The sequence below is a fragment of the Plectropomus leopardus genome, chromosome 24, assembly GCF_008729295.1.
Source record: "Plectropomus leopardus isolate mb chromosome 24, YSFRI_Pleo_2.0, whole genome shotgun sequence".
In the NCBI taxonomy this organism is placed as follows: domain Eukaryota; kingdom Metazoa; phylum Chordata; class Actinopteri; order Perciformes; family Serranidae; genus Plectropomus; species Plectropomus leopardus.
The window spans coordinates 10547246-10691424 of NC_056486.1; the positions used below are offsets into that span (position 1 = coordinate 10547246).

General features: G+C 39.3%; 2 protein-coding genes across 4 annotated transcripts in view; both read left to right on the top strand.

The window, feature by feature from the left end:
- LOC121962792 (rho GTPase-activating protein 6-like) overlaps positions 1-8748 on the top strand; it is an 84716-nt gene extending 75968 nt beyond the window's left edge. For both annotated transcript variants that reach the window (XM_042513094.1, XM_042513095.1), the window contains exons 10-14: positions 2101-2280; positions 3358-3449; positions 3546-3796; positions 4473-4556; positions 4902-8748. In XM_042513094.1, coding sequence (XP_042369028.1) covers positions 2101-2280; positions 3358-3449; positions 3546-3796; positions 4473-4556; positions 4902-5479 — 1185 coding nt within the window. In that variant the 3' untranslated portion in view covers positions 5480-8748. The remainder of the gene's footprint in view (positions 1-2100; positions 2281-3357; positions 3450-3545; positions 3797-4472; positions 4557-4901) is intronic.
- Positions 8749-38339: 29591 nt separating this feature from the next.
- Positions 38340-106661, top strand: LOC121963002 (E3 ubiquitin-protein ligase Midline-1-like). Of its 2 annotated transcripts, none has more exons than XM_042513358.1 (10): positions 38340-38399; positions 78064-78857; positions 89511-89606; positions 95488-95595; positions 97929-98077; positions 98663-98790; positions 99963-100106; positions 103133-103294; positions 103541-103748; positions 103838-106661. In XM_042513358.1, exons 2-10 carry the CDS (start codon positions 78132-78134, stop codon positions 104184-104186), a joined length of 2070 nt encoding a protein of 689 aa, XP_042369292.1. In that variant the 5' UTR covers positions 38340-38399; positions 78064-78131; the 3' UTR covers positions 104187-106661. The 2 variants fall into 2 exon arrangements, with proteins under 2 accessions (XP_042369292.1, XP_042369291.1); XM_042513357.1 differs by lacking the exon at positions 38340-38399 and adding an exon at positions 60364-60530.
- The last annotated feature ends 37518 nt before the right edge of the window (positions 106662-144179 follow it).

The following is a 144179-nucleotide window of genomic DNA, read 5'->3' on the forward strand; positions in this document are numbered from 1 at the left end:
AATTTGTAGCCTCCTATTTTCCTTAATAGAGTAGAAGGGGACTCGGATTTGACTTGAAACTTTCTTGACTACTGTTTAGAAAAGACTTGACTTGAATTTGACTTGGTATTCATGACTTGAGAAAGATATCTTAAAACAGAGCCAGCATACAAGGCAGCTATCATGGAGGCCACTAGTCAAAAAATAAAAAAAATTGGAGACAAGGACTGTGTTGTTGATGAAGGTAGTAAGAAAAGATCAATGGCATGCAACGTCTGCAGCTCAAAAAACAATGACAACAACCACCACAACATCCAACTTCATTAGTCACTACAAAACCAGCAAAGCATGGTATGTGAATGTGTATCTTCTGAATCATCTGAATTTTGTACGACGTGACTTATGACTTGCTTGATCTGAGCAATGACAATGACTTGACAATGACTTGTGAACAGGAAGGCAATCCTGGCACTCCAAAGAATAAAGAAAAGAACAACAGAAATACAGACTTATTTTAAGGGTCTTTGCGTGTGTGTGTGGGCATGACTCTCAGGGAGTGTATGTGTTATTCAAATCTGTGAGAAGCAGAGCGTGTTTTGATATATTTGCGCACAGATGGAAAATTGTTTTTTTCTTACTGTTTGCACATGCGACTGGACTCAAACATAAATGCGTACGCATTTTTTCCCTTCACGACTCCATGGCTTCAGTATCTGTATCTGAGAATAACACAACAATACTTTTGGCCGCTCTCTCCTTTGGGACTGGGAGTGGAAAGGGAGGGAACTGGGAAAGAAGCAGGAATATGAATTTCTCTAAAAAAGTCCTTCTTGCTTTGGAGGGCTTGCGACTTTAGGTGCTGATTATGTCACAGGATGCACACTATCACCCAACCCTGGCAGAAACAGATTCAGCTGTCGCTCCAACACTTTTAGTGTTAACAAACTCCATGTGCCACTCTTTATCCATTTTTTGCTCAAAGTAACAAAATGAGAGGGCAGGACACATGGTAAGAGACACAGGATGTTGGAGAGAAAGGTGAGAAAATCATAATGAAGGATGGATGAAGGGTGGAGATGTCAGTGGGAACTGGAGAAGAAAAGTCATGAGGGAAGAGAGGAAATGTCTCAAAGGACCATTTAATTGCAGCAAAACAGTGTGATGTCATTTCTGCAGTATTTTTCAGGCTTTACAGGCTCACAGACTCTTACTTTGTAACTGTTATGTGCTTTTCACGAAGGCTGACACTTGAAGTTTTGCTCCTCTCTCACTGTCTATGCACGTCATTCTTTGTGCAACAACAATCGCCATCAATCATTCATTTAAACAGAGGTGCACTCTACTCAGCTATCAAATGCTTCCATAACGTGCATACAGATGAGGTGATTGTCACATGCCTATTAGTAATATTTCTTCTTATGCATGTTTTGTGTTGCAGATGAGTTAATTTGAATGTATAAATGTACATTTATTTGAAAATCAAACTTTTAATATCTTTTTTAATGTGATTAAAACATCTCCTGCCACTTACTGATTTTATATTTTCTGGAGCTGGACAATTCATTTAGAGCACTTTAAGAATTTAATATTTTTGAGTAAAGATTCAATGGTTAATCGAACAGAATCAGCTGATTTCAGCTTCATCAAATGTTGTGGCCTAAAATGCCTCATTTAATGGCAGTTTTTCTAAAACATTGCAATCCATATTGCATATTAATAGGCTTTTTAAGTAAATAGCAAAAAATTAATCAATCAAGGGATCAATAAAGTATTTTTGATTAGTAAATGATTAGTGATAGTGATACATTCATTTAAAATGTCTGCATTTTCACAACCTGAGACAAAGAGGTGATTTTGGAGATGTTTTGCAGGGAACTGCTATGACTGACGAAACTGACAGGAAACTACAATGATAGGTCAAATTTTGCATAAAAAATTGTGTTGATGGGATAAAATTGCAAGATTGTGCTGAATTCACAGAGATATATTAAATTTCCATTAATTGTTTTGATCATAATTTTGTACCAATCAGGAGGGGCTGATTAACATGGCTATATTTTTGTGTGTCTGAATTCGGTTTCTTTCTCTTCTCTTCTGAACGGTTTCTTTCTGCAAATACAGATCACAGGTAACAAGATGACGTCTCTGAACCTGGCCACCATCTTTGGCCCCAACTTGCTCCACAAGCAGAAGAGCTCGGACAAGGAGTTCAGCGTGCAGAGCTCGGCCCGGGCTGAGGAGAGCACCGCTGTCATTGCCGTGCTGCAGAGGATGATCGCCAGCTACCAAACCCTCTTCATGGTCAGTCACTGAGCGTGTGTGTTTCTAACTTTCATCCTCACTACTTCCTCCTTTTATTGTTCCACTCCTCTGCTAAACACACACAGTCTTACATTCAGTCATGCACAATTTCTCTCTCACATTCCTGCATAGGCTTAAAAGAAGACAATCCCTGCTGGCTTAGCAGACAATGGTGGTGTCTTAGTTCATGAGAGCAGAGCTCTGCCTACTTTAGTGGAGAAAAAAGAGAGATACAAATAAAGTGAGTGAGATAAAACAAATAGAGTGCAAGATAACGGATGGATGAGGAGTGTTTTTTGGCCAAAATCATACCTGAATTCTTGTGAGTAAACGTATCAAGAAACTCTTGCCAATCAAGGAATTTTCATTCCAATACCTCTTCTTTATAAAATAAAGCACAAAATTCAAGCATGAAGGCCTTCATGTGACAACAGAAGAGGTGATAATTTCACCCAGATAACCTCCTCATCACTCGCCATTGTTCCTTTCTGTTTCTGGAGTTCTTAGTCAGTCAAGGTCATTTCAGGTCCGAAACCCAGAATGTTTTGCAATCTGCCACTACCGTTCCCCAGAGGCTTACATTCTTTCAGTAAGCCAATGAAGTGCTATTAATCGTGTATAGTGAATCAGGAGTGACTTGCTCAGTTATGGTGAGTAAAAACAGATTTGTAGGCGGCTCAAGTTCTATGAATGACATCTGAAAGTTGTTTCGTAACCTGCTTATGTCTTCAAAGCAGTCAAGGATGAGAATCATTTGCAGGCAGTGTGCATTGTCATAATCCATGTGTTTGATGAGTAGTGATGAGTGGAGGTGAAGATCCAAATAAGTAATGTACTGGATATGAAAGTAACAAGGCAAAGAGAACAGTCATTCAACTGTCTCAGTATTTATTCCTGTTGTTTTCGCATTAGTTTAGAAAGAAACGCTCAAAGAGATCTGTGTTTTATTAGGTTGGATTCCTGCTTTAGAACACTGAACAGGTTGAGTTTTATTTACTCCAACAAAGTAACAGAAAAAAAGTTCTTTATTTATTTATGTCACTCAATTTTTTTGTTAATAGTTAACATATTTTTTAGGTTCCTCCTGATCTGCAAAATGAGGTTTTGATGAATTTGCTAGAGACAGATCCAGATGTGGTGGACTACCTTCTGAGAAGAAAAGCATCCCAGTGAGTCCCAGATACATAAACACATGAGGCGTTGCCATGCATGTGGCCTGCTGTTTCCCTCGTTTTATCCTTATTTCTGTCTGTGATTAACCACAGGAGTCCTGACCTGTTGCAACCAGAGGAGCCCTTCACCTTGAGTGAACGCCATTCCTCCAGTGACTCTAACAAGGTGTCCAGTGGTGAGGTGTCACCTTACGACAACAACTCCCCGATCCTGAGTGAGCGGAGAGGGGAACCGGGAAGCCCGGGCAGCGAGCCGCTCTTTCGTGTCCCAGAACAGTACACTTTGGTGGGTCAGGTGGCCGGCTGGAGCAGAGAGCCTGGGAATGACACCTGGGGTACCAAAGGTGAACTCCACAGTGCTAATTATTCTCAGTGATAGATAATTAGATTTCCCTATCAGATATGTACAGTTCCGTAGGTTCTCATACGTTTTGGATCCAGACAACAATTTTTGCTAATTTTAGCTTTGATCTGCTATGTAAGCCAATTTGGTAAAAAAAATTATGTCATTATAATGACAATCTTTCTCAAAATAATGACTTGGTATAATTTGTCATTATTTTGAAATATTAAGTAAAACGTTTTTCATTCTTTTGAGAAACATTAATGTGAAAAAAATCTCATTATTTTGAGCTATCGGGTCATTTTGTCATTATTTTGAGAAAATAACTCATCATTTGGAGATAATAACTGATTTTGAAAAATCCGCTCATTTTTGAGATACTTAATCATTTTGCAATACCATGTCATAGTTGTGAAATACTAGGTAATTATTGTATTAAAAATCTCATCATTTTATGGTGCTAAGACATTATTTATTTCATAGTAACTTATTATTTGAAACACTAAGTCATTGGTTTGAGATACTAACTCATTATTTGAGAAATTTTCATTATATATGAGATACTAAGTCATTATTTTGCTAAAGTGTCTCATGATAATGACATAATAACTTGGGAATTTTGATGACTGTATTACTGAGTATGTAGAGGAATTTGACCTCACTTTTGCCTCCTTCAGACGCCATATCAGAGGAGCATGCTAACATTTGGGGGACGTGGCACTCTACGCTGAAACCAGCACTCAAGGACCAAACATACACAGGTAAACTGCTTTCAGTAGGTCAAGGCCTTCTGCAATATTTGTTCCTGGTGGTTAAAGAGCCAGAGCAGTAAGAGCTTGACACCTGGTGGTGGTTAATAACTATCAAGGAAGAGCAAACACCTGCAGGGCATTTAAATTTAAGGAGCAGCACTGAGCATCTTAGGTTCAAAAATCACTGCAGCTTCTGTGAGTTTTAAAGCTCGTCATCAGAGTCCTGCTGTTTGTCATTAAAGCTTTTTTTTTTTTTTTTACATATTTTTATGTAAAACATCAACTAGTAATATTTGTATCTAATGAATTCAACTATTATGAATTCCACTAAAGCAGTTGATGTTCTGTTTCTAGGTTCCCATGGCAACATGTCAGAGGGAAGCTCCCGCAGCTCACAGGAAGGTCTCGACGGACTCCACAGCGATGGCAGGCAGCAGGCAACGCTGCATCGGACTCAGACAGCGCCTGGCATCGCTGAGTGTAGACCCCACCCTCCGATCACCAGAGTGTGTACAAGCCCTCATGTGGAGACAGGACAGTCACGCCTGCAGCTCAACGCCAACCCTACGTCACACCTCAACAGCATGCATCGAGCAAGCGGGCATGGACTTAACCCGACTTCCAGACCTCAAGGCGGGGCAAACACTGGTGATAGTGGCCCTGCTGTGCTTAATGACAGCCGCTTTCCTCCCCCTTATAATGCCCACCATCGACTGGCTAGTTTGCAAAGTTCACATCAGCTCGCAGAGGCTCAGCGGCCCCCTCTACAGCAAGCAAGACTGAATGCAGCGCAGAGTAACTCTGCTTCAACAGCCGAGAACCAAATGGGGCCGCATAGCCCAGAGTGGCAGGACTGGCAAAGGGACAGGTGGCAGATCTGGCAGCTGCTGTCCTCGGACAATGCCGACGCACTGCCTGAAACGCTGGTGTGATGTCAGACCATGAACTCCAGCTTAATCTCTGCAGAGATTTTGCTCAAACGATCAATGACAATCACTGCCTATCCCTATCTTCATTTTGTGTTTTCTCTCAGTCAGCCTTCTATCCATTTCTCTCTGAATTTAAACCCATTCATTAACCTTCTGTGCTTCTCCTGCATCTTAGCGCCGTGGCGTTGTTTACGTGTGCAGCTGCTGCCTTATACAGACTTTTACATCCAGGAGCCACTAGTATTTCTTGTACAGAATGGATGTTCAAAAGTTGCTTCTGTTCCTTGCCCATAATACTTTGTCCATGAGTTGGGAGCATTAAAAAAAGTCCACCAGAAATACCTCAAAAAACTATCCATTCACAACTCCGAATGTCACCATGACCACATTTTCAGTCAGTTCATTCTTCATATCTCAAAGGAAATCAATCGGAAAACACTGGTTTCCTTTCGTTAGTTATTTTTTCATTTTATCATCGTAAAATGTTTTGAAACTTTTTCACCATACAGACACTAAGATGTACCCATTAGTAAGTGCTGCTAAATGTAGATTTTTTGAGTGCATAGTGGTAATGTTGTTCAACCACGCAAATGTTAAATTACTTTTTCAACATTACATTGTTTGATGTATATATACAAACATAAAAACAATATATATGTAAAAATTGACATGTAAAGTATATAATTTGCCAATCTACTAAAAGTAAGTAAGCCCTTTAACTGGCAGTCCAAATGTTGGTGTTTGTCAGACTGCTGTTTCTGTCTTTAATATTGAATGTAGAATACTTCACTTATGGCAAAAATGCTTAGACCTAATTATAAGGCTGTAACTTTGCTTAAATGTGCTCTTGCCACCTGCTGTATGGCAGGAACAATGTGCCAAAGTCTCTTTTTTTTACTTCAGGATATTTAAAGTACAGTTGTGTGATTTTATCCCATTGTTCATTTAAAAAAAAAAAAAAAAAAGACTTGACAGCTCGTGACCTAAGTAGGTGTTTGTGAGGAATTTCAGCATAGAAGTAGAAGAGTAAAGACGCACATTTTTAGACACTAGCATGATGTCATCATCAGGATGGTGTAAGGGTCATATGTCCAATTATGCATCATAGATCATGATGCTAAAAGGATATAAAAAGAAGAAGTCTTAGGAGCCCATAAAATAAATATCCAAGGGTCTGACTTTGGTTATTGTAAAATGGTAAATGTCATTTTTTCATGGTGCATTGCAGTGATGTATTTTTTTCTGATCTTACCAGACTGTTATAGCTGTTCTATCGTATCCACATTACTCATAATTACCAGAAATCTAATTGTGTAGATATTTTATGAAGGCACCGAACGTCAGGGCTGGGTATTGCTACATGATACATTTAAGGTATTGACCATAATAACCCAAAGCTAAGTACTATCAAATCATTATCAGTCCAAAGATACCTGCATTGATCCTTCCTGCACCGGCAACCTCTGAATCTTTTGGCAAACAGTCACTCAACATCTACCTGGCTGTTACAAGCTAACACAGCAGAAAAGCCCCTAAAAATGTTGTAACTTTGGCTATACCAGACACCGCTCCACCAGCATTATGGGTATCGAATGAGATACTATATTGGTATCATTTTATGGGTACTGGTATTGGTGCTGGAATTGAAATCTTACTAAAAACACCCAGCCCTGAACAATAGTCAACCCTACAAAATTGTTGCAATATTGAAAGAGGTATCTGATTGAAGATATTATTGATTTTCTCCATATTTCTGCAATATAACAGAAATCATGTACAAATTGTAATTTGATTCATAAAATGTTTTCTCACTTTGGAAATATTCTATATGGCAGATTATGTCAATTTGGTCTGTAAAGATGGTTAAACATTGAGAACTATTTGGATGTATGCTTTGACCTAAAGCTGGTTTCATAAGAACAAGATTTGAATGAACTACAGCCTGGAAATTAATTTACCATGTTTAAAGTTCACTGTAAATACTGGTATGAATTGCTAAAAGTATGCGTTTTGCCAAGCAAAAAAAAAAAAAAAGCAACTATGATTATGATGTTGTGTGCTGATATCAACTGTAATTCATGCATAAGACTGATCCATTTTATTACACCTCTAATGCTAGACTGAATACTGAGCGTATACTCACTACCTGTCTAAGAGGCTTGAGGCATTTTTTCTAGGAACCATTGAAATTCACAAAGATTTAATGAGACTACAGTGGTCCAAATAAGGTGCTAGGAAAAAAAAAAGTTTGCTGATATATTTCCTAATATCAATTCCAGTATTGTTTCTAATTCTGATGGGGAAATACAACCACAACCAACATGTCCAAGTCCTCTCAAATATCAGAGTCAAGTGGGTATTTGCTGGCAAATATTTCACATTTTCTCAAATTATGGTGTGATAATTGAAGCCACGTCAGCATTAAATCTAAAGACTCACAATGAATACTTTTTCTTTGGTTTCCATAGAAGTGGGCTTTGCAAAGTCACTGGAAGAGAGCTTCACAAGTGCAAGAAGTGGAGGGATTGTGGTAGGCTTATGGCGCCATCTAATGTCAGACCATGTGCACATGCATGTTGCTGCTTCCCACAGTTCACCGTTTCCATGGGCTGCATCTGTGCTCAGTTAGGAAAAAATTAGCTTGTGATTCTAAGCACCTTTTTTGTGAAAATGTGTTAACCTGTGTGAGGGAATAAATGTGCCATAGGTCTTGCTCTTTAAAGTTGTTTCTCCATGCATTGCTCAAGATTCATTTTTTGTGAAAATTTTGTATTACTTTGTTTTCTGTTGAGTGTTGTAATATATTAAAACAATATAACATTTTTTATTCAAGAAGAGAAAAAAGAAAAAAGATGGATAGAATAATCCGGTCCTAGTTTTGTCTCCCCAAACCAAGGCCACGTTTGTCTTGTTGACTTCACTATGGAACCAAGAGAAACATAGTGTTATGGTGTTTATTGTCGGTATTTTTGGTGGGGTATACTGGGTCCAAGTTGTAATGGAATGTCTGGTAATTGCTTTTGTACTGTGTGTTATCAATATGCTACCATGGAATTAAATATGATAAAGTTTACACCTGCCGTAGAAGTCAATGCTTTGGGAAAATTATTGACCCTCTATGAAAAGAGAGAGGGGAAAAAGAAAATGCTGTGTCACAGTCAAAGGCTCTATAAAAAAATTTAACCGCAAAGGGCCTAAAACCTGCATTATTTCTGAGGACAAACGGGGTGGCTCTACTGGTTGCAAAATAAGACTGATTGTACAGAATAAAAGAATGAATAAATAAATGAATGAGTATTTCAAATATGTAAAAAAAAAAGGGGCACAACATAAACAGGCAAATAAAAGCGAACAAGGTTAAAAACAAAGTGCATTGATCAAAAAGAAAAAAAAGAGAAGGCCTATACAAAACATATACGTCAGTCTCAATAAGCAAATACTCAAGACACTTAAACTTAAATAAAACATGTTTGAAAAGAAGCAGGAACACACTAATTTATTCCTACCCCCCTTTTTAAAAAAAAAAATCTAAAAGAGCATGACTGTACTCTTGACTTGATTCATTATCTCAGAAAACAGTTGCGAATGTGTTTATGGTCTCAATTGCTCGTTTCAAGTCTTCATTACAGCATGGGGTTAATTTTGTAGATTATGGTCTTATTTAGAGACAAGTCACTTCCACAACTAACTGCCAATCAGAAAAGAGACGTAGGAATGGGAATCCTTGCCAGCTTCAACATCTTGTCCAAGTATGGGTCTGAAAAACCAAGATGGTGACGGCTAAATAACCCACTTAAGGTTTGAAAAATGACAGTCCAAAGACTGATATAATCTATAATCACAGCAGAATATGTCATTTAGAATTAGCAGGATAATATATCATCTAAAGGCTATTAAATAATGTATGTAGCCACCTTTATGTCACCAATTTATTTGTGGACTCCTGTTCTGAAGCCTCAAGTTTGGCTGTTGTCACCTTGGACTGTTAGAGCTAGAAGTGACCACATTTGGATGAGAAGGTGCAGATAATTCACAGTAGCTGCTAGCTGGGTTAGCACAGTGCATTTACAGATATGGTTAAATGCTTTGCTAACTTTCACTCCCAAAAAAAACAGACTTAAGACCATTTAAACAAGATACAAGATACATACCTGTGAAACACAACGTTCAACTCCTTAGAGCATCTATTACTATGACCAAATGCTAAACAATACCAAAATGTACAGGTGTAGTACGTTACAGCTATGCCCGTATGGGGTTGCACAATGGTTATGCCACCTAACCAACTTTTTTTGCAGTATGCCATGTATTTGGATATGTCATGTATTTAAAGATATGCTGCAGTATGACAGGCATGCAGCAACATAATATATCTGAATAACACTGTACTGTATGTAGTCATGAGGTGTTTCCATGCAAGTTGTGTGACTGAGCAGTGTGATCAGATATTCTGACTTCCTGGAATCAACATGTCCATTATCTATCGAACAATCTTCAACGTCACTCACATCACATGTCTTGACCTCTGTCACACTCTATGGTACACTCGCTGCCTCATTTATACGCCCCCACACCCAGACATGTATGTATGGACATTTTTAGCACTGCACAGTCATATTTAACAAAAAAAAAATCACAGCTGTAGCTAACAGGGAGTGTTAATGGTGCTTTCCTCATTTATCTATCACGAATAGAGCAGGTGTCAGTGTTAGTTATGTTCAGTTGGCAGAGCAAATGATGATCATTATTTCTACTGGAGCAGAGCTTTCTCGCTTGAGTTCTTTGAGTCCTGTCCTTTTTACAGATATGAAACCATGTACTGAAGTTGAATTTTCTACATAGGCACATGCAACCATTGCTGTTTGAGTCAAAGGTCATCAGTTACTTTTTGAGGGGAGGCTCTACAAATGTTTTTTTTCTTTCATTCAATGGTCAATTTTGAGATTTTTGGATTATTTTGCTGCCATAAAATGTCTTCTTTTTTCTACATTAATACATATTTAGGCGTTCGAATCATTTCAGATTTATGTTCTGAAAATGTATGCAAAATGTGCATATTTAACTAAGCCTCACATAAAATTTCAGAAAACTTGTACAACACAAAAATGATTGCCTTTATGTAAGAAATCAACTGTGGGAGACTCATGTTGATATCTATCAGTTTAAAGTATTATCCCATTCACCTATAAAGTATTATTTTTGGGGTCTAAAGATGTATGAGAATATACAAGCATGTCTTAAAAGGTTATTTTCTAAAGAAATGTGCTTTGTGTGATAATCTGAGCCAGAAGCAGGTTTGCACAGATGAGTTTGGCTATACATAATTCCTGCCTTGATTTATATAAATTTTATATAACTGATTTTTATGGCTGTTGACAGTAATTTCTGATAAAGCAGATAAAAACAGACATCCCAAAGCCCCTCTGCAAAATCTTTGACTTTTACTACGTCAAAATGAAACAGAAAATTGGAACCTGACTTCACCCAATCCACTGTCTGTATGCTCACTGGCACATTAGATTAGATTATGGATTAGATAATGCCTAATATACACTTTTTAAACATAACCTCGAGTCTGGGGTGTGTCTGCCTGCAGTGCAGAGCTACTTCAGGGATAGCCAGGACATTTTTGCTGTTGGGTGGCCTACCATTATTGTTTGTGTGGTGTGTGGTTACAGTAGTGTAGTCTTTCCCTTAACGGTCCACTCAAGGATTCACAGAGCTCTCTCCCTTACTCCTGTACTCACACACAGCACACTCACTAATCAGGTTTTGCTTTCATAAAAGATAAATGGAACACTACATTTCAACACTTTTTTTTTCATTATGGATAGAAGAGGTGCTTTTCATTTTGAAAAATTAAAAGATCCTGCATGCAATTCAGTTTTTAATTCAAAACTGAAGAGGGAACACAAACTCATATATTTCAAAGAGCTATTCAGTGCTCCTTCTTCTGCTTCTGTATGCATGTTTTGTCTCCATTATTATGGCAGCTTTTGGCTTCAAGAAGAGATCAAAGCGACATATAGCAACTGCTGGAAGTTAAAAGGTAGGAGAGAGGAAAGCAGTTTCAGGCACGAAGGCTCCTCCAGCAGATCAGTGAGACAAAGATGTCATTCTCACCCGGAGCCCTGATGGCTATGCCTCTGTCTTCACATGCAAGGACAAACAGAACAAAAATTCTGAGTCACTCGACTGTAAATGTCAGAGTCAGTGAGGCGTGAGCATGCAAAGTCTCACCTTCATAAACCCAAAAAAGCAAGGTACACTGGTTGGAGCTTTAGTGTGTAAATTTCTTATTACACCTTAAGCACATGTGTGTGAGTGAAGTGGTGCAAAGAATAGAGACAGTGGTTGAGTGTGTGATGGAAAAATGTCAGATGAGTCATCTCAGAACATTATGTGCAGGGTTTGGGCCACAACAAGTCAACAAGTCTGTGTTTCCTATAAAGATGACGTCTGACTGATATGTTTAACCCCCTAACAGGAAAGGTGCACACTCATAAACACAAAGCTATTCTGGTACACATGTGGCCCAAGGTAGAAGGGCACTTTTCATCAAATACGACTGTAAACACACCAGCTCAGCATGACAACACACCAAATATTAGAGCTTCTTCTGAAACTACAAGTCAAGAATCTCCTGGGCTACTGCACTGAATGTGCTCCATTGTCTCAATTAATGTTTATATTTACTTGATTTTTTGGCATCTAAATGAAGCATCCTGAGCAACTGTCCTGGGAAGAAAATCTGGAATATTTTCCAACCCAGAAAACTGAATTTTGAGCTGGATGTGTTGGTTGTAATGTCCCAATTACACCATTAGAGGTCAGTCCAGAGCCTCAGATGGCTTTTAGAAGCAAAGTTTGAGATCAAGGTCATTTTGCTTTTTAATATCACCCAAACTACAACCTATCGGATGCAATGCACAAAAGCAGTCATAGTAAATGCAAAAACAGGTATAACAAAGTTTAAAAGGTATGGTAATGTTGTGTTTTTCTGATGGAGAGATAAAAGGGAAATAAAGAAGATTTCATGGCTTTTGGTTTCAATTGTCCTCAGCCTTGCTTGACAGCAAATCACCTCACAGAGCCCCAGAGAAGTTAAATTAGCTGCTAGCAGACCATTAGACACACAGGGAAAGGTAATGGATGAGCATTTGGGTTTTTTCTCTATGTGTGTGTGAGGGGACAGAATCTAAGAGTGTGTGACTGACAGATGGGAGCAAGCTTATAATTGAAATTGAGACAACGTGCAGTATGAACACTTACTTTCTCAGGGAATAATGAGAATATATTTGATTTCTCTCACTTGCAGCTTATCTTGAGTTCAGATCAACTCTAAAGTCTGGAAACTTTGGAAAGTAATTAGAATCTTTTCTTGGATCTCCAAATCTGATTCTCTCTGCACACACTGCAAAACGAGGACTTTTATATTAGTTGCATTTTTCTTTCCTTTTTGTCAGCTACCCCTTCCCACTTTGCTCCTCCCGCTATTTATCCTAGAAAATGTGCTTTCATTTCAGCGTCCATCCCTCACAACACCAATTAAAGCATTGTCTGCGTGCCAGTGACGTTTGAAATGAGCATGTCATGTTCTGCTTGAGGAGGTGCTTATTAATTGTGATCAGTGAAAGTGGAGAGGCAGTTTGCTTCAGATACTGTACTCTGAGTGTGCCTCGTCTGTTTTCTTCCCCCCCCCCCAACCCCCCCCCCCCCCCTTCTTTTCGTCGGTTTCTGGAAGCGAGCCTGATTTTAAATAGAATTTTGTGGACCATGACAACAAAACAAAGCTGCTTTATTTCAGTGGCTAATGACTTGGCCCGGAGTAACGTTATCCAGTTGGCCAAGCTAAAAGACAATTTGCCAGAAAAATACACATGCACAAATAGGTATGCATGAACTCATCCACAAAGAGACACTTGTAATTGCCAGTACAATAGTTCAGCCGCACTCCTGGAGGGAGTTAGGAACTCATGCATTTCAGTAAACAAGATTTTGGTTTGTTTTATCACATTTTTGGAGGGGCATGTGAGGTAGTGCATGTTTTATGAGCACCACAGTTGGAGAAATGTGTGCATGATACTGTGCTTTTTTTGCCTACACATGCAGAAAACACATGGTTTCAAACGCACACACATCCTGAAAGGAATTCATACCCACAAGGTCCTCATTAGCAGAAACAGTGGACTCATTCTCATCATGTGTTGCTTTCCAAAAAGTGGCCTGGAGATAGAAATGCTAGGAAACCTAAAAAAGGTTCCTGACCTGGATTAACCCATCTGTAAATCATTGTTAAACAAATCAAATCACTGTGTCATATTCACAGTACATCCTATCTCACACATCAGTAACTACAAACAGAAGGTTTTAGCTTTTTAATACATCTTTCAATCACATATTTACCCTTAAAAGGTGCTCAGAGATCGCTCAAGGCCACTATCCAGCAAAAAGTTCTGAATAACTGAAGGAGCATTAAAAAAAAACCTAACAAAACTGTGGGAAATTTGCCAGTTTGCTTCCATTCTAACAAGTTTAGTTCATAAAGTTAATGAAATATTTGTGCTTCCTTTTGTGCAATGATACTGTTGGCGGCTGTAGTGAGAAGGCAGGCATCTCTATTGGCGATATTTCCAACACTTGGCAACTCACACTAAAACAGATTGATAAAGAGCACTGCATGTAAAAGAAAAAAATATGTATTTTTGCTTTAAGGGTGAATTGTCCCTTGAAAACTGCAGATATTCTGAAATGTTCTTTGCCCAACAAAGGCCAAAAACAACGTGTTAGTCTGTTTTGCAATACTTTTACTTCTCCAAGCTGTGACATACCACACAGCTTTAATTCCATCCAAATTGCTGCTAGTAGGTTATATTCATTGTTAGTTTCAGTTTTTTCATGTGATTTGTTGTTATAAAGAGATTCAAAATGTTGCCAAATCTGAATAATCCCTTTAAACCTTATAAATCCCTTGATCTGTACAAATACTCATCACCTTGTCCTTGGCCTTCAGCCAAACTTTCAACTAAATTTCATCAAAATCTTTTGTGTACTCTAGCTTTGAGATAGATAGATATTGTACAAATTTGAAACTATAATTACTGGGGGCAGGGGGTTGTATGCCTTTGCCAACCACACAAGTTACAGTTTACATCCATGTCTGTCCAAACTCATATCGTAGACAATGCTTCAAATATGGATTTTTCTGCAAAGAGGCTAAATTCCTAAACATGGATGCTTCACACACATCTTTAACCCAGCAGCACAGAAGATAGCAACAGTCTTAAGGTTGACACCCAAGATTAGTGTCCCCAATTCAGAATGTGAACAAATGTCTCAATTTCTGTTCCTGAGGTATGGAGCTGAATATTGGCCAGAAAACATCATAACATCACACTGAAGTTGACCCATGACCTTTTAAATCTAGAAGATCACGTTATAATTTCATCCTACTTGTGTACTTGAAGTTTTATTATATTTAGCATATTCATTTTTAAATTATGGCTAAAATTATGTTTTGAGGCCACAGTGATTGAGTGATCATCACTGAGTCAAAATGGACATTTCTGCCAAATTTCAAGAAACACTTAGAGTGGTTCCTGAGATATGACACTCATAAAAACAAGAGGGACATGAGGTCACATTAAACTGAACCTTTTATCTTTAACAACCAAATTATAATCAGTTACTCTTGATCCCAAATGGAAATTTGTGCCAAATTTAAAGAAATTCCCTGGGGGTGTTCGTGAGATATTGCGTTCATGAGAATGTGATGGGCAGAGACCCCAAAACAAAAAAATGCACAAATAAAAAAAAATAAAGTTCTGCCTTTGATGGAAAAAGGTTTAAAAAGCCACAAACTATGATCTAATGATGACAACCAAATGTCTGTCTTTCCAAAGAGCAGATGAGTCAAGATGACAAATGGTACACAAGTGCCACAACAACTTAAAAAAAAAAAAAAAAACGATCAACAAAATTGGACTGTTCAAATTGTACTATGACTAACTGGATTGAGGCTTGTGTATGTGGTGTTAGATCCACAAGATGCTTTATTCTTCCCACTATGTGTTCATTCATGAGTGTGACTACTGTAGCTATGCGACAGGACGACACTGGCCAACCAACCATGACATATAGTGATCTGCCCTCAGGAGCATGCTGGCATGATGTACACATGTTCACACACATCAACACCCACACACACGCACACAGCCTTTCTCAGTAGCTTATATTTATAGAAAGTAATGGGCCAATCAATTAACCACATGGCCCTGTTCTATAGGAGTACGCTGACAGATAAACTGCCACAGTCAGTTTGTTATTTCCATTCAACTGGATTTCTAACAAGGTCATGCATCATTGTTTTCTGTGCTGGCAGGCGATGGTCTCGTCATGCAATGGATTTCTTTGCCATTGATTCCAAACTCACTTTGCACCATGTGAAAATGTTGCAAACATTTCGGTCCTTCAAACCCCCCCTTTTCTCCATTTTTACAGACACAAGCTTCCGTGTCATTTAAATATACCATGCATAGGTGTAATCAATGAACTTTAACTTCAGTTCAGTAGGAAGAGAGAGCACTATAGATGTCAGTGGAAAGAGGGAAATAAGGAAAAATAATGATAAAATAAATGAATACAATACTTAAAAAAAAATGCACCCAGGATGAAAATCTGCATTATAAAATATAAGAAATGGGTAACATAAAAAAAACCCTTTAAATCATCACATTAAAATAATTTAACAGATAAAAATTATCTTAACTTTTTAACAATTAATGGATACCCAGCTCATTAAGGACAGATGCTTTGCCACAGCCCTCAACACAATGCAAAGGGCACCTTTATGCATCTCTGTGTTAAGTCGAGTTAAAATAAGTATGTTTGTTGGGCGACATTAAGTAATGTTAATTTTTATGAGACGTCTGAATGTTAATGGACTGACGTTACTTTAAAACAATGACTTGTGGTTTCACACGAGACCGAGGTACGTAAGTTATGTTACATTACATAAAACAAGACTGACTTTTGGTTTCACATTTGATATGAGCTTCGGTCTCCTGTTTTGTTTGAGTTGTTGGTCAGTGAAAGTTACATAGGCTCAATATAGGATTAAGGTAAGAGATTTAAAATGTGGTTTTATTTGCAACTATAAACCTGGTTTTCATTGTCTAAGGGATAGATTGTGGTTACAGTTTAAAGTCAAAAAAGAAAAAAATAATAACTGGAGGTCTATTATCGTACAAACTCTGCATATGTAAGTAGTGCACATGTGTTTAATGGGCAGGTGTGGTGAATGGATGTGCAGCTTGTCCAAATGACCAGAGGATACTTAAAGCCAGATGTGAAGGACATCACACTGAAACTCTGCTGTCCTTGAAGACTGTAATTTCACTCCATATCCTGTAAATGTGTGTGTCTGCATGATTCATACCAAAACTATGTGTGTGGGAGAGACAAAGTGAGAGAGTTCTTTGTTAGTCATTCATAAACTTTCTTGAATAAATTATAGTAGCTGAATAAAACATTTGAATTATAAATTGAAGATGAAGAGTAACCTTTTAGGGGCTGCAAAATTAGTAAGCTAAATCAGTACACTTGAAGATGTGTTGTGGTATAAATGAACAGGGGCATCATCATTTATAAACCTTAAATATTACTTTTAAATGAATCTAGCTCTGGCTACTGTAAGCATGTGAATGAGGTGGATTTCTACAAACATTTCTTTTGCCTTTTTTGGTCTGTTGCAAAAATGTTGTCAGGCACATTTTTTGAGTCTTCAAAAGGACCTTTTGAAAACCTCGATGAACTGAGCATCTAAGTGTGCTTTTAAGCGATGAGCCTCCAAGCGTGGCTGCCAGCTGGTTTCTGTTGAATCCTCTGCTGTGCTCTGTGCAGAGCTGTGATAGTGAGAAGATCCTGTCTGTAGTTGGTCTCTGGCACATCATCACAGCTGGCTTCGATTCGTGCCGCGTCCCGCGATACCGCTGTCCAAAGAGAGCTCCACTGAGGTCACTTCACCTCTCTTTCACCTGCTGGCTTTTAAAGCCGGACACAGCCACGCTGAGGGGAAGCAGGGAGCGGTGCCATGTTGATGCAACAGTACCCCTGCTTCCTCTTGGTTTCCCTTTGGTTTGTCTGGCACTGGAGGAGTTTGATTTCTCATGAGTGATACCTGCTCACTGCCCCAGGCAACGATGTACAACACTCACCAGCAATCGAAGGACCTCTCAGGTGTCGCTCTTGTTGTAGTCGGTTTGCATTGCAATGAGGGCGAGAAAGAGTAAAAGGAGAAATGTTGATGACTCTGCAGGCTTGGCGGTAAAATGGTCCCTCCGTGACATCTTCTTGTTCTGATTCTCGTCCCCTTCGTATTTCTTCTTTGCGTCCCTCTGTTCTTTCTCTCAGCACAGCACACTCAACGATTCCTCAGATCTTAACTACAAAATCATGGTTTTGTCAGCGCCTTCCAAAAACAACCCAGAAGACACTTCCAAATATGACTTTTATGAATGTTTTCTGGCACCTCTGTGGTTAAGGTACGGTTAACTTTAAACAACTAAAACTGCTTTATAATGCAATGGAAATATTTAGGTCATGGTTAAAAAAAAATGACACTAGAGGTGTTTTCACATTAAGTTCGATTGTTTTGTATCGTGTGGAAGCAAAATTGCTCACCCCTCCCCTCTCCTCTGCCGGTCAGCTTACACATTAGTGATCCTGTTCAATGCCCAAGTACACTTGCATATGTACACAATCCGATACAGTAGTTGGTGGTACGCACACAGTTGGGATGCAATCCATCAACACACACAAAGATGAGGAAGCAACCACTCGCTTAATCAACTAGGCACATTTGTTTATGTGCCTTGCAGGAGGCATTGAGGAATGGAAAAAAAATACAACTCTACTCGCTGACTGCAACTTGTGGTTGTCCGTGAGGTGTGAAACAGACCAGTTGTTGACTGGAATCTCTTTTGATTTCTATAGTGCATCTGAACAACTGTGGCCATGCTACCTAACCAGTGACAGAAGTTATTTTATAATTGGCAGAGTCAGCAGCACGCACGTAGCATCGCATAGCAGCTTTCACACCTCCTGCAGACTGAACTCAAGGACGAATGAATTGTGCCTGAGACCACCTTTTCAAGCAGACTCTAAAAACACGCTAATGCTGTGTTTTTCTAGATTTTAACATAACTAAAAGCAAATAGTCAAGTAATTGTACAAAGAAGTTAATTTGGTGTTTAATGGTGGTTCTTTCACACTTATAGCATTAAAAAACGCACTTAAAAAGAGGTGATCAATGAAAAGATGACAGCATTGTTGAGGTGTAAGGGTGTATATGTCACACTGTGTGTTTCTGCACTTCCGTATTTGACTAAACCAGTTTAAGGCTGAGACTTCCAGAGAGAAGTGAGGTGCTTTAACTTTGGCTGGGCCTCCTTTTACAAGACGTACTGTAAGATTAGGTTAAGTTTAGACAGACTTGGAGGGTAAAATACATCCTGACTCATCTTTGCATTTACTAGACCCTCCTCTGCCATCTCTCTGTGCTCTTTAAAGTCACTTTGGATGTTGCGATCGACATCCCCTGCCCTCATTCTCCTATAATCAATGTGCAATCAGCTCCACATCTAATTCAGAGGCCATTAGGTAGCCGGCTTCAGTAATGGTCTGGAGCAGAGATAATACACTGATTAAGGCTGAGTTATCCTCATCTCCTCTGTTGGGAACCTTTGCACGCACACATTATTTAAAGTCCGTGCCTAATTACACGTTATGAAGAGACATTAGGGGAAACCTACTAAAAGCCGCGAAGCATTAAATGTCAAGTTCATTAAAAATCGTCTGCCAGTATTTGAGCCATTTTGTAATAACATAGTTACGCTTATTGGATCCCCAAAGTTAGATTTAATGATGATTGGAGTACTTCTAAAAATAGATCTGTCTCTATTACTGATGGCAAATGGATTTTTATGCATGTCTGATACAATGTGATGCAACCTGGGTTTATGTGATGTTTTACCATGTGGAAATGAAATCACTAAAATACATTGTTAAAATTTGCAATAAATTTAGTTTGCATTACCCACTGAAATTTGGTCAAATGGAGGGGCTCTTGGTGTGGCCCTACTCTGAGATATGAATCAGCAATGCATTATTCAACATGGTTAACATTATTAAGGGCTGGTAAGGGGTGACTCAAAATACCGCAGGGATTCCAAGGATGGAGAAGGCAGATGTTTTGAAAGGTTTTCTTATCTGAAGTTTAGTTTGGGAAAGTTGAATTCCCCTGTGTGCCCTGTGTCTGAGTCAGAGAGGAGTGAATGAGTGAGGGATGAATAATGCAGGTCAGGATCCTATTGTTTGGTGAAGGCCCTCTGCAGCCCAGCGCGTAGCACAGGAGACTTTGTGAAATATTGATTCACCACTTAAAAGTTGTTGTGTGGATGTTGGCTGGCTTGTAGGATGTGAATGGGAGCTTTCGCTTTTCTTTTCTGTATAGTCGGACACACTTCAGGTTAGGTAAGCAAGCTTGAGGTCTGATTTTTTTCCTCAACTCTTCAAGACAAGACACAAACCACATTAGGCTGAACTGATACATTGGAATTGTTAAACATCACGGATGAAACAAAGTAGATACTTGATGCTCAGCCTCTGTCAGTCTCTGTGTTGCAAACTGGACGAGATTTAGTGGAACTGTTCTATGGCACAAAAGCCTGGAAGTAAAGGAACTTCTTATCAAAACCACCGCTGAGGCATTTGATCAATCATTTTATTTTATTTTTTTAAATGACTGCATGACCGAGGCTGATTTAATTTTCTTTAAGTAAGCCATGGTGATCAAAAGCTCCAGGAAGTCCCTCCCCTTCCAGTGGACCACCTTGTGATAGTAGAATGATGTATTGTAGTTATAACTGACAGACAAATCATTGTTTTTATTGCATTGTCTTATTTTCATATATACTTCAGTTTTTATGAGGTCATTTAGTGTTTTGTTTTAAAACTTATTATTTCTAATAAGCTGGCTATGTAATAATATACGGTATATCTGTACCAAAAAGTGACACATAGCACCTTGAACACCTCAGAATATCATGTCCCAGCAGAGAGGCTACAGTCCCTGAGTTAACAGCACCGCTCAGTCTGAATTCAGTTGGATTTTTGCCTTGCTAGAGCAGTCGTGTATGACAAAACAGCAGCCCTCTTGCAGTGTGGAGATGAACTTTCACTGCTGGGTGAGCTAACAGCAAAGCCGTCCCCATGGGTGAGCTCAAAGTGGCCCACATCTCTCCAGGAGAGGAAGGGGAAGGCGAGAGGAAGAGTGGTATGGAAATGACAGATGACAGGGCAAGAGTGGAGAGAAAATGTATGAGGGGAGGAAGGGACGGTGATAGAGAGGTTGGGGGTTAAAAAGGAGGAACAAGAGGATGGGAGGTGAAGAGAGGAGAAGTGATGGGGGTGCTATAATTATAGGATATGAGAACCTGGCTGTCACTTCTGCTCCTCTTTAAGCATAGGGCTACCTCGCTCTGCTACACCTCCTTACTCCCTCTCCTCCAGCGCCAGTTCCCTCCTTTAACAGGAGCCTTTTTACAGATTTTTTTTGGAGGATACACTTTCTGTTGCTTTTCCTCTCCTCCCCCCCTTGATTTTCTCCACAAAGGTTGAAAAATAGCATATCCTGCTGTTTCCTGCCTGTAAAAATGTTCAGAATCCCATAAGGCAGACAGTCAGTTTGTTAACATGATGTAAGAAAAAGTCGATAACTGTGTTAGTCTGACTAAAACTGGACTTTTAAAATACATGTTAATATGTTAGTCTGACTGACGTTGTACTAAATCAAATTTCTAAAAGTTGGACTAACACAGCTAGATAATGTGTTTGGAAGTCAAGCTACTCCATCATGTATACACCTCAGTCAGACCTGAACTTTAAATGGTAGTATTTTGTATTTATTTTAATTTTAAAAAAATCACACCCCAGCCACCCCGCTCCTCTGATAAGTAAAGTACAGTCCCTTAGAGGGTTTAGGTCAGGATTAGGTAGGGGTAATGTACTGCTGTGAACAAGGCCGCAGCAAAACATATTTTAGCCACCACAAAAAAAAAAAAAAAAAAAATCAGTTTAAGTTTACATCTGAATATTTGCTCCATTTTACCTCACATAATAGCTGATGGAGGCAGCAGTAGACCAGCAACTCCACTGTTCGGTGGTGCACAGTGTTTTTTCTCTATTGAATCTGGTGTTTTTGATATAACGGCTTCATAATCCCCATTGGTAAGAGCCGTTTTATGGCAAAGTAATGTGGTAAAAATATTGTAAATATCGCATATACTGAATATGACATTGGTGGGCCTTTTTTTGGGCTTGAAATTGATCAACTCAGAATTTGCTCAGTGCCATTTGATTTTATGTAGGTGACGATGCACTTTTCTACCCTGTAGAAATTATAGATAAACATTATGATTCAGTCTGTAGCAACTAGCTGAAAGGGGACATATCTCCACCATCCATGGTGGAGTCGGACATACCTCTGTCAATAACTCGATTCTCCCCCAGTGCTTGTATAGTGGAATAAGGGCAGTAGTTGAGCTATAACAGTAACTCTACTTATCTGTGCATGTAAAAATACTGACTGATAAAAAAAAAAGGGAATCAAGTGGCTTGTGCTGATTGTTGCTCAATGCCTCAATTTCTGTTCCTCAGTACCGTCCTCCTCTATGTTATCCTATTCCTCCACTCTCTGTGCCCGGCATGTCAGAAAAACCAAGCAATCACAAAACATTCCAGCACATGGCTGCTGAATTCACGGCCAGTATCCAGGGGGAAGTATCTGCCTTTGCTTTTCTTCAGGAGGGAAACTTACTGACATTTTCATTGTCCCGCAGCCAGCCGTGCCATGTGTTTATGAAGCCTGAGGAAACTGCACAAAAATGAACATTCCTGCAGTAAAAGTTTTGGGTTTGTGTAATATAAGCAATCTCCCGTTTTTTTACAACAGGAAATGAGTTTGACAGAAATGTACAGAAATGCCCATGCCATACACAGTGGGCACATTAATATTTCATTGCTGAGCTCTGTGTCATCTGTTTTCTACTTTTTCCATCTCTTTTTTTCCGTCTTTTCCAACCTTCACTATTCCTTGTATTTTTTTTATATTTCTCCAAATGTCTTCCTCTAAGTTCTCACTAAAGAGAAGAAAAGGATTCCTCATGAATTACTTAACTGTAAGGCATAGAAGCCACAGAAGCTTGTAATCTAATGTAGAGCTTTTTTGGTTATGGCACGTCTCACTTTACATGGGGTTTTCCCCTCTGGGATATGATCTCTTATACGGTCCTCTTCTGTTATTTTTAGACAGAATAGTGGTGTGGCTATCGAGATAGCAAAAGTCGGTCAGCCAGTTCTGGTGATCCTCTGACTTTGCAGCTAGTGCCACCATCAGGTCAAATTATTGGGTTAATCCACAGGGCATGGTTTATGTCCAGTTCCAACAGTCATTACAGAAATTGTTGATCCCATTAGTCACTGAGTCACAAAAACTTGGATAGGGTTAGATAGGGATAGAAAACAGGGTCCAGATTGAAAAATATCAGACTTAGCTGTTAACAAAGTGTTTAAGTTGCTGTAATCATAATCAGAACATTGCTTTGCATTAAAATGTCACTTAATAAAATCTGGGGTTTCGCCACATTGTCTTATATTAATGTTATCACTTGTGATAGAATTACAATTTCCTGTTATCTAACACTTTGGTGATACCTCTGAACTAATGACCCAATTCCTGACAGCCTCAGATGAAACTTAAAAAGAATGGTAACAATAATGTGTTAACATGGTGGAACTTTGCATGCACAAGTGAGTTAAGTATGAAAATGCAGAATTAAACCTGATGATTGATTCAGAGATGTCCTAAACTGAAATTCTTTCTGGTGTCACTTTGAAACCAAAACTGACTGTTTTGCTTCACTGAAGGTTACAATCTTAGCTTTTCAATTTTCTCCCATCCAACAACCTTTTTTTCTTTTTTTAAGCACTGCAGACCCATGGAGACAGTGTTATGGCAGTAGTACTTTTGCCTTTGTTTAAAACACGATAGTGCATAGAACACCAGTGCCTTTCATTTTCATCAGTACAAGGCAAACTGCACATTACCAGACACTTTTGGTTGTCTTTGGCAGGTCTTCTTATTCTGCTTGATGTTTTTGGCTCATGTTTCTCATCGAAATAAACTGCATTTCCTATAAATGCACTACACAAAGAGTGAGATGCATGTTCCGTATCCAGCCTTTTGTCAAAGGACCAAGAACAAGGACTATAAATGACAAGAGCCTTTGGCAGCAGATTTGCAAGGACAAGGTCAGCTAATGTGAGGCTGAAACTCTGCAGCAAGAGCAAGCAATCTTATTTTAAGCAATTAATGAACCCAGATAGATGACTAATGTCTGCTGATCATCTGGGCCAGAGCACTATTTGTTTACAGCAATTTTACAAATGTCTTAGAATTAATGTCTTGGCATTAAAATGCAATGCTGAGCACCATAAAAAATACAGTTCACAGCTTTAATGGACAGCTCTCTCTGTGTCAATGAGACAAGATAGTTACAGGAGTGAGCAGCAGAAGGACTTCAACAGTACGCAAGCAGAATACATCTACTATAAATTCTGTTAACATGACTTTAAAGTCACCATCAAATACAGCCTGTGGCTTCAATAAGCATCTAACCTCACACCTCCTCTCTTTTACAGCTTTATAAAAAAAGAAAAAAAAAGGCCAGTCTGGCCTTGGATAGTAGCTCTCAAAAGGACCTGGAGGATAAAATGTTGACTGCAATCATACCTGAATTATGCAGCTTATAAGGAATTAAAGGGGTGGTGATGTGAAGGCTGATGGAGGGTGACATAGTGTTTATAGTCACACCGCCTTTTTAAATAATTCTTTCCATATTCCAGAGGACAGGATTTTGTCCTTGGACGATGAATGGCAGGAAAGCAGAACTGATTTAAATGTTGTCCTGCTGTAGAAAGACCACGTTTGCTAGAGGCACATTCTTTGCTCTAAGTTGCTTTTAGAAAAACCTCAGCTTGTAATACCTTTACAAGAACACTGCTGCATTATTTATTCCCCTTATGCATCAAAGCCAAAGCTGTATGATCAATGTCAAATAAAATCTTACACTTTTCCAGTTTTGCCTCAAGTAGTCCAGCTAAAATGCTTCATGTCCTCAGTGAGTGGAAATATCCACTGTGTGGTTTGAGCAGGGTGTGTCGGTCCACATCTGTGGTCTTTCACCAAGTCAGAAATGACTGCATCAGCATCCTGTCCTTTCCATTTCTCTGACAGAGCGCGACTGTCTTATTGTTTATCATGACCGCAATCATATGACACTGTAGCTTTGAATATGTCAAACATACACTCTGTCAACTGCTGATGGAAATCCAAAGTGATCATTTGGTTGGAGTTCAAGAGGGTAAAGCCACCGATTTCAAGTCACATCTGCCAACAATTTGTGTCCAACGTGTTTTTTTCCCAGGACCTCAATTTGCTGTGTCATTCTGTATCTGTTTAAAGTACTAACAAAGAGAAACTGCCTTTGTGGACACCCACAGAGTGTGCAATTTCATGCAAATTTCTATCTTTCTGTGATGGCTGAAGCTTTTACTTAACTAAATTACACATGCTAAGAAAAACATCTTGGATAGAGTTACAGTGAAAGTTTACGTTTTACTAGGTAGTGCCTCATAAAGTCGACAATTGAGGTAACATTAGACACAACATCCTTTTCTGTTTAGTTTGAGTTCAATACATCCGATACATCAGATCATAATTGGATAGCAGCATTGGGGAAATGAAACTAAGAGTCTAAAGCCATGAAATGACCACAGCCTCTTAACACTGCATTAAGGGGTGGTAGCACGCGTTGTGTTGATATTATGTGCCGGCACCACCACACAATGCCAATGGATCCTTTGTCATGGTGGATACACAAATTTGCTGGCTCAACGATGTCACTCAGTGGGTGACGGTTAATGTCAGGACCACTTAGCTGGTATAAAGAGCAAGAAATTCATGTAGGGAGGAGGTTGGGGTGGTTTATGGGTCAACAAACACAAGCCTTCACCCTGGATACCGCTACTGGTACCATCCCTGGAGCCATGCCACAGTCCTGGCATGGTATGAATCATCAGACAGGTAAACTCTGCTCTAAACATGTAAAGGGCAGTCATGCCGCAAAAAAGTCATTTCACACTTTTCATGCGGTCACGCCACACTGTTTACATTTGTTCTACCTCAACCAAATATGCTGGAAATAACTGCTTTTTAGCCGTAAGTTTTGTGACTAAGAGTGTTGCCAAAAAAAAAAACATCTGAAATGTAGTGATATTTCCCTCATTTTAAAGACTCTGCTTGTAAAAATGACTACTGGAAAGTTGGAGCACATGAAGATTGTTTGGCTTTAGACTTGCCAGAAAGCGGCTTCAGATAGCCACAGGCTCCTGGAAGTACAGTGGAAAAAGTGACGTGGTGTGTGTGGTTGTTTGAGTCTTGCCCAAAGAACCGAAGATCTCAATCCTGTATTAGGATCAGTCCCAAAAAAGGATTATGTCCCCTTGAGCATAAAAGGTTTGTCTGATCACTGATAGAAGGTTTCACTGAAAGATTTTACCTTTCAGTTGTTCTGAATGTTTTTCCCTTCATTTTTCACAGACTGGAAGTGTTTGAAGGAAAAAGCTTTGCATGGCAACCTCCACTCTGTGGGTCCACATGCTTCAGAGGAGCAAAGAACCATGGTATATTGCTGCTTAGTAAAACAAACACATGTTTTTCTTCCATACAAACAGATCTGAACATTAATTCCACATTGACTTAAGTTGTGCATTGACTTCAAACAGGGCGCCTGTGTCCTGTGGCATGTACACATGCAAACATGTCCTTGCATGTGTGTATCATCTTCATTAGCAGTGGAAACAGCATATTGCACTGTTGTACAGGACCTGCATGCCTGGAGAAGGTGCAACGTGTTTGGGTGCACCATCTGCCAACGACATTTCCATATCGGGAGCAACAGCACAAAATATAAGCTCATTAAATCGACACTTGCAAGAGGATTTTCAGCAAACTTAGTGATGGAACTAATTTTAGGACAGGTTTGCATAAATTGCCCTATGCATGACCCACCAGCATGTTTCAAAGATATTTTTAGGTATTTCAAAGGATTTTTAATTCAACTGCTTAGAGCTGATGGGGTGAAGCTTGAATACAAGAGACATGTTTGGAGCAGTGTCATACACCTCTTCGGGTCAGTTTATACAGGTTGAAAGAAAAAGAAAAGAAAAGAGGTTAGGACTTATATCCAGTTTGCTTTTTTCTACCAACTGAGTTACTGAACTCATGTTGTTTTTTTCAACCCAAATGCCAGAATAAACATTGGTGTTTTTCATTTCTACAAACATTCTTATGTAGTGGATATGCTTTAACGTAACATGTCTACAATGCTTTGATTAACAAGTGGTTATTTTTATGTTTACAAAAAAACACTTGCGGTTAGGAAAAGATCATGTTGTAGCTTTAAGTAACCAGTTTTGCTACCAAAGTCATGGCTGGAAATGATGCAGACGCCTTACTAAAAAATACCTGGTTTTGGTAGCACAATCATGGCTAGAAATGCAGCCGATGTCTTGCTAACGTGCTGTTTGGTGGTGCAATTATGTCTGGAAATGCAGTTGATGTCTCACTACAAACATGTCTGTTTGTTGACGCAATTGCGTAGAAATCTCCCAAAAAAACAGGTTTGGTGGCATAGATGTCTTACTAAATACACTTCAAACAGCTGGTTTTGTTGTCTGTTGGTCTACAACAGTGGTCTACAGTTTTAGCAGCCATCTGGCTCAGGTGTCAAGCCATCCACCTTCCCCTTCACCTTCAAAGTCAAAGATAAAGTAAGCTCAGTGATAAAAACTTAATATGGTACATACGAAATACACAAATGTAACATATTCATGGTTTGCAAATATGTACAATGAGAATCATGCATCAGTAAAGTGTGTCTCTCCGCAAGAGAGATATCGTTGAGGTGCATATTAAAGAAATAGAGAAAGATTTCAATTTCATTTCTTTTCAGTGTGACAGCATGAACTACAATCTCCAACTTATTCATAAAATCATGCATATTCACTGGCTTCACACTTTGTAAGTGATAAAACTCCTTTTATTCAACACTCGCTTTCTAAACTGAGTTCACACTTTTGGGTTTGGCCCTTTTGACAGTCAACATTTCTCACCCGATTTGAAAACAAGTCAAACAAGCTACAAACAGAACTCGAGTGTTGCATACCCACTGAGCGAGACCTTTAAGTTTGTTCAGCGCTAGCTGAATAAAAAAGAAAAAAAAAAAAAGAAAAAAGCGTTGAAAAAGTGTTTAAGATTTCATGTGGCTTTTGAGAGCTTTTCATTCCCTCTCCAAGCATGATTTTTCCGATTCATCTGACAGACCTTAATGCTTCCTAAGAGCTAAAGGCTGCATTGTTCTGAGGACCTGCTTGGTAAAAGTAAAAATATGGACTTATACAGATGTAGAAATACAGTAGAAGAATCAGAGAGTATAAAATATACATGAAGAGAAGTGGATGCTGTGGTTTGCCTTTTTATTTGAAAGCTCTCAACATGATCTCAATTGGGAATTAAGATGTGGATGATATAGCAAATATAGACATGCTATTTTATGCTAAGGGATGACAGATTCTTTACCACTACAGAAACAAAGCATCAACTGTTGAATCTGAAGTCAGAGGATTTATAATTATAATGATTATATCTGCAAATATTTCTACACTGAAATTTCTTATCGAATCCTGCAGCCCAAATGTATAAACCCCCAAGCTGATTGACGAGCTTAAAGAACAACCACTGCTGTAATTTTAAATAATGAATTGAAATTCAAATGAAGTACACGAGTGACCTGCTCACACGCCACAACATTAAAAATTCACAGACATACAGAAATACACATATGGTCTATATGTACTGTATGTTTGCAAAGTGGCGCTGCTGACTGTATGCTAAAAGCAGGTGAGAGGAGATACAAAATTCAAGATGTGCAATGGAAAGCAGATGCTGGTACACTGTGAGACTGGGAGACTAGTAATCCTCTCAGCATGTGTCAACAGTGACACATATGTGCAGTGCACAGAGCCATGCAGGCAGAGAAGGCAAGATGATGAAATGTACAGCAACTAGGACTAGCCACGACATTTAGTAATATGTATTTGTATTACTGACCACACAAACATACACGAACAGCCACCCACACACACTGCTTATTTTCGGTCACTGTCTCTGTGGGTGCTTGTTGTGTGTTTGACCCTAGAACCTTTCTCTGTACCGCTGTGGGGAGCAGCCCTCTAGACACTGACCTTCTGCTGGTGACTGTATGACCAATGTATCCTCAAAGTACCCTTATGGACAAGTGTATGTATGAGAGTGTGTGTGTGTGTGTGTGTGTGTATGTGTTTAAATTTAACGTGTGTGTTTAGGTTTAACTTCATGTTTTGTTCCAGTGTAAAGCAACATTCACATGCAGTAATTCATGTTTGATATGATGGATAACACCCAGATTAAATGCATATTTAGGCTATCGTAAAACACTACACATTTATCTGAGAGAATTGCATGCAGTTTGTCATATTTATTGGATCTGGTTTTGATTTAATAATATTGTAGGGTAAAATAGAAAGATATTAGAGATGCACTGATCAATCGGCTGGTGACAGGGACAGGTCAATGTTCTGCATGATCGGCCATGACTGCTTACCAGCTGGTCTGTCATAGTGATGGCCAATCCCGTGCTGATAAATTCACATGCATGCACTGCACAATGTCTCAACTCGCTGCAACTAACTGCAATCTTCTTTCAAAAGTTGTACATCATTCCCATGCACGCAACACATGATTAGAAAGCTACTGTTTGAGCTAACTTGCAGACTGTGGTATAGGTAGGTTTTCTAATAGTTATGAACATTTACTTCCTCACAGATTTTCTTTGATGCTTGATAAAACATGACTCTTGATATCATATATGCACTTTTACTATTTCAATGTATGCTGTCAACTACAGTAAAACAACAAAGAAAAATGTACTTGACCAAACTTGGAATCGACAATTCACACTTAAAAAAAATAAAATAAATGAATTGAAAGATAGGAATTGGCCAATAAAACTGAAATCAGTGCATCTTTAAAAGATGCAGCACAAAAAATTACTAAAACATATCACAAAATACACTAATTATTAAAAAAAAAAAAACTGGCAGTGGCCTTGAAAACCAGTTTCAGTTAAATCCTACTTTAGATGAATAAAACTATAATGTTTGGCTTCTATAGTTCTTCATCTAAAATCTGAAATTAACAAGTTATAAATTACCCAGACATCTTATACTGTATCTTAGGAGTTTTCTTTAGTCTAGGTCGTGATTCTTGCTAATTAACCTCGTTACACTTTGAACTGTCCTATGGGACCCCTGAGCCATCTATGAGCCACAGCACAGCCTGCTAATAACCCTCAGTTTCAGAGAGAAATCCCAAAGAGGAGCGACCATTTTGGAAGCGACATCATCAGTTAAACACTGACATTTGAGAAGGATAAGTAGACTCCCAGAGGAATGTGGATATATTGGAGCGCCAATCTCACACACCAGCACTGACACCATCACTTGTCAAAATATAGATTATGCTGTAGAGCCACACACATTACCAAATAAAGATTTTTAATGCACATATTTTCAAAAATGCAACAAAGCTTCATATTAGTTTCTCCCATGTGCTGCCTCCTGCATACAAATTATTCTTGCACTTGTATAAATTCCTGGAAGAGTTTTGTCAGAACTCCACTTGCCCAATTCTTCATGTGCTATTTACTTTGTACTTAAAGTTTATGAATAATTACAGGCTAGATTTGACTTTTCTAAATGCAAATCAAGTCAGGGGGCCATGAGGGGATTGTGCTGAGCCACTCAAATGAGGAAAGGGGAACAAAGAGCAACAAAGAGCAGAGGAGTCACCCATTTTATTAATTGTGTTGGTTCTTGCAGTTGCCCTTTGGAAAAGTCAGTGGACTTAATTAAATTACCGCGCACGCTCGGAGGAGGAAGCAGTAGGATATAGCCCTGTAAAACAGAGCCTCGCAAGCATTCAATCCCTTATCTAATGAGAATGAGAGCCACAGGGATGCTCAAAGGTCTTAAAGTGTCCTCCGAGTCCTTCACTTACTATTATAATATCTGGATTTGGTATAAAGAAAAGCCAAGTCTCTCAAACAGCAAAACTGCAGAACTACTGTCTTACATGTGGAGGCTTGCAATCGTGCTCCTGCAGTTTTGAAACAGCAGTACACGGTAAACAAACCCAACCGGGGCTGATGGGAGCGATATTGCCAATGCTTTCAGCCCTGCCAGACGCTCTCCTATATAGTGCCCTTTAAACCCTCCGGGTCCTTCAGAGTAAAGGCATTCTTTTTCCAGGTCAGCTCGCTTGTTTGCTCCTCACAGCTGAGTCTCGCTGCCTACTGTTAGCTCAGCACATATAGGATAATTAAAGGCAGTCCTAGGGTCAAGGGAGTTGGGCACGAGAAGCTGGCACAGAGGAGTAAGCGGTCATGACATGTTTGCCCTTCCCCCTACGCATGTTCTAAAGCCCCGAGGCATCGCCTCGAGTCATGAGGGCTTCAGGAAGAGGCAGATGCATGCCGAGTAATATGGCAAGTGGAAAAGCCACAGAAGACTGGGCATGGGGAGGCAGAGTGTAAACGCCAGTTTCTGTTTTGGTGTTGTATTACAGCGCTGGAGAAGAAAAAATGTACTGGACCATGAGGGGAGAGCAACAATGCCAAAACATACAGGACACAGAGAGGTCAGGACACAACACAACCTCTCTTTAAACACAGTCTGCTCTATGATAGCAGCAATAAAGCCAGTTAAAATCTGCCCCTTATAAAAAACCCACGGAAATGAATTTAAATGCTAAGGGTGATCCAACAGTCTATAGGTAACAAATATGTCAGGCTGACTTAAGCTTAAAAGTCTGAGATCCGAATCACACACAAAAAATGAAAAACACAGGAACTACACATTCCAATCAATTAATTCTGTTCACAAATGCAGTGAAAAAGGGCAACCATTGCCAAAATCTCAATATATTTTTAACGAAATACCGGGAAATTAAATAAAAATAATCTTGAATGGTTTAAATGGTTTCTTACGAAAGATAGTCTTAAGTTTCATCTAAAATAGTGCAGGGGATGGTGGCCCGGATCTGGTGTGCAAGGTACGAGCATGCACAGAGGCCTTTATTTGTTGTTCATTGCAATGTGCTCCAAAACATCAGCAGTGTGCACAAAACTCAACAACCAATTAAAAAAAAAATCCCTGGCAACAGAAATAAACACCAATGGTCAAACATTTCATTTGTGGGCCGTAATTGTAACTTATTTCATACTGTTTTGTCTTTCCCCGGGTCTCCAAGTTTTCCATGAAGCCACTTTTTAGGTTTTACAGCAATCTCTTATGTTCCTCTGCATCCTGTGGCAAAAGCCTTTGCTTTTCCCCGTGTGGTGGGCGATTTCTCTCCAGGAATTTCAGGCTGTTTGACTTTCCCTGTGGTCTCTCGATGAGAAGTCATTATTAAAGATCATAAGAGATGTCTGTACAAGTGAACCTGCTCGGCCGGTCTTTCCTCAAAAGCGTCCCTTTTGGAGAGTGTGCACCTAGTTTTAAAAATTCATAAGTGCATGATCAAGGGGTGCAACAGCTTTCTGAACCTTCGCATTTGACATGAAAGGGGTAATAACCTTATTTTCTGGCAGGCGAAGCTCGTGCTGTGGACACTAAGGCAAGCATAGAACAAACATTACAATTCACCGTTTTCAAATAAGTTCAGCTATGTTTGGGGTTTGTTCAAAACCTGCATTATTGTCTGACTGCTTATGTTTTCTTGCTCCTTTTGACTTCTCTTTGATAATGTCATCCTTTTGTTTTGGTGGTGGAGTGCAATGGGTATTCATAGCTCAAAATATATGGCTTTGAACTAAATGATCCCCTGTGAAAACCTCCAGGCTTTTGCATTATAACAAAATATTGTGTCATTGGGCTCACAGGGTGTTCGGCATAACACAATAAATTTAGACATACAGCACTTCTAAGAGCAAATAGGTCACCCATGCCTTGTTCGAGGGCTACAGGCAACACAGTCATTTAAATATCTGGGAATTTGTCTCATTTGTCCTTTACTATGATGATTGGTCCCTCAGGACGTTGCAACTTCTGTACTTTGCGTCATCATGCCCCTTGACTCCTGCAGATGTCTTTGAGTTATTGACAGAGATCCCTGGTGGCAAAGAGTGAGGAAACATTAGAGTTTGTTTGTTTACCAAGTTGATGGCAGTCCATCTGCCTTGTTTGAACACATTAGGTAAAACTTATCATTCTTTGGTCCCACAATTCCTCATAAAAATGTATTAACAAATATTTAAATCCTTTCTCACTTCCTTTACTGCGCTAAGCAGTCCCCCAGTCATAATGCTCGAATGGCTCTGCAGTCTGACTCTTCAAATAGAAACGAATATTTGCTCTTAATGGTTTGGCTGTTTCAGTATGTGAAACATTTATGGAATGACTCAGTAACAGGGCACAATATAACCCTTCCATATTTTACTGTAAATTTATATGACAATAACAAATTAGTACCCTCATGCCCTGAAGACAGAAAAGGGTCAGATGTCTGCAGCACAGCATTAACTGCCTCTTCTTTTGATGTACGGAAGTAAACAGCAAATACTGTTACCATAAAATCTTCCCATTAAGATTCAGGGTCATAAAACTTTGGAAAAAACTTAAACAAATGACTCCAAACAAAAAACTAAGAGTTATAAAAGGCTGCCATCTGTCACCACACTGTTCTCTCTTTACTGTCTGGCAGGTAGTATCTGACAAGTTGATCTTCAAAAAAATCGAGGAAACACATTGCCAAGTTAGTCAAACTTAATATGATCATAACAAAGAAGATTTTGAATGAGGTGGAGTTAGAATAGCTGCAAGTTCTATTTTGTTAACATGTGTAAGAACATATAAATGAGACTGACTTGCAACCAGCAGAGTGATGAAATAAAGTGCATTGTTAAAAACCTACAGTGTAGTTTATTACAGTTCAAAGTATATGTGTAATACACTGAGTAAACACAATTAAATTGGTTAAGCTACTGTGCTAACACTTACAAAGAGGAAGTTAATTTAACTTGTCATTTTTAAGTTACAACTACTTCACAAAATTAAATAAACAGAACTTAATTTAAAAAAAACCTAAGTAGATATAAAGTAAATATAACAAAAAAATCAGTTTCCTAGATTTTTAAAAAAAATTTAGATCAACTTGTCAGATTTTACAATGTAACAGGGACATATATCTGAAAACAGTCACTGTAAGACCTATTTATATTGCCTCCAAAACCAGAGATGTGCTTTTTAAATCCTTTTTTTCTACTGTACAGATGGGCTAAATGGGTCAACAGACGGTAGATGTGTGTCACTGATTCCCTTCTGGTACTGAGCTGACCTGCTGCCTGTGGAGATTCAGCAGAGAAAAAAAACTGCTGATGCTCACCTAAAAGCAGCCTTGACCTGTTTGTTTCACTTTCAAACTGTATACAGTACACAGCTGGAATGCGTGTGATGAGTGTGCCGGCACGGAAATAAACCTGAACATATTGATCCCATTAATTATTCTCTTTGATGTACACGACTTTGGAGGTTAGAAACCAAACTCCTGCTTTATGAGGGCAGGTTTGCACCTCGAGGCAGCAAAGTAACTGCAACACTTGGGTACACAGAAGTCACTTAACAAGATGTAATTAAGCTACAGCTTTCTTGTGTTCTCCTTTAAAGTCTCTTCTAAGTGGCTGGTGGCAGTTAATGTGGCAGAGCTTCTGTTCCAACTTTTATTTGAAAAGGTTTTGTACTTTAGACTGTGTCCACACTAAGTTGGCTTTAGCTTGAAGTGCTCAATTTTGCTGACACAGTCATCACTGGAAATGCCATTAATGTCTCACCAAAGAAATTCAGCTTATTTATGTGTAATCAGAACTATATCATTTTAGAAACATTGATAAGTCTGAATCATACAAGTGTAATGTATCCATGCTTGTATTGTAGCATAAAGTATTTAGTATTTCTTTAATAAAATAAGAGCAAAAAATGGCACTGAAGACTTTTCTTGATGGAAAGATGTTTTTTTTTCTCTTTTTCCAACTAGCTTTGGCAGAAGTTAAACTTACAAACAGGCTTTGCTGCATCTAATTGGTTAAACTTATCCTGTGAGGGATGGTGATAGATGATTCATCCATTCACCTGCCAAGTATTTTTTTCAAAGTGCTGGCCTTTCCAATGGACGTATTTCAGATGTCTCTGTGTACCATCCATTTGGTGCTTCTGGTTGTCGCATATACTTTTACATAAACACGTCGTTCATTTAGAAATGTACATTTTCCAGAGGTATTTTTCTCCCACTATTTCCATCTTAACCCACAAGTGGACAAAAGTTTAACCTACAACAGCCCAACAGCTGGAACACTTGTACCAGCATGAAAGCAAACGCCCCACTCACCTCTAGGTTAAAGTAATGCAAGACACAACAGGTCTTTTGTAATATGTTCCATTGCAGCACAGAAATGATGAAAGCATTAAAAAGTGCCAGAGGTTGGCATGGAACATATTAGGACTGATCTTTAAGCTCTGGGGAGATATTGAGACAGCTGCAACCCACACAAACACAAAAGCAATACAACTTTGAAATGTCTTTGAATGTCTCATGGGAGCTCCACTGTACAGCGTCTATTCCACCCTCACTGATCACTCATGCTCTTTTAACGTTGTTTACAGTGCACAAGAACAGCTCTTATCAAAGCAATGTGCAACAAGAGGGCCATTTCGGCAACTTACCCTTTCAGCTAAAATACAAAAATGGATGCACATGCAGAATCTAACCAAGATAACACACATGGAAAACCAAGGGCATCCTCCTGGGTGGCTTGTAAGATTATCCTACCACTTCCCTAATGAGCCAGCACATCTCAAGATTATCTCCAAACATGTCCATAGGCATGACGGAAAGACGATACTGACATAAAGATCAGCTCTACACCCTCTGTAATCTTTATGGAGTATAAAATAGTTGTCTCATAAAAGCATTCAATGTTCACTTTAATCTTTTTTTTTCCCACTGGCATTGAAGCAGATGATTAGGCATGTCTGCCCTCATCAGCAGGTCTTATGCTCCCTGGTGGAGCCCGACTTAGCTGCTGATCATGTTGTTAGGGGCTGGTGGAGCAGCTTAGGTCGTTCAAATCCTAACCGCTGTCAGCAGGGGGTTGCAAGTTGCTTTGCTTAAGCACAATATGGGCAAATGGGTCAATTTGTTTAATTTAACCATATGCATTCCTCTTCAGTTTTTTTCTGGCTGTGTAATGACTGTAAAATTATGCAAACCAGAAAGAAAAGCACCCTCATTTGTGTTTCATTACTGTCATTAGCCTGGTTATGGGGGATAAATCTGTAAAGTGACCCACAGCCTGATTTTAAACTTCAGGCTTCTTGTTGTCAGACACATCAGAGGGAGGGCAGTGTGAGCCCAAAAAAAGATTTCTGCCACAGACTGCAAAGAAATGTTTTGAAGTTTTGACATTTTTGAGGTTTAAATGTTTTGAAGCTAGGATTTGGGTTTATCTGCTCTCGCCATCTTTTCGGGAGCTACCAAAATAATCCGAAAGCTGGGTGAAGCGGAGGTGGGTGAAATGCCACAGCTGAGTGCGATAGTCAGAGACACCTGTCAGTCAAGTAAACATGCCCACACACAACTTTTTAACCCTTACTATACAGCCTACTCTCCAGAGAAAAAATGCAAACATTATCATCATTACATTTGATGATGTATCATATCAACATTTCTAAAGTGCCATATATGAAATGAAATTGTCAATTAGGGGTGAAGGGAGAAGGTGGGAGGCATGACACCAGCGAGATGCCTACCATACTATAGACTACTGTTCAAGTTCAACAAATGACAAAACCGGTCGTTTTTTTGTGAGTCATAGTTGCGTTTTAGACACCAAATGTGGGTCTTTTTTTTTAGCGAGCTGCTGCTGTCTTTCCACTATGAATAGTGCCACAAAAAGCAGTCATATTTTACACAGACATTCCTGCTTTTCCTGCTGCCAGAATAGTCTTTCTTTCTGTCTTTCTTTTTACAGTCCCATTATTGCGTTTCCTGCTGGGACATAGCCACAAAAAGCAACTGTTATTTACAGAAACATTACTGTGTTTTCCACCAGAGTTGTGCCACCAAAAGTGCTTTTTTTTAAGCCAAAGCATGGTCTTTCACCAAACCGAACCACAAATTAACAACGGTGTTGCTGAAACATACAGAAATACAAAGTATCCGCAACATATTAATGTACAAATGTGGTTTAATTTGTTTCTGTGTTTTGCAGATATGTGAAATGCCAACATTTACTTTGGTAATTATGTTCAGCTACCTAATTAACAACAAAAATCTTTTGCATGATCGAGAAGAAGTCTGTTTGAACGTCAAGATTAATATTTAAGTGCTTCCATTCATCTTATGATGTTAAAATGTGGCTATTGTAGGAACTGCAAGTGGAAGATCCTCAGTGGGTATCTTATATATGCCATTCATATTATCCTCAAACATAAACATGGTTTTCAATAATTATACAACCTGTTGTTAACATGTGACAGAGATTGACACCTGATGCTCGGATAGCGAGCATGGCTAACATGACCTGCTTAACATCAGCATGTTTGCACTGTGAGCATGTTAGCATGTACCCAAAGTTGCTACGGATTTACAATTGATTGATATTCTTGCAACAGAATGGCCACACCAGCTACTGACAAATCAAATACTTTATATTAAACTGTAAAACACAGTTTCAGCCCAAAGCGCTCTGAATTTAACTGTGGAGCTTGAATATGAAAACATCTGCTGATCCCGCTGCTCTGTGCCTCTATTCCCTTGGGTGACAACAACTGAAAGTTAAAAGCAACTCAAAGCTGTGAAAAATTGCACACATTACGAAAAAAACGGAGGCAGTTTGCATCAGCTCTTTAAGTGAGAGGGAAAAAATAGATATATGGAGTGTAATATTTTGTGTAATCAGCAAATGGTTGCATAGCAAAAGCCCTTTGTTTAATTGAACGTCGACAAGTGTGTCTGCAGTGTGGGACTTTCATTATCCTTGTTGGGACTGACTAAAGCAAGATGCAAAGTTGTAGCCAACTGGTTTTGGAAACTGGACTCATGCCTTTCCACCAGAGACAAGATTTTTTGTTTTTAGGATGAGGTTCCAGGAAGGTGTGACAGACAAGCCAAGATGCTGGATATCGTCTCCTGCCTCACCATCCATCTGCTCTGGATCAAACTCACAGAAGGGTCCAAAAAAGCTCAATGTTCCACGTAATATAGTTGTTTCCCAACCGCTGGACAAAGCACTTGCAGCGCTGGTTTCCTAGGTCCGCTTCACGCTTGCCTGAGCCTGAACACATGACAAGTAAAACCCGAAGGCACGGGTTGGGGGGGAGGTGAGGGGGAGCTGAAGAGGAGGAGGAGGGGAGATGCAAGAAAAGATCCTAAGTGTTTTGATTTGCGAGTACGCCGGGTGTGTGGATGCATCAATCTGCGTCCTCTCTCACCTTTTCTTTTCCATCTCTTTAACTCTCTCTCTTCCCTCCTGACTTTCTCTACCTCTCTCTTCCTCTCTCTCCTCAAGGTTACTCACTATTGTTTTCTCAGCCTGGAATCACTGCACGCTTCTCTTCTTTTCTGTCGGAGGACCATGTGAGGCTCTTGAATGTAAGTGCCTCCTTTGTTGCTTAATTCACTTTCATTGGGACCATTCCTTTAGACGCAATAGGTTTAGGGTCTTTTTTTCTTCTTCTTCCTCATAGCACATGCACAATGGGATGTCGTATGTCGGAGGGGGTGGAGTGGGTCGGGATGAGGTGGGGTGGGGGTTGTTTAGGGGGCTTGATTGCTCCATGTGGTCCAAAGCGTGGGAGTTGAGTGCACGTGTCTGCTACTGTCATTGTGTCGGTGCAGCTTTTGCACAGCTTTGTCTTGAGTTTTAAACTTGATTTGCTGCATGAGTTAATTGACTCTGCATTTTTCTTGGGAACCATGACTTCAACTTGCTTCATAATACATCTGCAAAATATTTAATTTAACTGTAGGTAAATGGAGAGATGTTGCAAAACCATACATTTTTTTTTTATATGGAAAGAATGCAACATTAATTCTTATGTGAAATAATAAAATAACTGTAAATCAGGGATTTAATGGCAATATTACTGTTACTTAATAGTGGTTATACATACTTTTAAGTTTTATTTGTTATTAGTTTTTATTAGTATTCATTGGGTACCTATTATATAGTCAAGGTGTGTCAGTATTTTACAGCTGCTTAGTCTGACTAGCTGTAATTGAGGATTAACTGTTCTCAGTGGCGCTTCTAGGTGTTTGGGGGGCGGTATGTGTGCGTGTGTGGCCACCCTTATACAGGCCCCCCCTGGGAAAAAAATTGGAGGCCAACTTTTTTTTTACTTTTTTTTTTTTTTTTAGAGGCTAGGGCGTGCTTATTTTATGGCGCTTATTAGCAACCGACATCCATTGGTGCCAATATCAGCATAGCTCTGCAGAAAGGGAGCTAAATAATGCTCTAAAGTAAGGCTACATTTTGACCAGAGGACAAATGGCATGGTCATTTTTAAAAGGGTCCCATGACCTCCCACCTCAAGATATCTGAATAAAAATGGGTTCTATGGGTACCCATAAGTCCCCCAACCCTACCTCTAACCCTAACATCAGTTTACCCCCTCAAATTAAAGCTTTACATTTATTTTTTTTTTAAAGGAAAAGACAACAAGCCAATGACCAATGAATCATCTAACATGCATGTTAACTGCAGCGGTATTAGTCTATACAAATTAGCATATTTTTCAGTGGCCCGATCTGACCACCCCTATGAAAAATTCCTGAGGGCACCTCTTTCTGTTCTGTGTTGCATGTTAACTTTATAGAATGCCATGTTTATGTTTACCACTAGCTTGTTAGCTGTACCCTGCAAGTACCCAGAGGGTTTTTGTTTATTTATACTGACATATTATCCAGTTTATTCTGTGTTATCCGTGTACATGAGCCAAAGGACAAATTGCTTGTTTGGGACTCATGTCAGTACTATGGGAGCCAATGTTCCACATTTTAACTGGATAAATCATGAAGCTAAATCTTCTGCTTGTCAGTATAATAGGCCTCATCCGTTGGCTTTGTTTATCTCTGTGGTGACCTCAGAGTGAATTATGAGGATGCATCTTTTGGTCAAAAATAAAACAAGATCAATTCTAAGTCTTGAAGTCTGGAAAATTGATCAAAGTCTACTAGCTTTTTTTCCATGAGCTGTCAAAAGTTGCCAATGGTAAATAATGTCAGCAATTATTTAAATGCACAAGCACATTCCAAACTTCTGCAAGAACAACAACTTTGACTGACATAGGGGTCGGTTTCTCGTTATATTCTAATATATTGATGTTTATCATGGAATTATTCAGTTCTGCTTCTGTTCTGAGACGCCTCCAAACTGTAGATTCTTCATTGAAGTTCCTCCCCTGCTTTGTACCGCTGGCTTTTAATGTATGCAAATATTTACTCACTCTCTGCAAAGATTAAAAAGTTCACTTCAATTTCACATGATAAGTAGTTTAAACTCCTTCAGGTCTGAATGAATTTCTGTGAGGTACCGCCATTAAACACTCTCCCATGCTTCACTGCAAAGCAAATGTGTCTGAAGTGAATTACAACTGACATGGTCAATGAATAATACAAATAGTGTATACACTCTGTTATCAATTATAGACAACTTAACTAAGCTGCATGCTGGGCATAGAGGTTTATGGAAAACGTGTGTTCACCCACACTTCCATTTAGCAGGTTATATTTGTGATTGCCTGCTTTAAATGTCACTTCTTTTTTGGACTGTTGCAATGTTTTCGACAAAGTGTTTGGTTTGTTAAAGGCCGGTGCACAGCTCTAAATATTGAATCATGATGTAAAATGCATTTAGCAGCTGTCAGTGGGATTCCTCTATGGCTGATTGAGCAGCATGAATCTTCAACTAACTTGAGTGAAAGCAAAAACAAACCTTTGATGTTTTTGCTGCAGACTTGTTTAATAGAAATGTCACTTTCCCCAATAAACTTGGAAAAACAACTTTGTCGTTTAAATGGATGATAATTCTTATGTCACCTTAATTTGAAATGTGATTTTTTCAAGCCAGATTAAAAAAAGGTGAGTGTTTTAAAGAATGACCCACAGAAAACTTGACTCACTTAAGAGGTTATTACATGACAATCACAATATGAGTTTTTTGAGAAACTGTAGTTCTTTATTCATAAGGCTTGAGGCACTTCAAGAGATGCTTATCTTTTGTAGATTAGGTTTTCATGAGTCCTGGTAGTGCGTTGACCTTTTGCTTCAAGATGGATGAAATGCTCCATTATTCACTTCTAGGCGAGCCAACAGAACCGTTTTAGGTAGCCATTACAGCTGCGGTCATGGACGTATTTGCAGTTCATAACATCCCCAGTCCCTCCCTCTCCCCATTATGGATTCCACACACTCCATCCCCTTATCAGTGCTGACATGTTGAGAGAGGGAGGTGCTGCTGAATGCAGCAGGATGTGACAGTTGCGTACCTGGAGCTACTGGCGCTGAACTAAAATGAAGTGAAACAGTGTGTGTGGGGGGAGGTTTTGGAGACGTGACACTAACCCGGAGCATAGATGTGAGTTGCCAGCTTGTCACAGTGAGCAGTAAAGGTGTTGGACAAAGCCAAAGATGGCTGGATAGTGAATTAAAAGCATGTGTTTTTGTGTAATTTAAGGTAAACATCTTCAAAATCCTTGTATTTTGGTCCCAGGAGACCAGAATCAAACAATACACTCATTGCTGTTTTTACCTCTTACAGGAAAAAAGACTACATGCAATCTCTTTGTTATAAAAAGGGCCAGTTGATTTGCATAGTAGAATATTACTTCACACGTTTAAAGATCCCTTTTGAAGTCTTGACTATCTGTAGTATGCCCAGATTATTTGCAGTTTTAACACCCTCTTTGCCATATTTGGAGCCCAGCAGGGTCTCGAGCTAGGAGGCCTTGGCATCAGCGACTGCCAATGTGTCCAATCTTTTTCATGCCCAGCCAAACCCCCCACATTCCAGCTATAAAATCCCATCTCTCTGCTGAGGACCCAAGAGCTTGGCACTCGTGTTTCTGCTCCCCAGCAGCCTAACTCTGGCTCCCCGCCGCCTCCTTGTCTTCCACCAAAGCTCAAGAAAATGCATTTGAATAGAGAGAAAGGACAGTCGGGGGAGTCTTTGGAGAGAAGTAGGGGGAGTTTTAAATGCAAGTTGAGGAATTTTATTTGCAATGACCCCTTTCATCCACCCTCCGGGTACCGGACTGTATGAATGAGCTGGTTTGTTCTCAGGGTGACCAAACATGGCACTTGAATGTTTATCTGCACAATGACAAAGCTTGAGAGAGCCAAAGACACTTGGTGATGAGATGGACCGTGAACTAGTCAAGTGCCCTGCTCTGTTCCGCCTGTGCTAAACACACAGCTTTGGCTCCGCTGCAGCTTTGGCTGTTCTGACAATCCAACTTCTCTCAATACGTTATATGCTTGTGCCAGCCACTACAGGACAATAGTGGAGTCTTATTATTGTTAAATGTGCTGGGAACCTTTTACAAAAAAACACTACAGCTACAAGAACTCCCACTCAGAATGACAATAGTCTTGAATCCGACCGGATACAATATGATATTTCAGAGGTTGCTCTCCTGATCAGCCCTTAGAAATTGAATGCAACTTGGTTCCACTAAGAGGAAGCTTTTTAAACTATTTTTGCAACAATGTTAATGCAATAGTCAAACAAAATTCCAATTCATGTAGGTACTCTTAAGACCTGCCAATTGATAAACTGTGGCATTGACAAGGGTCAGCATTAAAACATACTCCCAAGAACAGGAAATCATCATCAATAGGTATTTTCACAGTTTTGTTTATGGTCAAAACAGGCCAACAGAGTCTCACAGAAAAAACTTAGATGTGCATGACCTCTTAACATGTTGCATGCCGGTGGTCACCAATGTCTTAAAATTGCATGCTGGAAACTGGCTTGGGAAATAGAGACTTGGGTAAGTTTAGAGAACAAAAAAATACTTTTTTGAAGTTGAGGAAGAGATTGTGGTTTCACTTTAAACAAACAAAATAAAAACATTGATATATTTTTAATAATAACTTTATATTAAAATCAAAATTTTGCAAAATATATATTTTTATAATTCCTATAATTTCTCAAAATGCACAAATAACATTTAAAAGTGAGATTTTTTTAATCCATAAAATGTAATAGGCTACTATATAAATGTAATATTTTAATATTTTGAGAAACGTTCTTTTTCTCTTTCATTCTTAGTTTTTTATGTTTTCCCTTCTCTCAAGATAAACAAAATGGAATATCTTCTTGTGAAAAATTTATTTGGGAGGTCACCAGTATTTTTTTTACCAGCATGTCCCTGGGCCGGAAAAGTATCATTGAGTGATTATTGGCATGAGTAAATGCAGCATTGATTAGTGCCCACGTGAGTTCATTTACCAATACCAAGTGATCTGACACGATTGTTGAACTGAAATCTGTGTGGTGAGGATTTGGCTTGTTGCAGCATGGGCATTTAGTCTTCCCTGTGATGACTGAGACTATGAACACAGGAGCTGGTTTGCATATAGTGCAGATGGTAAGAAAACGATAGACGGTGGATTTGTCTCTTTCTTTCTTATATTGTTTTGCAGAGGTATCTTGTTTTGCTAAATCAGATTTGTTGTCCACAATGCAGCATCATCTGGGGAAAAACAGGGTTTCCTCTGCACCGTTGGCAGTGAGTTTACTGTGTTCTTGATCTTAGATTAACTTAATGATGTGGTGACAAACTGGCTCAGTTTGCTAAAACATTAGGTGAACCTTATAACTCATCATGAAGTTAAGCATATAGTTTTTCTATTTAAGCAGGCTTTTAGACAGAAACCAGTCCTACACTGAAGCAATGAAAGGAGGTGTTTTAGTGGGGGCATGTTGTTTGTCGTACTGATGAGACATAAAGTACAATCCAGGAAGGCTGATTTGAGCAGGAGGTCTATGAGTTTAAATCGGACGCCAAAACACCACACAGTATCTGCAATGCTATGAGACAGGATTTCACAACTCTGCAAAGTAATCACAGTGGCTGGGTAGAGTAGAAATACAGAGTTCATGTTACAAAGTAATCTACCAGGAATGTGCACTTGCATTTGTTGCCATAACACTACACTGCATTAAAGTGGACTGTCTGTCCAGGTAAAATTAATCAGTGTAATATAATGTCTTCTCCTTTTATTTCTGTATTTATTTATTGCATGAATATTAAGTGATAAAATTCAATGCGTCACTTTTTACTGAATTATGTCAACTGTTTCAAAATAGGGTACATAGGCATTACCAATCCATTTAACAGAGACAGCTTCCACCACAGGAAAGCACATTCATTTTCTGTCTCCATGGCTCTTTCGTTGTTTGAGTTTACTACAGAAGAACAGCAAGTTTCGCTGTGCATCTTGTTGGCTTGTTTTTGGCAGTTCCGAACAAACAACACTGAGAGAAAACGACTTCCTTTTTTCCAACATTATCTCAACGTGCACACAGCAGCAGCCATAGGTAGCCAGCTGGAAGCAGATGGGTTACCGTGAGGCAAAGTATCATGGGAGTGAAGTAACAATTTGAGCCAACTTTTCTGCATTGCTTTGTTATAACCTTGTGCATCAGCACCCCTGTGGAGCTAAGTCAACCATCCCAGTCAAAAGATTGAGTGAATTTATTTTTTTTTCCCCTAGTGCTGTTGTCTGTCTGAACATGGCTCAACAGTATATTCACATCAGACGCGAGACTTCTGCAGCACCAAAGTGCTTCTACTCCATCGTCTTCACAGCAGCATTATTCCTTTCACTAGAGTTTTAATGTCACTATCTGTAGAGTATGTCATTGACAGAAAAAAATATAAATATATATAATACAACTATTTATTCTTAACTCAACACTTCCGTTTCTGTTTTAATCAACAGCTTAGTGTTCGCGTTTCTGTGGACAGAATGCCTTGTTAACACAGGGCTTTAAATATTATTTATGATGTACAACTGAGTATTCACTTCTTTTGTCTTTATTATCTAAAATAAATATAGATTACTTTAATAATTAAATGAAAATTATATAAACAGCAACTTTGGTATGTCAGTAAAGTTTTGTGTATATACAGATTACAGATATATTACAGATTTTTGTTGGGAAACAATTGCAGGTGAATCCAGTGGAACTCTGTTGAACATATATTTAGAATAAACTGAAAATCATGAAAAAACAGATGTTTTCACTTTTTTGGCTGCCGGGCCAGTGAACAAGGAACCAGTAAAACACTGATCTCCTGGACAAGCAGGAAAAAAAGTGTTGCACTGGCCACTGGACAAGACAATACAAGAATGCATTGTCAGTAGTGTCCAGAGTATTGCCATCAAAGGAACGACATAGATTTGACTGACTGATCATTTGTATAGCTGTTTGAGTCGACAAAACCTGGTCAGAAGAGAATACAAAAGAAAAGACCTCCTGAATACCAAAATAAGGTAATTCAGATGAGATCATTCTCAACGACATAATAGCTGACACTATTTGTCTCATCTAGTTCACAAAGTCAGTGCCTGTGCGGCTTAGTATGCCATTGATTAAAGCTGCAGCTCGGTGTGCATACAGCTGCCTGCATTAATTGGCTCTTTGATTAGCTGAAGCTCAGAGTCAATGTCTGGCCTACAAGCACAAGTGGATCGATGTGTCCTCGTGCAGAATTCATAAACTGGGAGAGCAGTGTCAGGAGAGCAGTTGCCACAGCTCTAAGAGACGAGTTCAACATATCAAAATGTAGCTGCAAACAAGCACTTTTATCCCTGCATCATGATATTACATCATGCTCCCCCTGTGTGATCTCAAGAAAAGATGCAGCCTAATTAAAGGGGGCAAGATTTCCAGGTGCAGCGTTGTGATTTGTAACCAAAATTTCAAAGCATACCAGTGTCCTGTAATTCATTAAAACTATATTTTGGTAGGACGACAAAAGTTTGAGCTGTGCTTCACCCTGTTCTGCTCTACTGGGAGAAAATAAAAATATGATCTGACTGAAACATCAACGGGATAAGAAATGAGGACTAGCAAGCTAAGGCATGGTGACAAAGTGAAGAAGTAACGTGCAACCTCTCCCAGCATGCCACCAATAAATCCCCAGTAATCCAAAAAGTCTGGTTGCGTTTGCAGTCAAAAACACAATCTTAGTCAGCACGTACCAAGATGACCAACACAGTAATGACAGCAAAAGATTATATCGTTCCAACACATATCCAAAGCGGATGCTTGTAAAAGACAAAGTAGACGAGTCAGCCTTTATGAGCGGTTATAAAAAAACAATTGGTTTTGCGTGCCGTCAGAACAAAGCACAGTGCTCTGATAGATGTTTACTGGAGATTTGATCACTTTTGGTCCACATAAGTCTTGAGGGAAAACCACTGCAGGAATGTGACCAGTCACCAGGATCACAGTCACTTGGAAACCACACTCTTTTGGAAAATTGAACCCAAATTCAGTGCTCAAGGAAAGGTCTAGTGTAGCATCACTAACTATGTCACATTGGCCAAATTGAGGCACGACCTTCTGCAGTTAATCAATAGAAAAAGGATGGAGAAAATAATTCTGACTTTAAAGTTACTATGCAGATTAAGGCATCAGTTTATCATCTGTGAATCACCAGAGAGATTTAATCTCGCCTCTGTATATCACCAAGATTTGAGTTTTCCTTGCAGGTGAGGTGTTCCAGTGTGGGACAAGCTTAGGACAACAACTGTGCTACTTGCTTAATACTTATTTCTTCTATTATGACAAGGTTTGCTAGTTAAAAAATCTGTAATAAAAACTTTGTTGGGTGCCTATTCAAACCTTGAAAGTTCAGAGAGGCTTAGAACATTATGATGAAAGTACATGATGGCCATTTCCTTGCTTAATTATGTCTCATAAATTGTTGGAGAAATTTTCGGGTTCATACCAATTGTTACACAGATTTGTTGCAAAATGTAAGCATTTCTGACCACTTGAGAAAAAAACTTAAAAAAGTCAAATCCTTTCAAAATATACATGAACACACCAAGACCTTGAGGAACATCATAGAAAAATCAATTTGGTGTCAAAAAGTTTTGACATTTGGAGATGTCTGTGAGAGCTGCATTTTTTAGCGATTGGATGGCGAGCACTTATGTTCTTGAAACTGTTGAGAAAACCCCTCTTTTTCAGTACACCTATGAAAACCATACATCCTGTGAATGCCTAAGGTCTTGAATTTGTTATTGAAAGTTTCATGAGGCCCTGATAATCCTAGAGGTCACGATAGGTCATTTTATACAGTGAGTTCAAGTTAAAAAAAAAAAAAGTCTCACAACAATGCATTAGCTACTATGAGGACTGACATCATCACACATGAATACAATAGGAATCCACAAGAGTCCCTGCTTTCCACTCATACTAAATTTATGCAATTTCAAGACTGTTCAGGGACCCCAGTATGCAGAAATATCCATACTCAATAGGCAAAAATAACACACTTGTCCTACATGAAAACAACTGCATCATATTTTTGTTTATTTTTTTTATTTTTTGTCAAAAACTGCATGGGAGTGGAAAAGTCGGCATGTCTGCAAAGGTGACACTGTTGGTGGGTACCCACAGAGCCCATTTCGATTCAGATATCTTGAGGTGAGAGGTTAAAGGACCCCTGTAAAAATGGTCACCAGTTATTTCCCCGTGCCAAAATTTAGCCTAACTTCAGAACATTATTCAACCTTCCCAACAAGCTTATATGACATAATGGGTACCAATGGATTCCCTGAAGATCCTGGTCCCACACTTAATTAGAAGTTTAGTGTGATACCGGATCTTCAATAAGCTTTGAAGCTTATTCAGTCAGCTGCACCCTCTGAAAGTACATTTTGTGGAATCTTTGTTCAGTGTTGGCCTCTTCATGATCTACAGTATCTACAACTTGACGTGTGATAAATTGGAGGCTATGCTCTTTTGCAAGGAAGGGTCAAATCTTGAATGAAACTACGAGATTCTCTCTTTATAGCAACATTGTTAAGAAGAGAATCCTTTGTGCAAACAGATAAGTGTGCGCTGAGATGTATGAAGCTGTGCATTCCAAGAGAGAGTAATGCAATATCACTAATGCTCTTATAGATTGCCTTGTTTGTTTTGGAGGGCAGTAACTAAACGCACACACATACACAAACACACACACAGACAGTCCCACAGTGTCTCTTTCTGAGCTTTGGAAAAGTGCTGTGGGTGGTTTATTGATTGAACCTCTGAGGTCAGTGTGTGTGTATTGTGTGTGTGTGTGTGTGTGTGTGTGTAAGTGTGAGAGAGAGAGAGAGAGAGAGAGAGAGAGAGAGAGACTGGCCCTGTGTGTCTACGGCTGGCACTATTTATCTGTGCTGATGTTAGAAGAATAGAGACAAGGTGTTGGCCTCGCCTGAGGGGACAGCTCAAGCTCGATAGAGAAACAAGACATGTAGGGAGGGCAGGCAACCATGTTGGAAGCAAATGTCAGTCGCTTTAAGAAGCTTTGTCCCCTGGGATACACCTCTGAGGGCCAGCAAATCTACCTGACTGCCTGTCTAAATACTGCATTAGAAGTGGCATAGATATTTCTATCTCCCTCTTGAACCTCTTTCTTTCTTTATTCTATTTGTGAGCAAGCAACAACATGCAGGAGTTAAAATGCAAACCCTGCTCTCTGGTGTCGTCATCCCACGCTTGTATGGGACAGACACTCAACACAAATATAAAGGCAACACTTGTTTTGCTCCCACATTTTATTATGCCTACCATACACTAGATGTGAGAGGTGAAAGATGTGACTTAAGTTTTAAAGTCTTTTCAAAGTCTTCTAAAGACAATATGGGTTTTAATCACACAAAAAAGATTTTGCAGACTGGATGGTTTGCAGGGTCACTATTTGCAAGTTGACAACTAAATTCCTTTTGAGATTATTTCACATCCTGCTCCTGTCGGAAAATCTTACGCCAATCTCCCTTTCGGGAAATATGACATATTAACAATTCCTCAAGTGCAAAAACACATAACTTGAGAAGTTCAAGAAAAGGTGTTGTTTGGCAACAGCATTCATCAGCATCAATATAATCCATAAACTGTATTTGCCTACAAACTTTACATTTTGTTTTTTGTTGCCCCAACTCAACTTTGTTGGTTAGCTGCACTATTTTAGTGGAAGGAGAGCACTGGAATGAGAGGTCAGCTGTCTCAAATTTTGGACTTCTTCCTACCATAGGAGTTGGTTGGTGGATCAGATACATGCTGTATTAAAGACAGACTCTTGTTGTTGTGACTGGCTACAAGCGAAACCCAAGAAAGTGTAATTTTTCCTAGATCTGGGAACAGAAAAAATCAAATGCAGGCATCTTTTAACTGAAAAAAAATATTCAACACTACTTGGTATGGGTTAATCTATCATTTTAACCCATGAAAAATAGGAGCAAAACACTAAGTGTTGGGTTTACATTCTATTTTGTGTAAAATGAGCACTTCTTATACTATAAATGTTGACAGCAACCATAATCCACACTGAAAACCAAAGGAATGTCCAATCAAAACATAAATGGCAAAACTAATTATATGCAAAAGCAATTTCTAGGAGACATGGTTGCATGCGCGCAATACAAATAGCCATGAAGACTCATTGCTTTGCTATTGCATCAATCATCAGAAGGTGCAATGGTGTGCCCTACTTCTGTCCTTCAAACACTAAGATAAAAGGGTATAAGTAAAAAAAAAAACAACATTCAGCTTATCTTTCAAGAAAGATTGACTATATATATATGCACCAGCTAATCTTGATATTAACAAACAAATATTAATGAGGAGTAACCATTTCTGTCATTGGGAGAGTGATCACAGGTTCCAGTCTTGGGATTTGATTTGTAAAAGTGAAACAAACTCTGTATTTACATTTGGAACTCAGTTGCCTTTAAGAAGCTTAAAACCTACTAAAATATACGATAATTATTATCGCACCTGGACCCAAAAGATTAATAATTAAAACCATTAATGATCCAACTGAGACCATCATTTACTCCATTTATCATTCATGGCTGTCCTTTACTGTAGTAACACTGCCGTTGCACTGCACCGAGCCCCCTACCCACCTTCATACAAAATGCATGTCCTTTGATTAATGCTCCAGCTTTCGATTCCTCTCCCTGACGGTGTACTCTATCTCATATTCGTCTGCAACCCAAGGCAACATTTGATTCTATTAATGACACAGCTTTTATACTCACTATAAGCAAGTGAGATGTTGCTACTTTTGGTGTGTATGAGTGTTTTCCCCCTTCCTGTCACAGGTGATGGCAGGCCCATAAATCTGAATATTTTCTTACTGCCAGCTGGTCTGTACTACATTAACCATTGCATTACATTAAGCACACACACACACAGACACAGACACACACACACACACACACACACACAGTGCACACACAGAGCTGCACTACACTGCGGGGACGAGAGCATGGGAGGTCGGGGAGCCTGACTTTCACTTATAACTTATTCATGCTTCACACCGGCATTCGACACACTTGGGAAAAGTCTTTTTTTTTCACTGCAGGGGGGTCCATCTAAAGCAGCGGTATATGACTTTAAAATAACAACTTGCTCCTCAAACATTGTCACATAGCATTTTCTATTACCTCCTTCAGGGCCCCAAATGATAGAGTTGAACTGCCCAAACTGTGGTGCTGTATTATCAATGCATTTCTGTTCCCGCAGTAGGAATCTGTGTCCCAGCTGGAGCAGTTTCAGGCTCGGCTGATTGAATCATTGGCACTGGATTGCAGAGATTCATCCAGAAAGGTCACAAGTGCGTGATGTAACTTCCAGTCTGCCCATTAGAATATTTCATGGCCTTGTAATTTATGGCTTGAGCTCCACTTTAGCTTTTATTCTACTTAAAGCTCTTCAATATTAAGACTGTGATTATACTGGAAGGCGATGTTTGCTCACCAGCCAATGATGTTTGCCGCACTTTATGAATTGAGCCTGTGCTGACCTCCATTTAATGCTTAATGACTTATACACATTCCAGGGACAAATGGTGCGGTGATTGGGTGCAGAATACAAGCAGAGCATTGTGGAGAAGTGTTTTCATGCACTAATTGGAAGGTTTCACATTCAACACAATTAGGACTTCAGTTTGGAAAGCTGTGTGTTATGTGACTACTTCACAGGAGAACATGCAAACAACATCCTAATCTTCCTCTCAGCCGTGAACTTCACATGTATTTTAAATTAGATTTGCTTTAACCCAACTCAAAGTAGTGGGCAGTGAAGACAAATTTTCTGTGCCTCATCACACCCTTATTTTACTAAATACAAACAGGCAGCTATACTGCACTTTACCATGTATGAGAATTTTAATATATAATGTAGTGATGCCTGAAATAGCACATCAGCTTGCAGGCAAACTCTAGCTGTGGGACATGGACCACCTGAGAGCCAGCTGATGTTACCTAGGGGGTGCATGATATCCAGTGACTTATAACCAAGATGCAACCCCTGGGGTTGAAAAATGAAGGAAACGAGGAAGTGCAAAAACCTGCAGTTCCTCTAATGACCACTTGATGCCGACTCCAAGAGCGAGTCAATCCTCATAGATTGCCATGTTATAAATGCCCAACTTTACAACACAAATAAACATGTTTACAATCTGGCACAACACCTCAGCAAGTCCCATCCAATAAATGATAAAAATGAGGATGAAGACCATGAAATGCAACTGAAAGCTCAAGTAAAGCTAGCAGGCTCTCATCTTAGATTGAGTGAATTGTCTTCAAATTAAATTATCCTCACTTCTTTACCCCTCTCAACCTAAGAAAATATTATGAGTTTTATTACAAGCTCTCTTGACACTGGCTCTTGTTTTTTGTTTGTTTGTTTAGATGACTTAAATGCTAATGTGGGCATGCACTTTCTCGTAGATTTTCATGATTTTGAGTCAGTTTTCTTTGGGATTATGTCGTTGTGTCATGGTGTGCCAGCTGGTGTTGGTTTGGGTTGAGGGCGAGCAGTGAGGACGTGACTCCTTTCGTGACAGTTTGAGGACACATTGGGCCCAGTGACAGCTAATGATGATGCTGCCTGACACCCATACTTATGCGTGTGTTTATTTGTGTGTGTGTTGGTCCATCTGTGTCTGTTTATGTTTAACTGTATCTATGTGTGCATTTGTGTGCACAGTTTGTGTGTGTGCTGTTGGGCATTTATGTGGCTGTGTGCTTGTCTGTGTATGGACCTATTTGCATTAGCGCTGATGATGTTGCAGTGAATTTCTTCAGCATGACAGAGGATGACCTTGAGCTGTTGCTGCTAGTGAATGTGTCAGATTCAGGCAATGGATCTAGGTGCATGTGAGTGTGTGCATGCATAATGAACCAAAGTTACTACTAGATGCTCTCAATTTGATCTAAAATCTGACAACGTATGCCCTTTCTTCCTTTATCATCCTGGACAATGTTTTTATCACATCCACTTGGATGTCAAAAGGAGGCAGCAGGGTAAAGATGTTCACAACTACTGTTGATTCACAGTGTATTATTACTCACTCTGACCTTAGTTGTGTCATGTTCCTTATTACATATTCACAAATAGCAGTGAATCAAAATGTTTCTGTTGATCGCCTGACCCATCTGATGCTGTAACTCACAATGACATTCTAAGTTATGTGCACAATGCTTCATGTCCTTTTTTCCTGTGTTTTCTTGAATCACCTGAGAGGATGTTTGTCAGATTGTACAGCTCACATACTCAGATGGACCTGGCTGCCCACACACACTGCAGATTCTTTGTCCTCAGTCTGTTGATTCACCTAATTAATATGTGATTGCCAGTGATGAGGAAAAGTCTACTCACAGTACATATTCAAACGGTCTGTTCACCCAAACTACAAGAAACAAGTCAAGGTCAAAACTTATTTAAGTACAGTATATGGCTGGACTGTATATGGTCAATGTGCTGAATTGTGGTCAAATTTTTACAGGCGCAGTCATGGTTTTGCTCACAACAAATCGCTGCAAGCATTCTTCGATTTAATGTGATGCATGATTGGCCCACTACGGCAACAGGTACAGTCTGTGGTGTGATGAAGTCAAGCACCAAATATTTGACAGTTGGAATCTCAACATGCCAAGATGCAACCAAATGTTCTAAAGTATGACATACTTTAGAAAATAAACTATTTGTGACATGTTATAGGAGTCACAAGACGCTGTTTACTAATTGGCTGCAGGTATTCTTTGGCTGCACTTTGTTGTACAAGCTTGAAGCTGCTGCCAAAGTGGCCGCCAAAGCTCTCCATAGCCATTGCATGGCAACTTGCTGCAGGCTGCACTTCACCACTGCTCTGTATTTCAGGTGTTACTGTTAATTCATTCTCAGCTCAAAAAGCCAACACCTCTCTGCTCTGAGTGCTTCCACAGTGCCTCACTCTCACAATCTTGACCACACACTTGCTACGCCCACACATGCTAATTTTATAACATGCATCAAATAATGTCAACACCCTACAAATAAAGGTTAGGACTGCCATTTGAAACACAAATGCAGGAGAATATAGATTCATGGAGAAAGAAACAGTGGCACCAAACACTAAGTAATGATGCAGTGTGTAAAAAGGTAAGAAAAAAATAAGAAGTGATGCAGTAATGTGTGACCATAGACAATGGAGAAGGTGATAAAGAGTTTGCTGAGCAGCACACCTGTAAATGACACCAAACCACAGCATAGTTTTTATTACATGGCTATTTTAGTACAAATATTTACCCACCGGTGTGGCAGATAGCCTTCTAGGATTAACACACCAAACAGAAAATGTACTGCATTTGGCGCTTTGCAGGTGATAATCACGCTCTGAGTACCATGGTTAGTCATATGGAAAGAGCAGCAGGCATTAGCAAAACTCCAACTAAACTGTCAAGTTGTGTAACTTCATCACTCAATCAGCCGGTGACAGACTTTTGCATTTATAGGGCTGGCCCACACTTTGCTGCTGTCCAGCCAAAAAATTTACCAAGAGTTGTATCTATAGTCATCCAAATTGTTCCTTTGTTCTTCTCTTTTTTTCTCTTGATATGCGAGTACTGCACGCCAAAAATATCCATTTCAGAGGAAACAGTGCAGCTACATTGAGTGTTTATCACCTCGACTTCTTTATCTGGTGCTCGCCCCACCCCTCTCCTCCCATATCTCTTAATCTGTCTGTCTTGCTCACCCTCCCTCTCTACTCCTCTCTTAAAATCTGTTTTCGAGGCCTTCTTTTTCGTTTCCCTGATTAGATCAGTTTATTCACTGATGTCACTTGACTGAGATAGATAGCTTGCAGAGTCTACACCAGAATCTCCTCAACAAAAACACGAAATGCTTTGAATACAACGCAGCTTTCTTACTTTCCATCCCTCCTAATCCCAAACTGTGCTTCAAAAAAGCTGCTGTGTCTCTGCTCGGCTGGTACCAGCTGTACGCCTTCGCCTCGCTGATTGAAGCCAGTGCTTTACAGCCAACATGTGAACTCATTTAGAAGGCCAGAGGTCAGTTTGAGGGGAAATGTGTTTGGCATTTTCTAAAGGGCTCTTCGCTGTGACTACCTAGATGTTTCAAAAAGGTCACAAACACAATTTCTTTAGGGGCCGAGGTGAGACATGACTGCACTTGGAAGCAAATGTATACAGAACAGCTCCCATGAGTCATGCAGTATGAATGCATATCTAAAGCACTGTCTAAGATAACGATCAGTGACTGGGGAGGTTTTAAGACACTGTATATCTAAGCTATAAAGATGCCTCTGGAAGATAATATGCTGATGGAGCTCATGGATGTGTTTAAAATATGTGGGTGTTCACATCAAAGCATGCTGACTTTGCATTGTTGGATAACCTACAGAATGTGTCTTTTTGTATTTTCTTTACCTTGGTTGACTGAGACCCATTTAAAGATAGTGGTGGTGTTGTCGTCACTTGTCTATCTGTACATATGTGTGCTGTAAATCCTGCAAATCCCAGACTCCCCACAGCGTCGGTGCCCTCTGCAAAGGTCTTGGTCGTAACCTTGTCATGCTTTATCCCCGTAATGGTCTCACCCCGAGAAAGGAGACAGACCTCGCTGCATTCCGTTCATTCCTGGTTGTTAAAAAATAAGACCTCACTAAACTCAGTGGCGGCCAGCTTTCCTAAATTCAGTGAGTTGTCATGGGGAGGCTGGAAATGGAAGGCAAGAGAGATTTTTTTTTTTTTTTGTGTGGTACCTTTCACAAAGAACCAACTAACATGAAGCAAATGATAAACAATAGAGTTTAAAGATGTTTTACTTTCCATAGCTTAGCTTTTATGTCACAGCTTCTTTAATCTTCTTTTTGTTTGATTTCTTTGGTGCCATTAAACGTGACAGAAAAAAACTCGCTAAAACCATGATAATGAAAATGAATGCATTAGATACACAAAAAAACTCACAAGATAGTCTCTTAGGAGCAAAACACAACTGAAGAACTGAAACAAAACCTAATGTAAAAGTTCAATAGTTTCAAAACATTCTTGGGTTTATAAGCAGAACAAAAAATGGAACCTTTCTGAATGTTAAAAAAAAAAGTACTCATAAGGTTTATCTCGTGTTGACTTTTCTTTTGGCTTCACTTTTTCAATGTATATTATAAAACAGTTTCAAGTGTACCAAGTTTCTTCCATTTAGTCCACCCACTGTATAGTGGGTGCTATATTTTTGCTATATTTTTACACAAATAAAAAAAATTAACTACATGTCCACTGTACCTTGCAAACTCGGATTCTGAACTCAATACTCTCTGTCTCTACTTGCACAATGTTTTTTGTGTGCAATCGAAACATCACCAGGGGCAAGACGAGTACATATAGTTCAAGGTAACAAACCCAACTTTGCAGTATCGAGGTAGAGGACGCTTGACAAAGCTTTAGCGACTGTGTCTGCTGAGAGACTCGATTGAATGAATAGGCCTTGTATCTGTGTGCTTTCATTCTGATGAGTGCTTTTGGATGACCTCCAAGAGGAAGAATAACTGAAGATCTGCTAATGCAAGGACTATGCAATATATCTAAACTGTGGCATCAATGAAAAAAACAGAAGTTGGGCATCTGTCTTCCAAAACTGTCTCTCTGCTGGTAAAACTTTGATTAAAAAACTAAAATGACTTTTTGAAAGGGGGTACCCAGAGCTCCGCACACTGCAACTTAGACTGTGTTTTGTACATGTGGATGTGCTTTCTATTAGATGCAGTGCCATCAGGGCTACCTCTCTTTTTCGACTGAAATGCTGACTTAATGAACATTTGCATATTAAGTTTTTATCCAGTATTAGAATAAAGTTGTGAAGAAAATTGTTCGACACGCATAACTCCTCGGTGACGAAAAAATCGCAAACATGAGAAAGTTCTTGATGAACTGAAATGATAAGGGGCCACACTGAACAACAATATAATGACATCAAATACCCGTTGACAAACTCACATAACTCATGCAGTATAATCCAAGTATAATTTACCCAACGACACGTTCAGTACTTCGCAAATGGACAGCCTTTTCTGACAGGGAACTGAATGTAAAGTAAACCTTACTATGCTCTCTTCAGAGCTAGACCCCATCAAAAAAAAAAAAAAAAAAGAATTTTATCCCACTAAACACAGGATCTGCTGGTCTCCTGCTGCCTCAATCGGTTAGTAAGTTTGTGTTATTGTGTAACTTTAAAGGGTTAAAGATGACCAAAGTCACACAATAACACAAAGTAGCTAACTGAGGCGGCTGTAGACGAGCTGCCCCCAGTTTAAAACTACTGTTTTTGTCTGTTTTGGGAGTATGGCTGAGAAGAGAGCAAAGATAAGTTTCATTCTGTTCCCCATCTGAGAGAGCTCAATTCTTTCATACCTTCTGGGCATACAACTGGCGAATGACACTTGGATTACATTTCATGATTTGTGGGAGACTTTGTAAATGGATGTTTTGATACAGTCTTGATGTCGTTAAACGCTGCCAGCTATGACTTCAATTCATTAAGAATTTTCTCAGTTTTTGGATTCTTCATTCAAGGTGGAGGCTTCCTCCACTGATTCAATGAAACACAGGGTGAGTAACCGTTAAACAATCAGACATTTGGAGGGTGAAGTAATGCTTTAAGGCAACAACAGTAAAGCTTGTTGGATTGTGTAACAGTGTCTCCTCTGTCCTCCTCCCTCATCTTTCAAACATCACAATTGTGGGGACTGCATTCAACAGTTTTTGTAACTTTCCAAAACCAAGGACCCAACATGAAAAAGTCTTCACGAATGGCTTTTCATTCCAACTTTGAACTCAGAGCAGGCATAACCTCTCTACTAATGTGACAAGGCTACACATCATAGCAACTACTTTGTGCCTTTATAGTTTGACTTGTTACTTAAAGATAGAGTCCTTTTTGTCTTTCTCAAACTCCCTATGTAATTGGTATTCTGTGAGTCTGAAAATGGTGAGTCACTTTCTTTAAAAGTATGACCTTTAGAGATACTTTCCGATTTGACAACTCAAATCATATTCATTCTTAAGAAAAAAATATTAAAAATCTGCATTGAGGTCAATGCACTAACTGTGTGTGCTGCCTACATTTTCCCTCTTGCTGTGCTGAGGGAGCAGCATGTCTTGGGGGACTAGTAGAATGTTCGGAAAGTTAGTGGTCTTGCTCTTGCTGAGAACTGACCTGCGATGGAAACTCTTTCCTTGTCCTTTTCCAGAAGAACATTCTTTAGCAGCCGCCTCCCACTCCAGCCGCCAGAAACACACAGCCACAATCCCCACAGCAACACACACATCCAAAAACCGTACATGGACATATTGTCAGCACACACAATACCACACACAGGGTATGGACCATCCATCAACGTGAAAAAGCCGTATTATCAATCATATGTGCCATCAACATAATTGTACCTCCATGATCATTGGAATTTGTGAATTTTTCAAACTTTGGTTAAGATTTTTGTCTCAAAACTCTTCACTAAACAACCTCTGTTTTAGATCTTAGAGCCAAAGTAGTGAAAGCATATATACAGGAATTCCAGAACACTTTATCTAATTGAAATGTCTATCAGTGCTTGGCATTTCAGTGGTGCATTCAGTTTTGGACATGCTTTCTGGAACTTATCAGACCCAAACAGTTACATTTGATGCATAAAACCTAATTTTGGGCCAAAACGCCAATTCTGGTTCTAGGATCCTGCAGTCCAAGTTACAGGGTGGAATTAAACCCATCGCCCTTTGCAAAGTAAGAACCATGTCCGACACTTTCAATAACAAGACTCACTCCCCGAGGGCAAAACATGAGGGATTATTTGAGATCTAGCAACCAACGAGCAGCCGGCTTTCAAAGCTTTCACATCACATAGACTGTAAAGTTCTGAATGATGGCTAGAGCTGGTGATTTTTTTTTTTTTTTGGCTTCATGCTGCTTTTTTGTTATGCGCAATTGGCAGCACTGAGAGCGCCATCCACATTGAATCAGACATGACTGGGAGGAATAGTTTCCAGTGAGACATCTGATAAATGCTGAAGATTTCGGATCAAAGATTGCAGTTGTGGTGGGGCATTGTGCCTTGTGTGGGAGGGTAAATGACTGACTTGCGTTTTAGAGATTAATTTAAGCTGCTTTCCTAGTGGGCCGCATAAAAAAGGGATGGGGGGATGGAGGGTGTTTTAATGAGTAGTGGCCAAAATAGCTGAAGTTTTAAGGTAGAATGAGAGAGACAGCAGAGAGACGTTAAAGAACTACAGGAGGATGAATGCTGCTGAGCAAGTGTCATGGATGAAAGTTAATATATAGCATTATTATTAGCATAATTCATAGATAGTGGCCTTTATAATTCAACTAAAGTCAGGCCTTCATTCTAAAGAAACTTATAATTGAACTTATAACTTATACATTTGTGATTTGTTCCAATTTAAAATCAATACTTGTTGTCTTGATATATTCAGCATAATTAACATATCTTCAGCACAAACTCTATTAGTACAACTACAGGTAATTCTCATCTCAGATATGCTGTTTTCACTTAATAATTGACTCTAATCACTTTAACTTTGCTGTTTTTTCTGCCCAAATGGTCTTCATTTGATGTTATGTGAGTAGGGAAATATTTCTCTATTATACTGATATCATGAGACTAAATATATTTTGGATACCATAGTAACATAAGTGTTGTTTTCCACTGTTTTAAGAGGCTGCATTACAATAAAGTGATGTCATTTACTTTACTTAGCAGACTTTTATTATTTGCCTTTACCCACTTTATGATTATATCCACATTACTGATGGGTCTTGTCACAAACTGTCAGCGTATTAATATTTTGTGAAAGCACCAACAGTCAGCCCTTGAATATCTTCGCTATACTGACATTGAGATATTTGCTTAAAAGAATGTGATATTTGTTTTTCTCCATATTGCCCAGCCCTTCATATGATATGCCCTTCATACAAACTGAAAGTCCCTAACTTTCCTTTTGAGCTATTAATGTCAAACTTCTGCAATGAGGACAACAAAACAAAATCAAAATTATTGGAATTAGTGCAATGAGTATAACATGACTGTTTTTGTAATAATCAAGTTAGTGCATTATGCTTGGCCACTATTTTTCAGGTAATTTCAAACATATTAGTGCCTTTTGAACCACTCTTTTTGTTCCCCAGCCCTCTGTTAAGCTAAATTGTCCCACATTCATCCCTGAAAATGGATGTCATGGCTCCAATGTTGGTAATAAATACTAAGCAGAGTGATTACAAACTGAAAACAGTGTGCAAGAGTGATGCTGTGCAACTGCAGGAAAAAGTTTCATAAAAGAAGGTTGCACCCAAATGGGGAATGCACGGTTGAATTTGTCACACAAGCTACAATCGAAGTGTATGGAGAAACCAAGCTAACACTTACAGGACTTAAATGCAATGGGACTGTACTTTTAGGTCTTTGTTTGTGCTGGGCACAACAAACAACTTATCCATTAACTGAATGCCAGGTTTAAAAATTAAAAATAAAATTGGTTACGATGCAGCATGATTTTCTTTAACCGAAATGGAACTCAGCTTTGGGTTGCTTGCATGTGTTCATGTCCACATATGTATTTTCATACAAGCAAGAATATAAGCAAGGACAAATGCACACACACTTATTCACAGAATGACACATCTGACTGCCAACTCACGCTTACACACAGCCGTCCCAGACTCCACCCCCCAGTGGTTCAGTGATTGGCCTACTTAAAGACTGGGCAGCCCACTGGCAGATTTGAATACAGGGAAATAGAGAGGGAGGGATGGTCGGAGGAGGAGGAGGGGAGATGGGGGGGCGGTGCACTAGTTTGTCCCTGCTCTCCCTCCCTCTCTCTCTCCCCCTCCCTCCCTCTCTCTCTCTCTCTCTCCCTCTCTCTCTCTCTCTCTCTCTCTCTGCCGGGTCAGGATGGAAAGGCTTATACAGGCAGGGGAGGAAACATGTCATGAGAGGTGATGACACAGCCACGGAGACATATCCACATCCCTGCTGACTCCCAAGTTCGCTGCACGCTGCTGCTTCTGCTGCTGCTGTTACTGCGTCCCACAGAGGAGAGAGAGAGCCAAAGATAGCTTCCGATCTCTCCCCACCTCTCTCTCTTCCTCTCTTTTTCACTTAGTTTGTGGACGATGGGATTTTAATCATGTGGAAGGTAAGACGAGGAGGTGGAATGAGGAGCTTGTTTTGTTTTCTTATGCTGACTACTTAAGGGGCCTTTCTCAGTGGGAGTCTGTGTTTCCCTTAGTTTACTTAAGTCTGAGAGTCCCTGGGGGATTCCCGCATGCTTTCACCCTCCATCTCGGCTCAGATTGTATTCTCAGGAGAAATGAGGAGTGGAAGCGTTGAGTGCCAGCATTACTGGAATGATAATGATAGAGCAGTGGCTTCGCGACTCAGCCAATGACTGTTGTGGAGCCATCTGTATCATGGTCCTGGAGAAACTTCTGCAGAAACAGTTGCTGGATTTACATTAAAAACAAGGTGTCTGTGGTGTGCATAATTATGAGTGAGTCATTTATACCTGATTGCTTTAAGTCTTTTGAGTTCTGAGCAACTTCAGCTTTAAATTGAACTTTAATTTGGGTTGTATTCCCCAAGTTCAGTCCCCATAATGTGGGATCACCTTTCATAAATGCAGAATTGCACACACAGTAGAGCCTGACATGATGTCTTTTGTTGAGTGGATGTGTTTGTTAAATTTGGATCCCATTTTAGAAACTTTACAGGTATTGACTGTGACACTTTTGAATATTGACCCAAAAAAACACATAAAATTGTATGTCTGTGTGTGTGTGTGTGTACGTGTGTGGGTGGAGTTAGGTCGCATGTGAGAGTCTGTTTTGTGTGACCTAATTTCAAAGAGCCACTGTGTTTTGGTGGTTGCTTGAAGCCCAAGATACATAAAGACAGGAGACAGTGCCTTGAGGGATGCTTAAAATGTGTGTGTGCTTGAGAGCTGTGTGTGTGTGCATGTGTGTGAATATGAGTGGCTTTAAAAGGTCCCGAATTGTCCTTTTTGCACTTAAGAGGGGGGAGTCTGACAGTGTTAATTTAACAGCTTGAGGGGAGAGGACACACTCAGCTGCATGCCATTTTTTTTTATAAATTTTGTGTGTGAATGTAACACACCTTTGGGGAAACACATCCACATGAGTGCATGTTATGCACCCTGCATGTTGTCCTTCATCCATTCCTGTTTGCACAACTCTGTCGTGTGTTTAACTGAGCCTCCCAGAGGTCAGATTATTCAATTTCACAGCAACTCCTGTGTGCTTGGTATGTACAGTATCTGTGCATGCATGTGTGTGTGTGAGTTTGCATGCGTGTCGTGTGTGCTCAAGCATGTGTGTGAGACAGCTGGCTGCCACAGGCTCAGTGCTACTACTGATCCTTCTCACCTGCTACGGGTCACAGGGATCAAGGAAATCCAGGTTCAGCGTTTGATCTGCGAGACAATGGGGGACTCAAGGAAGGGAAGCTACAGCACTGTAACTGCAGTTTATATGGCGAGTTAAAGGAATAATACGTGTAACTTTGAGCGAACCAAAGCAAATTCATAAAGTAGAAGCATGTAAGACTTCAGTGGCAGCATACTTTGATTTCAGTCCTAAAAACTGGCATTTTGGCACTGACATTTCTTTACATTTAAACCGTAAAAAATTTAACTTTCAGTCCACATATACTGCAGTTTGCCACATCCCATGTTTTGACAAATAAAGACTAGGAAGTACAAAACCGTCGTCTGATGTTTGGTTTGTGGTTGTCACGATGCGGACCAATATAGCAACAATAGTATTGTTGCTGTTTCTTTTCCTGTTTCCCCTGACACGTTGCAGTGGCATTGTCAGCCTGGGAGGGCTTGAGAAAAGCATCTCTCAGATCCTTCTCTTTTTTTACAACCTGAAGACTGACTGTGGGAACCATGTAGACAAATATAGTGAAGGCGGTATTGTCATTTCTTTTCCTGTGTGGGGCACATCTGTCACTTTGTTTACATGTGGTAGGAGGGAAAGGTGCATGCTTTTTGCTCGAGTGCTTCAATTGTGAGGAAAAACTTTATTGCTGGTTACCGAACGCATTAGCCACCTACGTTGCTCCCTGAATATCCTGTTATCTCACCAGCGTGTAACTTACTTGATAAATTGGGGAAGTATAACTCGTGAGACACTTATATCTCCCTAATTGGTTAATTTGATCTTCAAAGTGTCAGCAGGCTCCCACTCCAGACGCTTGAGGGGCAAACTGCTAATTGCTATCTAAACATCCTTCAGAAGAGGACAAAGACAGACTGGAATACTTTTTTTCAGTCATCCTCCCCCTATTTCCACTCCACTTCAGTTCATTTTACCCACCCTAGTGTGTTCTTTAATCACCAACCGAATAAGATGAGTGCAATGTTGCCATGGAAACTTATGACAATGAGAACAACCGGTTCAGTGAGACTTGGCAGCTTGTGCAGTCCTGTGGAGGGAATAAGTGGTTGCTCAAACTTTTTTTTTTTTCTCTGTGTTGTCAGGAGCCCTTACGGTCTGCTGCTTTACAAATTTAAAGTGTGGATTTGCACAAAACTAAACATTTGAACTATCAATATTTTATAATTTCATCCATTTTGCACTGCATGCTAATTTTAGAGATCAAGGAACCAGATTTTGCTCTACTTTGTGCATAACCCAACATAAAGACTCCAACACCGGCCCCATCAGTAGAATTAAAAACCACACGTAACATTTGCACATTTTATATGTTTCATTTGTACATTTCATGTTACAATTGATTTTGGTAGATGGTCAGACAGCGCATGCATGTAAGTGCATATGGGTACCTGTGTGTGTATACCACTCACTAGCTAATTTACGACATTCTGCACTGCGTCCATACGGCAGCTACTGCTGACAATATCATTTTGTCCCAGGGCTTCATCACGGAAGCATAGCGCCCACCCTTCAGTTTTCCCCCCAGCTTAACAATGTTAGCTCTGTCAGCACTGATGCCATTGTTAGCACAGTTTATTGAGTTCACACCATTAGCTGTTAGCCACCAGCTTAGCCAACAACATGCTGCAAACTGTGCAGACTCTGAATCATAGAGTCTGTATACAGCTGGTATTAACATTTGTTTCACTGATCCAAACTCAAGTGGACAGTCGAGATACATCACTGTTCACACCTGTATCTATTGTGCATCTCCAGCTGACCACTTGTGCTCAGATTCCATTATTGCCTTTTGCACTTATGCTTGAAGGTCAAAGGGCCCTGTGCACAGTTATTACATCCACACTCTCACTAGCTGCTGGTGAGTCATGTTTGAGGCTGGGTCAGTACAACTGGAGTTATCAGTCTGCAGAATTTAATACCATTACAAAAAGGCATAACGATGGACAGTCATGCAAAACTTCTTCCAGTTCATTGTAAAATGGGCAAGGACAGAGGTAGCATGCTGTCACCAAAACCACCAACACGACCTGCATTGATGGTGTAGTCCTTGTCAGGGACACATAAGAATGACTTGGCTTTTACACTACAAGAGGGATGTGGTTAAATGCATCCCAGACCACCTTGGCGAGTGGTCGGATCACAATGCATCCTGGTGGTCGTTTACACTTGTAATTACTGTTGTCTACTGGCGAATGGATCACCCAAGATGCGCGTTAATACCAGGAATAAACAGGCTCATAGAGCTGCTTTGAATGTAACATACAACGCTTTTCACATGTGCTTAGCTTTAGGCACAAAACCCACTTGGATAGGGTTTGTAAAGGTCATGTTTGGCTTAAAATACCCACTGGTGTTGTTTGTTGTTCTTGAGCAATGGTCTGTTTTCTCCTGCTTGACAGCTGTCTTACCTAGTTGTCACATCATTCACCATCCTTTTTTTGGTGTTTTTGGTATGCTTTTCAGTACAAGTGAGTGCTAAGAGTTAGTATTGTGCATCATATTTCAAACTATAAAAATGTAATCTTGCAATCCCGTCATTTTCTTGCAGAACTCACTGCACTGCATATAAACTGTCCTTAAGTGACCAAAGCAAAGCTCACTCCCTTTAAAATATTTGAGAACAACATGACCTTTCGCAGTTTTTCCTTTAGAAACAAAATTATCAGTGATTCTCTGAGTGTGCTGCCTGATACACAACCTTTCAAAGGTGTCAGACACAGCTCGAATTTAGTCATTTTCCTCTCCAGATTGTGAGTCTGAAGATACGTCGTGGCCATTTGATATGCACCAAGGGTTTTGCTTAATCTGCTGCAGGCCGGCAGATGTTAAAAAGTCAGATCACATCATTTTAGGAATATCCGCCACTCGAGGGGCCTCTCGAACTCAATATCATCAGGTTTTTCTTCTTTTACATTCCTTCCCTTCAGATTCAATGTAAACACAGATCATGTCAAGTCTCACTTTGCTCTGAAAAGTTACCGTTCATCCTCAAAAAAATGCAGCGGTTAAAAATTATGAGTAATTGTAAGCATATTCCAGCGCTGTCCATATGCTGGGTGTTGTGACATGGAAGGTGCTCTATGAAACAACATTACTGTAGGCATGCATGGGTTAAACTGAGGTCACATGCAAAGAAACAGGTGAGGAAATAGATCTCCAGTCAACTTTTTGACCATACTGAAAATCCTTATCTTGTACACTAATTTCTGTCTATAATCAAGACTTTATAACCTTTTTATGAAATCTGACAACACTGTAAAAATATTTCAACCAGTTTTCTTTAAAAATATTTTTCACGCACATTTTTTTAGAGGACAAATAAGTAAAAAAAAAAGGCAGATTGCTGCACTAGAATCAGGACAAATAAAAAGAAATACTGAAAACAAGTTGAAATATTCTTGCTGCACTGGCAGATTTCACTTTTTGCTCTAAGAACATGCAACTTTAAGGATGCAAATACCGCATAAAGATAACTTCATAAGAGGGATAAATGTACAGCTTACACTTCAATAGCTGACTTCAAATGAGAAAATATGCCTCTGTCACATGACTGACTTTGCAGCTGGACTGGCTGAGCCATGCAGATGCTGCATGCTTATTATTTATCCCACTAGTGTTCTGTTCATACATGTATAAACTAGCTTACCTCCGTCTGCCAGCTCTCTGGGGCCGCTTTTATGCTGAAAACATTTCATTATCCAATCAAAGTTGCGATGATAATTTAGTACTTTGGGGGATAACTACCATTTAATCACTTTCATCTCTGCCAGGGGATCCTAAGCACATATTTTGAGGCAACATTAAGGCATTATAGAATAATTGTGATCATGGAGGGAGGCATTAACTAAATTTGTAGTGTCTTAAAAGGAAGTATATAGTGCATGTGTGCTCATAAGATAATACTCCATCATCGCAGGCAGCGCTCTGTATCTGTGTTCCATCCTAACAATGGAAGATTGAATGAAGTCATGCAAATACTGAAGTGGGATTTTGCTATAAAGAAGAATTGGAAAAAAGAAACAGCAGTAACCTTGGAGTTCATGATGCTCTGCTTTTGCTGTCTGACACAATAAATGGCACTTTGAACTATTGCAGTGCAGTGAATTCCACCAACATGGTACTTTATTCAAGCTACACCTGCTACTTTGGATTTTTCCATTTAAAATTCTCGTCAACGCGTCTCATAGGTGTGAAGATTAGGTTTGTCATGATGATTATGTCATCAATTTATTGTAAGACATTTTAAGATAGAGGGACATGCCCTTGATCATTGTGCTTGTTTACAAGGTTGTGTGTTTACATGCATGTTTGTTTACTCATAAAGTCACCAACATTTTAGCCTACATGACTCCAGAATAAAGAGCAGACCAATAAGGACTTGTGCACAGCAATTCTCCTTTTTCTCAGTCTCCATCCCCACCTATTTGCGCAAATCTGATGAAAAATAAAACAACACTTCAAAGATGACACAGCCTAGTTTGCCAGTAGCCCGCAGCTAAACTTTCGGCATAATAGTCACAGTCTTGATAGTCGTTAGCTTACCAACCCCTGACAATAAGCAAAAAAGTCAGTCTGTGTCTTGAATTATAAAGTTTTGCACTTATACTTGCTATTTGAGCACGATTGTGTTTCCATTGAGAAGTATGACAAAACACAGTGCACTATAAGTAACTCCTGATGGTCAAAAAGTTATGTGAGGAATTTTGGACACTTCTCACCCTCAATGGTCACCATTCTGTCTATATAAGTACACAGTGTATGCATTGTACTACATGTAAGTGTACTAACAGAATGAAAACATAACACTGGCTTTGTTTTTATTGGCCAAATTTTGTATTAACTCACAAGCTAAGTAATCTTACTCCAATAAAAGTACTAAAATGTATGTATATGTTCTTGTACATGAACAGGTACTTTTTGAAAATTATGCAAACTTTTTTTTGTTGTTATTTTCCAATTTGAATATCTGAATATTTTTAATTGAAAGTTCAGTGGCTGAAATGGTCTCAAAAATGACAAAAATATAGTTTATCCAAATCATCTCTGGGAATATGTTGTCCAGCAAAAAGTATTTGACAGGCCTCGTGAAGAACATTCACCCTGATCAAATATGCCCTTGACAACACCAGGATTGTCTTTGTCCTCTATAATCTCTGCCCCCCCCAAAACATCAAATCTAATTTTGCATAGGTCACTATACCCAATCTGGGTCACACAAGCAAGATTCCAGACAGACATTGCCCCCCCCCACACACACACACAGACACACACACATGCAAAATGTCACCCTTTTTCATAATCGCTAATAGCCTCGGCATCCCCGAATACGACCAGCCAATCCTGTTAGGTGTGACTGACCGCTTCGGAACATGAAAGGCTGTGATTGGTCACAGCTAGTGTGGTAGGAAGCGGATTAAGGATCAACATGGCAGGGTGTCTGGAATCAGACAAAGACGTTATGTGTATGAGAGTGTGTGTGTGCGTGTATGTGTGTGTGTGGGGCAGTAGTTGGTGTTGCTAAAAATCTTGCTAACAATCCAGACGATGCAGCCAGTGCAGTACAGGGGAGCAGAGAGAAAGCTGAGAGGGAGGAATGTGAAGAGATGAGAGAGATTCTGAAAAACTAATTCTCCTTTGAATTTGACATCTATACACTCTGAGCTTTTTTATCACTCATCTCAAAGTGGAGTGAGAATTCTTAAGCTTTAGCTCTGGGCCTGTTCATCACTAAAGTATGCTTTTACTTCCTCTGTCCTAATTGGACTTTCAGCACCTCCACCTGCGAGCCAGTATGCTGTGGACTATATAAAATTATTTCTTCCAGCACTTGCACTCTCAGATCTATCACACATTTCCTACAAGCAGTGCCCAAGACAAATATTTTGCAAGGAAACGCTGTAGAATAATATTTTGACTTTGCTCCACATGGTGGGGAGAGCATATCAGCACTCTCTCTGCATGGCTGCATCTATACAGCACATGGAGAATGAGGAAACTCTTTACTTTTTTGTTGAAAAAAATCAATTTGTGTTAGAAATTCGCCTCAACCTTGGCATGGAAAACGTGACCCTGAAAAGACAACGTGTTCTCAACGACTCTGCAGGGTCGAGGGTTAATCTCTCATTGTGCGCTATCCGCTGCTGCTATGAAAGCAGATTATGTGTTTGGTTTTTTTTCTGAATCGTAAATCCCATAAGCGGTTGAGGGATCTTTAAAATTCTTCGACAGATTGGAGGTAAACAAGGTGTGGAAAGGTTTAGATGTTGTGAAATATGGAGAGAGGGAAGGTTTTTAAAAAAGGAAAAAAAACACAAGGTTGTGTTTTATAATTCACAAAATGGTCAATAATTTATGCAGCTTTTCACAAAAATGTGAATAATTGAGCACTGGGTCTTTCTGCTTGTCCTGACTGTGAAAGTAGGGAATGTTTCTAAGGAAGTTTAAACCTGATATTCAAGATGACGGTATATGAAGAGTTCCCTTTAATGGTAAAATGTCCACATTTTATCTTTAAAGTCATTTCCCTTTCAAGTTTTCTTTGGTTGTGAACATACTTCAGACCAAGCTGCCCGTATGGGTTTTTTTTGGTCTGGCAATGTGGCATTATTGAGGCTGACAGGCAGATATTATCATGTTTACGCTCAGCTTCAGATGGTTTGCCCTCTTTCGCTTGGTTCCAACATTTTGCTGCGTGTTTGCTATTTTCTGCCTCCTGTGAGTTAAGAGAGGACTGGAACAGCACAATCATACAGTCACACACACACAGTGTATGCTGATTGTGTGAGCCAGGTCAATGGGGATGACCTACTTCTCGGTTCTGCTCCGCAGACTGCCACAGCCGCTCACGTCAACTCACCAAATGGACCCCCTCCACCCACCAAAATGCATTTTTTTGGAGGAGTTGAATCATTTTCAGCTGCTTCCTATAATTATTTTTTTTTAAAGTGATTTCATGTCACATCATTTAGTGATCTGGAAATGGAATCACTCCCAACTGCTATGGAGGAGTATAACTTCCTCAGCTCAATTTGTCAAGCAATGGTGTAGTTGAAATATTCATTTTGCATAAAAGTTAAAATGAAAAAAAAAATCCCCTGAAGCAGAGTTTAAAGAGGAAAAAAAATCTTAAAGTCAAAGGCTTATTGATGTAACATTGGAGGAAGAAACTGTGGGTAGACCCGCAATAATTAACAATTATTAACAGTACATCAGCATTATGAGTGGCTCCATGGAGAACCACAGGAACGCTCACATTCCTTTCCCGTTTCAAAACACAGCCTCTGTTTTTGTCTGCATCGTGCTCTTGTCGAAACAGTTTTTAGAAAATGGAAAGAAAGAGCTCCTATGAAAATTTTAACAGCTTAAACTGCGAGTGGAAGGGAAAGCCACAACCTCCTTGGACCCAAAGTCAATGAAAGATTTAGAAGTAGAGCGCAGACTAATGGGGAAGTCTGCTCATATGTAAACAGGAAGAGAAATAAAATCTGAAAGAGGTTTAATTTCTAAAGTGCTTCATTAGTTGTTCTCAGTGGGTACGTCTGGATGCACACTAAGCTCATGTAGCAAGACCTATCTGCACAGCACTGTGTCAGTGTGACAGAAAGGTCTGGAATCACAGCTTATCTTTCTGCTACACAGGGAAAAAACACACTGGCTTGTTTTTGTTTCTTTTAACCATCACAATTTTGTTGGTCAGTGCTCAGCCCGGGATGCAGCGATGGTGCTCCCAGTGAAATAATGTTGGAGGCTAACTTGTTTTGGCACATGAGGAAGTGAGCCCTGTCATTTAAAATGGCCCTGCGCATAACAAAAAAATGCCTTTAACAGTTGTATGTCACAGTGTGCTTCAACTTTTAGTGATACATAAGAAAAACCCAATTTGATAATTGGTGCCCTAGATGTGAATACTTCAGCTCTGGAGGAAGTCACGGGACTTGTTTAAACCCCTGATTATTTGCTCGCTGTGTATGTCTCGAGCAGAACATTATAATGACGATCTCACAGAAGCTCCTGTCAAGTGAAACGGATCAGTACACGTGTGAAGTCAATGTCACAAGACGGATAAACTTTGGGCATTAGAGACCTGTGAGACAGAGTCTGGGCTTTGCTGGGGTGTGTTTTAATTGTTGTAGATTGTTACAACGATGGACCAAAACAACAAAGCAGGCATGCCTACTTGTACAATCCAAATTCTTGAATGTAAGCTGTTAGCTAGAATGTTGTTGTTGTTGTTGTATCCTTTTTGGAAATAGTGTCACGCAGATAGCAGTAAGTAAGGAGATAAGGGAGAATACCTTCCAAAATCAGCCGCCCAATGGCAGGAATTTAGCCACTGTCTACATCTAGTAAGTCAGACTACATGCACACTTGTATCAACTATGACAATATTCTGAATTTCATATGGCTCATGAAAGCAGCATTTTCCATTTAGATATTTCAAATTAGTCATTATTTGCTTATTATGTGGCATTATGTGGTTTTATCACATCAAGATGTGATAGAAAACTTTATGTATGAACAGCTGCATGTCAATGGGAATACTTTTGTAACATTCCTTTTTATTAGTCATGTAAACAGCTGAGCAGGAATATTGTCTTTTTCTGAATAAGGGCAAAAAGTGGACATCCTTCAAAGTTATACTGTAACACTAAAAAATGTTCCACTGCAAAAGGTCATCCTCTGACATTTAGGGATAGGAACCATATACAAGGTTTTGTTTCAAAATAAAAACGGCATACATTCGAGAGTAGCATCAGGGCGATGACATTTGTACCTCTCAAAATAGAAATGTAGCATTTTGGAGTTGGGTTACATGGTCCGGTAACAGGAGAGAAGCAGAGCAGTGAAAACTGCCCGAAATAGAAAGACAAGAAGAAGATGATACAGGAATTTGACTCTTTTTGTAACGAGGAGCATCTCTACCACAGATCCCCTTATGCACACCTAAGCATATCTTATCCGCCAGACACTGTTTTGTTATCTGTGTAGAAGAAGGAAGAGAGCAGGGATCAGAGGCTCACTGATTTTAACTGTCAAGTAGAAGAACTATCAAAAGTTTGTGGCAGGATTAAACATGTGCTTCTTTTGGTTTCTGTTCTTATATTTTATTGCTGTAGTTTCTCATTTGACTAAAAATGTTTATATTTCACTGCAATGTTGACAATACTGTGCCATAGTTTGTTTTTTTTTTAAGATTTCCTTTATGGCAGTTGGTTTCACATCTTATAAACTGACCAAAATGGTTATTAGGGATGATAGCAATTAATTGACAATCGATTAATCTGTCGTTAAGAACTGAATCAAACAAAGTTTTATGGTTTATTCAGATAACAACACGATTATTATTATTATTATTATTATTATTATTATTATTATTATTATTAGTAGTAGTAGTAGTAGTAGTAGTAGTATTAGTATTAACAATAATCGATAAAGGAAAGTTCTTACAATTTGCAATCTAATGGTTACAGATAATCAGCTCAGCCCCTGCTCTTACACACAGGATCTTAGCACAGTGAGAAAGAGACGGTGCAGAGTTGACAACGGCTGCTATCTGCATTGCTGTGCATAAAAGTAGAAACAAATGTGTGAAAAACAGATTGGAGGATCAATATAGACAACCCGATCAGTCAAAAAAAGGCTTGATCGGCCATGACACCGATCTTTGAGATCGGATCGGGACATTTTAAGTTAATGTTGAACTTGTTATGCCTGTAAAGCCTAAATTTTAGACATCTCCATCTGGCTTTGACACAGCTATTTGTGACTTATAACATATCCCATGAGTGAACAAACTCATCAAGCTAGGGAATGATATGCTCTTTGGCCTTGGAAGAAATGCTAAGATACTGACTGAGAACTAAACATCAGATGAAAAGAGAGTTACAAGGTCTGAAATAACAAAATGCATTAACACCATGACAGCTGGATAGTGGAAAAAGCACCTATTAAGTTTCAAGTTGCATAAAGCCAACTAAAAACGTTATGTTATGCTTTTGCAATGTGCAATTATGGCCATATATATACATGAAATGTGTTTTTCCTCTCAGTAAGAAATAGCATGTATTACAGGGGAAAGGATGAGGTATGAGAGAGTGGAGGATTCTTCCACTGCTCTCTCAGCTTTGTATTGCCCCCCACTGAAGAGTATTGGTACTGACGTTTTCAGTGGTGCCAGCACAGAAGAAGAGCCTTTCACACACAGTGGCAGCTCTGACAGTCATGAGGCACACAGTGATGGTGGGAAAAACAAACAGCTTCGCCTGGATTTGATCAATGTCCTCCTCCAGTCTGAGCGCATTCTCTCATCCCTGTTTTTTCTTCCACTCTTTCCTCCTCTCCCTCAGTCCTCCTATGTTTTCTGTTTTGTGCCATGTCACCTCAATGCATGGTTCAACAGTGTCACCTATGGTGTGCTAAGAGGCATTTCACCCTGTCTCATCTGCCAGTTGGGACTATGTGTGTCAAATTTAGGTTTGTTTGTGTTTGTCTTTGTCACAATGAGGTGGATTTATTCTCTTTATCCTTTAGTGCCTCCAGGTTCCCCCTCCTGTCAAGCCGTAACCTGTCAGAGCTTTGTCAGTGTCAAACTTTGCTGGCTTTGTTGGGAACTTTTTTCTATGGATTGCCTCTGCTTCTGTGAAATGCTGTTTTGTTTATGGCTGACAGCTCTGCACAGGGATGGACTGCATAAATCTCAATTTTGTTTCATTAATACACGACCATTTATGGTATTCATTGTATAGTACACACCCTATACATTACTGCAAGTGATTCATTAGGTTTAATAAAAAGTTATTTCCAATAAACACAGGTTTAAAAAAGGAGATATTAACTGGGAACACTGGGTTAGGAGCAGAGTCAGGCTGTATACAATAAGAGTACTGTGGAGCAGGACTTTACAAGTTGAATTCTGGTGTTACCATGTTAAAAGGAAATGAGCTATGTAAGATTATGGCCATATTAAACCTGTTTTAATTTAATACAGGGTTAATTTACAGTGCACTGTTCATTTTCAACAGCTTTACTGTCAATTGACTCAGTGCAACTTAATGAGAAAGTTCTGCTGCCTTTTACAGCTGGAGCTGGCCTCCAACTTGTTAATATCAACTTTATTATTGATAGAACTACTACCGCCTCTAGCTTTGCCATAAGTTTGGATTTTTTGACATTTTGCTGTGGCAAACTTTAGGCTGCATTAATTGATTTTTTTGGCCACTTGGGGAAAGTAAAACAAGCTGAAATTACAGCACTGTTGACAAGTTTTGCTATAGTTATTGCCAAACAGCTGCCTATTCGCAACCCCAGCTGACACATTAAGCATTCATTTGGAGTCGTGTTTGTAGCCACCCAACAAATGTACATCCAAAAGTCACTCTCCCTTATCTGTGTTTGTCTGGACCATCTCCATCACACTCACAAGTTGCTAAAACAAAACAGTGCACAATTCTTTGTGGCTTTGTCACTATTAGCAAACCCTTTAACATGTCCCAGAGCTATTTGATCCCAGAGCTATATATTCAAATAGTGAAGCTTAAAAGACTTTCAATGCCATGTATCATCTTTTCAGTCCCACCTTTGTGTTATGTTGTGACTCCACACCTGAAAACCTGGATATAAAATGAGTAATACATCTGTTCCTGGTGATTAATCACATTCTGTTTAAATGTGGAATAGGATTTCTCGTAACGCCTTTAAGTTGTTATTTAGTTTTGTTATTTTTATGTTCGGGGCCCCTTTTTTATCATCGTGCACACACACACAAGGACACAAACTTTGGTATCTACCATGACACCTTTTCAAGTGATCTTAACATACATCAAGAGCACATGGCACAAGTGCATTTAGGGTGCATCCAACTCCACTTTTGCTAGTTAAAGAGTGCATAATCTGGGCCCAAAGTAAGGCTCAGTGTTGAGAAGTGGATGTATTAAGTCAATTAATTAGCCTACTCATAGCTGTGTTCTGGGTTAAAAAACAGTCAGAGTGTTGTCTCCCATTCCCATTAAAAGTCAGATTGGCATGCACCTGGCAAACTCCTATTTACAAGGTGGATTCAGCAAAGCGGAAAAGCGAGCTGTTTTCTGCTAAGAGCAATGCAGTAAAAGCAGTCATGTCGCTGCAGCAATTACGTAGGGACATTTAAGCAGCAAAACAAAAAACTGTATTGCGAAAATTGACAAAGAAAACAGAACCAAACTTTTAGCTTCTGAAATAATCGATGATGTTACGCTGTTCCACTAGAGTAAATGTGCACATCATTTCTTTTAATGTGGAGTCTGACAGCAGCATTTAGCTCTGCTCTGCTGTGTTCACATTATAGAAAACAACATAAATAATTTCCACATTAATGATGCATTATTTCACACACCTGCAGCCCATCCCTATGTGTAACAAGCAGAGAGTATGTGCATTGTGAACCTGTCTATGTAGGCACATCTTACTAAGCTGTATGAATAATGCACCATTTAAAAACTCTGACTCTAGACCAGGTTTTTGTTTGTCAATGGTGCAATCGCTTTCTGCTGCCTGAAAATAAAAAAAAAAACGGCAACAATGCACCTGAGCACACCTCATTTTAAGACCCGCATGCCCATGGGCTCATAGTAAGACACAAGTACATTTGCTACTTACACTACATAAGTGCTGGACATAAAAATGACAACGGTGGTGGTCTGTAACTCGGAATGGCAGTTGTGCTATATGCTGTGTGCTGCTTTGCACTGGCTGTAAGATAGCACTCTATATACTCTTCGCAGGAAAACTGACCAAAAACATGATGCTATAGTAAATTCCTTTGACAACACAACTCTCCAAGTTCCACTGGACTGTCAACAAGCTTCAGTCCTCACTGACAAAACATCTCGAAGTATAAAAAGGGGGAGGCTCTCCAGTACTTTAGAGAAACTGCTGTGTGTCTGTGGGAATTTGACTGTGTATCAATATGTAAGGACAAGTGTGAATGTGAGTGTGTCTCTAAGGATTTGATGTGTTTACAGTCCCCCCAAACTCATACCTATTTCATTTCATTTGAAGCGTGTGATTGCTACATCACTCTCGTCTCTCCCACTCACTTTGTGTCCTCCTCTTCCTCTATATCCTTTCATATTTGCATTAGTTCAAAATGTGGCTTTCCTTTCTTATTTAGAAATAAGAGATCAAAGTTGCTTGACTCACATCAGTTTTTATAATAAATCTGAAAATGTTCTTTTCTCCTTCCATCTATTTTCTGATCCCGCAGCTCATCTGCACTGCAAATGAATGTTATCTGGCCTCAGATATCACGGGCGACTTAGTTTATCAGCAGCACAGAGGATGAAAGGAAGCCATGCATAAAGATGGCAAGAGCGCAAATAGGAGGGATATTCTGAGTGTGGTAGTCCACTCAGATGCACCCATGCCTTAAGCTCAGTAAACAGTGACATCTGCTGAAAATACCACACTGTAGGGTTAGGACTGGATGCCTTTCCTGCTTCAGAAAACAACATTGTGGTCATTATGATGATTTATAGAATACTAATACTAATATAATACTAATATAAATATACTTAATATACTAATACTAGAATTAGTGTTAGTCTGAGCATTTTTTCTAGCATTCATTTGAATGAATTTGCATGAATTTGCATGCCAATGTGTATTTCCTTTAATATATCTCACAAAAAATCTAATCATGTTGGCATATCTTCAATAGATTTCATTTGTAATAGTCTTAACTACATTCAGGGGAATTAAAAACGGCCACTTGGTTTTTTGATAATAGTATCAATGTGCTTATTGTTTTATTAGTTAGTATTTACATTTTATTTCACTGAGTGTGTATCAGGTCTGAAAATTAACTTTGGCTGTTGGATTCCAAAATCTACCAGCCACTAACACATTTTTTTGGCTGGTAAATAAAGCAAATCTCTCAGCTTATTGCACGTTTTACCAGCATTTGGCTGGTTGGATGGTGCTAATTTCCAACCCTATATCACTTTCTTTGCCTCTGCAGTGATCCATTTTCTCCAGCCTACAATGATCCGATTTCCCTGAGGGGTTTGTATAGGTTTCTTATAATCTTGAAATGTTGTTTTTTTGTAATGAAAGTTTTTTTTTGTTTGTTTGTTTTTTTTAAGCAGTTGTGATTTTCTGCCACAAACTAACTAACATCACTAACAGCCCTCTGGCTAAGTTCATAAATGAAGAAGGAACAAAGAAAACAGACCTTGCATATTGAGTTGAATTTGTTACTTTGAGTCAGAAGCTCAAAGTAAAGTTTTGGACAGACTGATGAAAACATGTTTATCACACACTTTTTTTATCGACTTGCTGATGTACTTATCACTCTAGATATAATATTTCTGGACATTTTCTTATTAGTGAAACATTCAGCAAGACAGGTTCCCTTTAACATCCTCGAACCTCACCATTGATGTAATCACTGCCTTATTAGTTAAGGAATAGTGGGTGCTGATTTGGGTCGATTAAAAACACAGATGCGAATGTGTGAGTTTCCCACTAAGCCGTAATAAAACTCACAAATCAAACTGCACAAACTACGCCAACAACTATCATCAATTCTATAGGTGACCGTCAGCATCGAGGGTCAGACAGAAAGACTCAGAGACTCAGGTACTGGAGAGGAGGAACAAATGAACATGTGCACTATTTTACAATTGACTACAGCTGCGCCTGTAGCTGCCACTCCTGCAACATCTTCAAATGTGAATTATATTAAAATTATTTTAACCAGACTACTTTTTAGCCATTTAGATTCAAATGGAAAATACAGCTTACCTTTATTGCACAGAATAAACTAACAAGTACTGATTGCCAATAAGCTGCAGCAGCCACTGCTGGACAATAATTTAGACAACAGTCAGCAACAAAGGAAACAAAATACTTTCTTCCTAGCACCCATTGGTCAACATTTATTACACTACATCCCTCACTGCTAATACTGCAAATCCATTACAGACACTAATTAGTGCAAAGTTACTTAAAGGGATAGATTGGACCTTTTAGAGTAGTTGTATCAGTTACTTATCCATAGTCGGTATAATACACACAGGAAATTGCAGTTGGCATGCCCCCAGTTTAGAGAAGAGTCTGTCACGGAAGCTATGTACTGCTGTGGTTGGGGGCCGCCTACAAAACATGTATTTTAGCCACCTAAATGCAGAAAGCCTGTTATGACAGACAGGCCTTTAGCAGCTTTGTTTCCCATCAATGCTCTCAAACCCACCTGACTCCACTGACATAAACAGTAATTTGAGCTGACTGAACACAGAAATGAATTGTCTTCTGCAGCCATGATCACTTTGTTTGTTAATGTTATTGTGTGACTTTGGTGAAACCGAACTAACCCTTTTAAAGACCATACAAAATAACAAAGTAACTTACTGATCAGAGCAGTGGGTAAACAAGCGGCTCCTGTCTTCAGTAAAAGTCAAGTAACTGCTTTTCTTAATGGGAGAACAGCTGCAGTCCCTTGTTGGAAATTGCTGTCTGATGGATAGGTAGAGCTGTGAAAATATTCTAAATATAGCATACACTTAAACAGATGTTGATGTTTAGGTGGCTACAATACATTTTGTTGCTTATCCTTCCATGTTCCATTTTCTCTGAGTTGTCAGGATTTTTCTCCAGTATTCTATTATGGTGCTCTGTCTTTCAACACTTTTTATTTGTCACTATAGTTCATTTAATGTTGAAACACGTGGCCTTATTGATGATTGATCGATGCAGAAGAAGAAAGTTATTATGGCGTGTGAGTTTTCAATGTGCAGTTGGGTGTGTGTTTGGCTCTACCATAAAAATTGAGGCAGACCATACATGGATTGAAAAACTAAACTCTTGCTTCTTAAATGGATTTATTGCCACTGGTTTATATCAAGTTTGGTATGTTGCTTTGTGTTAGTCCTAGGTGTTTGTTTTCTGTCTTTTTAAGTCTTTGAGTTATATTTACTGTATAATTATTGTTGCTTTTTAAGATCGAAAAACATGCTGCACTTTTTAAAGTATTCTGTTTTGTGTGAAAACTGAAAATGAGGGACAATTGATATCTTTAGACTTTGAAAATCCAGCACTTAGCACCTCCATTCTTTAAGTCCACTCAGTGGTCTGCTCCATTGAGATATAAGTCCTCCCAAGAAAGCAGTGAGAAGTAAGCCGTTTCACACCATTTAAGCTCAAATCCTTTTGCTTTCTCTTTCCTTTTTTCTCTCTCTTCTGCCTTCCTCCATCGATCTCTCTGTCTCTGGCCTGCAGACAGCTGAGCGGCTCTTCTGGATTTCGCTGACGCTGCGCCTGGTCCCGCCTGGCCTCCTCTGAGCAGGATGGACACTCTGGAGTCAGAGCTGACCTGCCCAATCTGCCTGGAGCTCTTTGAAGACCCGCTACTGCTCCCCTGCGCCCACAGCCTGTGCTTTGGCTGCGCCCATCGCATCCTCATTTCCCACTGTGCTACCAACGAATCTGTTCAGAGCATCGGCGCCTTCCAGTGCCCCACCTGTAGATATGTCATTTCCCTGAGTCCGGAGCGTGGACTAGAAGGACTTAAGAGGAACGTGACCTTGCAGAACATTATTGATAGAGTTCAGCGGGCATCATCTTCAGCTGGGGTGCCTCTCCCGCTGCCGTTGCCTGCGCCCCACAGCGGGCCCAACTCTCCCGGAGACGAAGGGAGCAACCGGTTGGCTCTGGTCCCAGTCAGTGCTGCCATGTCGAGCCCAGGCACCCCTCCTGAGCCGGTCCAGTGCCAGTTCTGTGAGCAGGACCCACCGCAGGATGCCGTCAAAACGTGTGTGACGTGTGAGGTGTCGTACTGCGAGGAGTGCCTCAGAGCGACGCACCCAAACAAGAAGCCGTTTACTGGCCATAGGCTCATAGAGCCCATGCCAGACTCCCACCTCAGAGGGCTCCAGTGCCTCGAGCATGAGGAGGAGAAGGTCAACATGTACTGTGTCACTGATGATCAGCTCATCTGCTCGCTGTGCAAACTGGTTGGGAGGCACAGAGACCACCAGGTAGCAGCACTGAGCGACCGCTTTGAAAAACTTAGGGTAAGCCCGGGAGTTATTTATTTATTTTTATTTTTTAAGTTTCTTTAACATTTGTTTCTGTGTGAATAATATGGCTTTCATGAGTTGGTGTTGGCGTTTAACACGTACAAATATGTCAGAAAACCTGCGGCCTTAATATCAAGGTTTTTCAATCCCTCTATTCTTTAACACAAATGAATTTTAGGCTTTAATTTTATGCGGCTCTGCAGTATGAAATTTCCTATTATCCTTACCCAGGTATCTAACTCAATTATGAAGTACGATTTTATCATCTCACGCTGACTTATTATCTCTGCTGAATAATTAAGCAATTAGCATAATCACTACACCATGCCAGCGTGCCAGGAGGGTATTCAGAGGCATGCACACACAGTGAATATGGGAAGTGTCATTAGTGACGAGGCATGGTGTCTTCAATGAGGTTGCAGGTTAACGAGCGCCAAATGCCTGCGAGGTGTAGGTGTGCTTAATTGAGCATGGCTATTAGAGTGTGCTGGTAATGGCCACGGAGGCAGTACGTGTGAAGATGTGTGTGCGTTACATAAGAGTTCATGCAGGAGGAAATGTACTTGGAATGCCCACCGGATGCTGCTCCTCGTTTAATCTGCCCTTGAAGAATAAATCACTTTTCTTAAAGGGCAACTCTACTGATTTAGTATTGCACGTCTATAGAGATTGGGAATTTTGTTTGCTGTTTTCACAGACTGAGAACTCCTGTCCATTACTAGCAAACTGACCTTAATGTATGAAGCTGATGTAGTTTGGAAAGTTACAAAGTCCTTGACCATTCTGGTGAAAACAAAGTCAGATCTTTTCCTCATGTTCTGCTGATCAGCCCACAGATTCATTAAACATTACAGATATTCTCAAAGAACAATAATTTTCCAAAGCACCACTTACCCTGGGAACATTTTCAGCAATGCCCTGCTGCACGCTGACTCAGAAAGTGTTTATTCAGCCTATTCAACGTCTTTAAATGAAACGCTGTGGTGTGACTCCTATGAGAAACAGGTTTTTCCTTTTACCAGAGGTTTGAAACATGTGTTCAAGTGTGAAGTAGCTTGTAATACGTCCTCAGAGAGGGGGCATGCCTTCCATGATATAATGGAACAAACTAAATCACAACAACTGATTCCAAGTCGTGGTACCCACAGAAGAAAAGGTACCAATTATGTAAGTGCTTAATGTGAAAATAGCAGATTTGTAATACAACAGCCTAGTTTCAAAGAGTGTAACAGATCTCCCAATAGAAGACAAAACCTGTAGAGTAGAAAAGCACCAAACAGTAACCAAAATCTATGATAAAAAAAGATATATCTGCACCACCATCCCTCAAGAGGAAACATCCCACACATTGATGTGTTACTATGGGCCCTCTGCTGGTTGGCACTCTATTTTTTTCAGGCCGCTCTGCCTCCACTGATGGGCTTCATGTCCTGTCACTGACACGTTGTGTCTGCACCTTCTCATCTTGCGTGTTTCAAATTTAAGCAGAGAAGAATAATTAGCAGAAAAGCTACGGGTCAGTGCATCATCTAATCATCACGGTCCCTCCATTCATCCGGGGAGAGAACGTAGCCTTGCACAGGTCAGTGCACCCACCAGTTATCACACGGGCTAATTATCTGCTATAACACAAAAAGCAAAGCTATAAAAGATTTTCCCTCTCTCTGATGTGCTCGCAGGTTGAAAAATATCGCCCAGGCACTCATAGGAGACACTTGGTCACGCATAACATACTGAGGATACCTGCTGTGTACTATACTTGTATGACATGTGTATTCCAACCCCTGAAGAAATACTTATGGTAGAAATCATCTCAGCATTAAAGGCTGCATTAAAGTGGCACATGTGTGATTCACTCTATACATGTGAATTTGAATGAATTGCCTGAGGACACACACTTCCCTGGTGGCTCCTTCACAGTTTGAGCTGCTGAACACAGCACATGTCTGTAAGATAAAACAAATGTATATTAACCTCCAATATCTAAAACAACTTTTAGAAATCAGAGATGCCTTTTACAGCACTCAGAGACAGCTGACTAGACAGCTAAAGAATGAGAGATATATCAGGATAAAGCTAGCAAGGGAGATAGCCACAGCTAGCCATAACCAAATTTAATTATTGATATCTCCCTAGTTGTCATCAGTAAATAAGAATTATGTAATCTGATGAATTGAAATTCATAGCTGAATGAGATGATAAAGGGGATTATTTTTTTTTTATCAAAGGGTGATGTACCTTTTATCTAAAAGGTGATTTTTTAATCTAAAGTTGATATGTTAATATATAAAGATTATGAGTTTTTTTATCTTGAGTGCAAAAAATCTTTATCTTGTGCACAGAAGACAATAAGCCTACCTGTGTTCACAAGATAATTAGGCTGTGTGCACAACATAATAACTTGTTCCCACAAGATAATTAAATTGTGCAGACAAAATTAAAAAAATAAAAATAAATTCAAGACTTTAGGGGCTCTGTACTTAGAGTAGCAGTGTCTCAGCTTTCGATGCTTGTGGAATTCATGTGATTATGTGGTTAAGCTCCAAATCCAAACCAGACTTTACCCACAGTGTGAGCAGAAGACAATGATATTAACATTTGTGAAATGATCCTAAGTATGGAATATTTTAGGCATTGATTTAACCATGTGTTATGACATTTAGTTTGTTTGTGAATGTATCATCTGCTTTATATATAATCCTCAAAATGAATCAAGCAAAAAAATAAAGTCACTGTACCTTGTGAGGACAGGGAGAGCAGATGGGAAAACAAAATGTGAATGAATGCTTCATTAACTCCTGAGCATGCTCTCTCTGGCTCTCACACACAAACACATGCACGCCCATGCATGCATGTCTACACACATACACTAGAGACCCCTTATCTGCCCTCTCTCCTTACAATAATCTGAAGATAGACACAGACAGCAGCCCCTTTCTCACGCGCAGAAAACAAATGTGCCTTTTTTTTCGCCAGAAGTTAGAGGGGATTTGACCACCTGTTAGGCCCTCAAAAGCCTTACGACATCCAGCTGGCACATGACGTGAGATTGATAGAAACCATGGGTTAAGACACAGTTAGCCCTGAGCTGAAGATTCAGGACACGGCATTTAAAGGGACAGTTCACCCTCATAATAAATATACATATTTTTCCTCTTATCTTTAGTGTCCTTGTTGGAGATATCAGCCACAGACGCATCTGCCCTCTCTCCAATATAATGGAACTATAGGTGGCACTCTGCTTGTGGTGTGCAAAGCACCAAGAAATACATTTGAAAATCTGTTACTCAAGATGATCCAATAAGCATGTTGTGAGCACTTTCATGAATCTTCTCATAGATAAGAGGGTCATGGTCATGACGCCACGACATGTAAATATTAATGGTATCCTCCCTGGCTGAGCTGTGCTCGGTTATCTAGCAGTAGATACGTGCTTCCTTCTGCCCAGTGATACATATTTTTGGCCACTTTAAGCACTACAAGCTGAGTGCCATCTAGTCCCATTATCCTGGAGAGGGCAGACATGTCTATGACTGATATCTCCAACACTCTGCAACTAACACCAAAACAATCTAAATGCATAAATAGCACTACAGGTAAAAGGGAAAATATGTATATATATATATATTTTTTTTTTTTTATTTGATATTAAATTGTTCCTTTAAGAGAGAGATACATGCAACATACTTTATATCTTGAGGGAAAATTACCCAAACACCAACACTTTTTTTTTAAACAGTGACTTGTTTTGCTGGATCTAAAGTGAGGCTTAATACACATCTCAGCCTCAGGCTAAATTCAGTTGCAAAGTAGAAAGCTACTGTCAGGCCACATAACCTTAATTCATTTCAGTAGAGCTATGGTTATAGTTCCCTTTTATTGCGCCATGTATACAGTAAAAACATGCAACAAACCCATGCACTGCATAAGCAAACAAATCTTGACAGAAACAGGAATCTCATCTCCAATTATGATTATATAACACAAGTGATGTTAATGTAGTCTTTTTAAACCTTGAGAAAAAGAAAAAAATATGTCAGTTTCAATTGAAATATTTCCGCAACTAGATTAATTAAACATGTTGCTTCTAATTTTTTGCTAGCAATGCTGAACTGAGTGGAAGCTTTTAAAAGGCAAAGTTTTGTGGTGAGAGTTTTGAACGAGCGACAGAAACAGGGTAGGACATAAATTGAGGTCTCAATCCAAGCTAATTACCACAGGAAACAACTCAACCGCTATGCAATATTTATGCTGAGCAACACATTTGATTTTTAATTCATAAAGACTGCAAACTTTGGGGGAGTTTCTTAAAAAGAGGAGGCACAGCAAAGCATGATGAAAGCCTCTGTTTGTCAGGTAACCCGATGGTTAAAACTTGAAATACTTAAGGATGTACAGGCAGTCCCTTTCCCTCCCTCCTTCACTCAGATACGATGCTTTTCTTTCATTTTGGAGTCTGACAAGGCAAAACTGTTTTGGTCATATTTTCCGGACCATTTCATGCATATCACTTTTTGCACTGATCTGCTGGAATTTGAGATATCCCCACTCGGCACGGGGAGCGGGGGGGAATATCAGATGATTGGAATAGTTTCCTTTTTTCAGTGGCAGCGGTGGTGTGTCTGATAAAAGCTGTGGAGGTTATTGTGGGAACACCCATCCTTTTTCAGAGATAAAATTACCCCCGTCACAGGAAATTGACGGAGAAGGCGGCTCGAAATAGCTTTTAAAGTCCTTGGCTCTGGGTCTGAGGAGAAAGAACCTTGAGTATAAAGGATGGGGACTGCTGTGTGGATGTGTGTTGTCAGCTTTAGTTTCAAATCATAGGTTTGTGGTGTTTATGTAGTAATCCATTTGGTTTAATCAGCTGCCCTTCAGTGTTGCAACAACATACTTTGGGTTGACAAGAAAACATGAACAGACACACAATTAGATTCATAGCCTTGCTGATAAGCAAAATAGTTAATTTAAGACTTCAGTCTGTCTCATTCATCTTTTATATCATGAATGCACATAATCACTGACATCTTTCCTTAATATAGTCCTTACTATCATGTTGACAATTTCCACCTTTAACTTCCAACCTTTACAAACTACCCCAAAAGTAAATCATTAACGAGCAACACCAGCTAATAACTGCCTTTAGTGATAGAGAGGTGTACGACAGGGTGTTTCAGAACATCATGATATCACATGTGCAAAAAGTGCAAAAAGTGAGTGAAAAATGGATGAAAAAAAGCATCTGCAATTTGTAAACAAAGGCATTAACAAGCTGAAATGTTTGCTTGTTAGTTATAAAAGGGCAATACAATAAAATGCAAGTTGCATGGATGTACAGTATTTACCATTTACATGCTACATTATCTGTTAGCTCTAAATCACTACTCATACTGTAAAATCAGGTATTATGAAGTTTCAACTTAAGTTATTGTTTGGGAAGGTATGGCACAGCACCCACTGTCGACTTTCTTTCTGCACAAACATCCCTTTTGTTTGGGGCCTGAATGTCTCTCAATCAAACAAACACTCCGTCCTTTCCCCCGTTTTTTATACTGCGCAATATTCCTTCTATACTGTGTTTTTTTTCAGCTTTGTTGTGCTTGGCTTTGGATAAGGGCTACTTTCTTTCTGCAGGAGTCACCTCTGTTTCTCTCAGACTGACACAAACACACAATAATATTGTTTCCAATTTACTGAGGAGCTCACTGGGAGAAAAGTGGGTGTATAGCAAACACATTGGTGGCCTCCATCAAATACAGAATGCCCTATAGAATGATGACATAGCAAGAAGAGATAAATATAGTGTAGATGTGTGTAAAGATGGGTGGACACACTGTACAGAACAGCAGTAAACACATAAATGATCAATCCTATGGTCTGTGTTTCCTCCACCCACTTTCTCTTTAATTTATATCATGCTGTTTAACTGCCCACCTTTCTACTCTCTGTCTCACTGTTTCTCTATTCATCTGTGTGACTGAGGTTTCTCTGATCTCTCTCTCTCTGTCACACACAAACACACACACACACACATACACACACATACACACAAGCAAAAATGAGAAAGTGAAATTCTGGCTCTGAGAATTCCTGAGAAGACAATCCTGCTCAGTGTCACAGTAAATCTCGAAAAAAAATGTAGTTTCTCTCAAGGTTTCAGTTCACCTGCCTACCTGTCTCCATCTATGTTTGAGTGTGTGTGTGTGATCCCCTTGCATACATTCTTAAATTATCAGCACTGCTTCGGGGTGATTTAGCTCACACTCATAGCGTACACACAGCCACTTTTACCCACATGAACAGTACATGCACTAATGACAATGGTGGAAAAACTTCTCTTTTTTCTAAGCCGACAGGGAGACGTTAGGTGACATGCAAACTTTGCTTCAGTTTCAAAGAGGGGATTCCTATTGGGTGAGAAAAGAGGAGGCTGAGAGAGGATCTGAGTGTGCTGCAGCACTGCAGCAGAACAGTGATTAAGAGCAGATGCTGTGAGGGGAGCTTTCCTTTGAAAAACACAAAACTGGCTCTACCTCTGTCAGCTGACCACACTTAATAAATAAATCTTATTTTTAGAAGTGTATTTACATTTCAAGCTATTTTGCTAGTCATCTCGTCTCCCACAGTTGAGTCACTGGGTAATTTTTTCTGTTGCCAAGTGGCCATGAATGTCACTGTGTGGATTAGAGACCGGCTACCATGTCATTATTAGGCTTTCTGTTTTAAAAAGGTAAGGCATGGCAGGGTACCCACCTTTGAGAAATAAATGTTTATCATAGACTGTATAAATAATGGGCCATCATCACATCACCCACTGGTTTGTGGACTCCCATTGTGAAGCCTCAAATTTGAGATTGGCCATAGCCATCTTTGAGTGTTGGAACCAGAAGTGACCATATTTGGACAAGATGCAGGGTGCATTTACACATATGGTTTACTTTGGTAATGCTAATGCTAATGTTTGTGAGTGAAAAAAAGGCTTACAAGGTTCAGGACTTAAAACTACCTACTGTGAAAAAAAACATAGAGCCAACTCCTTCGAGGGTCTTTTAGTAAAACTTTGGCGGCCAAAATGTTACAAATAACTTCTATGAACTAAAAAACACTGAAATAGCGACAGCTACAGCTACGACTTTGCTCTGTGAATCTGGGGTTAGGCCATGGTAATGTTACCGAACCAACGCCGTGGTAGTGTCTTGTCAACTCAAAGCAGCCCTACATTATGTATAACTGCAAGTTTCATTACATTAAAAATTTGCCCCTGCATAGTTATCAAAAACAGGAAAAGAAGCTATAAAAACCAAAACTGTTTTTTGTACCAGGCTGTAACATGTTTGTTTCTGCTATAAAGAAGAGCAAGTCAGTCGCCAAAGAACCTCATTTTAACATTTTGGGGACTGACTTGCTCAGGTTTCCACTTGATTTTAGTTTACACATTTCACCTGAGATAACCACAACCAATAGTGATGTCACAGTGTAACAACACACCCTGGTATACTGGTACATCACTGCAGTAATGTTGGAAGACCACTGGAGGTCACCAAAAACATGGTTTCCAGTTGGTATTAAGTTGCTTTTAAAGTAATGGATATGAATATTTTTTACACTCCTGTGCAAAAAAGCAAACAGACAAACAAAGAAAATCTCCATAAAAATGTTATTTTTCATCGGTGGAGTAACCTGCCATGCCTTCCCTTTAAGAGAAATCTGAATAAAATATTTCAAAAATGTGTCTTGTGCTGTCAGTGGACCCTGGGGAAATAATTAATGGCATAATCAGAGACTAACAAACAATATCCTATGAAATGCTTTGCATTTGAAATCTTGATCTGCGAAGTAACTATTAAAAATGTGCAGTAGTATTCATTTGCAGTAGTATCTGTCTTTGAAACAGAGTATCTTAATAAGCATAAAACTGTCAGGTAAACTTCAAAATACTGCTTGAGTACTTTACTTCAGTACATGTACTTAGTTACTTTCCACCACTGGTTTGAAATGATTTCGCATCCATGCTCAACATTAATCTGAATCCACTGGCTTACTGCATATCTAAAAACTCATCAAATCAACATGGCTTAGCTGAGTTGGTTCAGAGCAGAGATTAACTTTATACAGAAGCTATGTCTTTGGGGCACAAATCCGGCTCGGACTGGCAGCAGAGAGAGATATGATGTGGATAAACAAGCTGGATGATTGTCGGGCGATCAACCTCTGACGGGCAGGCTGGCAGTTCAGCTTCAAAAGATTGATACTAGTTGGCAGCATGGACACTGTAGATGTGGGTTAACCCCTTCTGTTCAATTCTGCCCACAAACAAACACACACAAAGAACAAGTAAAAGGGTATTTGCCTTTTACTTTGTATAAAATGTACAAATACGCAGAGGTATGGAGACTGACAGTAGGTTTCTTTTTTTAAATCCCTGAAAGCATTTATGTTATTTCCTGGTGTACATGTCAGAGTGCAATTCATGTGCTCAACATTGTTTGTTTGCTACAATATGCTGTTATGTAGACTACAAATATGTTTTCCTTTGTGTTTAAGTGCATGCATGAATTTCACTGCATACACCAATCTGCACGTGACACAGCTGCTGACTTACTGTTGTGATTCTTGTCCTCCTTTAAGAGCTCTGGTTTATTTTTATCTCCATGGATGATAATGGTGATGACAGCGTCATATTTCTCTCCGTGTAGACCTTTATGCTGCTTTTGCTTTTGTGTGTCATCAGCGTATTAAGGCCACCCATTAAGCCCCTAGTGCCACTACAGCTCACACACACACACACACACACACACACACACACACACACACACACACACACACACACACACAAATCCCACCATCTATCTGTGTTTACTATTTTTGTTTATTCAATATTCCCTCAGGGGTAACTCCTTTTTAATCCTCAACACAACATCAGAACCTGGCTATGTTTACACTGATGCTAAAAAGTAGTTAAAGGTTATGTGCAAGATGTCTACATTTAGAAAAAAACATGACAAAACCAAAAAGATATATAATATTTTGCAAAGTCCTATACAGTGATTAAATGAGAGAGAAAAAAGGGGCACTGTTGAATGAAATGCTACCAAAAATTGCCAAAGGGCAACATTTCTAGTAACAGGGAAAACAGAACATTTTAAAAGGAAACACAAATGTAAATTCACATTTAGTCCGGAGCACTAGTTTGGAAAACTACATATAAGTAGTTTTGTCTTATTTTATTCAAATAAAATGTATTATTTAATTTAATTCATGGTTCTTCAACAGAGAGTTCGCGACCCCTAGGGGGTCTTCAGAGTTACTGCAGGGGGTTTATCAAATTATAAAAAAATAAAAATGAATAAAAAAATAGATAAATAAATGAATAAAGATACATTTGCATTTTAATAGCTTAGTATTGCACGTGCCATGTTTATAAATGGATTTTATGACTGTTCTACAAATTAATGTAGGCCCGGTTTGCAACTCAATTGTATTAATTTTTTGATTCCATATGAAATACTTCTACATATAATAATTCCAAACTGGTTAAAATATCCACATTGGTAATATTTATTGGCAAACATGCTGTAAAATCTTGGCAGTTTTATTTTTAGGATGTTCCTTTTTTTTTTTTTTCATAAAAAAAAAAAGAAAAAAAGAAAGAGGGGCCGCAGAAACCAGAGGGCCCTAAGCAACTGCTTATAATCCTTAATGGCTCTGGCTCTGTACATTTGCCATTCCAGCCTTGCTGCTCCAATACCCCTTAACACCGTTTTTGGGACATGCGGGAAATCTCAGCACTCACCAAGTCTGAGTTTAAATTCTCTTGGAAAACGGTTTTGAACAGGACAGTGGAGACGTGGCATCAGAGGGGCTTAAGCACGCTTGGCTTGGCAATAATATGACGATCTTGGAAGTAAAGGAGACAGCTTGTGCCCGGGTGGATGAAGAGCGGCAAAAAGGGGGAGGGAAGAAAAAAAAAACGAGGGGAGGAGCGTTAGGGGACAGAGCTGACGTGCTGTCACCTGTTTGCCGGTTCGTTAGCCTAGAGCGCTGCTGTGTGCTCTCATAGGGGAAGCTTTTGATGCCTAATTTTCCGCTTGGCCGGGTTTGCGCATGGCTTGGTGCTCAGTGGAGTGGCTGTCCCAGTCACATCCTCTCCTAGAGTAGGCTCCTCTGTCGGAGGCTTGGACGGGGCAGGATGAGGAGGCAGTACAGGGATGAGGGGTATCCCCCACGTCCAGAGGTATGTGGACACTAAACGCACCTCTTCAGAAAGAAGATGAAAACTGTGCAACTCCTGGTGATGCTCAGGAAGAAGAAGAGGGGAAAACATTGCTTCTCTTTGCTGCTTTTGCGCTGAAGAATCAAACCGTTTTTGCTCATTCTGTCTTGTGTTCTCTTGAATGTAGTTGTTTTCCACTTCCTTTCAAACTTTTTTGTTGTTTTGTGATGTAGCGCCTGAGGTTGTCTTACAACTTCTTTGGATGGTGGAAGCAAAGAGACCTAAGGATGAAAACTCTGTTGCATTTTTATCCTCCTTTGATTTACAGCACTGCACTCAATGTCTGTTTCTTTGCATTTATGTCTCGACCATTTCTTCTTCATTTCTCACTTTGCATTTTTTTTTTTTTTTTTGTGTGTGTGTGTTTGCTACAGCAAGCCCTGGATACCAACCTGAGCAATCTGATAAAGAGGAACAACGAGCTGGAGTCTCTTATGGGGAAACTGATCCAGACTTGTCAACATGTAGAGGTGGGTTTTGATAGACCTCTGAGGTCACCACTGACCCATACATTGTCCCTGACTAGTCAAAGTCAGGGATGCCATTAATTAAAGAGTTTACAATGCCAGTCTGCATGGGGATAGAAGTTATTTGATGTTCAACATTTTTACTTATTGGCCTTTTTTTGCAGAAGTTCTGCAAATGCAGAATCTCAATTTGTATATTCACTCTTTTCTGTTTGCTAGTAATAAAGCCACTGGCATGTCATCAGATGGCATCATGGCTTAATATTGACAGCAGTATCCTTTAGCTTAGCATGCAGCTAAGTTTAGCAGCTAAACTAAAACTATAAAGGCTGTGTATCGAATTATATGATTTGGAAATTTAAAAAAAAAATTAACTGATCAGCAGAAAAATACGCAACAACTATTTTTATTTATGAGTTGTTTTTGGAATTTATGACCCAAACAAATTGCAAAACTTAGAAAATTTGCTGCATTTCTGTTTATTTGTTTTCTATTGGAAATAAAATACATTTTGGTTTTAAAGTGTGGGTCATACAAAAATAAAAATTTACAATCCTCAAGGGCTCTGACATTGTGCTTTCTGGCATTTTAGCATCGATAAAAAATTGAATTTATCTATTTATTGTTATGATAGTTCCAATACAAAGCATGCAACTAATGTGCTGCACAGAGAGTTTATAGATATTGCAACTTCTCAACCCTTGTCCCTGGTTGGGCTTAAACATGTACAGTGTAAGTAAAATACACAGATTTCAGTGTCATGACACCATAAATAAATTGACAGTTGCAGCACTACTGTATTTTTTTAAAGTCAAACTTCAGATGTGAAGATGAAGGTGCAGAGTTGTACTAAATTTCCCATGCAATATTAATGCCAAGACAAAAATAATTCTAAGTCAGTGCTGTGTTTAAGTTAGGTATCTTAGATACCTAACTTAAACACATATGTTAGATCTGGTATCATGTACACTCTGCATTCACTTATGAGGTGTGGAAACAGACTTCAGCAACATTTTATTTGGCCATTTGATTATATATTTCATGTGTAATATTATCGTCTTATTGCAAACACCTTTATTTGTGGAGGACATCTGTTTTTGTTAAATATGTTTATTATTAGGATAACAAAGCGTGTGAATGTCTGCTTGTATTCAGCTCTACTGAAGGCAATTCTGTGCTAAGCCTGCCTGTTCATGTTACACTGGCCTACTAAGAAGCTTTAAATAAAGCAATGCCACAGGGTTAAAAGGCAGTGACATCTTAGTTGAGAAATAATGGAGAACAGCCTCACTGCCTGGCAAGGCCTTTATAAACTGCAAGCAAAGAGGATTGTGATTTATTAAGGAGATTTAATTTTTTTTCTCTCTGCTAAAGTGCTGTGTGCATATTCTGTGTCACCAGCACGCAAATATGTTTTTTTTCTGGGAGCTAAGCTTGCAGAATATTGATGATTCAGGAATTTTAAATAAAGAAAACACCCTTTTGTTGCTTTGATCATCACAAAAGGACCAGAAAAAGGAAACAGTCCACTTTAAAAATCAGAAACGGATAAATGATGCATGTACGAAAGGGCAAAAATGGCTTGACCTATTTTTCCCAAATGCATTACGGTCACAAGCACACATACAGTATGTCTTCACAGCACACTCTAAAGCCTTAAAATAGCACGTGGAGTGTACAGTGATAGCATGTTGTTTTTAGGTGAGAAAACTCATATTTCACAGGTAGAAGATGGGAAAATATATGTCAAACTGGTGATTATGAGCCAAAAATAAATATATAAGCTCAGCGAATTAAGACTTTTGATATGCAATGCATCTGCCAATGGGAGGGGTGAATTTGAGCTGAAAAAAAAAAGAAAAAAGAAGGTCACACAGTAAAAGCATTGCATGGGCAGCTCTCTGAATATTTCACATCAGATTAATTTCTCTCTCTCTCAAGTTTCTCTCGAGATGGCTTCTGGGATTTACTGACATCTCAGAGACTCCAGATGCTGTGTAATAACTGTACAGTGTTCATGCATACTTAAAAGAGAAAACTTCAATTAAATAAGACATGGATGTTCTTCTAAAAAAGACTGCAAGCTCACATTGAGTTTCTCTGAGCCACCATCTGTGCCATTTATGCCAAAAGGACGAGATGAGGGAATACGAGATTTAGTATGACGGGGGGAAATGCCACAACATTTCTTCTGATTGGCTGAAAGTTTCAAAATCATACATACAAATTAGACATTCTCTGGGCAAGTAAATCTAACTGTAGATTACATTGAAAATTTTCAATCGTCAAAGTCAGGAGGAAAAACATGAACTAAATGTTGTCCATATAAATATTTCTTACACTGCATGTATGCATCTTTAATATATAACTTGTTAAGAGATTACAGAGGCCAAATGCTCGATTGTGCTCCTTGTACTTTCTGATATACAGACATTTTCTAATCATACTTTACACTGTGGGCAACATGGACTGGTTGTTTTTTACTCGAGATGTTTTGTATTTAACCCTTATTTAACCAGGAAGTCCTGTGAGAAGGACATCTCTTTCCAGGGGAGACCTGGCCAAGACAGCACAACAGTTTAAATAGAAATAAAACATAACAGAGAAGAAATGCAAAATTACAAACACAAGGAGGATGCTAAAATCAGCTCAAATAAAACAAGTGAATTTGGTTTTTTTCTGAGGGACCAGATTTTTAAGATATTTTCAAGTCCAAGTAGGAAAAGATTTCCCCCACAAATCAGTGTAAACACTTGGAACCTGGTAACAAAGACACCAAGTGGACTGAAGCCAAAGATTAATGCTGGAGGTCTGCATGGCTTTGTACACAGAAATATAAAGAGTAAGGTATCTACACATATTTGACAGCCAGTCTACTAAATCATAAAGTGTACAATGATGAGTGATGGGGAACAGAGTAATAAGGAACTGGAGATGCCTAAAAATGTATAATGGAATATAAAGCAAAAAGAAAAAAAAACAGTTGTCCAATGTGCCCAAAATACTTTATACAGTCTAATAAGAAACTCTTATTTTTCAGCCAGTCAGTTAAGCCTCCAGCCAAAGAAATTCAAAATCAGTCGTGGGCACAAATGGGTGAACCATGCCTTAACTGCCCCTGCACCACATCATGTCAAATCCTTGCATTCTTTTCCAGTTAGCAACATGTTGACTAATAGCATCAAGATGTTCTAATTAGAAGAATTCTAGAATTCAAAGCCACACACTATCTGAACCTCTCTCTGCTGCCTTTTGTACTCATGATTGAATCCAAGTATAATTGTATTTCACAAAAAGTCAAAGGAAAGGTAATTTGAGGCCGTTAATTGGTTTGTTTATATAATGCAAAGTGACATCAAGGCACCTAATAAAGAAAAATGAGGGAAAATGTAATGTTTAAACCATAGCAAAAGCCACAGAATAGCAAACAGCTCTGATATCAGTCTGCCCACTGTCATTAGATGCTCCACATCTTTACATTTGTACATTATCTACTCTGGTTACCAACTCTGTATGTGCGTGTGTGTGAAAGTGTGGCTAGTTTATCACCATTTTTACCATGTTATCCACTTACTCACATATTGCCTATTAAAAATGTATTTCATGAATTTTAAAATATTTTTTTTTTGTGTTTGTTTTCCAACTACAATGTTTAAATTCAAAGTGTGCGTGTATATGCAGTTTTGTGGGCGGTTGTTCCAGTCAGATGAGCACTATCAGAGGACGTCATCTTTATTCACATTGTGTTCTTGAGTTTAACAGTCATGAAATGTCAGAGAAAGTGAATCAGCCAAGAAAACTTTCATTACAGCTCCACTCTAGTTTACTGTTGTTTGTTGGGAGCTACTCCTGACCCAATGGTGCAGTAAAGAACACAGCAAAACCTGAAGACCAAAAGAGCTAACTTCCGAAAAACTGCAAAAACTTTCTTTGTGGTGTATATTCAGAGAAGCATCTACCCCCAAGACGCCATTATTTTTAGATCTGTATAAGTGTGCTAATTGGTGTACAAAATGCCACAAAGAGATAACATATATACAAGCTTTTCACAGCATAAGCAGTTTTACGTTCCAAGCTCCCCATGAGCTGTCACAGTGATGTCGAAGAAACCAATTAGCAGCATTGAAAAGGCAGATGCACCAGCGAAGCTCTATACAGCGGAGCCAGGGCGTTCAGCTAGCATGTCTCACATACTGTAAAGTACTGAGATGTAATCCAGGTGGCAAATTGTTTCTGTTGGCAACATGAGCCCAGAAAACCAGAGAAATGCTGTTAAGAAGGCCAAGTTGAGCATATTGAGGAAGTCCTTTCTAGCCTTGTTTCACTCTGTGGAGGAGACGAAAATGTCTCCCCATGATGTCATTATTAAAACACCTGTCAACATGCATATGTGTGTGAGAGAGATTATGAACTAACTTGTTGGCCTGGCAACGCACACAGCAGACATCCCTTTCATTGCTCCCTGTGCTATCGCTTTGCTGCGGCAAGAAAACACTTTACAAGGTGCTGAAATGGAGCGCTAGGAAATGTCCACAATGAGAAATAACACATTATGTAAGGACCTGCAGTCTCATTATTGGAGCCGAACAACTTTTATAGTCTGTAAATGTTCCAAGTGAATCAAACACCTCAGAGAATGCAGCTGAATTCACTTTTTTTCCTCTAAACGCCCTCATGGCAGAATGACCCTGAATGTAATCAGCAGCATCAGCTGCATTTTCCTAATACCTTTCAAATAAATCCAATCATTTTCCTAAAGTTTAGATGACATCAGTGTTTGGCTTTGAGCCAAGAAGATGTTTGTACCCATTGCCCCAAAACTATGTTTTTAGAGAAGCATGGTCTTAATCTACAGGTAGGTGAGCCAGTTTCCACATTCTAAAGTATATTATATAACCTTAAAGTGTTAACCTACATCAACCCAGATTTAATTTAATCCATTCATGATTTCATTTGGGAGTTTATAGAGGCCTGCTGGGAACACATGATAGAAAAAAAGATGTTCACATACTTCTCACAATATAACTTGTGCCATAGCTATGACTGTTAGTAGTTGTAATTTTACTTATTGTTGCTTTGGGCGATGAAGCTAATGGCTACATTAGCATTAACATTATGTTAGCTGGCAAATTCTGCAATAGCAACACTAAATATTCAGGTAATAAGTTGAAGGAAGGTAAACAGAGAGTGTGATGAAGCTACATTGTAAATCAATTGTGCTGCCTCTTTTTCTAATGAATATTGATAAGCTGTTATTGCTGTTACTATTTAAAAAAAGTATTTCCATGGTACCTAAGATAATAATAATTAAGAAAAATGGTACATTTGGACAACATACCGTTCTAGTGAACAGTAAATTGAGTTTTCAGATTTACCAGTCATTGTCATTTTGCATCACCACTTGCAACTGTGGGGTCTCACAATGGTCATTTTTGCATCCATATAATGCACTACATTGAATTGTATTGTGGGGATTGTTGATTGCACTATATAGTAACTACATTTCACCCCTAGAAGTAAGATACTACAGAGAAAAAGAAAAATGGTGGAGTGTAAATATAGAGCACTTTATTGCAAATAGGGTGTGATTTCAGAGACAGCCCCAGACAGAGTCTGGTTCTGGAGCACATTGCTGAGTGTCATGTCTGCTCTCTAACAACCACTGAGCTTTCTTGCTTATTTCACTTGTCACTCAGCTCTCAAGCCAGCAGAAGGAAAAATGACTGAATATGCCTCATCTTCCTCAAGTGTTCACCTCAGATAGGAGGGCCGAAGATGATGAAGATGACATCCTGTCCCTCTACTGACACGATGCGGACCCATTGAACTTATATCTCTGTCGTCTCAGCATCCATCAATCTCTTTGTTTATCTAATGCTCTCAGGTGAACGCGTCCCGCCAGGAGGGCAAGCTGCTGGAGGAGTGTGATGTCCTGATTGACATTATTCAGCAGCGGAGGCAGATCATTGGCAACAAGATCAAGGAGGGGAAGGTGAGGAGAACACTCAACAGGGGGCGAGGAGTGTGATAGCAGATACTATGTATTTGCCTTTGCTGTTTTTTTCTAAATCTTTCACTTCATCTTCCCAGTCGAAACACAGTGAACCAGCTACCAAGGACCCAATATCAACTTTGTTGTTCCACCACAAACAGCATAATGTACTTTCTTGATGCTTTACACTAATTACGTTTTTGTAGCTACTCATTTACTTCATTCCTTAATGATTAAACATTCTATTTTCTTCCATCACCATTTCAACAGATATAATGATCACTGAGGGGCATATTCTGTCTCATCTAATAGATCTAAAATTCTACAGTCATGTGCTTTAAAAAAAAGCAAATTAACTCCCTGATTTCTAAATAGAATGTGCAAACGTGGCACAAATCCGTATCTGGGTGACGGGCATTCACAGTCAAAAGGTTTGGATTGCAACAGATGGCTAATGTCTTCACCTTTATTCATGTCTTTGTAAACACATACACTGAAAACACTTCGAGTTACCATCAGATCCCATTATTGTGTCAAATGCAATACTTCCGTTACAGCCACTTGACCTTATATCAGGAACAGACGGCAAACTGTTCAGCTGCCTAAAATGCAAACCCTTCAACACGTTCCGAACAGACGGGAAAAACACTCCGACTGGCCAAAAGTAGATCCCAGAGCATATGGGATGGTGCATGTACTTGTTCTCTAAACCCGGATGATTTTTTTTTTAAAGCTGTATTTAATGAGACTTGGAACCCAACAGGGATTTTTTTGCACCGTGTAATGTGCGCTTTTAGCTTTTAGGATTGCATCAGAAAAGACAGAGATGCAAAAAGAGATATTTATTTTCAGGCCAGCAGATTCCTACAAATGCTTTTTGTAGAAAAAGTGCTCAATCATGATCAATAACAATAAAAAATGCTCTATTCTGAGACCAGGTTTTAGTTAGTCGTCCTTATTTTTTAAAACACAATAAGGACTTTGCAACTTTCAATGGATTTGGACTGAGATTACAGTGTTGTGTGTTCTTTACAAGCCGAACTGCTGATGAAATGTCCTTTAACCTCAATCCAGCCACTGACCTCAATCTGTCTCTTAACATCTCTGCTCATACTGAAGGGAGAGGGAATGGAACTGGGGGGCAAACAAGGGGAAATGAAATCCCAGATTTGCGTGCAATAGAATCATTGGCATGCCTAGAAAATATAGTGCTAGCAGGGACATGGAAGAAGCTTAACTCGTGTAGTTTCATCATTTTTCTGTTTCTTTCTTTTTCAATATTTAACTTTTGTATCAAGCTTAGTTGCACATTCTAACCCTTATAATATATTTCATTTGTGCAACAACAGAGAAAGAATTAACCTTTAAGTATTTGGTTCAATTATCTTCACAGTTACAAGATAATTGGGGCATCTTAACAAAAACACATACAAACAGAATTACATCCTCATGGTTCTGTGCCTCCGCCACCAACAAGTTACAGTTTACATCCATGTCTGTCAAGATTAGTGTCACTGATTCACTATCTGACCAAATACCTCTCATTCTGATCTGAGTTTGTTGAAATATGGCCAAAAAGTGTTTTTGCAGAACATTATGATGGCACAGTGAAGTCGTTCTTTTGGATATAAAATGTCATCATTTTGTCCCTAATAGAAATATGCAGATGTTTGTGCTAAATTCAAAGAAACTCCATCACCCCCATGTGTTACTCATTCACTAAAATGAGACAGACGCTAGTTCACAGCGACCTTGTCCTTTGACCATACAATATAATCAGTTAATACATGAGCCCAGGTGGCTGTTTGTGCCAAACTGGAAGAAATTCCCTCAAGGTTCTTAAAATACTGCTTTTATGATAATTGGACTCATGAATGGATAGACACCCCAAAAAACAATGTCTGAGGCCATCACTGTCACCTGTGCAGAGGCATAACAAGAAATGAGTGGGAAGGTCAAAACAAATCATTTTCCAGTCCCTGAAATTACAGTAAGCAGGCTGGAGGCATTTATGCCCTTAGCTATATTTTTTTGGCTTTGATGTTCATACCAATTAAGAAAACATGAAGAAATACATGTGCGCCAGTCAACCTTGTATTTGACCTTTTCATGTATAGCTGACTTCAAAATGTAACATCCATCTCCATGTACCAATAAACTCCCATATGTTTTGGGTCATTTCCTGTTGTCAGCTATGATTATGTTCTCATCCTTAATCGTCTGCAACATCTCAACCTGGTTGAGGGCATTTTCATGCATTCTTGGTTTGACTACTTGATCCAGCCGAACAGCACTGTTCTCAGACTTCACTTTGCATTTGCTATCCTTTTCAGGCACAAAGGATTCGGAAGCTCGCCCAACAGATCTCAAACTGCAAGCAGTGCATCGAGAGGTCCACCGCTCTCATCACGCAAGCTGATCAAACACTGAAAGAAACCGATCATGCTCGCTTCCTGCAAACTGCCAAGAGCATCAACGAGAGGTCAGATAGCCCACACGTTGGTTCTGCATGTCGAAATTATTTGGCTGAGCAAACCAAGGTCTAGCTTTAGGGGAAGGGCAAAGAGTGCACACAGTTATGTTGAGAAACAATTTGAGAACTTTTTGGACTTGACTTCCCCACCAGCAAAGACAAGTTGAGAGGCAATATATCTTTTATTTAGCCTAATTTTATTCCACTCCCTGCTCAAGCTTTCTGACTAATTGTTTTGGCAATTGAAAACGAAGCCCGGTGTCCAATATGTGCATCCTCAGGAGTGAGTGATATAAAAAGAAATCATTATCCTTTGGTGCTTCAAACAAAAGTAGTGTTTCAATCAGAATCTAATCTGCACAGCATCACTAATTAGGAGGCTGATATAATTCAGATTCAGTAAATTTAATTTAGCAACTATTTAGCAGTTTGTTAATGTGTTATATCTGTTTTACTCCATCAGATAAGCATGCTAAAATTCCTATTCCTTGTTTTTCCTTCTCGTAGCTTATTAATTCTTCTTCTGTTTTGGAGATAATGATAAACACTTGCAGAAATTAAATTTGACAACCTGTTTAATTTCGATTGGTAAAGGGTTTCTATGGCGACTGCATCGACCCAAGTGCTGATCCCTGAGATACACCTAACAGACACCTTTGACTCTGTTGCCCTGGACTTCACCAGAGAGAAGAAGTTGCTGGAGAATCTGGATTACCTTACAGGTAAACGTTCATGTTTTCGTCAGTCTTTCCTTTCAGACAAACATTCATTGATTTCACACTTATTTGAAGACAAAGTTTGTGGGCATTTTAGTTAATGTGCATCATAGACCACCTGATGTTTACTTTCTTTGAGGTAAAAATCATACACCAAATGTCACTTTTTGTCAAACAGTCTAGCCCTTTAATTGAATTCCACATTGACCATGAAATCAAACATTCCCTTTAATTACAAGTGGAGTCCTGATTTAAATTCATCTTTTGTTATTTTCTTTAATTCTTTTGAAGTCTCTGCTATCTTCAAGCACAGCACTTGAAGAGACCAGGCCTCAGCCTATTAACTCCAAAATTAATCTTCAACATTAATTTCCGATGTCCCATTTGCATGGACCCATCAAAATGTCACAGTACGAATTATGAGCAGGGCCGAAAACAAGGCATCATGTGTAGTGGATTTGAAGGTCTGTGAAAATGGCTGGCTCGTATTTATTCTCTGCGATGCATGAGGGCTTCGCTGGAGGGCCTTTTCACTAAGTGAATCAGTCTGAATCACTCCACTATGTGCAGCCACTCATGACAGAAGGCTCGGGAGAGGATGAGAGTGACAGACACAGAAAGAGATAGGAAGTGGCTTTACAATCAATTTAAGCTGTGCCTTTGTATCTTTGTTTCTTACCTCAGTCCGTTCTCCTTCCTCTAAAGGCCCCATGCTTTGAATACACAAAGGATTTGTTTCATTTATTTCGCGATGGAGCTATAACATGATAGCACATAAAACATGAATTTGTGAGTGTAAGAAAGCCAATCTAGCATCTTAGGTTATGTAACAACTCACATTTGTTAATGCTTAAAGGATGCGATATTTACTCTACCAGATGTGATAATGTGAGCAGCATTTTAGGAGAATATTAGGATACATGTTTTTTTTTTTATTTTTCTCTTCCGCACTGCATTTAATGCTCAACCTACCACTCTAGTGGAAAGAACATCCTCAATCCTGTGTGTAATGAAGCCTTACGTATGAGGTTAACTGGGGCTACTGTTTGCTATACCAACTGACAACCTTTGACTATGTTATTATATTGGGAATAATGTCATTTAAAACTACATTCAATTGAAATTATCAGCATTAGATCTTGTTGGATGACACTCACATTTTTTCTCACCCTCCACAGCTCCGAGTGCTCCGTGCATAAGGGAAGAGTTGTGTACGGCTTCCTACGACACCATTTCTGTCCACTGGACGTCTGATGATGAGTTCACAGTGGTGTCCTATGAGCTCCAGTACGCCATCTTCACTGGACAGTCTAACATTGCCAGTAAGTAGTACAGTGCTGGACGTAGAAATTCTGCCCTAGGTGCCCTAGGAAAGCTTCCCCTTGTGCCACCCTGTCCTTCCAAAAACTTAAAACATTTCATTATCATTATCTTAATAACTTCTCTATGTATTGTTTTTACAACAAACAAGAGCAAGCACTAATGAGAGATCAACACAAATACATAAAATTAGCTAACAATAACTTATTGAAAAACCCATTACCATTAACTGCCTGGCCAGAACTGGAGGTACCCATACAGTCCAACTGTCTTATGCTCCACATATTTGAATTGAGAAAAAAAGGTGCAATTTTGGCACCTCCTTCTAAGTGGCACCCTTGGCAGCCACAGAGTATGTGCAGATGAGAGTGAATGCTCAGTAAGAAAGGAAATCAATGTAGTTTTAGGTTTCTGGGACCGTATTTAGCATCTTGTTTCTAATTGTTTGCTTTTTAGCAGCTTTGGGGTGTCAAGCCACATCTCATATTATTTTTGTTGTTTCACACAGATGTGGTGTTTTGCAAGCAAAGTTAAAAACAGGGACTTTTCATGTTCTGCCATAGCCAGTAACATAGCCACAGAAATATTACCATGAAAATTGCCCCGAGCAAGCATGAGATTGACATGCAAAAAAGAGGATCTAACAACACGACAACGAACGTTTCTTCAGTCAACATAAAAAATGTTAACTGTTCTGAGAAAGCACTATTGCAGTTTACAAGATTTACAATGAAAGACTAGATGGATATGTCAGTCGCCAAAGACGAAATAACAACCAATCCAAGAGGAAAAATGTGAAACATGAACATGACACCCAACTAAATGTGGCAAAGAAACGGAAACTCAGTCAACTAGAGAACACTTTGAAACAGCATTTAAACCACAAGAAACAAAATCAACATCATAACTAAACAGCTGATTGAATCTGGAGTATAAAAATTCTAGTAATTAAAAAAAAAAAAAAAAATCGATCAAGAGACCTGAGATCTGTTCAGCACAATCATGCTGCTCTACTAGTGGCCACTAGCTCCCCTAAGGCAGCTGGAAGTTAAAGTGCTTTCCTAAAAGCTGAGATAGCGGTGGAAGTGGAACCTCCTGAAGTGAAGCCTCTAGCCTTTATGCTACTATCACCCTCAGATACTGTCACACATCAAGCGACTGTAGCTTGTGACGGATAAAAGGAGTATGAGATTTGACAATGGTACAGCAGAGAATTCACACTGGGTATGGAGCAGTACAAGACTTCAGTGGATGTACAAAGTTGTTATGACTATATATGCAAGACATTCAGGTTTAAGTAGCACTGACAGAGTGAAAGGTTCTTTTTGAAGTCTCTTTCCTCTTCTTTCTCTTTCTCCTTCCTTCTGCTTCTGCTCTGTATGTTTAGAGTTTCCTTCTTTTATATCTTTCTTCCCATTTCCCGAGGTTACATCTTTGCCAATGCCTTCTCATTACATAACAGTTTAAAGCATGTTGCTAACCGACAGCCATTAAGCTAATGTGACATTTATTTCCCCCTTTCTTTCACATCCCTGTCTGCTGCTGTTCTAAGAGAGGCTGCGATTTTCCTCACCTCCTGTTTCCACATCCGATAATGTCAGAGGTGTTGCTGTTGGCATCACGCACCCGGAAAAAATTCCCCCTGGAGCAATTCAGATGAATCACTATGCAGGAAGTGAAACTCCCCCAATGTTGATTTAATAAAAACACAAAAACAACATCCTTAACTCTGATGAATAATTGTTCAGTACAGCCCTCTGGATAAGATCTCCTGTGGGAAATATGTCTTAATATGATAGGAAAGACAAAGAGAGTTTGTCGATCACTATGTGATTGATTTTAATGTATGTACTTTTATAATTCACCAGTAGGAAGAGTAGCAGTTGTTACTTTAATGGTGAAGTTTCAACAATCCACCTTACTTACACAATATCTGATCATGAGGTCCTAATTTGTCTTAATTCTACTAAAAAAGTATATTTAGCTGATGTAAGTATTTTTGGGGTTGTAATTCTTAAGATTTTCATGGCATTAACCCTGTTGGCATAAAACACATTTTCATGCAATATTGTAACATTAAAAAGAGAATTTAAGGCGCTTTTTATGGGAAATTATTTTCAATTCTGGGTGGCCAACAAACCTTCCTACAAACTAAGCTATGACATGGATGGAAAATACTCTCTGTTAGCCTTTGGCTTAATCCACACTTACACATTTTTGTTTCAAAACACAAAATATAGGTAGGCTCATATCTAGCATCATGCTTTGCCATTTCGGAAACGCCTTGAAAATGCTGCTGAACAAGTTTGAGTTTGAAAACAGCTAGGCCTACACACCTAATGTGAATTCATCCTTCATCTGTGAGTTCTCCTTTCTAATTGCCATCGCTTCCTCTGATGATGGGTATTTGGATAACTGAGCAAACAACCGCAGAGTAGACAATCTGCCTCCTGTTTGCACCAGCATTTTCAGGTTTGTTAGTATGGACTGAGATTAATTCTAACTCTGTACAAAAACTCTCGTGTGTACAGAGATCATTTTGGTTTTAAGAGGCCTAAAATGAAGTGTAGATGTGGCCGTAGGAGGTGGTGCTGCACTTCTGTAGTGCCACTGAATAAAACACACACTAAGCAGAGAGAGCATAGTGCAGCTATGAAGCCAACGAGGTGTGAATGGTTCCCTCTGGTGCCTTTTTGCACCCTCTCGCCTGTTCCCAATGCCGCAGGCTCACACACAACCATTTCTTGAGTACACCATCCTTTTACACTGCTGTACTGTACATCACTACTCTCCAGGAAACTTAAAGTGAATAGTTGTTCTCCTGTTTGAAGGTTTTTACACTGAAAGTGTCCACAGCGAAATATGTTTTTCACAGATTTCTCCTCAAAATACATTTTTAGGAAAATTAAACAAGTGAAATCCTGAATATATTTTCTCCCTGAAGTACCAGACTGCACGCTGTATCATCCCTCTTTCTCATCTGTGCCTCTTCCTCCTTATCTTCCACTCCTTTCCCCTCTCCTCACAGGTCTGTGTAACTCATTGGAGAGCTGGATGATTGTTCCCAACATCAAGCAGAACCACTACACAGTGCACGGTCTGCAGAGTGGCACCAAGTATATCTTTGTTGTCAAGGCCATTAACCAAGCGGGAAGCAGAAGCAGTGAACCGGGGACTCTGAAGACCAACAGTAAGCAACAAAATGACAGAAAACACTCCATATTGGATCGACCTTTGCTTAAAATTCATTTTCAAACAGTCACACAGAAGTAACTTATTGGCTTTCACTTGCTGTGCTTGAGATATTTTTTTTTCCTTCTGTAAATATGAGAGTCAATTAACTGAAAATAAACGAGCTGCTCTGTAAAGAAACTTGCCTGCTATAGATCTAAATACATTTCAAAATCAATTTCTTTTTCATTTCCTCCTCTACCAGGCCAGCCATTCAAGCTGGACCCCAAGTCTGCCCACAAGAAGCTGAAGGTGTCCCACGATAACCTGACAGTGGAACGGGATGAAACCACATCCAAGAAAGGCCACAGCCAGGAGCGTTTCTCCAGCCAGAACAGCTACGGCGTGGTGGGGAATGTCTACATCGACAGCGGCCGTCACTACTGGGAGGCTTTAATTGGAGGGAGCACATGGTGAGTTTTATTTACCCACAAGTTCTAGTCAGAATTTCCTGGAGTCTACTTCAGGTTCAGTGATAACAGAATCTTCAACTCCCTCTCAGGTACGCTGTGGGTATAGCCTACAAATCAGCCCCCAAGCACGAGTGGATCGGCAAGAACTCAGCCTCCTGGGTGCTCTGCCGCTGCAACAACTCCTGGGTGGTTCGCCACAACAGCAAAGAGCTGGCTATCGAGCCCTCGCCCCACCTGCGACGTGTCGGGGTCCTGTTGGACTACGATGCCGGGTACGTGACCTTCTACGATGCTGTGGGCTCCCAGCACTTGCACACATTCCATGTGTCTTTCGTCCAGCCTGTGTGTCCTGTGTTCAACGTGTGGAATAAGTGTTTGACGATTCTCACTGGTCTACCCATCCCTGACCACCTAGAGGGACTGGAGCCCGACAACTGAGAACTATATAAACAAGAATAAATCAGCATGAACTGGTCTTAATTATTTTTTTAAAGCTGCACTGGGCAAGATTTGTGAAAAATGTTACCTTTACGGAGAACCAAGGAAAGTCCCACCCTTCCTAACAGTAACAACTAATGGGTATGATTAGCTTTGTTGATAGACAGCTGTGTCAACATGCTGGAAAATGGTGCCCACTGCCCACCCTCTGGTCTCCACTGGTTAGCTAGTCTTAGCCACTCTGGGAACTAGCTAGCAGCACCGCTCATCTACAATAACCACTGGTCCCATTGCTGTGTAAACATGAAGGCCACCATCTGGTCGCCCCAATAATTAAGCAATTTTGTTTTGAGCTGCAAAACCCCTTTTGAATTGTTAATGATGTTAGCACCACTAGCTATGCTGACACTGCTTCTGGTGCTAACAGAGCTAACATTAAGGTAACAATGCTAAAGGGAGGTTGCAGCTCAAAATTCCTGGGGGGACACCAGAGAGTGCGTGCAGTATTTCTACAGCAACACTGCTGGTGCGGGACAGCATTACTTGAAGTAACCACTAAATGAGCAACACCAGGCCGGGGTGTCATCTCAGACCGGCTGGTTTGGTTAAAAAAGTAATGAGCATGTAAGTAGAGATAATTTTATCATTCCAAATTATCGTAACATTTACTACACTGCAAAATTACCTAGTGCAGCTTTAAATTGCCAAGAAAAAAAATGAGATGCCTGGAGTATTATGTTATTGCGCTTTTTTAAAGTGATTTTCAGTTGTTTACTTTGATTTCTAAAAGCAAATATGGCACCGCTTCATGCCATCTTTGACTCCTAGTAAAACCTTTTCTGGATAGAAGACAATATGCTGGAGTAAGTCTAGAAGAAACCAGGATAAATGGACAGAGTTGAGCCAGAAATTCCTACTTTGAGGCACTTTGGGCCACGATAGGTGCATTTGTACCATGGCAACTAGGAAACAAGCCACAAATCAATTTCTAATTTTCTTTTTCTTTTCTTTTCTTTTTTTTTACACCACCTTATCAAATATAGCACTTTGAGAGTCTCTGAAAATACCAATACATACACTGCATACACACATGAAAAGAAATATGAGTATATACATATAAACTACCCCAACTTTAATCAGTCATAGTTGCTGGAAAGAGCAGAATAACATGTACATTTTGTAAATTCAACACAAACCTCCCCCTATTTTTCTCTCCTTCATTAAAAAGGAACCAAAGTAGCCATTGCTGTCTATTCAGATGACTTTACTTAAATTTTACATAAGTTAATAAATGCTGAATTATTTTTAAAAGTGACAGAGAGGAAATAGCATAATGCTAATATTAAATGCAGAATTCCCTTAAATGTAGACCTTGTTTTTGCACATTTATTGATGCTTTTGTAGTTTAAAAATTAATTTTGGTGCAATTAACATGTATTTGTGGGAAAGTGTTGTGTTCTGTTTGACTGATTGTGTAAATTTTCTTTTTTTGTTGGCAAGCAGTCCTGCCATTATGAGTCCTGCCATTATGATTTCATGTGATGCATTATATGGGAGTTGTGTTAGAGTTGTAGCCCCAGGCTATTATTGGAGCTGAGAGGTAAAAATGCACAGTTGAGTGGAATTTTTTTTCTATTAAATAAGGTTTAGTGATACATATTTGTGCTGGTGTGCCAACACTCCAGAATCATTAATTTGCTTTTAACAAAACGTGTCTTTCCATTCCTGATATATTCAGTTTTGCAAGTCATTTTTACACTGAGGTTCTATTTAATCAAATCTACATGCAGAGTATTGTTTTAAAAGGTTGAATCACACCATCCTTCACTTAAGTATCATTGAGGAAGCAATGCACATGGGGCTGTCCTCAGACTTGTTGCACATTTATGGTGTCAAAACGGTGCACAAAACTCTTCACTTCAGTCACTGGCTGCATCTTTATTAAGTTTTTCTTAATTCCTTACCATTTAAAAAGGGACAAAATGGCCTAAATCAGATTCAGCCACTGATTGTTAATGGTCAAGACCCTTCCGACAAAACCTCCCAAGGGAATGTTGTCAATACTATATCCTATAATTCAATATTGTGTAATATGTAATGTTTAACAGTGACAAAAAAAGGCACTCCTCAGTGTAAATACAAAGATTTGGTTGTATTTCTCAATGTCGCTTTGTTTCAATACCTGGTACACTTAAAATAATTACAACAAATCTCTTCTTTAATTCTGTGTTTCCTTGGCAATCAATTGAACTGTATGTTATCATTGTATCAAATATGTAGTGCTTAATTTAATGTTTCCATTTGAACTTTTTATGACCATGGTGTTATATGTTCCGTCTCTGTGAACATTTTTATGGAAAACAAGATATGAGTGCTTGCATCACTGTTGTCTGAGATAAATCTATGAGAAGGTCAAAAAATAAACGTTGTTCCTTTTCACATTAAAGTGTGCAATTCTTCATACAGTGAAGCAAAACAGCGGGGTGAGAATGTCAAGAGCCGATCTCATAAAAGCAGGACGGGGTGAAATGCCAGGAGCCGTTTCTGATGGAAGGATAAACAAAGATCTTATTTTGAGGAAATTCAAGCAGTCACAAATTCAATAAGTTAAGACCATGGCATTTTGGTCTGTGTAAAGTTACTGGTGTCCTTGAGGAAGACATTGCACTCACTGCTGTAAGCATGACTGTGCTGTTCTTCTCAGTTTTAGACTACAAGCCAAATTCAGATTAGACAGTGTCAATCATTGGACATTTAAAGCTACTATAATGAATATTATTTTATTAACAATGGATGATGTGATTACTTTTATGTGAAAAGGGTCATAGATGATTAGTTAGTTTTGAAGTGCTGCATCTAACTTACATAACAACAGCAACAGAGAGTTGGTTTTCTCATGGCAACTTTGAATTGATGGTTTAATAGGCAAATTGAAGGCTGTTGTTTAATAAATGCTGAATGAATTTCAAATTGCACTTGTTTTCCGTTGTTGGCAAATTTATATTATTATTCTGAGGTTTGATTTTTTTTCTTTTTTCTGCAAGCACCTGAGTTCTCTATAATATGTGTGTGTACTTGCATATGTGAATTACCTAAAATGCCCATCGGTAGTAATTATCCTTTTTATAACCACATTAGACACTTTACCTACAATAGATACCGATGCTTCACAGGGCATCAAAGCACCTGTATCAGTCCCTGTACTTTTTTCTTGTACATGATGAATCATCCAGGTAGATGCAATTGTGACTCTAGGTTTAATCTCAACTTGTTAACTTCACTTTGAGTTTATGAATTTCCTGAGGCAGGAGGTTGTTGAATTTATCACGTAAACTTCCAGCGGACATCGGGAGCTCTTCCTGATTTTATCAGGAGCAGTTGTTCTTAGGGGTCAAGTGTCAGTGGGGGTTTGCTGCTGAACAGCTAGCATTAGCTGAAGCCTGTGTGTGATGCTCACACGGTTCAGTAGTGTGAGTGGGCAAAATGAGTTTACCCAGCGCTCCACTGCGCAAACAATAAGAGGACACAAAGACAATTTACAGGTCACCATCCGCAAATAATGGAGGTGGTTCCCTGTAATTCACCCTCTGTTACAGAGGATATGGTGGATAGTATGGGCAGACTTCTCTCTGTTGTTGACAGAAGCACTGATACCAGTCATTAGTGCTTCTCTCTATAACTGCAGCCATGAGATACGCACTATGCATAGATGCTTATGTATAACTTTCTTTTTCTAAAATTGTTTAATACATTGTGTTGCATGAGAGGAGGAATCTAAACTTAAAAAAAAAAACAAAAAAAAAACGGGTTCCTGACTGACTATAATTATCTCAATGTGTTATCATAACCAGTTTCAGAGTGTTACATCCATGACTCAATTATACCCATTGCATATTAGAAAATAAAAAAAATCATGAGTCACAATATAAGGCCATCTTCGCTTCTCAAAAGGAGTAAACCGAGCGTGAACTGTGACATTTCTTGATATGTCGATGTCTATAGAGAGCAATTATCTTCAGTGTCACTGGAACTACTTTTCATCTTTTCATATACAGTACATCGTTTGCCACAGCTCTGTTCTTAAGTGACCTGTCTACTTGTTTCCGACACGACACGAAAGAATTAATTCCTTTTTGGCCAACTGCAATGGAGGTATGCCTTCAGATTGTGCATTTACTTAAATACAACTAAAACTCCCAGGACCTAAATTCTAACCTCTTCCACCAACTTAATCCATTTTGAGCCAAGTTCAGCAGTTAAACATGCTTACTAACCCTCTTGTGTCCACATACAACACTTTGTGTGACATTTCAAACAATCAATACAGTAACTTAATGTCTCTTGGGATTTTGCTGCTCAGCTCAAATGTACCGCAAAAGGTTGAGGCCCAACTATTATATTAACCTTTGTCAAGCGAAGGATTTGCTGAGCTTGTGTGTTGTCTTTTCTACACAACCTTGGTTCACATACACACCACTATATTCACACTTGAGACCTGTGAAGGTCCAGCAGCTTAAAGGACTCGGGCCTTTTTTTTGTCTCAAGGGCACCTTGAATAGACTTTAGCAAGAAGCAGAAACTGTTGGTTCAACTTTTCCCTATGGGAGTTTGAACCACTGACCTTCCTTCACTAGACCACTACACACTCCTTTAGGCAAACACTGTCCCACTTTTGTACATTGCTGTTTGTGCTGCTAACCATGCACTTGTATGGGCAGTCTGGGGGCTCTGCCTTCCCCAGGGGATTTTCACAGCCTAGCTACAGCACAAAGAGAGAGACAGGACTCCTAAAGACACAGCCTCTGTGCTCCTGGGAGAGCTGTGCATGTATTCTATATCTATGTATCCTTGCTGCAGAAATCACTCCACAGGACAACACAGCAACCAACAACAAATTCCTTTTCTACAGACACATTTCCAGCCTGCATGTACAACGGCTTATCAATTCTAATCATATAATCACTTTCCTCTGTATAGACCACAATCAGCGGTCAAAACTCAGACAATTAAAGAATAATGGCCAATAGTAAATAAAAAGAATTGTGAACACAATCGCGGGTACAACAAGCATTATAATCCACATGCATTCAATTTGACACTAATTATAGGATCAACGGTGAAAAAAGCACCAGCCACACCACACATTCGCTGATGTAAAGGAGATATGATGCAATTTTCAAACACTGCTTAGCTCACGGAGTGGGTCACAACAATAACAATAATCGTGTTTGTAGTTTAAAGTTACTCAAGTAAAAGTAGTGTATCTTTAAATGACTTTTTACCCAAATAGAAACAAAATCACTTTGGTATATCTGTACTTAAATGATAGTAAAAAGTAGATTATCTGAAATGCATTTGGACAAAGCTCAGCCAGTTCAACAAAAATGACCAACAATACATTAAAAGAGCATCATCATCGTCAACAAAGCAGACAACACAGAGATATACAGTTGAATATGCAGCCACAATCACTGGCACAGACACAGCAAAAAACAGTTTGTTATTGACTTACCTTGCAGGACAGGGATGAGTACAAGAATATTGTACTCAAGTGAAAGTACTGTTTCTTTTGTGTTGTTTTTATTCAAATAAAAACAACATTACTTTGTTAAAATAATGGTAAAATATAGGTAATCTAATATGCACTCAGACCAAAGTCAGATAATTCAACAAAAATGACCAACACTGAAAAGAGCTTTGGACACCATGGCGGGTGCAACAACCAATAATAATCCACATCTTTGAAATATGACACTTCTTCATCAACAGCAGGATAAAACATCAGCAAAGCATGATAACAAAGAGATGTGTAATAAACTCCACAGCAGCTGTAGCCACATTATGCTCCTCCTAAGCAAAGGAGAAACTGCAGTTTTTAAAACACACTCAGCAACAGATACTAGCTTACTAGTCAAAGCAATAGCTGTTGATTCTCACATCTGTACAGTCAGTAAGTTACAGCAATATTTAGTTTGTTATTTTAGCCTACCCACCTGCAGGGTTATCCTCAAGCATGTATACTGTTACTCTATAGGATTTTTACTCAAGTAAAGTTAGTTTTTTTTTTTTGAATAAAAATCACTTTGAGGCTGAAAAATTAATTGCATTAAATACCAATGCATGCATTAGTGAAATAACATCACAGCACAGACCTCTGATGTCAAAACCAAAAACAACTTCCTCCTCTGCAGTCTGTGGATACAACTAATTATTAATTATAGCTGTACAAAAACCAGCCTTCCTTTGTAAAGCCTGACTACAATCAACCAGAACAGACACAAAACTCAGACAGTTTCAGAAAAATGATCGAAAACAAATGAGAAGGACACCACAGCAGGCGCAACAAGCACTATTAGTCCTCATATATTAGTCCTCATATATTAAATATACCACTAAAAACACTCATCTGTACAGTTACAACAAGAAGCAAGTTTGTTATTGAACTCCCCTGCAGATGTATTATATACTTACAGCAGCTGCAGCCACACAAAAGCATTAATAAACTGCAGCATTTATACATGCTTAGTCAAAAGCACTAGGTTAAAGCAGTGGTTGCCAACAATCACATCTGTACACTCAGTGTGTTTCAACATTAGGTTTATTATTGTGGCCTGGCAACTTGCAGGGTTATATTTAAGTAAAAGCAGTTACTTTTCACTCAAGTTCAATTATTTTGTTAAATAAAAATCGCCTTTACGCTACAAAATAAATAGAAACAAATGCCAATATCCACTAGTGACCTCAGAACCCTAATGTTCAAACCAACAAGTTTCTCCTCTATAGACAGACATTAGCAGCCTGCGCACAATAATTTACCAAGTATAAATGCGCAGCCACCTTCCTCTATACAGCCTGACAAGAATCAAGTAGAAAAGAGCCAGAACTCTTCACAAAATTAAACCACATAAATTAAAGATGATACTTAGCATATACAGCAGACACACAGCTGAGCCACGCAAAGACAGCTTTAGTTAGCTGAAACAATAAATAACTGTGTTTTTGGACTCACCGGTCTGAAGGTCGCTCTGAGTTTCCATACACCTTGTAGCCCTCCACAGTCTGCTCCTGGGCTCCTCCACTGTCTGCCGAAAAAAAACAGTCCACTTAACCTCTCTGTGCCATTAAAACCAGTCCATTTGTCCCGTCTGTCCCATGGTAAGAAGTCCACTTGCCGTTAGTTTCCGCGTCACACGACGCTCTGTAACATTTTCCGCTCTGCAGTCATAACTTTGACAGACAGTGTCAGTCACAGTCTGCAGAAAGGCCTCACGCACCTCAGTGGACATAAAAGTTCCTCAATGAACACAGAAATCCCCCAAAAAACTGATACATTTTCGCGTTTAGCTAAACACAACTTGCGTGTGTCACATAGCGCGCGCCCCCCACCAGGTGACTCTTGTCAGGTAATTAACTTGTCAGCTACATTTACAGGGGCTTAGCGCGTGCCATATCTGCAGCAACCGCGGCTGCGGGCTCGACATATTATTGGTATTGACTCTGTCATCATGCTGCATGTTATCATATTTCTCTCCCCCTCTCACGCTTAGTCCATCCTGTCATTTTAAGACCGAAAAATAATGTTACTAAATAAATAAATAAAATAATAACAATAATAATAAAATGCATTCCTATAGTGCTTTTATAATAAGTGTTTCCATAATAACAATAATAGTGATGATGTTGTTGTTATCGTCAATTTCAGTTTTAATAATACTCAAAAAGGAATAGGCAAAAAAAACAAACAAACAACAATAACAATAACAAAAACACTTAATTCAGTTCAATAATTAATGAATTCAATACTTTCCCCTGGCAGTTACACCACATCCAAGACATCCCTAAAGACATAAAATAATTATAATTGATTAGTTTCTGTGGTGGTAAAATAATGTTGTTTATTGCTACAAAACTTATTTTAAGCTAAAAAAATAATGTTTGCTTACTTTTCATATATGCTGGTGGGTGGCTATGCAAAAGCCTCTCTCTCCATGCTGTCGCAGGCAGAGGGAAATCAGTCCTCCAAATGTCCAGTAGATGTCACTGTTAGGATTCAGAAAAATAACCATATAAGGACCCGTACACAAATGTCACTGGATAACGGACAGTAATTGGGAACAGAATGACTATTGAACTTCTCTCTAGATAGATCTGGGGTGCGTGTGTGTGTGTGTGTGTGTGAGTGTGTGTCTAAGAAAGAGGCATTTCCGAGGAGACAAATCAATTGATTATTATCAATGGTAATTTGCAGTATTCATGTATTTCAGCATTGCTGGGGCTTCATAAAACAAAAACTGATCATGTCAATCTATGACATGCGATATCCCATCTCCTCATATCTGCTGATTTCAACTTTATTACACTGAGCAGAATACATGAATGGAATGCAGCAGCTGTACGTAAACGCATTTGGATCTCCATAAAGCATTATCTGATGCCTCTGAGTCACTATCTATTAAATCCTCAATTTGGTTGGGGGACTGTTACTCACAAGTCATTGCTGTAATAGAGATCATAGTTGTGTCTGTTTGAGAATGGGCAGAGAAAATGTGCTAGAATAAGTCATAATGCTTGACTGCAGTCGTAATGTTTCATGAGTGTTTTGAAAAGATCAATATGCAATCAGGAGCTTGTTGGTCGTTATTTATTTTTATTCCCAAAGGGAATTCAGTTGGTGTATTTGTGTGTCAGTGGAAGATCTCAGCCTGGACTCCCATGCTTATTGTAGGTAATATTCAAGTAACACAGCATTTACAAACTGAAGGCAATTTTAGCTCAATGAGTGAAGTGGAACTCCTTCAGGTCTAGTGAGGAGGAACTTTATCATTCCACCCAATCAGTATCATCATAATCAAATATTAAGTCTAACTGAGAGGTGACTCATTTGAATTCACACTGGTGCAGTTCACTCATGTGGAACAAATCTTCAAAAATTGGGATTCTGGCTATATGTCTGTAGCAGCATGCTGCCCTTTAAAGGTGTCCTTGAGCAAGACACTGAATCCATACCACCTCCACACATGCTTTGTGTTGGGTTGTGCCTTTTATCCTCAGGGGTGCATTTATCACTATCATAGTATTATTAAACATTACATACTGAATAGCCACTATTTGAGAAATCCCACACCCACTCTGACAATATAATTGCTAGTGTGAAGGTAAAATTACCATTATTATGCAAAAGTTATTAGCTATTGTGGCTAACGGGTTCCAGGTTAATGATTAGCAGAGAGGGTGAAAGGGGCTGCAGCGTGAGTGGAGGGTGTTATGGTCGTCTAATTTGCCACCGAGGGCAGTCGACTATCTTTTTTGATACTCTGTTGCTATTCTTGCTGTTACTATTCCAGCTACTGGTCAAGCATCTCTGTGACCACAACAGCTGTGCAGTCTGCTGCCAGCAAGAATCCTTGAAGGCCAGGGTGCTGACGCTTCAGGACTTGGTCCAGATCTAAAGTGACCCTCATTACTTGGCTTAAGTACATCTGGGAGTCTGTTGTAAGGCTTTTGGCTGCTAGTTTGGCCTCTCCTGTGAGGAGGTGGAGTAGCCACAAGGGCCCAACGGCTGTTTGGACAGTCAGACCTACTGCTGACTTTGCGAGAATCTTCCAAGAAGGCTCAGAGCTTGCTGCAGCTTTATTCTCCAGACGTTGGGTTGGAAAGCTAAAGAGAGAGTAGCCCACTTATTTAGCCCACAATTAGCCCTCACTCAGTCTGTGCTAATTGCAGGCTAGTTGTTGGGGGATTTGGAGGTAGCAGGTATTCCATTGCTGCCTTGCAGCTTCTGATCAATGCAAATTTGTCTTTTCCTTTCAGGTATGAAGCTCATAGCAACACTTGCTTCTTAAAAATCTCCTTACTCCAGTCTCAATTCCAAGCTCACCATGCCCTGAAAGATATAAGGTCATTAATGACAATGCGAGGTGCCGCAGCTTCTTATCAGGTATCCCCTTACCTCCCCGAATAACGCTCAGCTGTACCCCCTTCTTGCCAAAAACTATTTTGAATCTTGTGATAGCATTTTTTCGAACGAGACCCTTCATTTTGTCTTTATTGCATTTGATCTTAATCAGACACTTGTTATGTATGCTCCAGCCTTGCATTCTAATCTGTTGCACCAGACAAGGCACCAAAGGCTTTTGTGATGAACAATTTAGTGTATTGATCAGAAAAAGCCTGGGGCACAATTAAGGCCCAAAGGAAGGAATGATCACTTTACTAATGATGGGGCTTTTGGAAAGTTCAGCAAGGAAGTAGAAAGTTAAACTCCACAAGCAAAATTGATGCTTTATGTCTAAATGCTGTTTATTGTCATGCGTGTGATTCGCTCTTGCATCCTATTTCCCTTCATCTTTTGCCATCTTTTTCTTCTCCAGCAAACTGTATTCCTCACTTTTCCCTTTCTTGTGTCTTCTCAAAACCCACTCACATGCTGCATTCCTCTCCCGACCTTCTCAATCACTCACTCAATCCTTCTTTGATAGTCGGGCAATTTTTTCCAGACAGCCAGTCAAGAATCCAATTAGTTTGCACCTCTCAATCATAAAATCTTCAGTGGGGTTGAAACAAACTTGGACAGACATGCTTTTACCGACTCGCTGCCTAATTAAGAGACGATAATTTATTGCACTCCAAATGGGCAAGGGCTTTTGTGCACTCAAGTAATTGGAAAAAAAATATATAAGGGGAGACAAGAGAGGGGAGCAACCAAGCGACGAGGAACGATAAAGGCATGAATTAAAAGGTAGCAGACATAGCCAGGGTGTTAGCTAGGTGTTTGAGCCAGTTCTGCTCATTTCTCCCTTGACTAAGTCCAAACTAAGAGGTGGACATTTTTCTAAAGAAGTGCTAGTGGGGCAGTGTGCAACACCGGTCCTCCAAGGACTCAGGTGCTTTTCATCTCCGTGTTTAAAATTCAGGAGAGTGGCGCTTGTATCAGCAACACATCGCCTTTCATTTTTATTGGGAAAGTACTAGAGAGCATCTCTGACCCGGCAAGGTGGAAGAACAAACACGGCTGTAAGTCTTTGTGTGTATGCGTTTGTGTGTTCTTGTACTTTTGAGAAACAAATTGAGTTTTAGACCTTTGGAGTGACAACATTCCTGAGACGTGAGTATATTTCTTTTGGCCCTCATCTGTGAAAATTATAATTAAAGGTTGACTCCATACAATAAATATTTATTCCATTTACATTTGGTATTACCATGCAATCTGTATCTGAATATGCCCTCCTGATAAGGAAAAATGCATGTTCAAAACACTTTGTAATGTGACCTTATCAGCCAGACCACATACTTCCCCACTGCTGACAGTAATCAGGAAAAGCCTAAAACACCCAGTGGAAAATGGAGAGAGAGAGAGAGAGAGAGAGAGAGAGAGAGAGAGAGAGAGAGAGAGAGAGAGATGATTTCAGGATACATTTCAACTCCAGGATTGGGTTAAACCTCATGTATAAAATGAGTCGATTGCCCCTTTAAGTTTATCAGAAGGGATGAATGTGGTCAGTGGAAAGACCCCTTTAGGACTGAAATATAACCAATTCAGCCATGTCTTTGCCCAAAAAATAGGTATTTTTAGTAGATGCTGGGACATGTCCAGTCATGTTTGTGGCAACCATATTTTGAAAATTTATTTTATTTTCAATAGATTCTAAGACATATCGTTTTGGCGACAAATCAGGTATTTTTTTGTTGTGATGGCACCCGAAGTGGGCATTTTCATTTGTCTGTTAATGAGACATCAGGACATTTCAAACTGTGTTTGTGATGACTAAACAGTTTAAACTTATGTCATAACGAGGACATTTCCCGTCATGTTTATGGTGACCAAATCGGGTATTTTTAGCCAAAACATTATGTTTTCCTAACCCTTGCCACATTGTACGTACAGTATTACACCATCATATTGTCACAACTTAAAACTGAAAGTTGAAACAAATGGCAATTTAAAGTTTTACCATATCAACTACATATGAAACATGCTATTAAATGTACAAACATAACATATCTGTGGTTTTCAGAAATGTACAATGCCAACATTTCTCCTGGCGATTGGGTTGGGGAGAAAGAACGTGAGAAGAAAGAATTTGAAGAAGAGCAGAGAGAGTATGTGTGAGATTAGGTGTATTTGTGTGAGAAGGAGAGAGGAGGAGGGAGAAAAAGGTGAGAGGAATGTGCATTTGTGTATGGATGTGCCAAGTGCATGTGTGTGGGTGTGTGGGTGTGTGCACACTTTTGGCGGCGTTTGTTCTTGCCTGAGTGCATTTGCACAGAGGAGAACGGATATGACAGGCCTGTCTGTTGTCTCCCCAGAATAATTGCTTATGGATTACCTGAGGCGAGTCCCACTGGAGATACTTAGAAATGACACTCCCAGGTGACTTCTTGAATCATGTTCATATCCGGTCTGAGCGAGAGTTTGATTTCGCTTTGCCTGATGTGTGCGTATCCCTTTATGCACTTGTGTGTGTGTGTGTGTGTGTTTTTGTGTGTGTGTGTGTATGTGCAGATACAAAGGGATACGTTGTCTCCTTCATCTAGCTGACTTACACAGAAGTAACTCCAAAGACGTCACAGCTGTTTATTACACACACTGACTGTGTGAAAACAAACACCTACTTCCTCCAAATCCATCATCTATGACTCAGCTCAATTCCATGTAGCTGACAGACGTATTACATTGAATATTCTTGGTGCTTATTGTGTTGACGTACAGTACGTCCAGGTGGTCTGTAATACATTTTCCTGCTCGAAGCCTTTTCAACAACAGTCTGCATGTTCCAGTATGCATTTTTGAGTCAGTTCTCAACTCTAAACCCTGAAGGCCTGGGGCATCACGATTCAGGAGGCCAAAATCTGAACAGGGACCTGAAAGATAATTGCGGTTATTAGTTGTGTCACAACTGCTGTTTTGTTGTGGAGGGGTCCAGGATTTCTTGCTCAAGCCATCCAAGCTTGAGAATGAGTGTTTACCTGGCTGCTAGAGTAAACTCTGTCACACCTGCCTTCTGAAAGCAAGTGTTTCTGCTTGCCTGACAAATACACACAATAGAGTTATTACATGTGTCGTACCATTAAAATTCACAAAAAGCAAACAATAGCCATTGTTTTTATTTGGACAGTTGGTGAGATACTGAATAGCCCCAAAATTACCTTACTAGCTACTGTCATTACGAGCAGGTCTGCTATCCATTCTAGAAATCATCAAAGAAAGAGGAAAAAAAGAGGAAAACTTTTTTCCCCCCGCATGCATCCAAGGTGAAATAGTTCTGAAAAAAAGAAAAGAAAAAAAGAAAAAAAGACAAGAAAAAACCAATTGGAGTGAAAGGGGACCTGAAGTGAAACTTAAGCATCATTAACTGCACAGAAAAAAAAAGAAAAGCATTCATACTCGGGTATGGGACAGGGTTATTTATCATGATTAAATGCGATTAATCTTGATTAATTGTGATGAACTAATTCTAACTAAAATTCTGCAATTAATTATGATTGTTAAAAAAAAAATATTTGACAGCCCTAATTTAAGCAAAAAATGCAGATGTTTTTGTGTACTGAGCAAATGTCTGGAAATATAGATTATACTGCATGAGTTGTGTTAGAGTGTGTAAATGGATGTTTTGATATAGTTTTGTTGTTGTTAAACACGGACCCTGTTTCCTTAAGTTCATTAAAAATCATCAAAAAAGTTTTTTTGGATTCTCTGTTCACTGTTGAGGTGTGTGAGAAAAAAAATGAGCTGCCTCCACTAATTCACCATAACATGGGGTGACTAATTGATATACAAATGATTATTTGCTGTATGAAGTATTCCTTTAGTACAGCAGATAAAACATAGTTCCAGACAAAACACTTTTTTGTAGGCTGTTTTTCCTCCATGCATTGATGTAAACATTGCACACAATTAATTCTTTATGATGTAATTCCATTAAGCCAGTAGAAATATGTAACCCGCACTATACAGGAGGGGAGAAAATTCACACTCAAAGTATGGATATTAGCATATCACACCAAACGCTCTGATCCAGCTCGTACTTTACTGTGCAAGCTGTTGCTTTCTTTTCTATCACAGCTGTCATTTACGGGCGGCGGAGGGAAAATATGGCCAAAACATAAAAATAAAGGTTGCTGCAATTTTCTCAGGCAGCGATAAGCTTGTTTTCTGATTTATAGCAAATTAGGATTTCAAACAGTGACAGTTGCCGCTATCAGCAGTTACTCCCCAGGAGGGTTTTCAAAATCCCCATGTGTAGAGTAGAAAGTGTAGAGGTCATTTTGCTGATTCAAATAAAACGTTTTTGCAATAATGACAAAGAAAAAAACATAATCCGCCTTGGTATAAAAGTGTAGAATGGAGGTCTTTTTTTTTGCTGGAACATTTATTGATTTGATAGTCAAATGTGTCCTCTTGAAAGTACCTTCCTTATAATTGACTGGACTTAAATAAACGCCCCTCAACTGCAAGGTGAGATAGGGAAGTGAATGACAATGTGTAATTCTTGGTGAAGTTGTCCCCGAGTTCACACATTGTATTAAACACCATCCTTAATTTACTTGAATGTACTTTGCAGAAAAATCCAGGCCTTTCTTGGCTCATTGTAACCATTCAAAATCTGAAAGAGAGAGGGAATTCTGCAACAAATGGAAGGTGATAAATGTTCTGCAACAAATGTTTTTTATTGTCACATAAAAGCCGAGGGAGTTTGGCAGAAATCCCCTCATTGAGGCTACATGACAGAAAGAAAATTGTTCTAAAATACCTTTCCAACATAGACATATCACTCAAGAACTACCTTGAGTAACCTTAGCATTGCTGACCCAATTTGAAGTCAAATGATTATGGTGAAGTGACCCCAAAAGAACCTAAAATCTGAATAAATCTGCTTCTGTTCTCACAATATCGAAACAGCTATCATATTATCTCCTCATGTTATCAAAGATAAAACCAGAAAATCACAGCTGATATGAATGAAGCGAATGATGCTCATACTGACGGATGCCTTTACACCCACAGGAGGCTGTTTGTGAGTGGGGTGTTTGATAGAGTTTCACTGCTCACAGGATCCCAGCGAGACTGAAAGGTATAGGTAACATTCAATTACATACCTCTCTACACACAGTATGTGTTGAACCGTGGCGGGCCTGAAGTAGATGAGGGGTGACAGGGATATGCTCAAAACTCAGTGGTCCTTGTATTTTTCACTAGCACAGGAACACAGTGGGGTTGTGTGGTTGATGCACTGGCCTGTGCCAAAAGTGTGGCCTTTGGTGACACCAGTGAGTGAGACCTGAAACTTCTGTATTGTCTTGGTCACACTTGAGAATTGAAACATGAGATCTAGGTTTGCAAATGTCAACATCTTCTTGTAATGTGAATAAATAGTACTGAATACTCAATTCCAAATTGATAACGTAAATTCCGTATTTCACAAATGACAAATGGGGCAACAGCCAGTACACTTGAGGTTCCAGTGTAGCCAAGGTAGGGCTGTACCCGACTCAGGATTATGTCAGTCAAATCGGATTTGGCAGTTCAATACAAATACTCGACGATTTGTTTTGTTTTCCATGCAAAATTTTAAAGTTTAACAGCACTCCGCTGACAACGGCATTTATGCATAATAGTTAACGGCACTGGGAACGGGTCGTAATTGTGCAACAACGTTCTTTTTTCTGCATGTCCGCAGCTCCAAAGAGTAGCAATCAAGTCAAGAGCACTCACTCTGTTGCAAAATGACTTGCAAAATAATAATAACATTTTCAAAAAAATGACTGATCAACTTGAAGCAATCTCAGTCAACTGGGGGTCTCCGATTGACGAATCGAATCTCTGACTTTCAAGGAGCAGCCCTAAAAAATGAAACCCAGATAATAGATATAAGGGTATCTTGTCCAAGACTTCCTCTTTTGGGTGCCACTCAATGTCACTCAACAGTCCAATTAGCAACTGTGAGAAATGAGAAAAGTTTAGCGATGACCACTTAATGGAATTGTTTCACAAGTAGCCAGCTGATAAAGAAACCCACTTGCACTCCCAACTTCTCAAATACCAACACTTGGTCAGTGACCCTCAGTGGCAGACATAGATGCACAGAGGCCCCCCAACTCCAGCTGTATGATACGCACCATGGTTTCCTACGCTGCAGACCACTGTCATAGTATCAAGATGGAAAAAGTCTGTATAAGGTGGGTGTGAGTGGAAGCAAATGGGTCAGACTTTAACCCTGGAGACCACTGTTCATGTCCTGTGTAAAACCAAAAGTCAATCAAGTTATTTTAATAACAACATAGCGTGCAAGTATGTGTGGCATGCTCTGCTAGTGACGTTCCATTACAGCAGTAACAAGCATAGTTTTAAGTCAAACCATGATGTTTCTTTTCTACAGCTAACCACCTACTTTTGTTTTCTACACTTAAGAAGGTAAACCTAAAAATTGACTGTTTTACCTAGACTGTAAGTTCATTTTGAAAACGACTATATGCATTTACCATGCAGAAACTTTGTATTTCCTGTGAAAATGGAAGTGTATTTTGAAAAGACACAATACATGTAACAAAAACATAAATGGACATACAGCCCCTGAATATTCAAAACTGATGCAGGAGGTTATCCCATTGGCTCACATTTTGACATGTAGGAATGGATTGAGAGAGTGTATATAGGCCAATGCATCCAGCCTCTTTTGCTCTCCAGATGGGGCTGCTTACTAGCAAAGCCTGCTCAAAAGTGATGCTCAATAGTACTACTTTGGACTACTAACTAAAGCCAGAATACTTCCGATACTCACCTGCATGTTTGCATTTTGGCTGATAGGTGGGTACACAGTAACCACTCAGAAAAAGAGGTGGGTGTAGCCACCATGCCTGCGTATCCCCTTCACTACACCACTGCTCATGCATATGTTTGAGATTACTGAAACTTTTCTAAGGCATATTATTAACCATTGGGTTTAACTGATGCTGGCTTTACTTCTAGAATTTGCAAAAGCAATGATTTCTTTTCAATTAAATTTTCTCCTTTTCCTCTGATTTACACCCAAGAGAGGTAGACACATATTTAAGTGTAACACTTTTCTTTGACACAAACTGAGCTTGTGGATTTAATGAAGATAAAAAAAAAAATCAGAAAGTTCCACCAAAACACTGGAAAAACAAAATAAAAGGTTTCTGAAACAGTTTAAAATCCTCCATCAAGCTGCTGGAGTAATTTTAAGTATGGCTTTTTGGGCCATTAAATAGTGCCCATGCTCACCAGGACCCCAAACAGAAGATTGAGGTCAGTGTCAAGCACAAAAAGAACTGCAGATGAATTCAACTAACAATTGTGAGAAGAAAAGGGCAAAAAGTGCACTGCTAGGATTGAGAATGAGACAGAGACAATATGGGTCATTGAGTGGAGCTGTAGCGCTGCAGTTCATACAGTCAGCCAGCAGAGAGTGATACACACACTCTAATGGAGCTTTTCCAGACTGCGGCTTTGGGGGAAAGCTGCAAGCTACTCTCCAACCCTCTGCAATGGAGAGGAGCTGAAAACTGTGTCTGTGTGTGCACACCCGTACATGTGTGTATCTGTAAGCTTCAACCCTCTCCAGCACACTGAGAGCTGGAAGCTGCCGCCTGACATTCACAAACAATGGCCACGCAAGACAATACAAACAAGATGCCTGGGATCATTTCCCTGTCCCTGTGTGCAACAGCTTGCAAAGCTTTTGCTTCCTCCACCCACCCCTTTCTAGCTCCAACATAAGACATCGCCCAAGGTGTGGATTTATGTAACCACGTACGCAGATCCCTTTTCCAACCATCCTTTAACCAAATCATCCCACATTCAAAGCACCTTTATATCTCTGCTCCAAATCAGACATGTTAACGCTATAAGAGCAATCAGGGTTTTTTTTTCAGAAAAGCCCTGCAATTACTCCAGGGTGGTTTGAAGCTGGCTGCATTTTGCAGTGCAGCATAAACATCCTAAGGGTGTTGTTTGAGTCAAACATCCATTTGGCTTAGTAATTTTATGGGTCAACTGCACACCAGAGGAAGGGCGTAAATACTCTGGCAACACCTTGAATAGTAATGCTCCCTGGGCCTCCTCCAAAAGACTGTTCATATATGTATGCATGTGGGTGCATGTGTGTTTATGCGTATTTGTAGAGGCAAACAATCTGTCCAGTAAACTTTTGAAATACTGCCATGCACGATTAAAGCTGAAGCGCTAGAGTTTCAATTCGATGAGTTATGGTGCATTTAGAGGTAAAAGACGCACTGGATGGTTATTTGTTATGATAGTATAATTTTGAAGAGCAATTGCTGCTTAAAGCGAGATGGACAGTGGGATACATGAGTTTGAAGTCTTCCAGTTCATTTCCACAAAGCTGTGAGGAAATCTGTGCCGACAGTAAACAGTTGACTGTTGAATTTGAATAATTCCTTCCAACTACATTTCGATTTGCTGTGTCATTATGCATGACAAAGCAGAATTTAACTATTTTTTGGTCAGTATTTTGCCAGGCATTTAAATGTCTGTCTGTGGAAAGATTTTATAGGTGTGTAATTCACATTACAGTAAGGGGAAGTTTAAAGATTTGTTCTGATCCTAGTAAGAGCGTTGGAAGTAGGGGGGTGGAAAGTAGGGGAGGAGCCACTGCCCCAGCCTCAGGGTCACAAGCGAGCTGGTGGTCAGTGGCAGCGCTGGGACAACACTGTGTCAGGGCAGTAACATAAAGTTTTCTGATCTGGCAGGGAATCAGGGCCATCCAGTATTAAACCCCTGGCACTGGGATTTGAACTGGCCAAATTCAAGTTTATCAGCCACTGACTGAAGGTCTGTGAAAGGACTGGCGAAGTGTGGCTACAGGGAACCGTGGTTTGGATTGTTGTGCATTTTATGGAACATTTTTTTTTTTTTTTTTAGATATATTTTTGGGCTTTTTCAATGCCTTTATTTGATAGACAGATATAGCGTGAAAGGGGGAGAGAGAGAAGGGATGACATGCAGTGGCCACTCCGTATGGCACCTACAACATTATAATTTTATGGCACTTCCAAACACACCAAATACGAGCAAAAACAAACAAACTAGTGAGAAAATCATTCTTTCAACAAAATAACACACACACTGCACTTACACGTCTTTAAATAGCTGTGGTTATAACAGCATTCACACACCATGTTTACTCTGATGCCTTCTGATTTTGTGCCACATTCACAGCTTTAAAAGAGCACCCCCCCCCAGCTTTAGCTTCAAAGTGATTTTTTTTTTTTTTTCTGGTTGGAATGCTTTGTGTTGAAGAGCCTGCAATCAATCTTAAGAGATCTACTGCAGCATATTTTTACTCTATATGTTCTTTTTTGATTGTGGCAGTGTAAGGCATTAAAAGATACTAAAGCTATTGTCATTAACACAATCAGTGGATTCTGCTTTGTTACTGCTTTTGTGCTTCTGGATGTGCAGAAATACAGTGTACATAGGAAGATACAGAAATATCCCACCTTGCATGGGTCTCAGGCAGTAACACGTATAAAGAAACAACATATCTACGTATGATGTATCTTTTATTTTTAGAGTTTGAATTATTCCGAGCAAAAGTAATAATTACATGACCAACTTGGATAGCAGCAAGTTCTCTCCAGTTGACATCTGAGTGTGTCTGCTGCCCATCCTCGAAGGTGTTACTATGGGGACGAATACTGTGGAAGTAATGTAGACTGAAGGCACATTTCAATCCGGTAAGTCGGTGTGTTTTGAGGCAGAATCGATGCCCTTATATGCTATGCTCAGTTAAGTAATGGAATTATTGCCCTGATGGATTGTAGCTCGTGGCGCATAGCTCACAGCGCCATGGAAGTGCATTTCAAGGTAGAGATTTGGGGATTTAGGAGCATTTCAGGGTAAGAAGTGGAGGGAATAGTCATCTGTGTAATGATGGTAATATTATTACGTTGGGGGGGGGGGCTAAATTGCAGCGCAGCCGGCTGGAAGTGAAACTCAAGCCACAGAATCGGATAGATTTTCAAATGCAGGAGCATATTGGAGTCAATTAAAAGTCATTTTGGGCTATTTAGGAACTTTTCTAAACAAGATTAAATGAAATAAGCAGCATTCAATTACTATAATGATAATGATCATAATGGACTGATCATTATCAGTTGCACCCACATTTCTAATCAGCTGAGTGGATTTAGAGCACATGCAAGGCAATTATATAGAATTCAGGTTCAAGATTGTACTTATGTGCAGAAAGGTGTAAGAGTGTGCACGGTGAGGTATTTTCGCATGTGGCGGACACGCGTCTCTGGGCTCCTCCCCTGTCAGCATGTCTGGAGATCTGTCTCCTGCAGATTGCCAGAGCTCTGGGTAAGGCACTTCAAAGCGCTGTGAGAAGTAGTCAGACTGAGAGTAAAACAGGGGGAATCAGCTCCTATGCTCCAATCAACCGGGCGCAGCTCATGAGCCCTGCTATATTCCACTCTACAGAGCCAAAAAAAAAGAGGGATTTCAGCCCCTCATGGATACCTCGCAGCTTGTAAAACCTGCCAGAGTTAGCTACCTTCAGAATACCCATGAAGCATGATAAGAAGAGAATATGACAATTTAGGGAAATAAAGACAGAAAAAAAGCCTTTCATGCCAAAAACATGGCCTGACTTGGGGTTTATTCACCACCTCCCCTCCTGCTTCGTTGCCTTTGAAGAGAGGCAGCTAGCCGCTGGTCTTGGTTATTCTCCAAACACAGACTGCTGTGAGTTTGGAAGCCTTAGAACTGAAGTTTTGGAATCCACTTCTTGTTGGGATAGATCATCTACCCTGCTTTTCCTTTCTCCCCTGATATGTTTGCTTTTTTTTTTTCTTTTTCTAAAACTTTACTTGGAAGATTGTTGAGAAAGTGTAAAAAATTAAGCTCTCCCCCCCAAAAGAATATTGGAGCAGGAAAGGAGCGAAAAGGTAATAAAAATACAAATAAAGGCTTTCAAAAATGCTGAGTATTAATTCAAGCTTTTTCTTTTGTAATAACACCACAAAAGCTTGGCGAAAATGAATAATGATGGTGAATCGTAGTCATTAGTCATTACAAGAAATTTGACAGTGTATGTTTCTGCAAATCACAAGTACATTACATTTGCATGTTCGTAACATATCATATCAACATATCTAAAGTGACGTATACAAGCTGACTTTGTCATGTGTTTTAGACCAAAAAAAACCCCAAAATGGCTATGATTTAGTGAGTTATTGTTGTGTTTCCACTGCCTTTTAAGGTATGTGAAAAATCTCTTTTGATCATAACTTCACTGTTCTCTTTGCTGGGATTAGTACCCCCAAAAGCAATTGTTTTTACCTAAACAGCAGTGCATTTCATGTTTAGGTATCCATGAATAAAGACAAAAAGGGTGTTTGTTTTTCACCGGAATTTTGCTGCTCTGTCTGCCGGGATTACTGCCACAAAAAACAGTTGTTTGTTATTGAACATAGCTGCTTTTCCTGCCAGGATAATGCCATGAAAAGCAGTTGTTTTTTACCAAGACATCGCGGCTTGTCCTGTGACGATATTGCCATGAAAAGTGGTACTTTTTTGACTCAGAAATCACTGCTCTTCCTGCAAAGATAGTGGTGCAAAAAGTGTTTTCCTTTTACCCAGGCATCAATGCATTTCCTGTGGAATTGTGCCCCAAAACTGCTTTTTTTAAGCCATTTTTATTGTGTCAAAACCAAATCACACATTAACAACAATGTTTTTAAACCATATAGTTTCAATTTGTCTGACGTATAATAATGTGCAAAAGTAACATATTTGTGGTTTGCAGAAAGGTACACAACAACATTTTATTCTGGAGACTGGATTGTGAATCATCACTCTCTGTGGTTGCAACATCAAAAAATAAATAGATAAATAAAACAACAACAACAAAAAAGCACAACTGACTTAAAGCCCAAGGTGGGTGTGTTTTGAAAAACCTGTTTGTATAAAATGCTCATCAGCTGCCATCATTTTGCTTTGTGCCGTAATATGATTGGCCTTCTTGTGTCCCATCACAAGAAAACAAGCACCAATCCGCACCTTTTGATTCCGCCGTGGACCTTAAAATGAATCCATGCAGATTCAAATTGGAGGTCCAATTTGTCTTCAGCTCAAAATGGAGCAGGTGGATAATCACCGGCGCCCTACAAAAGCTAACTTTCATTCTCTCTAATGATCAAATCTATGTGGAGGCCATTAGCCTGCTATTCTACTGAAACTCCATCAAAAATCCTGTCAGAGGCAACCGAATATTATGATTTCAATTACTATGGTTAGATGTGTTGAACACTGTAATAACACTGAATATGTTTGTGTGTGTGTGTGTGGGGGTGGGTGGGTGGGTGGATGATGGGTGGGTTGTACAATCAACTATTACTGTCTTCTCATCACAAAACTACAGTATTCAGCCAATGCACAGACTTACAGGGACAGGATGATGCAGGTTGTAGCTAAATCCCTTTCGATAACATGAAAAAGTGGATTCCTGTGGCTGTTGCTCATCTCAATGGCACTTTTGCTCAAAGTGGTTATCTATGTAAAATCTCAAAGGAGAATGTAGTGGCTGGTATGTAAAGTGCTAGCTTTAAAATGCTGAAAACGCTAATGCCAGTCTTGCTTAATTTATTGCTGACAGCCTTGACAAGCCTGTGGAAATGTCAAAGGGGGGTTGTGGAGTGTGTCCATCAAGGTGATACAGTTGCACTGAATTCCATAGCAACGTCATACCGGACACAGCAGGTTACCCCGCTCACCTGCACATGGAAATTAACACGTCAAAGATTTAATAAGTTGGACAAGCATTTCTTAGCCTGTATTACATCAAAAATGTCTGCTTCCTGTTTCGATGTCCTTATATGAGGTGTCCAATCAAATCCAATAGTCCTAGCGCCAGCCTTGTTGCCATGACCATTCCTGAGGGTTTGGCAAACAGGCTGTATACAGTAATGTAAGATTGCCACCTAATACTAAATTTACTCTGAGAGAATATTAACATCACTAAAGGTTAAAGACAGACTTAATTGCGCAATTTTTGTTGACTATTTCTGGATTGTGACTTCAATTATTGTGAAAAATCTAATCTGTGGTGAGAAATAAATAAATAAAACAAACACAAAAACCCAAAGCTGCATCTATTGTTGCAGTCTCTGATTTTGCCCACTCCAGCGTTGGGAGATAGGTAAAGGGGGAGTAAATTTGAACAGGATCCATTCCAATTGAGACTTTGCCGTGTTGTTTTCAATCAGACTCCCCTGATGCAGTTGCCAGCCCTTCACATTAACCCTCCCTCCCTGTTCTCTTGACCCCTCCATACCTCCATCCCTCCACCCTACCCACATCCCACTCTCAACCCCAGCTTGCCTCCAAGGGATCAATTGTACAACAAATTCAATGAATTCTTTGGCAGGGCCTGTATTTCCTCTGAGAGCACCAGTTGCTCTTGAGCTTTGAGTGAAAAGGCGATGGGAAAAGGATAGATGTGGAGAAACAAGTGAGTGAGAATGAGAATGAGGTAGCGATGGGGGGGGGGGGGGGGGCACCTTTGAGGTCACTGCATATTTAGCAGCGGACTTTGGCGAGGCTTGGCAAAGAGAGGTGCTGCGTTGTGGCGTCTAAATGAAAGGAGCGAGACGGAAATTAAAGCGGGCAAAGGATAAGATCGGGAAATACAATAAGGGGCTGTCTTGTAAACACGCCTCGATGCCAAAAACAGATAATAAAAAGAACAGGCTGATGAAGCAGTACTTTTATTTTGCTTGACAGAGGGGTGTGTACAGGTCATTATCTTTTGGGGATGGGTTTGGGAAGTGTTTCTAGCATTACGCTGACACTGACATTATTTATTTGAGGAGCTAAATAGCTCTTTGTAGTTTTGCAATATTTCCTCCCTCTCTCTTCCTCCACCTCTATCGCCTTTCACAATCTTTTACTGTTAAACTGCAGAAAAAAAAAGACCTTAACAATATAATCAGAGAGAGACGGAGTACTTGTTATTCAGTGCTGTGCTGTGAATTAAAAGATCCCCCTGAGCCACACACACAAAAAACACACCAGCTAATAACATTCATAATGCGTATGAGCAGAATAGGTAAGTAAAGATTTAGCATTATTATTGATTTTATTCATACATTCTGTAAAAAGGCCATCATCACAGTTAATTAGCTTCAGTTGGCCTTATACATTATGTATCTTCTCCGATATAGAACAAAAGAGTAGATGGTGTTTCAAAAAATATGCCTCCAAATGCTTAACAGTGGTATGAAGGGTAATTATACACGCTTGTGTGTGAACTCTCTACTTTTGAAATTAAGATATGTGTGAACTTTCTTTCCCCGGAGGGACTACCAAAATGGCAGGCCTCGGTAACTGGACGGAACATATCATGTATACCAAAGGATGTTCCAGCACGCTAATGAGGAGAGGGATCACCGTAACCCTCTCACACAAAGGAAAGACTTAGATCAGAGGAACATTGTTCTAATTGCATCTAGTTAATATACAATAGGGTTTCTATGTAAACATATTATACTCCGGCTACAGCATCTAACAAATAGAGCGAGAGGATATTAAAGGGATAGGTCGCTGCCTTGAATAGTTAGTTTGTTTGTGTTGTTGTGTGACTTTGGAGTTTAAAAAAAAAGTTTGTGCAGACTCACAAGAGTCACACAATAACACAAATAAACTGTAACTAACTGATCAAGGCAGATTCAATGCTTAATTACTTTAACACTTTATTAACATTATGGAAGTAGGTAATTTTTTTTAACTGTAGTTCATTTAATAATTTTGCATTTTAGTAGTTTACAGTAGTTAAGAGGAGATTTCAAAATATTATGATACATATTGTGTAGTGGGATATAGAGTAAAAATATCATGATATTATTTTAAAGCGATATCACTCAGCCCTAGGTGAGTCATAAAATATAATCAAAAAGTCATTTTTGAGATTTTTCTGATACCACATGACTGCAGCAAAGGGCTGCGACGGTAACTCACATGTTTGCTACTTGCCTCTCAAGAATGTAAGATCTTTGGACACTGGCAGCTCTGTAATAACCTATTGAGCTCATAGAGCCTGCCAACATTAAAGTAGAATCCTGAATCAATGCGTTAAAATAAATATATTATCTTCACTGATGTAAACTTATTCATGATGAGCAGTCATGCATTAAAGATAAATTTTGTCACCAGTGGATGTGCATAAACAACAGGGGAGTCTGATACACTGACATGTATCAACTCAAAGAAACCAATGCTGTGAAAAGACTCAGTCCGCCCATCAATGACACACAGACTATGAATAAGTACCTTATTCAAACCCACTTCAAAAATTCCTAACTATGCCATTAAGAAATTATCCAGATTACAGACATTATCCAGATTTAGGACATAGATTAATGTGTCCTGTTTGGATTCATGCTGTTTTAACACTTCTGGTGCTGCGTTCTTTAAAACCACAACCGAAACAGCAGATGAATAAAGCTGTATCTTTTCCCTCTTCATGCCATGTAGTCGCAGTGCACAAGTCGTCCATCACAACAGACAAGATCAGCAGTGGCTGATATGTAGAAAAACATTTGCAGTCATGGATGGCCAACTCTGAATTTGATGTAAACATCACACCATTGCAAGTAATGTGTTGAAAACCAATTTTAATGTTCAAGCTCCGACCGGCCACCAGTAAACACTACGCCTGCTAAACTACAGCATGTTAACACTGTCACTGTGTGCCTGTTTCCATGCTGACTTTAGTATTTAGCTCTTACAGCTGCCAATCCTTTTATTCATACCCTTGCCTTATTTTGACTGCATACACAATAAATAAAATGAATGTGACAAAGATTTGCAAAACTCAGGTTTAGCCTTTTTTTTTTCCTTTAAGTCTTATCGTTCAATCAAATAATAAATTGCTAGGATCAATATATGCCATAACTATTTTAATTCAAAGTTTAGTTGATTCATACATTCTTAAACAATTTACTTCATGTCCTAAAATGATATCATTCTTCTTTGTTCAAAGTCCGTTCTTTACACTTAATTATTATACATTTTATATTGTCAAATATGTTCAAGCTGTGGTGGAATGTAGTGATACTCATGTACTCAAGTACTGTACTTAAGTACAATTTGTACTTTACTTAAGTCTATTCTTTTCATGCCACTTTGTACTTCTACTCCACTAAATTTCAGAGAAAGATATAATACTTTTTATTCATTACATTACACGTATGGAACAATTTTTTTTTGATAAACATTACAGTCATTTTCTATTTTTTTTTGATACATTTTGTATTTATGTTGACTTTTCTGGAAAGCTTTAGTTTGTAGTTACTTTACAAATTAAGATTTTTGCATAAAAACATACAGAACAATAGAACATATATATATACATATATATATATGATGCTGTGTTATAAATTAAAATATCAGTCAAAAGAAGTACAGTTGAAACAATTAAGCCATTTATCAATTAGACTGACAGAAAATAAAACAACTATTATTTTTTTCTATAAACATTACAGTCATTTTCTATTTTTTTTAATTTTTATATATTTTTTTCATTTATTTATGTATTTATGTTGACTTTTCTGGACTGGGTACTTTTTGTTTTAATACTTTATGTACATTCTATTGATTATACCAACTTAATTTTACTTGTAAGTCATATTTTCAGTGCAGAACATGTACTTGTAACAGCCTTTTTCACAGTGTTCTATTAGTACTTTTAAATACGTAAATGATCTGAATACTTTGTGCAACACTGTCTTCAAGGGATGTTAACACGATAGATACCATTTTATTGTATTTTCTATATTCATGCACTACATTTAATTTCCAAATCAGAACAAAACTATAAATTCTAAGCAGCTCATATCATGTCGAGGGGACAAGGAAATTACTTTGTGAGCAGTGAGCAAAATGAGGGAACAAAATTAAATTATGAGCACAGAAATTAGTAATTTAGGGCACAGATTTGTAATTTTAGAGAAATAAAAGATTTATCCAACCCTTCTGATCTTTGTAGAGAATGACTTTGGAGGCAAGGCTCTGTCTACCTTATGCTGCTTTGTTCATCTGCTTCACTTCACTGAATTGTCGGTAATATAAAGGACTTGCCTTCCAACAGTTTGAGTGTTGCACAGTGACAATTGCCTCTGTCTGTGTATAGATAGAAACTTCATGGCGATATGAAGATTAGCAGATGGTCAGCACAACCTGGTGGAGCTGACCACCCACACAGCCTTGAGTGACGCAGGTATAGAATATTTCTGCTTCTGCTATACATCTTCTAATCAAAACTGTACTGTTGAATGTTGGCATTTGATATTAGTACCGCCAACAAATTTCATATTGTGTGGGAAAAAAATGATCTTGTCTGTGTCATAGGTGGAGAGTGGGCTTAGTTGGAAAGGGAGTTGGGAAAGCAACTATGCCATTCGCAATGCTCATACTCAGACACACTCTCTTTCAACCTCAAAGCGGAGACCATCTGAATATTACTCACATTTATTCACGGTTTCGGAATTGACAGCATGTGAGTGATTTTCTTCTATATTTTTGGAAAGCTGATTTTTTTTTCAGATGAAGCTAATATATCTGATTTTTTTTGTTGAGTCCAATGTATGTCTGTTCTCATTAGGAGGGTAGGGCAGCTACCCTTTGGGCGGTTGGGAAAGTAACTTAAATGGTTCCTACCTTGAAGATGAGATGAAATGAGATGAAGCGTGAGCTGAGGATCTGGATGTGAAGAGGACTTTGATGAGCTCATCCTGGGCTCTGGATGCTATGATTGGAGGTGAATGGGGTGGACGAGGGCACGATGATTATGCCTAAAATGTCAGTTGACAGCAGACAGGAAAAGAGATTTAAAGTTCAATAGCAGCAACAGACTAGACATAGTGGCAAAGATTTATTGGTTAAATAGGAGAGTGAACGTCACTAATCAGCTGATTGGGGGAAGCAGTTGGTATGAGATGGAGAGAGAAGTGTGAATGCATGAAGCATGAAGCTGAGCTTCATTTACCATTTAGGCTGTTGGGACAGAAATCTTTAAAGGTTCCTACCTTGGTGCAAAGCAACAACAAAAAAAAGTAGACAAAAACAAGACAAATGCTTCCCCCTTATTAAACTGTAAAGTCACTGAGTGACGGTTAAATCTATCACAAGTTTTCAACTGCTAAGGTGATTTAAGACACAATGCAAAAAAAATCCAAGAACTTTATTTTGGCTTACATGTCCCAACCTACAGTAACCACTATCCGACCTTTGCCTGGGTGGCAGAATTTGGGAAAAAAACTGCACTCCTTGTACATTTTACAAAACTGTGCCTTTAATGTTTTCGTTTGACTCTAAAAAATGTGTTAAATTGTACAGTGTACAGTGTTTTAATTACTTTTTAAACTACAAATTCTTTGTCCCCTTCCTAACTGTGATAAAATGAACACAACTGTAGCTGTAAGCTGAGATCCACAGCTGGGACAACTGTCAAGCCCAACAGGTATAAATGAAAACCAAAAGGATTTGAAAAGACTGAGCTGACCTGCTTAAAAAACAAAGGAAGAGTAAAACAAAACATGAAATGCTTCTGTTGGTTTTTGTTCTTGATAGCCATCCTCCTCAAGTTAGGAATGAATATAGTACAGTCTAGTAATGCTTGATGTGTAAGTGAATTGCCCATTTCATTGCTCTATTTTGTTTGGTCATTAAGATAAATGTATGGCAAGATCAAAGATACAACTTACTACAGCATCAAAAGGAACGGTCTTTTGTGGCATGCAAGTTGTACTGTATCTTACTCTGTATCTTATACATTTTTAAAAGGACAGCATGCTGTGTGTTGTGGATTACAAAGTTACCAAAACACCCCGCATAGATCTACACAGGGTAGAAGCCGATAGAAATTCTACTGTGAACGCAGAGGTTATGTATTTTACACCGATAAAAGCTGGGTTTTATGAAATTCTTTCCAGGAAGGATCGATTTATATATTCATAAAGCAGCTGATCAAAATAAATAGTCTAGGAAACACAATATGGATGTACTTCAGAACATGCAGAGATGATACAGAATTGATTTATCTTTATGATGCTTCAGAGAAAAAAAAAAAAAAAAAAACATACATGAGACTTCTGAAAGAGAAACTGCTTCTGAGGATGCTGACACCACACTGAAGCCACACGGCGGTGACAAATGAAGCAACCCACGCTACGCCGGACAGCTGGGCGTGATACATGAACCTCATTGTACACTACAGGCAACCGCATTCATTGCCGATTTAATGGTGTGTTTAATTAGCTTTTAATCATATTTTGATTCAGCCTCTTTCACTTCTGCGGAGTAAACCTGGATTTCTCCCGGAGTTCATTAACCTAAAGACAGATGCCCCGTCGCTTTCGATGACATTCCTTGGACCTCAGGTGACCGTCTTATTTCGATCAGTCGTGAAGATTTCGAAAAACACTGACAAGCCACATCGTGAAAAACATCAAATCAAGTCATCCGCATGAAAACGCTTCAGTAACCATGAACCCAAACACCTCTGCCAGCTGTATTTCTCCACTTACTGCTGAACCCCAGGTAGGTGCCAGACCACCATGCATTTCAAATTTGCTTTGTCTCCGGGATGTATAATGCAGGCAAGGTGTCGAAATGAGATAAACGTCATGCTCCGGAGGTAATTACAAATTCTCTTTCCAAGTCTAGGTCATTCCTCCAAACTCTCATAGAAGAGAAAAAAATATATAAATAAAACATTTTTAAACTTGGGCTGAGCCTGTCCTTTGTGAGAGTGGTTGTTAACTCCCCAAAGTCACTTTCCCTGTCTGTCTTAAGAACGGAGTTAGCGGAATCATTTCCGCCTCATTTCCTAGGCAACCTCTGAAACCGACTCCTGTGTCAGGCCAACCTGTGCTGACAGCCCCCCGCTGGAACGCACACACGCGTGCACGTGCACGCGCCTGCAGTCTGAAATCCAGCATGATGTCTTGGATCTTCTCCCTCTCTTCTCAAATCTTGATTGACTAGCTTCTGCTCACAGCCTGCCAACCCTCCAGGGTCATTTATGCTGCCGAGAGAAGAAAAGAGTTGGCGAAACGAGACAGATCAGAAAGAAAAGCCCAATAAGGGGAATGAATAGCAGAGGTGAAAGAAAAAGGAGAGGCCAGTCTCATCTCGAGCTGTCAACAGCCGCTGCTTTGAGAAGCTGAAAAGCTTGTCTCTTTTTCCTCTTGATTTTATTTTTTACTTAAGGAAGCTTCCTCTGAGGTTTTGTCATTAATTTATTTCTGTGCTGCTTGAAACAAACAAGAGTTTGTCAACCCCGGAGCCAGGGCCACACAGGAAGACGCTTTATATGGAGATTATTGTGCGAGATTTCAAGGGCAGATATAGTTTTTGTTTGAAGTATAAAAGAAAAATGATCACTGAATAAAATCTTTTCAGCATAATCAGCGTGGAGCCCTCTTTGTGCTCGTGATATCCATGCTTTAGTCAACGTTCGGGACTCAAAACTGGGTTCTGTGACTGATCATTCCCACACTCTGATCTCCAGCTCTCTCCAAATATGTTCACTGTGGATGGGCCACTCCAAGACATTCACAGAATTGTTGTCCTGAAGCCTCTCCAACCTCGACTTGGCTGTGCGCTTGAGGCAATTGTCCTAAAAGTTGAATCTTCATGCCAGTCTCATGCTGTGGGTGCTCTGCAGCAGGTTTTCTTCAAGAATCCTCCTAGATTTGACCCAGTTTACTAGCTAGGCTGAGGGTGCGGGGTGGTCTGACCCGCAGTTTGAAGAGTAAAAATAATTTTGTCAGACGCAGAATGAACAGTTTCAACAAACACAAAACATTTTAAAACCACTGCTGCAGAACAACATCATCAGTAAATGTCACATCTAAGTAATTAGCGAAACCTTGCATAAACCACAATACAACATGACTCAAGTCACTTGAGTTCACAGAATAGTTTTGGTCGCACACTAAAAGAATAAGCAAAGACTGGGGATCTTGCAGGGTCACGATCCTCAAGACTTCATTTATTTTGAGATTATTTCTCATCCTCGCTGTTAGAAATATGACATTTTAACCCTTCCTAATGTGCACGCAAAAACACATAACTCCATAAACGCAATATAAAAGGCATCATATCTCAACAGTATTTGTCCTGTCGATTTGGCATCAATATAATCTATAAATATAAATGTGTTTAGAGTACAAACTTCATATTTTGGATTTTGTCACCTCAACTCAGTTATTGACTCTGTGCCAGCTGGCCACCAACATTATTAGACATTTAGATTTGGTTGAATTTACGTTAGGATGTCTAACGCTAATGTCGTTTTCACTCAGAATGCTGACAACAGATGATGTTGATGTTTTGTTGGTTTTCAAATTATGTTGTTTAGTAACAAAACAACTGTCAAATCACTTTCATGAGTTGCTTGTTGCAAGGCTGGCCTAATTCCAAACTCATTTTTTTAAAAATAAGGGGTAGGAAAAGGTTATAATTAACAGAAAACTAAAATAGAGAGATGGACTGTTGGTGTGCACGGAGAAGATGTAAATAATTATTGTGGGGAAGTGGCTGTGTGGAGATAGTTTAGGCAAAAAAGTATTTGAGTCACTATATTATTTGCTGTAATATTAATAATAAAATCAGTAACAACAGATGGATGAATGAAGGGTGTGTATGCCTGTGCTTCCATTTGGATGTCTACTTCTAAACTTTATATGTTTGCATTAGGTGTGTTTGTGTGGTCCTCTTTGTGTTTCTGTATTTGAATTAGCTCACTGTATATTGAAAAGATTTGAGACCCAAAGCTTAAAACAAAAAGCCATACTAGTCTTCAACCCCAACCACAGCTGACTCAAGTGACATCGCTTAAGGCAATATATCAAGATTTTCTCTGCAGCCACAAAAGGCTTTATAAAACTTGTGTCACATATGCTCCTCAAGACCTGTAAACAGAGTTTGATGTGGAGCAAATGGGGCCTAAAAGCACACGGTAAAAACTTTTGCCAAGTTTTCTCAGAGGCTGCTTTACAAGCTTTAGGTGAGTGCTCTGCCTTTCACTCAGGAGCTGCTTCAAATGGGTCACTGCGCCATAAAGTCCTGATTGATTAAGAGCTACAGATGAGTTTCCCTCTGGCAGATTATTCCATCTCTGCAGACAGAGGGATTCTGAAGCTTGGTTAAAGTTACCATTATGTTCTTGATCACCTCCCCAGTTTGAATCATGGTGTTTTCCAGTCTCCGCCTTTTAACAACGGAGCTGCTGTGGTGGGAATATTGCCCCAGCAAATCTCTCTACTCCTCCTGGAACAATACCTTGACGTGATTCTATCTTGGAGGTTTCAAAGCTTTGTGTTTGCTCTTAGATGAACCGAATAAGCGTGGGCAGAATTTAGAAAAGTGTGTTCCTTTCTATATCTTGTCCAAGCAATTGCATTTGTCCCCAGTGAACTGCAGTCAAATTCTGGAGACATTTTAATGATCAAAAGGAAACAGGATGCATCTTAGATCAGCTGAGAGAGTCATAGTGAAGGGTATGTGAATGAGTTATTTCTGGGGAATTGAGGCTAGACTCACTTCAAAGAGATGCATTTAATACATTCATAATGAAATGTGAAACAATTTAAAGGCATCGGGATGGCTTTTGCGTTTTTTATGAGGAGATTGTCTCATTTAAGACTCTTTCATGACTTATTTTGATATTAAGGGTTTCTTTTCTCACTTGTTTTACACAAGGACATTGGACTCTGCATTTTGGTTTATGCGGTATAACTTCTCAAATAAACTCAGCGATGGAAGTGTTTAGATCCGTCAATTTAGTAAAAGTACTAACCCCAAATTTTAAATAAACTTCACCACAACTACTGCATTCAAAACCATAATTAAGTACAAAAGTATAAGCATCATAATATACTTAAAGTACCAAAACTAAAAGTGCTCATTTTGCAGGATGATATATCTTGCTGAGCCACGTCTATGATGCATTAATGTGTTCATTATTTTAGCTCATATTAAGTATTGATATATTTAGCTTAACCTGTATAAAAAAAGCAAGAAGCTGTTTTTTATACATTGGGGCTAAATAAAGTAACGGGGTAGGGGTTATTTAGGGAGTGAAAGACAGGTTTTCAGAGAGGGCATCTAAGGATCATTTCATCATGTTAACGTGTCTCTTTGCTTCCCTCACTCACTTACTTTCCTTGTGTCTTAGTCCTGCCCATGGGAAATGCAAGCAGAAATGTCCAGGAAGAGAGGTGAGGACGGAGGAGCTGAGGCTGCTAAATAAGAAATCCTTGGCTGCATAGCGTTTGTCTTAAGCGACTGGACCGAAACTGGGGTAAATCTTGGAAGGACATTTGTGCAATGCAGGGAGCTTCCGGATGTGAGAGTTAAAAATTGACATTAAGTTGGCATTCTTCTTGTTAAATCAGCCGTAACAATACCTCTTCAGTGAAAATAAAGATGTTGTGCGTGTTGACGATATTGATGTCAAAAAATCATTTGTGGGTAGCTGCTAAGCTTTAAGAAAAATGGAAAGTGATCCAGCTGGTCTTTGCGACAGTGGCTTCAACAATATTACCACTTCGCTAGTGGTGGGTAGGGTTGAAAAGTTGAAAATGTATTGCTTTCCATTTTAAGAAGAAATTTAAAACCAATTAACAGGGTCTTTTCTTAATATAAAGGAAATCTGTTGTAGGCCTAAAGAAAAGGCCTTTAATTAGTTAGATATGTGGTTACTTATTTACCTGCATTGTGTTATCTGCACGATAATACACCACCTATGTATGTGTGTATGTGTAAGGATGTGCATACTGTAAAAAAACAAAACAAAATTAGTTTAAAACTGCTGCTTTGTGTGATGTAACAATACTTTGCAATGAAATTAACCCATATATAATTTAGATTGATCACACACAAGGTGATGATGCATTAATTTGCAACTCACCGTGTAACTGTCTTCTATTATATTATCTATAAGTACTGTGAGATCAACGGTGTAAATAAAGAATAATATGGAGGAGTGTGTTTATACATCACTGAATGTTAAGAAAAAAACAAAAAAAACCTTATTGTGACTAATGGAGAGATTGATTAAAGACTTATGTGTCAGAGAAGACTTACGTTTCCTTGCTCAAACCTCCTAAAGAAGCCTTCTTGCTCCTCATCTCCTGCAGGTGCTTTTATGGGGTTGGCAGATTCTCCATGATGGCAGAAAGGGTATGATTTCTGTGAGAGACAGAGAGGAGGCGAGGAAGCATAAGTTATCGTACTAAAAAAGCACCCCTAGTGGGGAGAGAGTGAATGCCAAGGACTGAAAATATAAATTTGCCACTTCCACAAAACCAAACAATGACGGCATCATGCCACACTTGTCTGTGATTTTAGACAGTATGCCGGCATCACGGACACAAAAGAGATGTGATGGGCATGATGAGTAACAAAACAGTAATGGCCTCTAGTGTGACATATACCATACGCAGCACTTTCTAAACAATAACAATGGCAAAAACAACCAAAACAAACTTAAGATGACGGCTTTTTAGCAAGCACACAAGCCCATTATGACATAACTACATTACCAAGCACTTGAGCAACACTTTAACGGTGACAAGGTGATAATGTAGCTGGTCCAGGTCTTTCATTGTCTTTCAATGTGTGAATGCAGCATAGAACAAACATCAAAACATCTGTCCCATTAATATAGATCCCTATAGTTAATACCTCTTTTGCAGGCAAGGCGGCATGACGGCTCAATATTCCTGCCTTAAACTGGCAGTGTAATTGTGGCTCTAGTCTGATGCTGAAGGAGGAGAATGATCTTACAGTGTAACCAAGGAAGATTTTCTCTGGTTCTTCAAGATTTCCTGTTGCAGTTTCACAATTTCAGTCTCATTTACACAGCTGCTAGACGAGAGAAAGATGGAAAGATGTGATATAGCCAACGGTAATGCTTTTGGTGATAAGGCAATGAATCTGTCAGCAGCACAGCAAAAATGCAAAACACTATTTAGGGTATATTAGGTGTCATTAAGGGCATCTTGCTGAGCAATTTTGCTGAAAGTGTCACCTATTTTATCTCACTCCCACAGTAGCACAGAGCTAAAGTACACGACACACATACAACCGACACAAAGAAGAAGAACCAAAATGTGTGCTATATGTTACAAATATTAATAATGTGTGGAATTAATTTGTGAGCGTTAATTTCGATGGAATCACATGTTTACTTTCACGTCAGCTCTCATTTTCATTTCCTCCTCCCTTTTATCAAGCTACGCCGGTGTCCTGCTGATTGTTCACGCTTTGAAAAAAAACCCCAAAATAAACAGAGCGAGAAGAGAGCAGCACATGGCAAAGATTTCCCTCCATGTGTCTTTTATTTTCTCAGCTGACACACACCTATGTTGACATACACACACACACACACACACACACGCATATTGAGACTCAGGCTGATTAATACATAGAAACTCTCAGGGAGTATTTATTGTTAATTCAATACACACACACATGCAGCTCCCACACTCACACTACTCCCACACTAATATTCATAAACACAGCCTCGCTTGGATCTCTTTTGGAAAGCCGAGTGTACTTTTAAGTCGTCATGCGAGTTGAAACTTTGCCCGTTCTTCACGCTCATTTGCCATTTCTCATTTGTACAAACCTCGAGACCAGCCTATCTGAATAACACAGTTGCTCCATTAAACTGCAAAACTAACACAGCGCGCATATTTGCTGGATTAAGTGCATTCTCTTGCTTCATAGGTATTTTAGAATGTACTTTCTTCTCACTGAAATGAATTTGAATTTGGCACCTCAGAGTCAAATAGGAATACGCGGCTGAAAGGAGTGAAAGGATGATAGCGAGGCAGCCGACGTCTTCTTGGCTGTTTAAAATGTAACATGAATTCTCATTAGGGTTGGAAGGGGCTGTTGCAGATGGAGTAATCCTTGGCAGCAGCAAGCGCGCTAATATTTCCAAAAGCATTAATACGTCAAGCACATTTGGGTATGTGTGTGTGTGTGTGTGTGTGTGTGTGTGTGTGTGTGTGTGTGTGGGTCTGGGAAGTAGGACGCCCGCAGAGGGAAGTCGACACACACAAACACTTGCGGCGCCGATGTGAGAGAGACAGACACCCACCTGAAGCTGAATCATCCGAAAAAAAGCGCCACTGTTGAGTTGCAACAGCCTGCGCGATTTCTTAATGCAAATTCAGGCCTAATCACACCCACGCTGACCTTGTTTAGAAGAGGAGGGGAGACATGGAGAGAAAGGTGAAAGGAGAGGAGGAAATCAGAGCGGCGTTGTAAGGAGGAGACGGCTGGGAGATAAATGGGAGAAGAAGAGGGAGAGATCTTATTTGCAGTTAGAAAACAGAATTACCTTACCATAGGGGAAGAGAGGAGAGAGTGACAAGGAAAAGGGATGAGTAACTGTGATGTCTAGCTTTTTATAAATTGTATATCCTACACAACACTGCAGGATTAAACCAAGAAGGGAGGTGGCCTCAAGCTAATACTGTGCAATAATGGGAAAATATGTTTTGCACTCATGCTTGAATAACCAAAAATTAATTCTCTGTTATTGGAATTAAAAGTTTTAAAACACAAAGGAATCCTCTGTTATATGTAATCTCTCATGCTGAACACTTCCCCTTCTCTTTTTGTGTATTTTACAAACTGTAATAACTTGTTAGGAAAATATCGGAGCATTTCTTTTGCAACGTCATCTCGTACCCGCTCGTCACATTCCTGGAGTCAGCAGAAGCCCCAGGTGTTGCTAAAATGATGCTGGGGCAGCCTTTTGTATTCTATCTTGACTCAAGAGGGGTAAGTGGATGTCAGAGGTTAGGTTGAGGCAACAAAGTGACTTGATTATGGTTTGGAGAAGATTGTGGTTAATGTGAGAAGACTCGTGTAAAGAGTCTGAGGTGCAGAGATCCCTAAAAAACACCTGGTTTTGCATGGCACAAAATGTAGGCTAGAAGGGCACATAAGTTAGGTTAATGCAAAGAAATTACTTGGATATGGTTAGGATAAGATCTTGGTTGATATTTGTCACGTGAGGTGACATAATCAGCTGGCAGTCAGGGTTTGGAAACAAAACTACTTGGTTATGGTAAGGAAAACACTGTGGATGTGACAAAAAAAACCTTGTTCCCTCACCTCCCTCTCACTCTGAGTGGACTTTCATGCTCTTAAAACTATGTAAGTTGCTCTGAGCTTCTAAAAAAGACGCTGGTGCATTTCACACAGAGGCTAAACGGTGCTGGGGGCACTGCCCAAGCGGCATATTTTGATGCTCTGGGAGTGAGATCAGGCTGTGTGTGTTTCCTGGTGAATTTCTGACCTTTGAAAATAAACAACCAGCTCTTAGAGCTGTATATGGCACCGGTCCAGGTACTGAACTCTGTGGCCTTGGGGAAATGCTAATCAGCCAGTGGGGACTGGTGAAAGGCCAGTATACAGAAGCTACGCCTGAGCTACTGTAGCCTCCAGCTAGCAGATAAGTCTACATTAGATGCTTAATATGATTCAAAACACTGATATAGTGCTCTCTGAGCCTGGTGCTGCTCCCTCGGCCAAAAACTCATGGAAATATACCAACAGGATGTAGCCTGTAGGGCATAAAGGTGACCACTGCTGATAGAGACTGATGACTGGAAGGGGATTGAATGCACAGGGTGGCCAGTATCTATGTGCCTGATGGGAATGTAAAGTTATAGTATGATATAACACATCATTTATATATGCTTTTAATAAATGTGTGGGTCTAAATGGGGTCACCTTGAAGCGATGTGTTTAATGTTTCAGTTAGGTGCAAAGGCAGCTTGTGAGAAACATAAAAAAAAGAAAAAAAAGAGGTGCTATATAAACAAAGAATGTCTCCAGTTTCATCAACAAACAAAAGGAGAAAAAAAAGTTGAAGGTTAAAAGCATCACAGTCCTGCCCACACTGTTTGAGTGACAGGAGTGACAGGTGATCTCTGAAAAGTGCAGTGCAGAAATAGCAGTGAACATCAAGGACTCTCTCTCTCTTCACCTTTCTAGACAAACCTTGGCAACATATCTTTGTATTACTCAACTTTTACTGTCACTATCAAAACATCTACTTAGTTTCACTTACTTAACTTAGTTTGATTTTGTTTGATTGAATTAATTTACTGTACAGTTTTATTTCTAGTTGTATTCCTGATGTTTTTTCTAAGTAAAACCTTCCTTTAAATACTGTTTAAAGAGACAGTCCACCCGCAAACCAAAAATACACATTTTATCTCTGTAGAGATTTATGGTAATCTGAAGGAAGCGTTCATGTACTCGTGGACCAGTGGCTCGTGCTCGTGACAGCCAGAGATGTAAACATTAATGCCATTCTCCTCAGCTGAACTGAAATGTTGTTGTGATGATGTACAGTGGTGCTGGTGATTTAGCAGTTGATGCATGCTTTTTTTCTGCACAGTCATACAGCTGGTAGTTGTGGTTTGGCATAAAGAATACAGGTCTTACATGAAACTACTCACAACAGGTTTGTGGTTCATCCTAAGTGAGCAGGTCATGATTTCTGGAAAGAGGCATTGCTGTTTAGTTTGTTTGAATGTGCGTTATTGGCACTTTGAGCACCACAAGCTAGTGTGGTGCCACCTAGTACTATTATATTGAAAAGGAGACAGACTTCTCTCCAAACAATTTCTCCAATACTCAGCAACTCACACCAAAACAATCTAGAGTGATAAAAAGCATGTCAGGTAACAAATTAATTAAATTTGCATTCAGTAATTAGCTGTCTATATAATGTAGCAGCATCCATTGCTACCAGCAGAATTTGATTTTATCTGCATTCAAATTAAAATTTGAATTTGAAGTATTTTACATCCAATCGTTAAGTTTACTTAAAATTTTGTTATATTTACTTGAGTTTTAGCAACTTCAGTAAACCAAGTTTTTTGTGCTATATCTGTATTCTGCTGTTTACAAACTGTTTTTTATTACATGTTAACAAAAGAGAGCTTGCAGAAAGCCTAACTATAACTTGGCAAAATCTTCTTTGTTGTGATCAAGTCAAGTCAGACTAACTCGGTTTACTAAAACTGCTTACATTTAAATTTCACTTGTCATTTTTAACTTGCAACAACTTCACAACATTAAGTAAATACAGCTAAATTTCTAGTAAACTTAACACGACAAGGCAATTTCAAGGCAATTGGATCAACAACAAAAATTGGCTGTAACAGCATAAAGTCTATTTAAATAAATTCAAATCTTGAAAAAGGCCATGCGATGCCATACCTAGCTGAACCATAAAGCAATATTATTTTGTCCCACAAACTTTAAAACTCTATGAATTTCTATGCAAATGATTTGTCTTTGTCTCGAGGTGGACACCTTAATCACGACACTATGCACGGCTGCTTGCACATCATGGATCTCCCAGCTTCTGTAGATTCTAGATGAGGAGTAGACTATGCCCAAAAACACATAATTTAATCAATTAAATCACAAGCAGAGTGTCACTTTTAATTTTTTACCACAGCTCTGAAAAACATTAGCATCATATGCCTCACAGAAGGGAGAATTTTGTTCATTATACATCATTTTTAAAGCAAGACAAAGATGTATACATGAGCACTCCAAGGGCAGTACTTAGAGTACAGCCAGCTCACTATTCCCCTCTCGCTCTGGATGCCCATTAGGCCTAAAAGCTATTGATTGATAAGCTGTAGCTCAGTAACGATCTAAAATTGCAAAATTTAGATTTCCAACCACAGGCATATAGTCCACCAACCCCCACATGGGAGGTTGAGTGCACAGAATATAAGAGTACAAGAGCTGGTTGGAAATGTATTGGAATACAGTCTCACATATCTAGGCCTTACCATGCAATTTCTCATTCCAGACACTTGACCAGCTTCAAAACAAGACATGTCAGTGGCAGAATAAAGACAAAAAAACACATTCTCTGTGTTCAGCCATGCATT

Coding starts and splice junctions, on each gene's coding strand:
- LOC121963002 (XM_042513358.1), top strand. CDS start 78,132: ATGGACACTCTGGAGTCAGAGCTGACCTGCCCAATCTGCCTGGAGCTC. Junction 95,596..97,928: donor ACAAGATCAAGGAGGGGAAG/GTGAGGAGAACA, acceptor TATCCTTTTCAG/GCACAAAGGATTCGGAAGCT. Junction 98,078..98,662: donor GCCAAGAGCATCAACGAGAG/GTCAGATAGCCC, acceptor CGATTGGTAAAG/GGTTTCTATGGCGACTGCAT.